Genomic DNA, 144,179 nt, shown 5'->3' with positions numbered 1-144,179 from the left:
TGAGTCCCATGAATTCTAACGGCAGCGTCTACAGCTACCTGGGGAAGGGGTATCACGGGGGCACATGGATGGTGTGATGTGTGAGAAATAACTATGATACTCAGCATTCATATTACTGCTATGTGCAACCACATCACAAATGTCACAGAAGTCATATCACAGTCATGTGACTGGGAATGAGGCAAGGTGGTTAGAGAGCAAAACATAGTAAGCCAGAAATGGAAATTCTCTCAACAATATTCCTGAGTTCAAGAAGTATAAATAGCGTTACACATGACAGAAATAAAAAGAACGTGGGCAGTTTCATGGAGCTTGTAAAGAGCTAGGCTGGGACACAAACCCATGTCTCTCTGACACCAAAATGCCTCTAGCCTCTCTTATACCCCATTCCACCTCAGGGCCCCCTCTTCTGGAATTGCGTATCCTGTTCCATTCCCAGAAATAATATTTGCTTATTGTAAAAGTTGTAAGCAAAACTCAAATATAAATGGACATTCAGAAAGTTCTCAAACATACTTTTCCTTCTGTACCTCCACTGTCGTTAGAGACAGTGAACTCTCTACCCTCCCCCACCTCCAATATCAGATCCATTTTAAAGAGGCCGGAACAGAGGAGACCTCATACACCTGCCCATAACTGAAGAGTTTTCTTCATATGTAGTCATCTATAATTACATTTAAGCTCCATGACAATCCAGCAAGGTAGGACAGGTATTATCAGTTCACTTCACAGGTGAAGCGATACTCCCAGAGAAATGCGACTTGCCAAAGGACACACAATTCATGTTAGTTCAAGGCCAAGCCTGAACTTCTGTCAGTGTTGGAACCACATGAGCCTGAGCCGCCTGAGTTCATGGTCTTCAGTTCTACATCTAGGCTTTCTGACTGGGACCGTTCTGACGGGGAGCCGTGCTGCCGCCCTCAACTCAGAGGGAAAATTATGCTCAACTATTGCAATTACTCAACGGGAAAGAAATACAAACTCCAATCTACAAAATGTGTTTGCTTGTTTTTCCTTTTGGTAACACCTTTGAAAAAGCAGCATGCAGGTACATTTTTCACAGCAGAATCATTTCTCTCTCTCCCCTGGTACAGCTCTTGCTTTATCAGTACGAATGACGTTATTAACTGTATATACAAAATATCAAGCCAATTGGGTCAACAATATTCAAAAATGCTCTTTCTATATTCACTTACTGTGCTTCTAAAAGGTTTATCCATTCACACAGTTCCGTTTTTGTGGGGGGCCGGGCCCCGGTGCCAGGCTGAGACCGGGTCGAGCAACGTTCCCTGTTGACTTAGCCAACCCGGTGGTTCCCCCTCCCATTCCCCCACTTTCAAGGGCATACGAAAGCCTTGTCAAGGCTGAGAAAGTTAATTCCTGAAGCCTGTGGTCTGCAGGTGTTGGCAGTAATGCTACCTCCCTTTTTCTACCCCGAGTCAGATAGAAACAAACATGGGAATTGTGTTTTGCTAGCAATCTTATCAACAAGGTCTTGTGACCCGTCTAGAAAATGCACAAGAAACACAGAACTAAATGTTTTGGTGGGCAGCAATTACGTGAAACCTGTTTATTCTTAGAATGACCTAACCCTTAAGAGTCTGGTTATAAAAGATTGTGTACAGCAACAATAAAGCCGTCACTTGGGCCATCAGCCCAGGGGACCCTCCTGTTCCCAAACTTTCTTCTCTCTCTTTTTTCTTGCATTCCCCTACCCTCAGGACCCTGACCTCGGTGTTTGTCGCGCCGGTCACGACAGTTTTTCATTCTTCATACATGATTAAAATAATTAGGGATGTGCCCTCCTCTTGTTCTACAGAAGCAACCCTCCTGAAGCTAATGGGGTCCATGTACAGATCAGAAAGACAACACTCTCATATTAAAATCCTATATAATCAACTGGATAACAACTTCACAATGGAAGATTCTAGATCAAAATCTCAATGCAAAGGAGGACTCCAAACACAGTATTTCATCACTGTTGATAACTGGCAAAATAACGGCATCTCTATAGAAATATTTAGGTATTTCCCATGGTCAGACATTTCCGTATATTCCTAAGTTGCAGGAGCTAACTGTTATTATCACTTACAGATGAGAGAAATTAAGAAGAACATGGGTAGGGTCACTGAGCTAGTGAAGAGCTAGACCGAATCACAAAACTCAGGTCTGTGTGACCCCAACCTCTTGTTTCTGTTACACTCTGCCTCAGTCCCCCTTTTGGAAATTTGTATTCCATTCCACTCTCAGAACTAATATTTGCTTACTGCAAGTATTTTAATCAAAAATGAAATATAAATACATATTCAAAAATTTCCTAAACAGTCTTTTGCCTTCTATCTCTATTGTCACTGGGGTAACAAAATCTATGGTGATGGGACATTTATTTGGCTTCTCAACTGTACCAATGCCAAGCTTGAGCGTCCAAACCCCTTGACAGAACTGCAATTTTGTTATATACATTTTTATCAGGCTCAGCTCATATAGAATACACAGGACTTATACAACATTATCTTGAGTTTGTGGAGGTAACTATACAGCAAGAAGCACACTGATTCTTCCTGCAAATCTCACAGGCTACTTAAAACCTCAATGGGTTTTGTTTTGTTTTGTTTTGTTTTGTTTTGTTTTGTTTTGTTTTGTTTTAAAGAGAGAAATGTGGTATTAGTAAATATCATGTAGTTATAGCAGCAAATGATAAAAGAAGACAGCCAATAAAGGGAGAATAAATGAATTACCAAGATCTTGAAAGGTCTATCATCAGGAGAGTCATTTGCAACACACATGTGATGTAGCTAAAATATCACGTGCAAGATAAACAGTGCTTCAGGATCAATTATTTCCTTTTCCATCTAAGGATCAATAGTTCCTGGGGTGCCTGGATGGCTCAGTCCGTTAAGCATCCAACTCTTTGGTTTTGGCTCAGGTCATGATTTCACAGTTCATGACTTCAAGACCCATATCGGGTTCTGCACTGATAGCAGAGAACCTGCTTAGGATTCTTTCTCTCCCTCTCTCTCTCTGCCCCTCCCCTACTCTCTCTTTCTCAAAATAAACTTAAAAAAAACCTTTTTTAAATAGTTCCTTTTCCATTTCTTACCCAAGAAATGACAAATGATTTTAAACTAGGAAAAGCAATTAATTTTGCAGTTCATTTACATACTATACAAACAATTCAAACGGATTTGTTTCGTCTACTTTATATGTTACATAGATTTTTCTATGAACTAAAGGTTTTTTTATTGAATAAAATCTTTTTGGGACTATATTTGGGTGCCTCACAATAAAAATATCATTTTTTGTTGCTTTATCTCTAGATTTATCATATATGAGAAAACAGAAATTTGTGTGGATATAATTATTAATTTTTCAAACCATGACCAATTCCAGCAGCTACTTACTCCCATGTTTGTTTGTTTGTTTGAATTTTTTGTTTTCCATTGAGGTGTAGTTGGCACACAATGTTGCATTAGTTTCAGGTGTACAACATAATGACTCAACAACTGTACTAATTTTGCACACCTCACGTGTGGTAATCGACTATACAGTAAAACCTTGGATTTCGAGTAACTTGGTCTGCAAGAGTTCTGCAAGACAAGCAACCCTTTCTAATAAATTTGAACTTGATCAACGAGCGATGTCTTGCAATATGAGTAGTACGTGAAGCCGAATGTCATGTGATCACAAACTGAGCCAACGGTTCTTGAAATTCGTTTTGATCTACGACCGCTTTGGATGACAATCATGTTCCTGGACTGAATTAGCTCACAAACCAAGGTTTTACCGTACTGCTTATGCTGTACTTTTCATCTCTGTGACTTACTCATTCCATAACTGCAAGCCTGTATCTTGCATCTTTAAACAGCACTGCATCTTATTCTAAATCCCTTCAGTTTCTTGAAACCTGTTGAAGAGAACTTTCTATATGCAAAGGCAATGAAGAGACAACTGGTCGCCTTAAGATTGTTTCACAAAATTACATGAAGTAGGAGCCATCAGGTAGTATTTGCAATTTATGAACTCTAGAAATCCAAAGTCAAGTAATGTTTCCCCCAACATAAAATTCAAACAATATACCTAAGAGTTTTATCTAAACAGTTGCTTATAGAAGGAAAAACATGAATGAAAGGCACTTTCAGTAGGAATGGGAAAGTAGCATGAATTAAATCTACATTGTCCATAATTATATTATTTGTTACTTTAACTTTTATCACCACCGATAAAACACCAATGCTTCAGTCAAACTGGACAATTCACTTTGTTCTTAAAAATGACTTGAGGGGCACCTGGGTGGCTCAGTCGGTTAAGTGTCTGACTATGGCTCAGGTCATAAACTCATGGTTTGTGAGTTCGAGCCCACGTTGGGCTCTGCACTGACAGTGCAGAGTCTGCTTGGAATTCTCTCTCTTTCTCTCTCTCAAATATAAATAATGAAAACATTAAAAAAAGTGACTTGAACTTTTATGTATTCTTTTTTCATACTTCTTTTTAAAGTATAATTAACATGCAATGTTATATTAGTTTAAGGTGTACAATATGACCCAACAATTCTATACATCACTCAGTGCTCATCATGTTCACTGTGCACTTAATCCCCTTTATCTATGTCACCCAGTCCCCCCACCCCCGCTGGCAACCACCTATTCTCTGTATTTAAGAGTCTGGGTTTTTTGTCTCTTGTTTCTTCTTTTGTTCATTTGTTTTGTTTCTTAAATTCCACATATGAGTGAGATCATATGGTATTTGTCTTTCTCTGTCTGACTTATTATTTCACTCAGCATTATACCCTCTAAGTCTATTCCTGTTGTTGCAAATGGCAACATCGTGTTTTGTTTCTGACTAAGTAATCTTCTATTGTACATATCTACCACATCTTCTTTATCCATTCATCAATGGATGAACACTTGGGTTGCTTCTCTAACTTGGCTATTGTAAATAATGCTGCAATAAACATTAAGTAACTTTTTGAATTGTTTTCATTTTCTTTAGGAAAATACTCAGTAGTGGAATTACTGGAAATATCTTACTGGAAAATGTACCTATCAAGGGTTCGCTTTATTGTCATGTATTTCTTCACATACCTGGGGTCTTTGCTTCCTTTGGAATGCTCACAGCACTTTACGAGAATAGAACATGATACAAAAGAGGGACCCATTTTAAATGCCCCCTTTTCAGACTCAACTAGCAAAGTGACCTTTCCTAAACACTCCCCAGAGCATTGGTAATCTCTCCTTTTTGTCCTAAGTGTATCCCACACATACTTCAATGACAACATTTCTGACAACCACCAGCAATTGTGTGTTTATCTACCAGTCTGTCCCACCAGAGTTGCGTGATTTCTGGACAGGATCATGTTTGATTCGGTTCCATACTCCTAGACTTCATGTAAAACAGTAGAAGTTGAATGAATGAACATGGCTCTTATCTTTAAGATCTTTTATGCTAATTAAGTGAATAGAAAGGACATCTATAATAAAATTTAAAACAGACTTAGTTCTTGATAATACATTTCTAGAAACAGTTCAAGGCAATGAAACAGGTTGCTGTGTTAGTGCACTTCTCTACAAAATGAATTTATCAGTTAATAAATGCCTTCAAAGTTTATAGAAGCAAAGATTACTTCATGCCAGGTGGTCAAGGAAGGCTTCGCACGGGAAGAGAGCACTGAGCTCCATGTTATAGGCTGAGTTGGTTGTGCACAGTGTAAAGGGCCTTCTGGGAAGGGTGCCAACAAGAGCATCAGCATTTCATGAAAGTGGTGACTGATCCAATTAGCTGGAGCCAAAGGTCCCTTTGAGAAGAAAGATAAGAATAGGAAGATAAGCTGCTTTTACAAAGGGAAGAGTCTTTAATGAGTGACTAAAGAGATTTTTTTTTTCCAGTAGAGGAGCCATCTAAGATTTTGTTTATGATGGCATAATCAGAAGGGTACTTCAGAAAGATGAATTTGCCTTTAGAGAATGGAAGGGATAAAAACTGGAGCAAACGATGGGAGGGAGGATGTGACTGAGAGGCTGCTGCAATAAGACAAATATTATCTAATACAGACCTAGAGTAGAATAGCTTGCAGAAAAAAAGGATTGAACGCAATAATATTGTCAAGAAATAATTCACAGAAACCCCAACACTGAAGGAATATGAGGCTTGGGAAGGCAGACAGAGCAAAAGGGGGGTTATTACATTTCAAGCCTTTGTAAAATGAGAATCTTAGAGTCACTACAAGACACAGGGAAGTCAAGAGGCTAAGGAGTTTTGTAAGGGGCAAAGCTGTTTCATTCCAGCCATGTGAAGGTTGAGTGTATGGCAGGCCATTCAAGCAGAAATGCTAGGCAGGTGACTGGAAAAGTGGACCTTTGAGACAGGAGAGGGATCGTCATTTAGTGGGCATCATTTTCCGGGATGAAGGTTTAAGTCCTGAGAACAAATGAGGTGTCCCAAAAAGAGTGCATCTGGAAAAATTAGGCTAGACTTGAAAGGGATATAGCAGTCATGTTTAAGAGTCAGGATGGGGGAAGAGAACTAGAGAAAAAGGGGACAGAATATGAGAGAGACAACCGAAGGACCAGGAGAGTTGGATGGAACAGGCAAGGGATGAACAACTGGTCAGGCAGAGGGTAGGGGGAGCAGAGGCTCAGCGGTGCCCAGAGGATACGGAGACGTGGGATCCAGAAGAAGCCATTGTACGTCACACTCAGGACGTTAGGAAGCCTAGAGAAAGCACCTTCCAGCAGCAATCAGGAGGAGCTGGGGAAAGACGGGCTGGAGAAACAGTAGAAGCAAAGCCCTCCCCGCTGTTCAATGAGAAAGTTCGGAAGTGAAGAGGAAGTCACTAGAAAGAACAATAAGTAAGACTTAAAGGAAGCGCTGGAGATGGGAGAAACCAGAGCATTTTTATACAGACAGGGGAAGTAGAAAGGCAAAGAGATCCTACAAAATTCTGGATAAGTTTAAAAGAGAGTTTGATATGGAAAACACACTTGTTCAAAGAGAACATTTATATTCAGTAGTTTGACAATTTTCATGCAACTTTTTCTGAACTCTACAATCTTTAAGGAATACAAACTGATGAGTGACTTGCACTTCTTTCGGCTGCCTAATGTGCTTTCAGATTTCAGTTAAGTTAGGAAAATTTAACTTAAATTTCTTAACCTCTGTTGAATAGTTTTATAGGTCTGCTAAATATTGTTTCCCTCTGTTGTTTAAAGAAGAGTTACAAAGCAGCAAAGCCACATTGGAAGATAGACAGCAAAAAAATAATTCCTTTCAGGGCCAAAAGGAGTCCCTTAGAAGAATATGTTAGTAGTGATCCCCACCACGTGCAGGAAAAGGGGTGGGAGAGGAGTTCAGAGCCAGACCAGTAAAATACCATCAATTATGTCCAACATAAGGTATGACACATTGTAGCAAAAAATCAATTATCACCGGTGACAGGTGTAGTTTAAGACATAATTTCCAACTAACCCATCCAAATAATTTATTTGTAATCTATTCTGAAGTTTGTTTTATATTTAATTACTAGCAATTTCCTTCTCATAAATTGAGTGTTTTCCAGAAATGAGTTTACAAATCAGTTGTGAGAAACTCAGAATATATTTTTCACAGATGATTTTCTCAAAGATGATATAGAATATGGTGATTCTGTTAAGACAGGAACCTACAAAAACCAACTTATTCCGGAGTATATCTGAAATAAGATGCATTTTTAGTGATAGTTACCTCATTGAAAGCTCTCAAGAATTCTGTGAGGTAGGTATTATTAGTATCTTACATCTGCAATGGGTCAACGGATGCAGTAGAGGTAAAGTAGCTTGCTCAAGGTCTCACATAACAGTATATAAATACATATATAATATAAACACATGCATATATGTGTAGTACAGTTGACCCTTGAACAACACAGGGTGAACTACATAGGTCGGTTATATACAGATGGTTTTACATATATAAACAGTACAGTACTGTAAATGTATTTTCTCTTCCAGGATTTTCTTAACATTTTTTCTCTAACTTACTTTATGGTAAGAATACAGTAAATAATACATCTAAGATACAAAATATGTATTCATTCATTGACTATGGTATTAGTAAGGCTTTCAGCCAATAGTAGGCTATTAGCAGTTAAGTTTGGGGAGAGCCAAAAGTTATATGTGGGTTTTTGACCGTGCAGGAGGTCAGTACCCTAACCCTCCCATTGTGCAAGGGTCAACTGTATATATGATATGATATAATATGATATAATATAATGTAATGTAACTTACTACATATACACAAAGAGAAGAGATGCAATTTTTTCTTCAATAAAATACTACATTTTTAATGGCAAAAAGTGAGTATTTCAGAAAGGTATGGTAGAGTGAAAAGGAATCCTTGACTACAAGTTCCAACTTTCATCCTCACCCACGACTCCAAGTGCATGACAATCACTTATAGTTTTTCCATCTGAAAATCAATGGTTTAGATTAAATGACTTCTAGGGCACATTTTAGAACCAAAATCATATGTTTCTGTGATCAGTTTGTGTAACATTATTCTATGTACTTAGCTAGATTTGTAAGGAAAATCATATCCTTGGGTTGTAAACCTCTAAGGTTCTTTGACTTTCATACAGAATATTGAGACTATTTGAAAAGAGTGTTAAAGATTAAGGTCATGGGAACTGGACAGAACCAGACCCAATCTTCACTTTTTATTCGTATAATCTCCTCTTTCATTTATTTTTATAGTCAGACACAGGGACAAAAAAGTTAAACATCAGCATAAAAGTAAAAGTGGTGATTTTTTAGCTTATCTTAAAATACCTATTTCAAGCATCAAAAATAAATAAATAAATAAATAAACAAACAAATAAATAAATAAATAAAAAGAAGCAGCAGAAGCAGCTGATATTTAGTGCTTTCTGTGGGCTAGGCATTTTCCAGAAGTCAAGTCACAATTCTGCAGGTGAGGAGATTATAATTGCTCGAGGCCACAAGTAAAATATGATGCAACAGAGAAATATATGTTGAAAAATATGTTGAAATGTTTCAACAGAGAAAAATATGATGCAAATTTATAGGCTTTCAGTTTTCTTATCCTTGGCCACCACCAGTGGCAGGCATTATATTCATTACCTAAATAAATCCATTGCTCTCCTTTCTCATTCAGAGGAGGCTGGATGTCTGGATGTCCAGACACCTCTGGATGTCTTGCTTGTTCCCAGCTAATTATGGTGGTCTCTCTAAACTGGTCAAATTATTATGAGTTTAATCATAAGCATATGATGTAATTCTGACCAATTGTATTTTATTTAGGTGATGCCAGCAATGGAGCTTCTGGGAGGGATTTACCCACCTTTTAAAATAAAAGTCATTTCTTTTACTTTCCACTGACTGTTGTGTTTTGAAAATGTAATGCTTGCCCCCACCCCTCAATCTTATGATCCTAAGGGACAAGACTGGGAAAAAAAGATCCAAGATGAAAAGGATTCCTGTACAGGAAGATGGAAAGAACTTGAACCCTACCATTCTTGAGCTGCTAAAACTGAACAAACTCTGGATGTCTATTTTATGGGATAATAAATACATTGTTATAGCCACTTTTAGGGGGGATTTGCTGTTATTTTCAGCCATAGTTGATACTCACTACATGGTATGAAGTCATTTGTGGATCTCTCTTCTCCCACTATATTATCCCATAAAAATTCTCTATGATTCCTTTTCTGTAATCCAATTTTCCACAGTGTTCTCCTCTCCTAAGTCTTTCACTATGTCTTTTATAACTCTACTTCATAACAAACTTCACTATAGTCACAATTTGTCCATCAAACTTATCCTTTGCCTCTTTGCCTTAGTTGCAACATGGCTCTTGGCTCTTCACCAAAGAATGACTCTCCCAAGAGCCAACTTTGTAATCACTCACTTTCCCTGTCTTCTAGACCCCGAGTCCTTCCATTCTCCTAGATGATTTACATACGTATGCAAAGAATAAACAATCTAATACTCTCTTATCTCCTTCTACTCCTCATATCTAGTACACTTTATCAGCAATGCCCCACCACTCACTCCCATGCCAGACACAGCTGGAACTCCGGTAGTTCCTAAAATCTAAACCTAAGTCCCCTGCTCTCTGCCAACAATCTCCTATCCCTCCATCTCTCACTCAATTACTCCCACTGAATTTCTTAATTTTTTCCCCACCAGCTTAAAATCAAATACCTATCACATGAAAAACTTCAACTTTCTTATTCCCCAAGTCTTCCATTGCTTCTGCCTAGATATCTTGGGTCAGTTCAACTGTCCAAATATTCTACAACACCACCCAAGCATCTATTTCTATGAAAAAAAACTTCAAAACCCATGGATGTTCACCATCTTCAACAGAAATCAGGCCCTCTATCCTAACCAATATGCTTTCTGTGTTTCCTAAATTAATTCTTCTTCCCAATATCTATACAATTATTTCTCATCATGTGCATCCTTCATTAAGCCTCACTACACCCCTCCATTGCCAGGAAAACCTTGCCTCCAGTGTAACAGACAAAGGAGAAGCTCTCAGGTAGGAATCCCCTCTTGTTCCTGCCACCATACCTACTAGGAATTCAGCCACACCTCTACCCGTCCTTTCTTCCTCCTCACTGTAAAACAATGCCCTAGCCTTTCCTGTAATGATAATCTCTCTGCTTGTTCTTTAGATCCCACCTTCACCATCTTATTGAAAGGACCAGCTCTCGTGATTATTCCCTGATTTTCTCATATCTTCAGCATTTTCCCTGTGCCCGCTCTTCGTCATCAACACACACAAAAAAATATGTTCAAGTGCTCTTTTCTTAAGGTAAAAAGTGAAACCTTCGGTGATAGACTGAATAATGACCCTCAAAGATAACCTGGTCCTAACCTCTGGATCCTGGGAATATCACCTTGTATGACAAAGAAACTTTGCATACATGATTAAGTTAAGGACCTTGGGGTGGGAAAATTAACGTTGAATATCTCGATGGGCCTAAATCTAATCAAAAGAGCAAGGTGGGGTAGATTTTTTGACAGAGAAACAAGGCAATGTGTGACAGAAGCAGGGGGTAAAAAATGATTGGATATGAGAGAGGGGGTCACAAGCCAAAAAATGCAGGTGGCTTCCCAAAGTTAGAAAAGGCAAGGAAATGAATTCTCTCCTAGAACTACCAGAAGAAACCAGCCCAGCTAACACCTTCATCTTAACCCCATTAAGATCCATGTCAGACTTCTGGCCTCCAGAACTGTATGAATAAAATTGTGGTACTTTAAACCACTAAGTCTGTGTTCATTTGCAAACTAATACACCATCCTTCAACTCCACATGTCCCTGTAGCTACTCCCTATGTATATAAGTCTACTTGTGAAGAGGTGACCATTACCTCAAAAACACGTATCTTATAAATATAGTAACAGTAATAATAATAATAATAATAATAATAATAATAGTAATTAACATGTATTAAACAAGATTAGAAGACCTAAGTATTTGCATTTTACTCTCCATCACATCACATTCCAGTTAAAAATTTTAGTAATTGAAAAATGCGTATTCGGACACTAGGGATATAGAATTGCCAGGTAAGTCACTGGGGAATTTGAGTTGTGTGTTAATTTGAGTTGTGTGTTTTTGTTTCCAATTTAATACTGCTACCACAACTTGAGGCTCAATCAAGCTATCATAGAACAGACTGATTACTCAGAATGGTGGAATATATAAGTATCCAGATTCCATTTCTTTTATTTTTTTTTTAATTTTTTTTAATGTTTATTTATTTTTGAGAGAGAAAGAGAGAGAGACAGAGTGTGAGCAGGAGAGGGGCAGAGAGGGAGACACAGAATCCGAAGCAGACTCCAGGCTCTGAGCTGTCAGCACAGAGCTGGACGCAAGTCTCAAACCCATGAACCGCAAGATCATGACCTGACCCAAAGTTGGACACTTAGCCAATTGAGCCACCCAGGCACTCCTCCAGATTCCATTTCTATAAGTAACTAGGATTCTTATCTTCTAATGGAACTGTCTTTGATTAGATTCTGCTTCGGGGATAAAGTTTCTAGTAATGTGAGTCTTCAACTTTAACTTGGATGTTGAGCAAAAGGCAGACTTGTTAGGAAAACAAACAAATGGAAATGGTAAATGGGGTCTTGAAAATGTGTATTAGTCAAGTTGCTCATAATGGTCATATTTCCATGCTGAATCTTCTGAAGAGATTTTTTTAAAAGCTTTAAATTTCTCCTATACTGATCATTGGACCTTAAGAAATGACTTTATGGGCAGCTAAATAATATGTTCAAGATTAGTTTCATGTTTCCTGTTCTCAAGGGGTTTCTTAAATCTCTTAAAATCTATCATTCTTAATTAGAGTTGTTCTCATAATGATTTAGCTACGCTATACTGACATCACCACTAGTTAACTTATTTAAAGAGAGGTAAGTTGTATAGAACTACACATGAGAAAAATCCTTTTGTAGACACTTTTTAATGGGTTAGCTATATTTAATCATTTTTATTTTGCAATTAGGCCAACATAAAAAGCATGCTAATACGTAAGCTCAGTATGCTTATACTATTTCTTTCAAAGTCATAGGATACTTTTAGAATCATTTGGGTATTTTTTTGTTTTTGTTTTTTTATGAAACTCAGGGAGAAATTTCACTGATGTTCTCTTCTTGGGTATAATTTTCCAGCTTCCCACCATTTTAATACATCAATTAGACTGACTGAGAGCCTTGGTCACAGCTCAAAAAATGTAATTTGCTTATGTGTTTAAAATTACATGGATTTCCCCTAAGAAAAACCGACGGACCTCAAGATAAGAGAACAAAGGTATCTCAGAATCTTAGGCAATAGACATAAATTTCTTAGAGGTGATACAGAGTTTTTGCCAGTAAAAACTACTAACATGTTAACATGTTAAAAGTGGTGGTTTGAGATTTCTCCAGGGGACTAAACAACCACCTATGGCTGGAACAGGGGAAATATTACAATAAGTTAAAATAATGTCAACATCCTTACCTAAAAAACAGATGCTTTTTAGTTCCCCTCTTTGGGGCAACAGATTATAACTGCCCACAGATCTGTTGGAATAAAAAAACATGGAAATTTGGTTTGGCTATTTGCCTCTTGACACTGATGATCCACATAATAAAAATAAAAATTCTAATGAATGGAATGCAGTAAACTTAACAATTTAAGTGCACAAAACATTCAATACCTCTTTTCCACCATTGACAGGTAACACGTAAAAAGAGAAGTGGGAAAATAGATTCTACCAGGCAAGCATATTTTTACGCTAAATGCATTTTAAAATAATTCCTTTTTCATTGGAGATAACCTCATATAAATTTTAAGGGAAATTTATATTTATTATTTCTTAAAGTTTTAACCATATAAATGTGACAAGAGTGACTCTATCCATAAAAGCATTTTTAAAGTATCCTCTAGAGGTTTTGAATTTTTTTTTTTTGAATGTTGCATCACACAGAAGTAAAATAAACAAAAGTAATATACACACTTTTTTCCTTTGGGAAATCATATAGAAAATTGGCAGAAATTTACTGTAGAAAAAGTTCAGTGTTTCTACATATAAAGCATTTTAAGATCCAAAAAATAATATTTGTGAAAAAAGTGGTTTCCTAATATAGGCTTATTATTAGCAATAATAATTATGCTAAATATTAGTTAAAATGCTCTCTAGTGCTTCTCTAGCATTTGGTTACACAGTATCAGTCTACACATAAAAATATTACAAATTCTAAATGCCCTATTCCTGCAAAGATTTATAAACTTCATTGATATATAGAAATCTCTACATGTTTGATAAATAATTTTTAGAGGATTCCTGTAGCAAAAAATCAAGATACTTGACATGAATCCCATCAGCTTTCTGTTCTACAAACAACAGTGATGTTATAGGTGTTGAGAAAATGGTAAATTCAAAATCTGTAATTATTGGGATACTTTTTAACACAAGGAGGAGGTATATTCTACCTTTTCCTGGGGATGAAATTTCTCTGGAAAAAAATCTAAGCCTTGCAGGTATGAATGGTTAGTAACAATATGAAATTATATATTTGCTGTTGTTGTTCAGCTGTACTCTGCAACCTTTAAGAATACAGATAGTTTTGGGGCACCTGGGTGGCTCAGTCACTTAAGTGTCCAACTTTGGCTCAGGTCATTATCTTGTGGTCCGTGGGTTCGAGCCCCACGTTGGCTTCTGTGCTGACAGCTCAGAGCCTGGAGCCTGCTTCGGATTCTGTGTCTCCCTCTCTCTCTGCCTCTCCCCCACTCACACCGTCTGTCTCAAAAATAAATAAACATTGAAAAAAAAGAATACATATACTTTTTAATTTGTATAAGTTCCCACAATTTTGTTTTAAAATGTGTCCCTGTTTAATTCCACTGAGTAAAAGAAGTTTTGCATATTCACGTTAGCCTTTCATAACTTTTATTTTAGTATAAATGGCAGGATGCTCAGCCACTTGAAGTCTATTTTTATATATAATAAAATTTAGGCACCAAAAGTGACATTAAAAATCATTCATTATCATATGAATGACCCACAATATAAAATTATTTACTTTTACTTAGTTTTCTTTTTCGAACACGTAAAATATTGTCAATGTTAACTAAAAAGAAAATTTGATGCTTTGCTTTCATCATAAAAGAATAAAACATAAAAATAAAATAACAGTTTAAAAGGCACACATGTTAGCAAAGTGGTTTATTACTTACAACATTTACTTTACTTCTCAGGAAAATCTTAAAAACCCAACACTGCTTCCTTTATTTAATGTTTTGAAAGTTAACATTCTTCGAGGTTTATTGATTGTTTTAATTTTGATTCACCCAACTTTGATGTGTCTGTGTGCATAATCGCAATATACTAGCTAATCAAAATTAGGTTTGAAATCCAAAACCTCTGTACAGTTTCTAATTGTTTCTTGGGTTTTGTCAGAATATTTTGTCATGCTGGACATGCACATCTTCCTGTACAATCTTGGGCCAGTTCCATGAATAGTGGGATGTTCATGTTTGGATCTGTCTTCCTAAAAAGAGGCATCCTCCTTATAGAGATCATATTTTTAAAACCTCAGGCACAGATTTCGAACACTTTGACTTAACTTCCCCTTTCCAAGGTAATTGCCTACCCAGGCGGCTGAAGGAGCAATTGTAAGCATGTAATCTGGCAATTGGTCCTTCGAGATGTTACTAAGAGCAAACGAAAACGTCAAACGCAATAAGAAATGAAGAGCAGGTGTTCCTTCAATTAGAAAGAAACAGAGAAGTTTCAGATAATGAGACTGTGATGAAAACTACGGGAAGACACAATACGTAAGACACAATGTTAAGGTTGATATTCTTCCCACACGCTCATCTGCATGCTTCCTTAATTAAATGAGCATGTTAGTTTGCATCTTTTAACATTTAATCTTGAAACAACTCCCTCTTTTCATCTTTAAATAATGACAATGTAGATTGCTGAATATGTAAAACACTGTAAGAAATTAGTTTATAAGGCTCTTAGTTAACTGAAGTAGATGGTAGCATCTTGTGGCATTAAACTAGATCCACCAGAATTACAATTAAGATAATCCTTGCTCTTCAGGACATTAATATGTGAGCACTCTACATTTGCATAAAGCTGTCTACCTTATAAAAGTAGTTTCTGTGTAGATTGCCTATAACACACTTTTCCTGAAATTCGTTGTAGTGGGTATCCGCAAGAAGAAACTTCAAACTTTCAGGAAAATTCCATTATCTGAATGTAACATAAATGAGCAAAATCTTGCCAAACTCATTACTTTTGCAGGCACTGTTTTACTTGTTTCGGGGGAAGTCTAGGTTTCAGATTTCTGTCCAGAGTGCTCGCACTCCCGCGTCCATTTAACTAGCAAAGACTGTAGGTGTTTACCAGCGCATTTAGCCACTTACCAGTTACTCAAGATGTTTAGGGCCACCCACATCTGGATGTGAGACTTTCGTGAAGGCTGCCATGGGTCTTCTTGAGCACAGAGGAGCAGTAAACATAAGCTTCCTTGGTCCAAATTACAAAGCTTCATCACCATGACAAGCTGAAACTGAAGCATTTGCTACAGCAGTCTGACCCTACCAAACTCTGTGTAGTTTCGGGGAGCTCTAGAATAGTAATAAACCACTAACAGTCACCCTTGGAAGGACCATATGCTTTTTTTATTGATAGAAAACTGATTAAACACATGTTTTCCAAAAAAATACCCTGGGGGTGTCTCTGGGCCAACTAAGAGAGTAACAAGGCAGTGCAAACTTTAAGGCAAAGATAGAAATGTCAATTTGTGTTCTCAGGAATGCCATTTTTCCTTCCTTGCGTTTGACCACTAGAAGTGCATGCTTGCCCATGGCCTGAGCCTGCCCTCATCAACAGCCCACCTTTAAAGTCCTCTTACACTTTAGAAAAGATAGAGTTAATGTAGCACAGCAGCATCCAGAACATCTCATGTATGGCCCCATCTACTCTGATAGCCATTACTACTAACATCTGCCAAGAGCCAGTATTTTCATTCCTGGGGGATAAGGTTAAAAGCAAAGGCATTTCCAATTTCAAGACTAAGGAAGTTTCTATGTACTATTTTATTCCAAAAGTGTTCTAACATAAGACCCTGTACAAGTTCTGCAAAAATACACAGAATTCCCAGAAAACTGCGAAAAGGGCTGCAGGAATATCACTGTTATCAAGTTGTTATGAAAGAAAATATCAAAAACTTCTTGTTACGTTAGATTCCTGGAATTTTCAAGTATTTTAAAGAAATAAAGGGATAAAATAGAGTTATAAGAGTTGCACCTATAGCCTATAGTAGAAATAGAGTTACTGACAGAATACTAGAATTGGGAGAAAATAAAATTCACCTTTGCTTGAACTACTTCCTTTTATGCCAACAAAGCTATAAAAAAGTTGTGGAAAATTTGTGGCCAGGAGGGAAGATCAAAGGGGAAGAATCCTACCACCACACTGAAGACGATCTTTTGGGAGGACTGATAAGAGTCTATCTTTCAGGCATTATGCCCTGCTTATGTTCTTTTCCAAAATTGGTTGGACCAGAAAAGTAACTATTACAACAGCTATGTTAACCCCACAAAGTAGGGTTAAGAATTGAACTCACTGAACTAACTTCTTGGAAATGTCAGTGGTAGCTTCCACTTGAGTCCCATCCCCAGCAGGCAGGACTCTCTGTTATGACAAATTATACCAACCCAGACAGGGCTATAACCAAGGTGCTTGTCCCCCACTGCCCTGAACCCCACTGGAGACTGTGCAGAAGAACATCACCAGCGATGCCTTCTCTTTTTTCCTGATTTGCAGGCATTCCTTTTCCACTTAGCATTTTTGACATATCAGCATACACAAATCAGCTAGCCTGTCTACTTCTACGAATTAAAGGATGAAATTCTCCTCTATAAAGCCTTCGAGCAAAACTAAGCAACAGCAGTAAGGCTTACAAAACAAGGGCTCTGCATATGGAAATGCTCTGTGTATCAGAACAAACGAAAGTGTCACTTTAAGTTTACCTTGGTAAGCACACATGCAATAAATTCTATGTAAAATATAGACCATTTATTATGCAATATGAATATATTTTAATATTTTGCTTTTCCGTTCTGTTAGATTTTGCTTTCCCCAATGGGTTGAGAGATAATTTATTTATAGTGTATAACTTTCCTTAAGTTTCTGATGAAAGCCTTTATATTTTAAAATATCTCAAGGAAACAACATTGCTGAAGCCTTATGTACAAATAAGGAGAATAGTTAGCTAATTCAGGCCTGTATGAGTTTAAACAACCTATGTGATCTATTATAAATAAATAAAATACCCAGAATCTGAGACTAGTTGAGCAAAAAAGTAGTTAAACTTGGTGAGATGTGAAATTAGGTTTTAATGCATGCAAAACACATCCCAATGCATATTTTTAGGTGTAGGCTGATTGACTTTTCTCAGTGTTTAAAATTAAAAGCTGCCTTTAGGCGGTTAAGAACCTTTGGAGAGCTTTTGATATTATTAAACTCAAGCACTTACATTTAGTTCTACCATAGAGCCATGCAAAAACCAACACTTAAGTCTCATCTGAGGATAGATTCTTGCGTGACCATCTGTCAATACTTTCCCATACAGCCAGCTCATCAATTTCTCTCTCCAGGGTGACCCTGTCACCCTACTCAGGGGATTACATTCATTTTTTTTACATCCCAATCATGTTTCACTCACTCTTGCCAGCTGTCATGAACACTGTATTAACAATAATAACGAAATAACAACTGGTACCTAGAAAAATGTATCAGTGTCAAGAATTGGTAACTCTCATTCTAATCTCACAACCAATATGGAATAGGTACAATTATTAACCCAATTTTAGCATTTGAGGAAACTGACATTTAGTAAAGCGAAATAACCTGGCCAAGTTCACGGAGTTCACAAGTAGAGTTGGAAGTGAATCCATGTCTAGGTGGTTCCAAAGCTGAGCAAAGAGGGAGCATGTGCTGTAACTGGCTTCTTGGAGACAGATTACCTTCGTGTTCTCCTTCAATGAGCAGGTGCAACTCACGCTACTCCAACTTCTCCATGATTAGGAAAGTAAGATCTTTTTTTTTTTTTTTTAACGCTTCTTTATTTTTGACAGAGAGAGAAAGAGAGCGCACACATGAGCAGGGGAGGGGTAGAGAGAGAGGGAAAGAGAAAATCCCAAGCAGGCTCCAGGCTGTCAGTGCAGAGCCTACATGGGGCTCGAACTCACGAACCATCAGATCATGACCTGAGCCAAAATCAAGAGTCAGACACTGAACCAACTGAGCCACCAGGGACCCAGGAAAGTAAGAGCTTTTATACACAAATTAAACTCTGTTCAATAACTATGTACTGAGTACTTTTGTACAAGATGCTTAACTAAGTGGTTGGCTATCATGATATGTTTATTTGTCATCATTTAAGTTCATTTCTTTTTGAAGTTTAATATTTTATGGATTTAACTCTCTCAGAGATTATACATATGGGTGACCGTCCTAATACTATTTTCCTTAACTATCTCTTGTGTTTCTCCAAAACAGATTTGTTTTGACCATCACACATGTAAATGTGTGATTTGGGCAGAATACAAACGAACACTCTTGACTTCTCTGTGTGGAGTTAAAACACATTGCTTGAGCCAATGCAATCCATTAACACTAGTGCATCTGGTGCGAAACTTCAACTGCAGTTTCTACTTTCAGATACTATCATTTATTTCCTATTACTCATGAGTCGAGAGAGAATAGCAAATTCAACAGAACGGTCATTTGAGAAAGACATGCTTTGCTTTTTATGACTGCCAGGCAATGATGGGAATTTTACCCCAGGATGCAATGTGACACTTTTCCTATCTCAGTCATTTTATTACACAATAGTGTGAGTGTCTCAAGAGCCTGAGTAGATGACATATTTACCTGAATGCTAACTATCATCCACCTCATCTAAATGAATACTGAATAAAACAGGTGCTTTAACTAAGGCGAAATCTATCCTAAGCATATAGATCATTTCTAATCATATATTCACTTATGTCTCATAATGAATTTGGGTGGGGGGGGCAGTAAGACCAGCACTTAGAAAACAACTTTTATTTGAAGGTTAACTAATTTAACAAATACTCATTGAGTACCTGCGATGTACTATGTGCTTTTCTAGATGCTGGGGACAAAACCAAATTTTTTTTTAATGTAAAAATAATTTGAGGATACTTGTAAAAAGGATATATTGGAGACAGTTATAATCAGAGACAAATCAGATCTCAGGCATCCAGTTTCTGCACTAGTTAGTCTCAACAAGAGTGTAAGCTTTTAGAAAATTGCATGAAGTATAGTACATCGAAATCGTTTTATTTCTTCCAAGGAGAAGTCAATGTGAAAAATCCCAAAGTTTCTCTGGATTTGAAAAGAGAAGGGCAGTGTTAAAACCGATTAATTGCAAATGAGGGAAATCAAGCTAAGTCGATATGTGTCTGAGGAGGGGGAAGGTTGAAGAGGAGTAAGAACCAAAATTTATTTTCAGGGGAATACTACAGGATTCTGGAAAGAATGGAACTATGTTCAGCTTCATCTTTGTTCAGCAGCAGGAGCCTAGCACTGCACACTACACTTAGTAGACTAAAAGCTTACTTTCCAACATTTTAGAATTCTACCAACACTAAAAAATAGGTCTACTGTATCTCCAACGAATCCAAAAATTCCAACAAGCACAGTGCAGCCCCCTAGAATGAGTATTTGAAATTTGTTAGGGAGTTTCTTGGTTGTCATGATTTGAGGGGCCATAAAAGCTGAGCACGACGTGAGACACTTGGGCACCACTGAGTCCGGAGCCCAAGTTCACTTTACACTTTATTTCAAAAGGCCATAACATTTTGCACAATTAATAAATTGCCCAGGAATACAACATCCACGTAAATGGCAAGAAATGCTATATTTTATTTTGTTCAGAATTAACTAGGAGATGCTCACCACTTCAAAAAGTATCCTGTCACCACCAGGAAAACCACTTCTGGAATTTGAATGATATATACAACGCATCCCCGTCAATCTTCAATTGCACCTTGTGCATTCACTATACCCTAGCACTTACATTTTGAAATAAATAGAATCTCATCATAAAATGTTTTCCCCTTATTACCTTTTATTTCTCCTTTGTACTTTAATTAGGTCTTGATATTTCCCAAATCATGTGCAAGTAGGTTAGATCATCAAAGCACTTGAGAGAATTCTAAAGGGGGCTTTGTAGAAATTATTTGCAAGTAAGTTATATTATCAAAGCATGTTATATTTTTAAAGGAGCCTTATACAAATAATTTGATATAAAAAGTGGATATTGGATCCAACAGGGTTAAAATCAGGTTATTTCATCCATCTATCAAGGCAAAAGAATCTAACTGTCCCAGCTTGGGTCAGATGTCTCACCACGCCCCTGTTAGTGATGGTTAAGTAGCCAGACTCAAGAAGCGAAAACAAGGTTGCCAGAAGTTTACCTTTAATGGTAGTATCACCATCCCAAGAGATGCAGAAAAGACGGCTTAATATAGTGTTTCCTATAATTATATAGGTCTGGCACAGGAATAATCAGACGATGATATAAATTAGGTCACTTCACCCCCTTCCAGCATCGCTCTTACTTTCCCCATTCCTTTCTCTACATTATAGTTAGGATGTCCTTTCCTGTTTTTTTCCTTATGTGGGACCTCATACCAGATTGCCCTACATGCTGATATTCATTCAGTCATCCATTTACTACAATCTCTAAGTATTCACTATGTGTCAGGCATCAATCTAGATGTTGGAAATATAGTGATCAAACAAGATGACTGCCTTCATAGAGCTTATACTTGACAGGGAGAAAAAATAAACAAATATTATTGTTTTAAGTTTATTTATTTATTTCGAGAGAGACAGAGACAGCACGAGTTGAGGAAGGGCAGAGAGAGGGAGACAGAGGATCCCAGGCAGACTCCTTGCTGCCAACACAGAGGGGCTCGAACCCACGAAACCGTGAGATCATGACCTGAGCCGAAACCAAGAGCCAGATGCTCAACCAAACTGGAGCCATCCAGAAGCCCCAAACAAAACTCTTTTTTAAAGTTTATTTTGAAATGTGAAACTGTCACCACAAGAAAACGAAACATGATAATATGGTCAGAAATAATTGAGAGGAACTGCTTCCTTTCCTGTAAGGGACTATATCCCGTCCTATGAACAAATGCTCTCTGGGACCTGTCTGGCTAGCAGATCTGATAAACAAGGTTGTGCTGAGAGATTAACGCTCCCAAGTGATTAAAAGCATCGGCTTTCACCAGTAATCGTCTACTGTCACAGATTTAAAAGGAATTTTTTTTTTTACGAGTATTTATTTTAGCACCTTCATTTTCTGTTTGAGGTATTTCCGCAACTACACTTTTTGTTTGTTTGTATGTGTGTATGTGTATATATGTGTATGTGTGTGTCACACACACACACACACACACACATACATACATATATATATATTCAGAAAGCTTCACCTATGTCCTTTAACATATCTGCTCCTTGGGGTGCTTAGGCAGCTCAGTCAGTTGAGCGCCTGAATTTGGTTCAGGTCATGATCTCACAGTTCGTGAGTTCGCACCCTGTGTTGGGCTCTGTGATGACAGCTCAGAGCCTCGAGCCTGCTTCGGATTGTGTCTCCGTCTGTCCCTCCTCTACTCATACTCTGTCTCTCTCTCTCTCTCAAAAATAAATAAACATTAAAAAAAATTTTATTTAAAAAAAGGAATGATTTAAATGATAAAAATCTAAATAAAAATTTCAGACAATTTGGGAAACGCATTTTGTTTCCCGGAGGTAGGGAGATTAAAGAATCTTAAAATCTTTGGATGCTTTCTATCTCACTAAAACTTAGAGCATACTTTATGATGCCTAAGAATTCCTAGTGTGTTGCTAATCTGAAATTGAACTGAACTAGGATTACCATCACTAGAACCTGGAACCAGACAACAAAGAGATAAACTGGAAAGAAATTTCTCCCTAGGCTAAGCATTATGGAGAGTAGAAAACTCAAAATCAACCGCATGGTGGGAAATCTACAGTAAGATCTCAACTACAAAAATACAGTTTCTACAAGGTTTTGATGTGTATCGTGTTAAAAGTTGTCCCCAAAATCCAATGGGAAAATTTTCCCATCTTCCCCCAAGATGACTTCTTGTGTCACCACCACAGGGTAGTGATAAACCTATAAAAGTCTCTCCCTGCCCCCCCCCAAAAGGCAAACAAAACACCATAATCTCACAGACACAGAGAACAGGTTGATAGTTGCCAGAGGTGGGGGGTTGCCAGAGGTAGCAAAAATGGATTAAAGAAGTCAAACAAACTTTCATTTATAAAATAAATGAGTTCTGGAGATGTAATGTACAGCATGGCAACAATAATGAACAATACTGTAAGCCATACTGAGAGAAAAAAATTTTAAGAGTTCTCATCACACACACTAAAATTCTGTAACTATGTATGGTGACAGATGTTAACTAGATTCATTATATGTGTTTATTTGTGATAATTTTGAAATACATACAAATATCAAACCAATATGTTGTACACTTAAAACCAATATAATGCTATATGCTAATTATACTTCAATAATTTTAAAAAAAGCCCAGAAATATGTGGTTGATCATTAGTCACAGAAACTGGGTAGTACTTCATCACCTAACTCATGTTTTTATTCACTGTTGGACCAGCTAGCCAAAAACAAAAAACAAACAACAACAACAAAAAAAACCACAACAACAACAACCAGTAGACTTAAAACGTGAACACTATTTCCTCCAATATAAAATTTTGGATGGCGCCTGGATGGCTCAGTCAGTTGAGCATCCGACTTGATTTCAGCTCAGGTCATGATACCAGGGCCAAGGGATGGAGCCCTGCATTGGGCTCTGTGTTGAGCATGAAAGCCTGATTAAGATTCTCTCTGTCTCTGTCTCTGTCTCTCCCTCTGCCCCTCTCCCCCACTCATGCTCTCTCCTTGTCTCTCTCAAATAAAAAATAATAAAATGAAAATTCTGGTCAACCACCAAATATTGCCAAATATATATCAACAAGGATATAAGTATCTAACATGTATCAGAGGCATAGTAGACAACATTAGGATGTAAAATATAAAACAATCTATAATCTTCAGTGCTTATACTTATGTGTTTATCCAGATAGCATAGAGTCAGTGCCGAATATATACATATACAAAAATAAGATCTAAAAAGGTATATCATGATCACCATGGTTGATAGTTACCAGGCGAAAGCATCTTAAAGGAGATAACATAGTAGTGTTTGATTAACTCCATTAATAACTGAGTCCATTTGTCTCCTTTTACAAGGAGTCAGGAAACTTATAAAATACCAGCTGGATAAATAAAAAGAAAATCACAAACAGACATGAAATTAAAGAACACAACAGATAAAAAGAAAGTCTTCAAAGTAGCTAAAAAGAACTACTACTTCTATTAAATGGCATTTGGACTAAGATTGGATTTCTCAGGGTGCCTGGGTGGCTCAGTTGATTAAGAGTCCGGCTTTGGCTCAGGTCATGATCTCACAGTTCATGGGTTCAAGCCCCGCATCAGGCTCTGTGCTGACAGCTCGGGGCCTGCTTCGGATTCTGTGTCTCCCTCTCTCTCTGCCCCTGCCCCCACTCATGTTCTCTCTCTCTCAAAATAAATAAACAAACATTGGGAACCAATTTAAAAAAAAAAAAGATTTGATTTCTCATTGACAAGAGTGGAAGCAAGAAAATATCTTCAATATCCAGGGAGGAATCCCTATTTAAATAGAGTTGTAACCCAGAAAAAAATATTTCAAACATGAAGGTGAAAAAAAGATCTCTTCAGGCTGTAAGAAAATGGAGTTTACCACCACCAGATGTAGCTCAGACACTAGGAAGGTGATTTCTGGTATGAAATTATTAAATTAAATATAAATAAGTTAAATGTGGTAAATAAGAGACAAAATATTATCCAAATGGATTTCTAAAATCGAGATATGTGCTGTTTGCATGAGATAAATGTAAAACTGAAATATACAAAGAGGTTGAAAACAAAAGGATATCGGAAATATTAATCATAATAAAGTAGGGTAATAGTACAGCAGTACTAGTTAAAGCTGTTGTAGCTATATTAAAATCAGAAAAAAATAAATTTAAGGCAGAAATACTACTAGAGATAAAAAGGTCATTACATAATAATAAAGGTCTCAACTCACCAGAAAAATATAGCAATTTAAACTTAAATATCTCCAATAACAGAGTCTCAAATATATAAGGCAAAATCTGAGAGATCTGTTAGAACACCATTATAACAGAAAATGTTAACATATCTCTGTCATCATTTATAGCTTAAACAAAATAAAAAGATTGTGGGATATAAAAACAATCTGAATAATAAACTTTATCTAATAGGACTTGGTCTCTGAAAATTGGAAAAAAAAAATACACATTCTTTCCAAGGAAACTCAGAACATGAATGTTGACTTTACACTGGCACTTAAACAATTTTTGCCAAATCTCAAAAGACTGCTATCACACGGACTATTTTCCTTACCATATACAATTTAGTTAAGAATATATAGTAAAGTGGAGTTAAATGTACAAAGTGTGTAGGAACACAAAGGAACAAACAACCCTATCGTCCTGGGACTAGGTACTGGTCAACAAATAGGGGTTCTCTCATCAAAGAAGCAGAGACGTATTCTAGACAAGGGTATGTGAAATATAAAGGAGCAAAAGAAACTGGCATGATCAAGAAGTGAGTTATTCAGCCAAGTTATGGTAGAACGTGTGTGTGTGTGTGTGTGTGTGTGTGTGTGTGTGTGCGCTGGCAGGTAGCTAAGAGAATGGTCATACACAGCCTGAAAATGAGCAAGCCCTATATCATATTTTATCTTACTGAGGAGGACAGCTTATACAATAAGCAACAGGGAATCAACAAAGACTTTTTAGCAGGTGAGGAACCAACTACCATTTTATTCTAAAAGGGAAATCTGAAAGTAGAGAATGTAGATTGCTTGTTGAATATGCCGCATAGAGGTAGACCAGTTAGAAAGTGTCACGAAGCTGGCTGGTTCCTTAAAGAGATGAATCTCTCTTTGAAGAAGCATGAACATACCTTGCTTCCTAGAATCCCCCATTCTTGCAAATCACATTTCTTAGGAGATACCTCACGAGCTATGGTTATCATCAGCCAGCTTCAGTTACCTTTTGATCCCCCGTTCCTACCTTGATCTATGAATTTCTACATTACCTTACTATTATTAGCCCACATTATAAGACCTATACAACAGCTAAAACCCATCTATCGTGATCAAGTAAGTTTTACTGATAGAAGTAAAAACAAAGTAAAAAACAAAAACAAGGTTATTTTATCCTTTACAAACCCATCTATCCAACAACTTGAAATGTACAGGTCACTAAAAAACCAAATTCATTAGCTATAATGTGCATTTCAGAATATACATTGGCCTGTCTCTGTTGAAATTCCTTCAGATCTGCCTCTCTGTCCAGTTAGGTGGCTTACTTCTTGGGCCACCCAATGGAGACAGAGCTGTCAAATTCCCGGAGGCAGATAAAATATTTGACTACAAGAAATCTAATCAAACTGTCAAAAACACAGAAAATCAGCTAAGGAAATTGCAAAACATAGTTCATGTTTCTGGTGCAGTGTATGCAAAGGTTTCATCAAGGCAAAAACCAAAATTTATCATTATTATCTCCAAATAATCTGTGGTTTCCTTTCCCCCCAACCAGAACATTTTAGTCATAGCTAATCAGTGGATACCATTAGGCCCAGCTTCAAGAACCCATCTTTTCTTTATTTTTGATGGTAACCTCAGGCATTTCTAGAAAGCTCTAAATCCCTCCCCACCCAGCATCAGGCGCAGGCCTGGTGCCCCAGTTTCCAGCCTTCTCAACTTACTCTGAGATGACTTACTAAGAATAAGAAAGAGAATATATAAATCTTTCCAGAGTGATTCCAACCCCACCCCCAACCCTGGGGCCACAACTGCAACATCGCATTAGAATTCACCAAGTATGTCCAGCATCACTGCAAGAAATACATGTATACCTCTTGGAATAAGACAGAGAACATTTGACAAAAATTCAGATCAGACATGAGACCTTGACCTAGGGCTTTAACAAAAGATGCGGAGGGGAGGACTCCGACTGTGTGGTATGACGGACTTGATAATCAATTAGACAAGGGGGATAGGTCAATGGGATGAGTAGGAAAGGATCCCAAGAGCTCCAGCTGGCATGCCTAAGTGAAAGGCGACACTAAACAAACAAAGAATAAGTTCTACTGGATTTAAGGTACTATGAAACATGCAGGTAAAGATTTCGGAAGAACTGTTAAAAACTGGGATGAAGCTTAGGTGAGAGGTGTAAGGTGTACGTGCATTACTCTAGACCATCATCTTATAAGCATAAAACAGAAGTTATGAGTAGATAAGACTATCTAGGAAGTATGGAGAAAGAGAGAATTCAAATATACCACGGGAAAAAATGTCAGGCAACAAAAACTTTAGAGAAGGCATACACAAAAGAGCTATTAAAAAATTCTGAGAGTGAAAAATCAAATAGGTGAGAGTTCTTACATTGCATTTACATTGAAAAGATTAAAAAGTATAATTCTTGCTAAGAATTCAATAATGTATATACCAAAGACCCATAATGTTTCTATCTATGAATATCATAGTGAGTCACATATCTTATAACGTAAAATTTAGATATTGGATTATTTTAAAAGAAGGATAGAATATCATTTAAGTCAAACATTCTTTTGGGAAGGGAGCATAGTGTTTATTGTTTATTGTTGTGTTTACTTGAATTCATTCTTTCTTTTTCAATGAAACTTTAAACTGTTAACTTTCCCAAACTTTAGTTGATGTTTCTTCTCGTTATTCTTATGCATTTGTACTCCCATACTACATGGCATAAAACAAGACGTAGAAACAAATAAGATTTCAATCTTTGGTATTTTAATTACAGTGTGCACGCTGGAAAACAAGGTACAGTTCTACAACTTTGAGCACAGACCTTAAAATAAAATGGATAGTTCATCTCACAAAATCTCAGAAATTAAGACAGAGAAGACAAAAAAATTACACTCAGCATATTTGCAGTTAATTTTAACAGTTATACTAATCTATGAAATCAAGTTAAAGTATAGCATTAACCATTTAATCATTTGAGAGAGCATGATGTCACATATAACATTAAATTTTTAGTATGCTTGAATCTTATCTTTCTAAAAGTTTCTGAAATCCACTTCAGGTATGTAAATATGAAACATACCAAAAGAAATAAACAAAAACATTACTAACTGCGAACGTTAAGCACTTTAAAGTCAGTTGTATTTTTATTTACTATTAACAGCTATTCATGATTTAGAAAATAAGTAAAATAAATATAGATGTAAAAACATACACATATTTACAAAATGAAAGAAGGTTTGTAGAGTAATTGGCCTCACAAGCAAATGAAAGATCCTCAATCACGCTTGCCACATGCCAAAAATATGTTTAACCTAATCTGGCTATATATTTCACATAATTATTAAATACTTATAATTTCCCCCAAGAATGCTTAATAACAAGGGCCTTTATTATTAAGACACAACACCATCATAGAACTGCTTACTCTTTGGACTATGACTCAAGCATGACCTTTAAGAAACTTGATGAGATGAGATAAAATATCCAAAAGTCTAAACTGCCTTGGCTGCCTAGAGCAATCAACTATCACAACATCAATTTTAAAAAGTGAATCTGAAAAAAATTAAACAAAATGCTGTTAAGATGAGCTCATTTATTTTAACATTTCTTAAATAATGTCTCCACACCAGGTAAAGGTAATAGGCATTAGAAATGCAGATTTAGAAATGTAAATGTGCGTTCTGGACAAATGCCAAATTTGAAAACAATAAAAAAATAATAACAATAATTTAACACAGGTTGTCTTAGCACATGTATAGGTTCTGGTAACCTGCGTGCTAAATCACAGTCTCTCATTCCAGGCGTCGGTGAGTTTCATTTTGCAGCAAGCACGCTCCTAAATTGTGCAGCTATCACATGCAATGGAAGTCATGCACACAGCCTAATTGGACAGACAGCGTAATTCACACTTTCTAAACTTCGTATCTGTTGACAAATTGAAGTAAATACATCCGGAGGTATGAGCTGTTCAGAAGAGATGCCAAATATAGCGGCATGACTACTGAAACATTATGAAAATAACCAAGTGTCTGCAAAAGGTCTTAATAACCTTTAAGTATATATGTATTTATAACCACTAATTCCTTACGAAAGTATCTAAGAAGAGTAAAGAAAGAAAAAGTATTATGAGGCCAGGAATTAGCTTAAGACACAAGTATACTTGTTAGAGATAGGCCACAAATCTGCCTCTAAGCTTTTTAGCAACTAAAGCAAAACGGGAAATACAATCAGTTTTATCATGGAAAGGATTCCTAAGATTAAATACCAAGCAGGTGCTTAGTTGTAGAACTAAGTCTTGTACTCAGACTAGATAGAATTCCTCTCTCATGAGCCTCATGTTGAGAGGAAGCTGGAAACCTAGGAAACAATTCACTAAGACTTTAGGTAAGCAATTTCTCTCCTTGAGTTGGTTAGCTTCTCCTTCTTATTTGGATTTCAAAATCCCTCAAATACTCTGAGTAGATACAGACTTGAGGAATCGCAATGATAACACTATTTTCCCATTCATGACATTGATTTATTATATCATGTTTCACAAAAATGCTCTTGCTCATGGCAGCTGAATTGGTTATTTCTACCCAAGAAAGAATCAAAGGCTCTTTTATCTCAGGTAGATAATATTTATTTTTCCAGCCATTCTAAAGAAAGATGGAAGTTCAAAAACCAATATGAAAAGAAGTCAGATAGTGATAATGTGTGGGTTAGTAACTGAAGCATTACCTGCCTCCAGCAAAGAGGAAAATAGTAAGCTCTTGGCTCTCATGGATTTAATGCTTGCATTTTCTTTTAACTCTTTAGGAGTAACCCAGAATGTTTGTGGCTGACAGCCGTTAATAATTCAGCAGGGACACTGACAAAGCAGGTGTGACTGTGCAGGGCACTAGGCCCCATAAGTCAGTCGGACCCACCATGCTGAAGACAAAGCTCAAATCGCTTGGCTGTGTCCTGTTCTCCATGTCACTTAAACAGTCATTCTGGTGAATAAAAGAAACGAGGTTTCTTTGAAGAAAATGGTCTGCAGAAGAATGAAAAACTCAACTTTTGATAGTGAGAGAGAAGAGATCTAAGAAAATGATGGCTCTTAGGCAGGAAATATGTTATCAGATGCATCATCCCCTTGAATGTTGACTTGCAAAGGTTTTGTAAAGCTTTCCTCAAAAAAGGTATTATTCCATATTGACCCTCCTATGAATATAAAAGAAATGTCTTTCCAAAATAATATTGAGCTATCTATATATCTGCATTTGTGATTCCTGGCATAAACATGATTTGGAAAAAAATGACATGAAAAAAAAGCATATCAAGGTGCAAAGCCCATTTTACATGGCAGTTAACATTTAATTCTGTTAAATCACAAAGATTACCATTAAAAACTTTAGTTTTATCATGGATTAAATCATCTGGTATTTATTTCCAGATTTCTGGGATATCATAAAATCTAAGGACTTAATAATTTTAGTGTCAGTATAATCACTCAGATTGATTTTTTAAATTTCATGATTAATACTAGATGTACATCAAGCTGCAATGGCAAAGTAACACTAGAGGTTAAATCCAATTTACAGTCCTAAAAAAATAAACATTATCTGCAGTGACCTGAGAGGCAGAATAATGAAGGAGATGAGTGGACTTGGACAAAATATACAGAGTTTATTTCAAAAGATTGGTATGAAGTCATAGAACTCTTATCTAGTGGTCTCAACCTGTGATTTATCTATCATTTTCTTAGAGGTTTTATTTGCAAATATCAACCATCAGCAATTTGGCCCAAAGTAAAACATGAGGAATAAGCATATTCACAAAAATAAAAATGGACTGCAAATAATTATTCTGTAACAGGCGTAAATATATTATGACTATAGGTAAAATACTATCACTTTTATTTGAAACAAGATTAAAGAAATCCAGTGAGAAGTTCCTACTATCAGAAATTCTATGAACTTTCTGAAAATTTGGCCTATATAGAAGAGCACAGGATTTAGAAATGGAGGGCACAGATTTAAGTTCTTATTCCATTATTTCTTAATCTTGTGATCCCAGGCATTTCCTTTGATTTTTCTGTCTCCATTTTGGCATCTCTAAAATAAGACTAATATTCAGCAGACAAACTTATAATGACATTCAAACAAGAACATATTTGGGGAATAAAAAGAGCTATATTAACTTTATCAATTTGAAAATAATTTTCTTCTAGGGAGGCACAAAAGTACTTGGAGTACGCAGAGCCCTAGACTCAAACCAGCAGGTTCTTAACCTGTGTTCTTCAGCCTTATAGTTCCGGGCAAGATTCCAGGGTCAACTGCAGGGGCCAAGGAGAAGTAGACTCCATAAAGCCCCCAACCTGTCCTGAACTAGGGCTGTTCCCCTTTTATTGGTATCAGATACTACAAAGATGTTGTTTGAACAAATCCTTCAGCTGTGGCTAAAAATGATTCCAGCGAAAACTACTAATGAGATCCAGTTCCCACCCTCCAACACTACTGTCACCTGAGAAGCCTGAGGGAAAGAAGGACAGGGACCCACACCCAAGTTGCCCCCTCTGGTTGACAGCCATCCCAGGGTCTGAACCAGGACTTCTAAGTATTTCTTCACCAAGATGAGAGCCCTTTCCACCACACAAATCAATGACTTTAAAGGCTCCAAGCCGGTAGATTGGGAGTGAGGGTTTTAAGTATTTTAAGAAGTCAGTGCCTCTGACTTCTAACTGCTGGCAAACTCCATTTTGGTGTGGGGTGATTGGTTTGATTAATATCTAAGGCTGAATCTTGGGGTCTTGTTTCACAGATGAACCCTGCCATGGCAATTAAAGCCTCTCCCCCTGGAAAATAAAATCCTTTATTTTTAAAGGTCTCTGATGTTGAGTTGATGTAGAACAATCTAGAAAACCTATTAAATACCAACAAAGCACTATAAATGTTCTAAAACCTGATCAGGGCTTACAATATTTTTCAGAGTGAATCTATAAAAATATTGTTTAGGAGTGTCAAGAAAACTCTCAAGGTATTTGGCACTATTTTTAATTGTTAGGATGTCAGCCTGTGATTCTCTTGGAGAGATGGTAATCCTTTAATTTTCTCATTCTGGAGTTGACCTAGAAGTCTCTAGTAAGTTTCATTAAGGATATGAGAGCACCACACATTTCTATACTTGCAAAGAAAAAAAAAAGAGACTTTGAGTAAAATAAAAAGTTAGATGGTAGCATATTAAAATCTACATTAATATAAAATGAGATAGCTTACTTTCAGTCATATAGAGATTTAGAAGCTAAGAATTTTATCACAAATTCCCAACAAATCAAGCAAAATTCTCAACTAAACTTATAAACTTTTGCACCACACATTTCTATACTTGCAAAGAAAAAAAAAAGAGACTTTGAGTAAAATAAAAAGTTAGATGGTAGCATATTAAAATCTACATTAATATAAAACGAGATAGCTTACTTTCAGTCATATAGAGATTTAGAAGCTAAGAATTTTAGCACAAATTCCCAACAAATCAAGCAAAATTCTCAACTAAACTTATAAACTTTTATTGTGATACATTAACATCTACTCATTTACCTGTTAAAATGCATATCTTCAAACATTTCACAGACATTTAAACAAAAATACAAAAATACATGGTCATTTCCCTTACTAACTTAAAGTTGTAATCTCTGCCAAATTGCATTTTAGCTGAGATTTCAATACAGGATGAGAAACACCTCACTAAATATTATATAAAGGGAATGCCCCAAAAGACACATGCTGATTTATTGCTTTACAGCATTAAGCCATCTTGTGTAGCTGTGATTTTGAGTCCATAAATCCTAAAATATTCTTTTTCACTGGACCTTCAAAATTTGATGTATTCTCAATTGGTAAAGTCTGAAGATCAGCAAAGCTGTAATAGCCGGGACGAAGATTTGGAATGTCTGCTGAGTGATGACAGCAGGTCCCTGAAGATTTTTGAAACAGTCATTTACACAACTCCCCTCAAATTTTAAACAAAACTGTTTACTTTTCTTAATTCTCTTTCCACGCACATTAAAAATGCCCCCTCATCCCTCCTAACTATATAAAAAAGAAACTTTCACAATTATTACTTGAAGTTCATTTCAACTTCAATGAAACAGGTCCATATTCTGAATGTAAGGAAATCAAGATTAACTGTTTCTAAGTCTTCGTGACTGGTTTCTGTTAACAAAAGAGAAATGGAACTGGCCCTGGAAGGAGAAAACTGTAATTTCTTTGGATGTGAAAGAGGTCAAATAATTCAGTATTCACAAACGTTTCCTAATTCTAAGCTAAGAAGTGAATATATAAAGCAGGTTGCTAAAAATATGACATTTGTTAGAGACTACTATTTTTCACTATGGAATGACTAATAAAAACCAAAAAACAAAAACAAAACAAACAAAAAAAAACACCTGCTTATACTCATCACAAAGCCTCCTACACTGCAGCGACCCTAACTTTCCTGAGCTGAGTGTCTTATTGACGAAACAACAACAACAACAAGAAATTTTTTTTTTAGAATTCTTCTAAGTGCCAACTCTATTTGATTGAAATTGTAGACTAATGTACTATGAGACTTGGTTTAAAACCTCAGCATTTTAAAATCAACCACTTGTTTAAACACCTCTGCATTTTTCTTTTTTGCTAGATTATCATTTCTCACCCATGCAATACTTTCTTAATGACCTAATTGTATTATTCAGGGAAGCTTTTTCCTGGCCTATCTAGGGCAAGTTTCAAGTTCTTGGTAAATGAAATTTTATTTAAATTAAAGAGATAAAATTAAGTAACAGTGACTGGACCACATTTAATTAACTCAAACAAGTATAATTATATTTATTGAAGAGTTGTTTTATGCATCTCAGGATTAACTATGCAGTTTATAATTTTTGCACCTTATAAAATGATAATTAAGAAAATATTCCAGAAGCATATTGTTTATGTTCTGCACGCAATGGAAAAATTTCATTTTAATGTCTAGCCAGTCATCCCATTAAAGGAACAGTCCTGATAAATAAATTACAGCTTGGATCAAATAAGACTGCAAAAATTAGACTGTACTCTTGATGTGTTTTATGGTTTTGATCTCAAAGCAAATTACAATTATCCACAAATAAATGCTTAGCATCTGAAAACATAAGTTCTTGAAACTTGTATTTCAAAAGCTGAGTAAAATAGTCACCAAAGTCTTATGTACTACTTAAACATAGCCATTTATTCAGCCTAATATTTCTTACAGATAAACATTACAAAAAGCAAATTTATAAGTGCCAGCTCCGAAAATTACTAATGCATAAGATATCCCATTTAAAAGAGGGAAACTACAGACCTAAAATAAAAGCTAAAGTTATTATCTTGAATATAAATTACAAAAAGTCCTAAATCAGAGATATTCCAGGATAGAGGGTGATTTCTCTAATATCAATATTCATTAACACGCACATTTCCAAAGCAGTAACCCATAGTTGGGGTTGTTTGATGTTGTTTCTTCTTTAAAACAAACACCACGGCAAAATCCAGAGTAAAGTTTATACATTTATGGGAGAAACAGATAGAGATCAAAGGGAAAAGAACAGACCAAAAGTCTTTGGATGAGAACTCGCTCCCTTTTCAACACTGATCTGTTTCATCAGGAGCTTGTGTGCAGAATAGATGATGAAACATGGTCACCTTCATTAGCAGGTTTTATACATACGACTGCATTGTAGTTTTGCACCAGTAAATCTTTTAATGTGCATATTATGTTTAGTTTTATGATAATGACAGCAATGGCTGTTAACACCTAATTATTGGAGTTTATCTTTAGTTTAAAAACTTGCAAAAGACAACTCTATTTACGGAACAGCATATAAAAAATCAATGTCCACACATCCAGCGTAGCAAAAAATAGATTCCTCGCTAAAATCTCATAAAGAGAAAATTGTTTACCACAAAAAAGATTTTAAAAATTGGTAAAATCTGCCTTTCCTAAAACTTGAGGGAAGCAGTTTCACCTAATAATGGCACTAATGAGCTAAAACTAAGCTAAATGGTATCCCTGTAATATTATGCACATTATTTATTTAGCAAATCCTAGTGAACATTGTTTTTATTTTCATGTATTTAAAACATCACCGAAAGTAGTTTTTATATGAATGTGACTTAATGTAAGCATCCTTGGACCACAGGAAGAAAGGTCAACATGCAAATAATGTGAAAAAATTAGTATCCCCAGCTTCTATCTCCCCTCTCTCCACTGACCACCATGGGGGTCTCCTTCAGTAAGAAGCCAGCAGAAAATAACTTCAGCTGGAATCGTCTAGAAAACCCAAGCCAATGGATTCTGATAATATGAGGAAATCCAGACAAGTTATTCCACATATAGTACATCCAGCTCTAGAAAGTGTCATATTCCAGAATGTGTTTTAAAGCTTCCAGGTTTTAGAAGCACAGTCAAACCTGACTACACAAATGTACTCCCAAACTAGAGGATCTCGAACATTTTTGAATAAGGCTTGACTACATTTCCTCTTTTTACCTATTCTAGACTCCCAACAGTGGCTTGTCCCTGACATAACTGTTCAGCAACCTCAACAGATCTGTGCCTTGAACATTCCTTCTTCCCAGTCATTGCCAATCCACTCCCTCCCACCCAAGCTCTTCCATTTTCTACCCTTTGTTGCTTGTCTGCAGAGTGCAACCCACTCTGGCTGCAAGAATCTCTGAGTTCGTGTGTAATAGTTTTGCCCTTAACTGGGATCCTCTACTCAACTAGACGCAAGCTTCCAGAGTGGGTTTGCTCTTTTGCTGATTTAAACAATTTCGTGGTGCCAAGATTTGGGGGGCAGGGGGTCTAAACTAGCAAAACACTAATGGGATATCAGGAGAAATGACCACCCAAACCATTTTCCTTTTCATTTCTCCTAAGAGATGTTCCACACCTAATATTTAACCAAAAAATCAATGTGGATACTCTGTCTCTGCATGAGACGCACAGTACAAACATTCATGTACTTTCTTTTGCATCTCAAATAAAACCTCCCCCTCTCTCAAGAGATTGGGATGCTTGGGAAAAGCTGCAAGGGATCTTTTCAAACACAAAGACAATATATTCTGTCTTGGTATTGTGCAGAAATAGTAGCAGGGCTTTTTTCTAGGCTAGGGTCTACTGATTGTGATCTTGGCCCTAACCCAGAAACTTGTTGTTCCCCAACTTCAAGTGGAGCAGCAGTATGCCTCCTTACTACTTCACTTTTTTTTTTTCTTTTTCTTTTTCTTTCTTTTTTTTTTTTTTTTTTTTTTTTTCCTAACAAAACCAGTCTTAAATGAAGTGGTGTCTAAGTTCTGACCATCCCGCCCCACTCCGTCTTCATGGACAGTCTGTGGCAGGGGCAGATTCCACAAAGCGCCCCTACAGGGAGGTCCCTCCTTGCCTTCTCCTCCTATGCAATTTGGAGCACTAGGAGATCTGGGGTCCACCCTCCAGGAGAACCGGGCTCCCGGGCGGGGCGCCGACGCCAGGGCAGAGAGCCGGCTGCTAACAGCCTTTTGCCCTCTACAGGGGATTTCTCCACCCCTCTCCTTATACAGGGCAAATCCATTTTCCGTGACATTTCCAAGCAAACGTCTACTAGTCAAGTTCCCCCAGTGGGTAGGAGTGTCTAAAAGTCCTCATCTGAACAGTCCATCTGAAATGAATCTCTAGTAAAAATAAATAAATAAGAACCCTCTGAAGCAATCAATACAGTCGAGTGCAGAAAATGCCTAGGGGTAAGGAAAAAAAAAAAAACAAACGTGGATAATAAAAGATGCTCCCAGCTTCCAGCTCCCCCACCCTTTCCCGCTTTTTCATTTACAGTGAGCGGGACATTTAAATTATTGTGTGGTTTGTTGATGTTTTTTTTTTAAGTTTTGTAGGGGTTTTTGGGTCTGTTTTTACACGGCACTGCAGGCAGCCTGTGCCCACAGGCAGAGGGGCAAAGTGTCAGCCTGGATGCCCCTGCCAGCCATCCCCCTCGCGGCCGAGCCGGGGATCCGGGAGGGAGAAGGTGCGGAGAGGGTCCTCGGGCGGAGCGGCGGGTCCGGCGGGAGTGGGGGACAGCGCGGGGCGCGGCTCGGGTCCCAGACGGAGCTGGGCTCCTCGAAGGGGGAAGGAGCCTCGGCGGGTGCCAACCCCTCCTCTCCACTCCCCAGAGCCGGGTGCCTGGGGCAGGCACGGTCGCGGCGGGGCCCGGCGGGGGCAGCCGGGGAACCTCTCCGGTCCCCCCATCCCCCCCCCCCCACCCCACAACACGAGTTCGCGCCCCGGGCAGTGCAACTGTGGGGGAGACCGCGTCAGCGGTTGTGGGGAGAATAAGGTCTGCATGAGTGTGGGAACGAACACAAGCCCTGGCCACCGACGCCTCGGTGCCCGGAATCTCCGAGCGGAAACAAGGCTGCCCCCGGGCGGGCGGGGGGAGCCGAGGCAAAGTGGCGGCGCAGCTCGGGCAACTTTGCGGAGCAGCCGGGCGACAGCAGCGGGCAGAGACTGCTGCCTCCGCTTCCCCGGCGAGGCTAACGGGCACCCAGAACGCTGCTGCCTCCGACCAGGAGGAGGAGGACTGAGTGGCTGTGGTCGCGAGCCGGAGGCAGGCAGGGAGCCCAGCCCGGGAGTGCCAGCCGCCCTCCGCGTCCTCGGCCCGCCGAGGGGCGCCTGCGCCCGGGTACGCTGCACCCCAAATGCCCACTCGCCGTCCCACGGGGCCACCAACTATTCGAGCGGTGCAAGGAAGAGGCAGCGGAAAAAAAGGGAGGAGAGCGAGAGAGCAGACGAGCGCGAGAAAGCAGGACCGACGCCCGCCCGGAGGATCACGTACCTTTAGCTCCTCAATATCCAGGTTTGTTGATCTGTCCATGGAGCGAAACTAAAGGAAGTGCAGAGAAACCGGGCAAGTTGAACCAAAAAACAATCTAGTCTTTTAGTTTCCAGCCTAAACTCAGCTTTATCCTCCTCCAAGCCCTGGCAGCTTCTCTCAGTCTCATTCTCCGTGATCACGCCGCCTCCACCGGTTAAAAATAATAAAAATAAATAAATAATAATTACAATTCAGTTTGTTTTACTTCCTGGAAGATTTAGTGACAGGTGATCTTTACCTCGGTGCCACACAGCTCAGCGGAATCAAGCACGGGGGTGGGGAGGGGGGGGGAAGATCCACTCTATTTAAGATTATTTCTTCTTCTGCAATAAGCTTAGAAACCAGCGAATTGCTGCATCCCAAGAAAAAAAGCTGCTTCCCTGGACAGCATCATGCGGCAAATTTCAAGCAAATGTGTTCAAACTGAAGAGAAGAGTATACGATAAAAGCCTTCCTCCGTCAGGCTTACTCTGGGAGCTAATTTAGCACACTGAGTCCCAAGCATTAGCAATGATCAATTTCCCTGGCACGATAACCAAATCCCCGAAGTCCTGCATAGACTTAAAAATGTCTTGCAGCTAAGAGGTATTCTCTCAATGGGGAAAAGAAGATAATAAAGTCTGAAGGGAAGGACCTCCTTTGAAGGTTATGCTAAAAAGAGTTGAGAGAATAGGAGGTGGATCCTACAGAGGAGAGGAAAGAGGGAGAGAGAGAAAGCCAGAGAGGGAGAGAAAAATTTTCCTCCTGCTTTGCTGTTTTACTGGCCTTCACCACCAGGTGACTGACTTCACTTCTCTCTTCCCACAGCCGGCGCTAAGGGGATTTCTCTCATCTGTCAAAAAGCAACATTTCCTCTCCAGACAAATACTGTGCTGCTGGGTCTTAAAGACTGCCCTCTGCCCGGAATCCAGTAGGTGACAAGCATTTTAATTCATTTCACATGTTGCCTCATCTCGTTCGGTAGATCTGGGAAGAACAACGCATGTGTGTGTCATACCCGCGTATTCACATGTATTCACTTTCCATCTGCTTTCAGTGTCGGGGAGCTTAAGAAAGACTCTTAAACAAAGTGACAAATAGAAATAAAGAAAATTTCTCCTGCTGATGCCGCTTAAGATAAGCAATCCTTTACCGGAAAATTATTCTTTAAATACACGCTGAGAGGTCCAAACACTTAACTTGTAGGGTGTAGATTTGGGGTAAAGGCTCATTTTTTTTTTTTCCATTTAAATGCCCTTTAGTGTAAAAGCCTGACTTTTTGGAGGGATTTAAACATTCTCCTCTTGTTTCATTACGGCATATGAAGTAGTGAGACCTAAAAATGTTTTCGGATTCAGAAAAAGTGCTGAATAAATCATTACCTTTGTTTCTAAAAAAATCTTTTTTTTTTTTTTCCTGGATTTAAGTGTGCACCATCTAGTAGTCGCCTGGCCTCTAACTATCTTCATCTCCCTTCCTGGCTCTGCTCCAGCCACGTGGTCTACCTCCACCTGCCATTCCCCACCCCCCACCCCTAGCTCTTACTCCCCAGTCAGGCCAGCTCTCCCTCCCTCTTTGCAAGTCTAACCCTCATCCTTCAGACTTAAGTCACCTCTGGAGAGTGGATTTTCCTCAAGTGAGTCCCTCAGATACTCCCCTTCTCCGTTATCTCTTCATAGCTGCCACACCTTTTTTTTATCATTATTTAGTGTACTCACTTGAGATCTGTTTGTTTGTCTGACTCCTCCAGTAGACTGTAAGCTCTGGCAGGCAACTTCCATCTTTCTTATTCACCAACATGTCCCAAGGGTCTAGCACATAAGCACACAAATATGCCTGGAACAGATAAATGTGTGTGGCAAGAATCTTCTACCATGATTATTCTAACATCTAAAAACCTGCATGACTCCCCCCGGCAACACACAGATTCCAGTGTTTCCCCTCCTAGTCTGCAGCTAATCCTAGTATTCTCAGCTTTATGATTAAACACGCAGTTCTTGAGTTTAAGCTGATTCTATTCCACAAGCTCAGCAATGCTACCTTTCTTTCAAACTTTGACTCGTGCCTCCAGTTTTCAAGGTTAATATCAAGTAGCCAAGAGTCCACGATTAGTGGAGCTGAACATCTTTCCAATGTTCACTTTACTGATGTATGATGAATATGAAGGCTCCAGGTTAAGAATAAATGGTATGTAAAATGTGTAGCTCTTAAAAGGCTTCTTTTCTAGACATTATCAATCATGAACCATGAATATACATAATTACGGTTTTTAAAATTCCAGTTTTTCCATATAAAATAATTTTATATTCCCTATCAACCTCTTATTGCCTACATTCAGCAAGCTGAATACAAAAAGCACATTTATTTTGAGCATATTGAAGTGATACTATCTTTGAGATAACTTTGAAATTTTCAATTGTGAAAACACAATCCAAGAAAGATATCTGCAAAAATAAACATTAATGTTTAAACACTATTCAGAAAGAGCAGACTCCAGATAGCTTCTTAGTATGGCATAAAATAATGATTGGAAGAAAAAGTGATTATCATACACAATTATAAAGGCCGACTTTAACCATATTTTGCAAAAGTTTTATATAGTCATACATATGATGACTTTAATTCATCTTCAATAGTAAAAAATTATATCCACCATGTAATGTTGACCAGACTGGCATTTGAATTACAGAAATTATAGGTGATTTACAAATCTGTTCCAAATTTGGGTCTAATTAAATGTCTACACAGCAATAGACTTCCAAGTGTTTTACTATTTCATGAATTCCCATGCAAATTCATTAGGATGAATATTCCTAAAATCAAAAAATGAAATTTTATCACAAAAATTTGATTTACTGAACCATATTTATGTAACCTTTCAAGGCATTCAGGACTCAACTCCACTTCAACTGACACAAGACTAAGTGAGACAACTGTCGGAAAATGAAGTAACTTTAAAGAAACTTGAAAGAGGGCAATGGAAGGAAGGGAATGTGAACTAAGGAAAGGAATATTGTCTAGATGCCCTGAATCAAAATTTCAAGAAGACAGCTACCCACGGCTGCTCCAAGAGATCATGCTGGTACATAGCAGGGTATGTGAGGGGCACAAGATTCAATGTTAGCAAAGATGTATAACTCAAAGACAAAGTGCAAATAGCAATTAGAACCTCCAAGCCAGTGGGGGGGGGGGGTGTGGTGGGGGGAGACAGTGTGGAAACACCTGCTGGTCATGAGAGGTTACATTTCAGGAGCATTAGTCCATGGTACATTCAAGAATCATCCTTTACCATAAAGTATTAAAGCAAATGTACAAATGCCATTATGAGCTTCTTTATATTAACTAATTCACAGAAATGGGAAATTTGTAGGTACTCTTTCTTATCCCAGTAGACAATATTTTTGTTCATCAAATAGGGTTTAAAGCCACTTGTAGAGTTATTGGTTTTGTTGGCCTTTATACTACCCCCTCCCGACTCTCTAGCCAAATTTACAATTTTTATGCTTTTTAAAAAATTTTTTTAACATTTATTTATTTTTGAGAGAGAGAGTGGGGGAGTGACAGAGAGGGAGGAGAACAGAGGATCCAAAGCAGGCTCTGTGCTGACAGCAGCAAACCCCACATGGGGTTCAAACTCATGAACCATGAGATCATGACTTGAGCCGAAGTCAGATTATGCTTTTATTTTTATTTTCTTAGTGTCCTACCTTGTAAGACCATGTTTTATTTCCATTTTCTGAAGTTATTAAAGGGATAAATAATTTATAATTCATTATAATAGAGTCATAAATTAGTTATTTACATAGTTGCCCCTACTAGCTTCTAATGATCACTGTTTATATTCATATGATCTAAACACTTGCCATTGACAAGGTTTATTTCTCAAAAATATTTTTATTCCATGCTACTTTTTTTTTTTTAACATTTATTTATTTTTGAGACAGAGAGAGACACAGCATGAACGGGGGAGGGGCAGAGAGAGAGGGAGACACAGAATCGGAAGTAAGCTCCAGGCTCCGAGCCATCAGCCCAGAGCCCGACGCGGGGCTCGAACTCGCGGGACCGCAAGATCGTGACCTGAGCCGAAGTCGGACGCTTAACCGACTGAGCCACCCAGGCGCCCCTATTCCATGCTACTTTAAAAAGTATGTACTGGACAATATGGGAATATAAAATAGTAGGTTTAGGTTTAGGTACCTAAAATAGTAGGTATTTTTATATAAGTAAGAGATGTCATTGTTTATGTGTGAATCTATGAGGAGTAACAAATTCAACGCACTATTAACATTTTGATGTAGTCACCAGGATATGCTTTGGCTTTCCCCAAAATGATCACTCACCTCTACTATAGCACTGATGTGTATTTTTATTTTAAAAAATAATTATTGGAATGAAGTTAAAATAATGTCTGCTCACCTTCAACTTAGACCATACTGATACTTCAAGTTTTATTCAAGAAAAAAAGAAAGGAAAAGAAAAAGCCTAAGATCAGTACTCCAGACAAGACGAGGATACAGACATGCCTACTTATAGCCAAAAAAGAAGTCAGAATCTAGATTTAAAGCTACCAAAAACGTGAAAGTGGGAACATATTTCCCTTGCTTTTTAGGTTTAATGGAGAAAAATATTGGCACATGTATATTTTTAGTTAAAATTACATTTCATTGTTTAGCCACATATGATTTCAAAAGTACCTCCCTAGGGCCACCTGAGTGGCTCAGTCAGTTAGCGTCCCACTTCAGCTCAGGTCATGATCTCAAGGTTCTTGGCTTTGAGCCCCACATCAAGCTCTGTACTGACAGCTCTGAGCCTGGAGCCTGCTTCAGATTCTGTGTCTCCCTCTCTCTCTGCCCTCCCCCGCTCAAAAATAAACATTAACAATTTTTTCTAAGAAGTGCCTTCCTCACCCATGAGCATACGTATGCTTTGTACAGCATAGGTGATACTAGTCTATAAAAGATAATGGAGGATCTCCTTTGGAGAACTTAGGGATTTATGATTAGTAATAATAGTTTTACAAGCATCCCCCAAACCACTATTTACTGCAGCTCAGAGTCATGAACATTGATAATTACAGCTTGAAGTTTTAAAAACAACTCACCTTAAAATGCTAAACTTCCTGTGGAATATAAGAAAAAAAAAAACTTAACAAATCTACAGAAAAGAATAATAGCCTGATTAAAACTTGAATTAAAACTCCCAACAAATGCATAGCAGCTAATGCTGTAGCACAATAATAACTAAAACAAAAGAGAAGCATACCAGTACACATCATCACTTCTCAGTTACATAAGTACAAATAAATGGAAAATAAATGTTGTCAAATGTCTTCAATCTGAAGGCAATGTTGATCTTCAATGCACTTTCCCATTAAAATACTTGTCAATTATCTAGAAACTTTAAAAGGTCAGAAATGGTGGACCCTAAAATTATAACCATACACCAAATAAAATACAATTTTTGAAGAATTTTTAAAGGATTTTTAAAGAATTTTTACAATTGCAACATTCTCCCTCAGATCAACAATCTTTTACTATTAGAAAGAAGGAAAGCCTTGGGCTTCATTATTCATATTGACTATATGAGTTGGTTCATTTAAATTCAAGAACTCAATTGTTTAGCAAAATTAATTTCTATGAACAGGCTTAATATCAATTTTTTAAACTAACCTTTTGGAAGGAAAGCGACTTTTCTGGAAATATGTTTTATTCCAACAGAAAAACTTAAGACTGTTAAACTATCACCCTTTACACACAGAGTGATAAACCAATATAATACCAATATAATACCAACAATAATGAAACCTTTATGAACTGTCAGTCTTTCAGTTTGTTTTACTACCATCACTCTAACAAAAAAGGGAGAAAACTGAGGGATAGGGCCTCAGATATGGAGGGAGAGAAATAGAATGATAATTGATTCTAAGAGAAAGGTCTCAATAGCCATGAGGAACTAAAGGTAGGACTGGCCTTGGATAGAGCACTTTTGGAGCAGCAAACAAACAAAAAAACTAAGGAATCTAGAAGGAAATATTCAATGTAATTAAATTCTCAAACAGGCCACTTACTCTCAATTAACTTCTAGTTTGGAAATTTTCCTATGCTGGGAATGACAAAGAATACCATAATATAGAACATAATTGTTCTTTTGGTCTGTTCAATGGCATATGATTGCTGTTTGAAACTTGTCTTTAGGAATTCAGTTAATGTGAAATTTTGTCTTTTTTTCCCCTTGCCTTTACTAAGTTAAATAAAAATAAAGATTAAATGAACAAACTATATTTAATAAGTTAACTTCTTACGATATACCTTAAGTAATTTCTTAGATATAAAACTGAATTTAGAGAATATGCTATGCGTAAATAATAATCATGAAATTTAAACTTGTTTTTTAATTCTTTTTTATTTTGAAGGATTGGGGAGTCCAAAGATTTATTAAACTTAAATTTTACTAGGACCAGTTGGCAATCAGTTTCCTAACATCATCAATATGTACTATTGTCGAGGATCTTTAACACTTCTAAGGAGAGAATTCATCCTTTGGTCATTGTTAAATATTCTTATTTTAAAGTTCTTCAAAGTGTTCAACGCACATAGGATGCAAGTCAAAAGAACAAAAAAGGTACCATGTTGTAGTGTTTATGACTGTCATTGATTTGCTTTAAAGAAAGAAAGAAAGCAGAGGAAAGCAAAGTGAGGGTTTGTGGAACTGTGAGTTAGTTGGAATCATCTATCCTGCAAGACAAACTATGTTTACAGCTAGTGGTCACAAACTGTTTAATCAGACCCAGCAACATTGCCGCCCACGCAGCATGTTGTATCTCCTGGGCTCATTTCATTCCCTCCCCATTTGTGACTATTGAGAGTACCAAGTTAGGGAGCCTTTTTTTTCCCCAGTTTTTTTTTTAAGCCTAATTATGCGTGACAATTTTGTTACTAAACTGATACACTCTTCTTATTGAACTGAGCCTACATTCCCCATAAGCTGCAGCCTAATAGCTAACATCAGCATGACAAAAGATTTTCTTAAAAGCCCAGGAATATCTTTCTTCGTCCTAATTGCAAATAAAATTTCATGTGTTGGGTAATAACTTTTAGGCAGGCAGGCATTCCTTCCCAAAATGTGGTATCCTTAGCTTTTTCCTTTTTTTAAGATTAAACCTGTCCTGTTCTGAAGGCAGTTGCTTCCATTTTTGGAAGCTTCAAGATTTGGCTTGTTTCATTGGTGCTCCCCAGAATGTGTTTATAATAAAGACAGCAAATGCTATTCTTTTTCAAAAGACACGCATTTTGAAATGTGTGTTTGAAAGGGTGAAATTTCTTACAGACATAATTGGACATCTGAATTTCTTTGATGTAGAGGGTAAAATCTTAATTTATCTGTAATTAAGAATTTTTGTGTGAAAGCACATATGAATAAAATGTATGTTTATTAAAGGTCTGAACATTAAAGACAGAATGCACCATCTTTACAGATTTTTCTCCCAATAAGCTATTTTAGAAGCAGTCTCAGTATATATAGCAAACAGTATCTCTGGTTATAAAATCACCCACATAATTCTTTGTGACTATACTGTTCTTTTTCATATGGTGATATTCTAAGTTTAATTTTCTACCTGTTTTTGCCTGATCTGGAATAAAAATATGAATGTTCTATATTTTCATTAAAAACCAATTCCACAAAAATGCATTTTCTAGATGCACTTTATAAAAGTTTGGGAAATGACTTCTTTTGAGACTAGAGGAACTAAATTTTTTTTCACTTCTGCCTCTATTTGACATAGACTTGAATTACAGAAAATGACTATCTATTATTATATGCCAATCAACCTTCACTGCTGTGTAACATAACACATTGACTCAAAGATAAAATTTCCATAGTTCTGGTAAATATAAAATTGCTTAATTTTTCTTTTATGATAAAAAGAAGAAAATGCCTTCTTAACTTTTTCAACTTAACCTTTCATAAAAAATTAATAAGATAAAATTTTGGCTCAGTGATATTATAAATGTCGGGATCACTAATAGAACATAATTTTTATGACTTTGTACATTTAAATTAATATTTATTGAATATTAATTATTAAAAGTCAATATACTTGAAATCACACAGTGTTAAACAGTGAGATCCTGAGCATATAGATTTGACAATATAATCAATCGGAGATAATGCAATGCAAATTCAAAGATGTGTTCTAGAGGATCATAAGGGACACACATCTCAGTGCCATAATCCTGTTCTAAGTTAATAGTCAGGCCTTCACAAGATCTTGACCTCGGTCTTGGGATTTCAGGTATAGAAAAATACATTTATATGTTTCACTTTTTAAAAAAACTTTTTAATGCAGGATGTGGTAGAAAGGGAACTAAATTGGAAATGAGGAGAAGTGGATTATAATCTTGGCTTCTCTGCTCATTAACCTGTGACCTCATGACCAGTCTTTTACCTCTTCAGACCTCAGGTCTCTATAAAATAATGAGCTCCTATTAGAAAAGCCGTAACTACTTTATGTTGTACTGTTTTTTTTTTTAAGTCATTGAGTTGACTAAAACAACACATATAAAGAGCATAACCACAAAGACTAACTCAAAAGATAATACATTTTTCTTTAAATCCCCTTACGGTTCTAAAAATCTACAATATACTTCCATTCCTTCACAGGTAGTCACTAAATAAAAATACACCAACTATTAAGAGTTGCTATCTTTACTGGTGGGATTATAAATGCTTTTTATTTTCTAAATTTCCTACAATCTGCATGTATTAAGCAATATATTAATAGCTAAATTCATATGCCATAAAAAAACATGCCAACCAAGAAAAGATACTCACAAAATAGCTAACAAGAAATTAATAACTATGTATTACTATGTATATGTAATTTTATATATGTAACACTATACATATACACACACAGAGGTCTCATAGATAAATACATATGTATGTACATATATACATATATGTGTGTGTATGTATATACATATATATATATATATATATATATATATATATATATGAAAAATGCAAAGGACTTAGTGAGAACATGGAAAAAAGATATGATGGGGCACCTGGGTGACTCAGTCGGTTAAGCATCCGACTTCAGCTCAGGTCATGATCTCGCAGTCTATCACTTTGAGCCCCGCATTGGGCTCCGGGTTGACAGCTCAGAGTCTGGAGCCTTCTTCAGATTCTGTGTTTCTCTCTCTCTTTTCTCCTCCCCCAACTCACTCTCTCTCTCTCTCTCTGTCTCTCAAAAATGAAAAAAAAAATTTTTAAAGATATAAACCAGTGCTTCCTGGAAGAAGTTAACCAACTAGTCAAACAGAAAGACTATCCTCATTAGTACTCAGGAAAATTCAAGTTAAATCCATAATAGATATTATTTTATACCACCCCATTTGCAAAAAAAAAAAAAAAAATTTAATCTGGCAACACAAAGTGTTAGGGAGAATATGGAGCCACCAGAATACTTTGATAATGTAGTGCATTCATTGGACTATAAATTGGTTCAACAGTATAAGGGAAATTGGCAGTTTCTAGTAAATTTGAACATGAGCATAGCCTATAATACAGCAAGTCTACTCATAAACACACTTCTAGATGAGTCAACAGAAATGATGCTACTTATAGCAACACTCAAATCCCAGTGGCTTACTACAGCAAATTTTTACTTCTGGCTCATATCACACACTGATGTGGGTCAGTGTGGTGAGAATTCTGCACCACACAATTACTCAATCTAGTGTCTCTTCTGAATTCTAGAACCTTAAGTCTTCTATAGGATTACTTTCAACCCATCAGGAAACAAAGAGAAAATAATTGGGGGGTAGTGGGTTTTGTGGGATAGACCTAGAAGTGATATATATATCACATCCTACACCATTTTATCAACCTAAACTCAGTCATGCGGCCGGACCTAACTGTAGGGGAAACTGGGTAACGTGGTGTCGTTTTTGTGAAAAGAAAGGAAAAGATAATGTGGATACTAATGAGCATGAGTAATCTTATCAGTTACTCCTTTCGGTCACCAAATATCTCTTTGCCCTCTTACTGATGTACAAAAAATACATCACCCTATTTCTAAAGAAGACTGAGCCATCCAAACCCTTTAGGTAGCTCAGTGCCTAGTATCTCTGGGTTATGTGCAGTGTTTTCTAGATGTGGCTTCTCTGTGCCAGCCATCTATGAATTAAAAGACAATCGTCTTTCTCCAAACTCTCATATGAAAATGTGCAACAAGGACAAGATAATCATAAGAAATCATGCCTATTCTGAAACAGGAAGAAGTGGAAACACCCAGGTTTCACTGACCCCCAGCAATTAAGAAGGAACCTTGATGGATATTACACAGGGACCTTATCCTGGGAGTAGACAGTGTTCCTTGATGAGATCCTGAGATTACTGGGAGGAGCTTACTGGTCCAAAGCTGTCTTGCCTCCATACTTTAGAGGTTTACTCTATGTTCATCTTCCTCCTTGTCTACACCTGATATGGGTGCTAAGGAGTAGGCTCTCCTTAGATGCTAGAGAGCTGTATTTGTTTTCTAGGTCTGCCCTAATAAGACATCACAGCCTGGTAGGTTAAACAACATAAAGTTGTTTTCTCACAGCTCTGTAGGTTAGACTTCTAAGATCAACATGTTGGCATGTTTGATTTCTTCTGAGGGAAGGATCTGTCCCAGACATCTCTCTTTGACTTCCAGATGGCACCCTATCACTGCATCTTCATGAAGACTTTCCTCTGTATGTGTGTAACCCTCATCTCTTTGTGTGCCCAAATAACCTTTTCTGATAAGACCTCCAGTCAGATTGGATTAAGAACCACCAAATATCCTCATTCTAACCCAATCACCTCTTTAAAGGCCCTACCTCCAAATACAGCCACATTGTGAGGGACTGAGTGGTAGAGTGTCAACATATGTACCTTGGAGGAGACACAGTGCAACTCATAACAAGGGCTCAAAAGTTGTTTGGCATCTGGAATGTCCAATATTAAAAGTAGTTCTTTTGGCAGTGAAATTCTCTCAAAATACTAATATGTTTATAATCTATTTCCTCCTATTTAATTTCGTGTGTCAGTGACCACATCCACATTTCTTTCCTAGATAAACTTCTCAGATGTACTTTATTTCTTTGCTTCCTTCTCGATGTCCCTTTTGTTAAACTAATGGGTGACTACATGATGACACGGGGCAGTAGGCTTGGGAAGAAGACCACCCTTAACCTGAATTTTGTCACAAATCCAACTGTCTTCATTATAATGAAAATTTTGTTGACTCTTGGCTTAAATTTTTTAGCTCTTAAATTTTTTATCTCTTACTTTATGGAGACTAAATTTCTCAAATTTTCTTAATTTTTTTCTGAAATCTAATTTTCTTAAATTGTTTATCTCTCACTTTATGGGAACTAAAAGGAGTTTCCATCCTTTTGGTGGCCCAAATTTCTAGGCTGTCTCTGTTCCCTCTTATTTTCCCCTGTGCCTCTTTTCTATAATACTTTGCCAAAGGCAGCTAATTTTAGTGACTAAACGCTGCATTTTTTACAACTTGTTCCTCTTGGGCTGAAAGCGCAGAGGGTGGATAACCTGCCTTCCAAGTTGTCGCCGGTAATGGTCTCAGGAGATTTTTGCCATGTTGTAACAAGACTCTCCTACCCTTTAATCTCTAACATCCGATCCCTTGCCATGGTTGACTAATAAGTAAATGCCACATTTTAGGTGTTTCTGGCTAGGAGCTAAGGAAAAAGGATGGGTTTGAGGAGACTTCTGGGGCTAAGCCAGGAATTGGCATATATCGGTTCACACTGCATTGTCCACATGCATTGACCAGAAGGTGGTCACACACTCCCACCTAACTGTAGACGAGCCTGGAGAATGCAGTGTGGATATGTAGTTGGAAAGGAAAAGAGAACATAAACCTGTGTAAGCACTGGTATTCTCTAACACAAAACCCTAGGGAATTTTTTGCACGTTTGTTAGTTGTAGCAAGAAAGTACAACACAATTCAAAATTACATTAACAAAGGAATGCCTCTGTATATATACCCGTATATGCACACATAGAGTCTGGTTCCATATACTGACGGGTGAAAACATATAAAACTGAATAAAATATTAATATTGCTAATACTATTTCTATCTACCTATGTTGTAAAAACTGGAAAGAAAGGTTTGGGAGATTGATGCAGCTGGCACATTTGAGTTGACGAATAAACCTTGAAGACTTTATGTCACTGCTCACCGTACTACATCATTCTACCCACTCTTTGGTGTATTCATTCACAAACACTGGGAACCTTCCACATCTCAGGCCTCGAGTTCTGGATTGTCTATGCATTAGTTAAAAAAAAAAAAAGCCTCATGACTATTAACAAAGGCTGTCCTATGCCAAAGTAAAAGCCTCTAATGGAAGTATCTCCTAATAGTTAAACAACCCATTAGGTCAGAAATAGAATGGTCAAAACAAGCAAAACAAATGGTTCCCAATATTCATTTCCAGACACTGAGTGTTCCAGCAAATACTGGAGAAGTGTTTACAGTAAAGCACAAAAGGAACAGTCATGCCTTTGATTTTAAGGTATACTATCTTACGGAATCCTGGGATTTTTTAAAACTGAGAAGAGACCATAATGCTAAGGTAGATAAACCTTCATAATCTTCATTTTATTTGGAAAAAAAATACAAATGTAAATAGAATTTCTAAAGTAGACAGTGCCAGAGCCAAGACTAGAACCTCTCCAAGAATAGAATAAGAAATATTAAAATGTGAAGCTATCCCCAAAGATTCCAATGTATTTATGTGGTAGCAACAAGAAAAACAAATTGTAGAATTAATAATACTTTACCAAGTATGACTATTGTACACGATTTTCTATAGTGATTTTCCAAATACAGGAAATATGCAAATATCCTCTGCAGATAAATTAATAGTCTTTTCATCTTTCTTCCTCCACTTCCAGTGTTTGGATCCGTAGCTTTTGTTCAGAGTATCCCTTATTTGCTTCCAATTTACGTTATTTTCTTGCTCCAACTATAAGCTGAATATTATTCAATTTCAGTACAGCTTATATCTCATCATTTGACAGATTTTCTCTTCAATTTTTAAAGGAAATGATAACAATATTTTCTTCTATTATGGAATAAACACTGTTACAAGCTATTGTATAAGCACACCCTTTTCAACCATATTGGAATGAATACACCCCTGTCCTAAGCTCCCACAGCAGCATTTCACATGTACTCATCTCTCTGCCAAGATGTTAAACTTTTTAACAGGCCCCCATTTATTTGTCCAGCACAGCATCTTACATGGAGTAAAAGCCTCATAACTGTTGTGGAATAAGTGAATCTTTCCACATGTACAGTCTGTCTGTCTGTCTCTATCTCTCTGTCTCTGTCTCTCTCTCTCTCTCTCCACACACACACACACACACACACACACACACACACAGCAGTAGCTATGCTGCTTAATGGCTGATTATTGACTTAAAGTCTTCAAGGTTTATTCATCAACTCAAACTGCATTTTAGATGGTTGGCATGGAAAGGGCACAGTGATTACAAAATTTGCTACTTTCCCCTCTATGACAAGGAGCGGGGGTGAAGGAAGTTGTTCTAGGAACATCACAGGACCAAAGCCTCAGTAGGAGCTTATCTAACAACAGCTCACAAGAGAGGAGCCTGAGGCTAAGCCAGGAAAGACAAGGCAAAAGTCCTTTGAGGAAATATGGCATACTGACTAGAGATATGGGTTCTAGGTCCCAGTTACCCCATTGTTAACGGTGTATTTTGGGCGTTACTTAACCTCTCTGAGGCATAAGGTACTAATCTGTAGATTAGGTGAGTTTTAAAAATTAAATAATAAATTCTGAGTGCCTAGAACAGTGGCTGGCACATACTAAGCACTAGATAAATCTAAGCCCTTGTCTTTATTATCATCATTGTTAGTAGTAGTAGCCCATACACTGCAGACACAGAAATTAGGGCTGAATCCAGGAACCAGGAGACCACATGTTTGGCTGAGTAGCTGAGTCCCAAATGGAACAGAAGCAGATGGTCAGCAAAGGCTATGGGATGCACATGTGGAAGGGATGGTCATTGGAGAAGACATCAGGACAAGTAAGGAAGGTTCTAATTGTTACTGTGCACTTTTGTGTTTGTGGTTTTGGGCTAGGAGCAATGCTTTACGTGTCCATCAATTTGTGGGATGTTAGTTTTTAAATTGATTTGCCGTTTTTCCCGACATTGTCATAACAATTTCTAATATACAATTAATTCTTTTGTTTGTTCGTTTGTTTGGTTGATACACCTCTTAGCCAAACCACTCTCTCCTTGCAATGGCTGGGTAATTTTCTTTTATGGAGTGACTGAAAAAGATGATGTTTTCCTTACTGTATTTACCAGAGATTAACTGCTTTTAAAAGGAAATTACATTTCCAGTTTTAAGGTTTTAATAACAGTGAAAATATTTACATTTTCTTTACGAAACAATTGAGAATGATTACATGGAAAATGCTGAGGATGATATTTACCATGCAGTGACTGTGATTTTAGGTATTCTTATTCATTAAACTCAAAAATGTGTAATCAATAGTAATATCCAAAGAGGATCATTTTAAAGGTAAAGTGAAATCAAGACATTCCCTTCATCAACTACATGACTATCCTTTATTCTTGCATAAGTAACTCGTCTAGTTTCCTAGTGTAATAACAAACAATCTATACAAAAAGAACAACTCTTGATAAGGCGAAGTTCTAAGAAGTTGTCCAAAATGAAAATTTATATTAACTTTAAAAGTAAGAATAACAAGCACATTTAGGAAAGAGTAAGTTTTCTCCAATTTACTTGTTTAATGTGAGCATTATATAATCATATTATGAATAAAACTAAAACCAAGAATAAAAGAGTTGGGGTTATTATTCTACTCACTAAGCACTTTAAGAGTCATAAAAAATAACTCAAGTGTAATCATATATTCAAGTCAAAATAACCAAACATCCAGTAGCCTATCTATGGCAGGAGATTTATAACTTCTGCTATAATCAAACCAACTTGAATAACTTCAAATGTGATAGCAACTTATAACACAGTATGTTCCTATTTAAACAGCCTAACCAAAATTTCCTTATTCAAAGACAAAAATTTTTTGAACGGAAGTTTCTTTGATAGAACGTTTGCCCATATGGGCTTTCCTTGTCACGGTCCCATGTAAGTTGGCCTCAGGAAGACTCAGGAGCATCTTGAGTTCTAAGGTCCCGTCTGTCGTAGAGGGTGAAAGACATTTTAGCACTCACCGCAGAGCTAACAGTGGGTGCCCTGGCTCCACATACCTGGTCTGTGTATTAGGGTGGCTATTGGTACTCCTCTCTTTTTATAATACCCTCAACCTGTAACATAAGGAGATTACCTGTCTTAGGGGTTTATTTTTCTTTAATGTTTATTTATTTTTGAGACACACACACACACACACACACACACACACACACACACACACACAGAATGCAAGCAGGGGAGGGGCAATGAGGGAGAGACACAGTATCCGAAGCAGGCTCCAGGCTCGGGCTATCAGCCTGAAGGCGGGCTCCAAGTCATGAACCGTGAGATCATGACCCGAGCTGAAGTCGGAAGCTTAACCCACTGAGCCACCCAGGGGCCCCTGGGTTTATATTTTTGACAATAACATGAGGCGATTCAGATAAAACTTATGACGCACTAGCACACAGTAGGTCAACATGATATAATATGCTGCTGCTGTAAGATACTGCATGCTATAAAAATGCTGCTGTCATCACTCTCATTTTAGTGGTGGTAGTATTCATAGTGATAAGGGTAGTAGTGGTAGTAAAAGGCGGTTAAGGACTTAGGAGTAGGAGGAAAAAGAGAGAAAACTTGAGGGCTATAAATATAAACCCCGTGTTTTCCTGGCCATCCCATCTGGACCCTAAAATGAGGATCTTAATATCAGCTCTGCTGCAGTATTTATCTGCCCCTGCTTTTTGAACACCCTAAACCTCTTCTCCCTGGAGCCTCCGGAAATGCCCTGGAGATGCGTCACGCGTCTCCACCGATGAGTTCCCCGATGACAGTGGGGTACCTGCCACCTCCCCCTCCGTGGCCCCCCTGGGGGCTCTGTCGTGCCAGCACCAGGAGCTTGGCCTCCAACGCCCTCTGACAGGATCACCACTGCGCCTCCCCAAGGTGCCGCCACTGTCCCCAAGCCCTGCCAACACTGAGGTCACCGGTGCCAGAGCCTGCTAATGTCTGCGCTGAGGCTGCAATGCCCTCAGTCGGACTGCTGATGCATCTAGGACGCCTGAAGTCACAGAGGAATACAAATGTGCCAGACGCCGGGTCTCGGTTTGGCATGGCTTCCGGCAAATATTTGGATTCTCCAAACGTTTATGGAGTAATTCTTATGTGAGGCATTTTCCTAAACTTTCTTTTTCTTTTCCTTTCTCTTCTCTCTCTCTCTCTCTCTTTTAACTACATCATGCTATAGTGGTGATGCAAGATGATCCAGTAGATGGTTTGAAGGATGCATAAAATATTACAATCCCGTCCTTTCTTAAAGGCAACAATAACATAGTTATGTGTTACCGTCAGGTAATTGCAAATGCGAATACTTTTAGGAAATGATAGTGCCCAGAACAAGTAAAGACGACTTCTGAGGAGGGAGAAATTAGAAAAGAGTTGTAGACATGCATTTTCTTAAATTTTGTACTTTATTGATTCATCTTCAAGAAAATAAATAAAACATTCTGTAAATAATCTCCTTGCCAGCAGGTATTATTTTAATAAGTAAAATGCAAGTAAGAGTCAATAGTCAAGGAGAACAACATCATTAGTGTATAAATCTGCTTTTAGTCCAACTCTTGCATTATGGGTCTCCGTGGTACTTTTTAGTCCAACTGAAAACAGTAAGCTCTTGACCGTTGCTTTAGTAATTGAAAATTGCTTAATGAGTTTTACTAATGCATTTCTGCATTTTTAGCCAGCAACAAGCCTTCTGTTTCAGTAATCTATTTCTTAACTCCCTCTATAAATTCATTTACCTCTGCCACCATTATTACTTTCTTTCATCCCCTGGTAGAAGTTAGGTGTCCTGTCTGCTATGTAGGGCTAATTAGTCCCTCTGCCTATGTCTGGTTTCTTGTCCCTTTTCCACACAGAATTTGCTTACTCTCCTCTCTTATGTTTTCAAGCTGTTTCCCCTCCATTGATTATATAAAGACAGCACTTTTTTGTTTCTTTGAACATAGAAAAAATTTTAAATCCTACAATTTCTCTGTGTCCAATTTTCCTTCTGCGCCAAGATCTTATAAGTAATTTTGTAAACATCTTTCTCCTGATCATCCCCAACCCCTTACATTTCCTGATCATCCCCAACCCCTTACAATCTGGTTTAAACTCTCTAAAGGGAGAGCAAAAACAATAATGAAATGATTCTAGATCCAGTGGCTACTCTTTGGTTTCTACTTAAACATTTCTGTACCTTTTGACTGAATCTTGCACTGGCTCCCAAAACACTTCATTTGCCTTTCCAACCCCGATTATATTTGTAGATTCATCTACTTCTGGCCGTCTCTTAAAAGTTGATCCAACCATGTACCAGAACCCTCTAAGATGCAAATCTAATGTAACTCTGTTTTAAATCTCAAAGTGGTCTCCCATTTCTTACAAGGCTTAATTTTGTAGCCTAATAGTCCACAAAACCAACTCCATTCTCCAACTAAACCATATCCAGATTCCCAGTGTGCCAGAACTTTTCATGCCTAGAGCTTGTGCACGTTTCCTCTGCCTGAGACACTCCTGAGATAAGCCTAGAACATTCACTTTCTGTTAGCAACTATTTATGAAGTTCTTACAATGCATAAGGAAATACCCCAGGCTCCAGGGACACAAGGCGGATGACCATATGTCCCACCTTTACTAACAACACCCATCCTGTGGCCATCATAAGGGATATTTTTGTATGTTATCACATAAGACTTTATCAACCATTTCCTTAAAACTTTTTGATGGCTTCCCATTATGATTTGCTTCTAGTACCTTTTACAAGACAGTCATGCACAACACAAATTCTCCTGTCCTTTCTGCCTTGACAGGTTGTCATCACACACTTGCCTCTAATTCATGTCTAGAAAGGTCTTGAAATACACTCTTTTAAACAATGACATATCCCATTGTGGTGGGGAGGGGTATGGTAAATAGATTTATTCATACGTTTAGTAAGCTAAAATATGCAAAATCAAGTGTTCTTTCTGCTATTATCATCACCATCCTATCATCATAACCACGGATATACATGTTGGAAACAGCCACAAATTAAGTCAGTCCAGGTGCCAGAAGCATAAAGCATTTCACAGCCTCAGTTCATGAAGTTTAAAATATACACATTAACACTCGTAAAGATACACATTATAATTGTCAGTAGAGGCATACTGTTTGTCCATGAAAAATAAAAGATACCCAAGGAAAAGTGATTAGTCAGTATTTCTCATTCACACTAAATATTCAGAGCAATATACTTCATTATAGAGCCAGCAAATTCACCTAGGATACGAGTATCACGTATTAAGAACAGTAACAAAATCACCCTTGAGGTCATTCATTCCACTACTGGGTGTAGGTAAAAGACCTGTACACACAGATTTGCATATATTTAGATAAAGCACGTACAAAAATAGAAGTGTTTTCCATCAAAAAGAAAAATGCTTTCTTTGCCCTATAATTCCATCAATTGACAGCTCACGAAAACATATCCTTTCTCAAGTCTTCCCAAATTAAGAACTAAATGCTATTACTTCAACCAGCAAAGAGCACATGAAACTTTTGACTGCACTTTCCAAACTGTAATCAATCATATATTTATTACTCAAAATCTTGGCTCCCTCAACTCACAGGCACATATGGCTTTCAAACACACCTATGTTCACACGAAGATGTATAACTTCCAAATGGTTATTTTAGGTCATTTATTTTCTAATTCTTTCTCTCCATTGTGTGTTCCTGTCTCTGCAAACTCTGTCACAGTAGCCTACTCCTTTCCTGAACTTTTCTTCAACATGTGACTTTTCTCTTACCTTTCCAGACTGATCTTCTCTTTCTCCTTTGTCATTCTTCTCCCGCCTTTCAAATCGTCATTCTTCATGTTCTCTCTGCTCATCTATTTCTTCTTTACTTTTCCCCTCTCTGAAAATATCATCCAAAGCATAATCTCAATGATCACCTAAAGAGTAATGACCCTCAAATTTATATCTGCAGCTCAGATCTTTCTCTCATGCTCTTGATTTACGTATCTCACTTCACATCAACTCCTGAACATAACACCAAGTATCTTACATTTAACGTATAGAGTAATCAATCTACATATCCACTACCTAAACGTGTTCATTTCCCAGAATTCCTAATCTCAATTTAGAGATATTGGAATTCTTTTCATCTGTTTCTCTTTCTTGCTCCACCATCTAATCAATTGCCACGACTTCTTGATTTTTTTCCCTATGAATATTTCTCCAAATTTTTTACTTTACCATTTCTGCGGCCATAGCTGTAGTTGAGATATGCATTGTGCCTTGTTCAACGCTTTCCAGTCCATGTTCTTTTCTACTACAAGTGCTATGTATCTCACTGGTCTGTTTAATCAGTGTAAGATCTATGTCTTATTCATCATCAATTTCCCTAGTACAGTGTCTGGGACATAGAATTACCACACTATAAAGGCTGTAAAATGTAGCAGGCACCTACTATGTTCTAGACACTATGCTAGATGCTCTGGATACATCACGGGACAAAACTTGGAAAGATACCACCTTTCTGAAGCTTACATTCTAGCGGAGGACAACTTTATTCTTTAAATAATAAAGAAAATGAATAAGTAAATTACTAGCATGGTAGCATGGAAAGGGACTCAGAAAAAAGAAAAGACCAGATTGATGGGGATGAGGAAAACCAGGGGAGAGCAAGTTGGAACTTAAATGAGGTGGTCAAGGCAGACCTTACTGACATGACACTTTAGTAAAAGCTCAAAGGAAATGAGGGATTTACACATGCATTTATTAGGAATAAAAAGTTGCAAGCAGGGGCACCTGGGTGGATCGGTAGGTTAAGCAGCAGACTTTGGCTCAGGTCATGACCTCACGGTTCATGAGTTTAAGTCCCACATGAGGCTCACTCCTGTGGGGGCAGAGCCTGCTTTGGATCCTCTGTTCCCCTCCTTCTCGGCCCCTCCCCCACCCACACTCTCTCTCTCAAAAAGGAATGAACATTAAAAAAAAAAAGTTTCAGGCAGAAGGAGCAGCCAGTACATAAGCCCTAAGATGATAACATGCATAATGTGTTTAAGAGAGAGTAAAAAAGTGATGGCGAGAGGGAAGTCACAAGGGGGACAGAAATAAAAGATGAGATCCAAGAGCTAAGAAACATTTGGGGCCATTGTGAGGGCTCAGTCTTCTATTCTGTGTAATAAGGGTGAATAAAAAATGATAAAGCTCCTTATGAAAGAAATGGGTCTGCAAAACTAAAATTTTTCATCAAAATAAGAAAGAGAAGCCAAATGATGGCTTCCTAAACTATCAACTAGTTCAGTCTACCTAATAAAATATCAATGTTTAAAAATATTGTTAGATATATAATGATAGATTCCTTCAACAGGTCTTTAAATTTGGATTGATCAAATAAAAATCAACAACCTTTCTGACTGCACCAGTGTGAAAGCTGACCACGGGTATGTGACATTGCTGCATGCTGAGCACTCAGCACAGTTGCTCAAGCTGCCTTGAGCAACAAGGGTTTTGAAAATGTTCCTAACGGTCTGGAAGGAAAAGTGGCAGCCAATACCGGTTAACCTTTAGAAGAAGCACTCATTCCAGCAAAAAACAAAAACAAGAACAAAAACAAACACACAATTTTTAAACTGTTGCTGTAAATCATGTGTGAAAGGAGAAGGCAGATTCTGGAAAATGCAGCAAACACCCACAATTAATTAGTGAGAAGTGGAACATTATTGCAAAAGTACCTTTGAAGGCTGATTTTGCTATGAGGTCCTGACGCTATAGTTTTACTTCTGTGGTTTTGAGAACTTTGATACTGATGGGAAGCTTCAGTTTTGATGGTGGAGGGAGTTGCGAGCCCCCTGCAACCCCATCAGTGACCCAGTGCATAGGGAAAACACCTCATTTGGAGAGTAGTTTCCTCACGTTCCCTTATAAGGCCCAGGTGACCTCTGCCTTAGACAGCCATCCAAGGAGGCAGCCACAGAATAAGAAAATATGTCCAATAAGTAAGGAAGCCTACCATACGAGGACTACTTTCCATTATGTATCAAACCTAAAATTTAATCTCATGTCTCCCAATATAGCTCTAGATATTATTTTTCCAAAGCTAAAAACACATTAGATAAATGGACTCTCTTCAATATGTTTTTTCAAAACATCAATCTCTACAGATACAGAAAATAAATCCAGGGATGTATGGTACGGTTCCAGCTACAATATGGCCTGGGCTTAGAAGGTGTCACTCCCACTCTTAAATAAGAAAATTAAAAGTAACAAACTCAAAATAAATTACTTTCCCAGATTCTGAGGTCTATGGTGGCAGGGCAAACACCCTCTCCTAAATCTGGAGAGTCACAGCTAATATCTGTGCAACCTCAAGCAGAGGCCACAGAACCATAAAGTGACAGGAACACTTAATTGGTAATTTTAACAAATTTCTGGAGCCTGAGTATAAACTAGCATGATAGAGAGAAACTCCAGGGGCTTCAGATTTAGGGGGCCCTCATATTTATTGAATTTTACCTCGAGAAACGCACTAGCATCTTATAGAGAGGAATCGTCTTACAGTGAAAGACGCCCTCTTGGCTCTGGCAGGAAGGAGCAAAGGAGTAATTAGGAAATACATCCAGAGTGTCCTTCATAAGAGAAGCTTTCCTTTTCCAGGGGAAATCTTTGCCAGAGCCTTATTCCACCTGGAGGAGGGCCCTCTCTCTCCCAGTTCCACCCCCTTCATCCTTCCTGTCTCACCTAAAGGGGAGCAAGCTATACCATTGGAGCAATACTTGTAAAGGTAACAAGGAAACAGGCCCACTGGAAAAGGGGTATTTAATCAAAACACTACACAGTACTTCCTTTATCCCACACTTTAGCAGCACACGTAGGACGCCAGGACCTCAGGCTCCAGTATCATAGCAGATTACCAAGGACAAAGCATCAAGATCCAGACTCTAAGAGGGAAAAGCCCAAACACAAGGAGGGGAGACAAGAGCCAAGGACACTAGAGGAATTTGAAGCCTCTCCCCCCTATACCTATATCAAACATTAAATACAGCTCAACTCCTAGCCAGATTAACATAAACCTTCACAATAAAGACCTGTTTACCTTCGTTCCTATTATACCATGAAACAGGTCCAGCTACCAACAGCAACAACAAAAAATTCTGAAGAGACAAATCAGACTGTGGCTTAGATATGACACAGATATTGGAATTATAAAGCAGAGAATTCTATATAAATATGATTAAGTTGCTATAGGCTCTAATGGAGTGTGCAGTGAAATATTTTAAGTGTTGCAAGGAAAAAAAATCTAGAATTCTATACCCATCAAGATCTTCCTCAAATGTGAGAAAAAAATAAAGATATCTCTGGAAAACAAAGACTGAGGGAATTCATTACCACCACACCCTCCCTGTAAGAATGATCAAAGAAGTTCTTCAGGTAGAAAAACAACAACACAAATAGCTCATAAACTCAGATCTACACAAAGAAAGGAAAAGTTGCGGAAAAACAATAAATTAAGGTAAAAGCTATCATTTTTCTTATTCTCATTAAATCTAAAAGGTAACTATTCAAAGTAGTAATAGCAACAATGCATTGTCATTATAGCATAGGACTAACTGTATAAATGCCAGAAATATTATAAGACACATGAGGGAGGAATTAGGAATATTCACTTAAAACTACATTATCCATGAACCAGGATATTGTGTGTTTTTTTTTATGGTTATTTATTTTTGAAAGAGAGAGGGGGGAGAGGCAGAGAGCGAGGGAGACACAGAATCCAGAGCAGGCTCTAGGCTCTGAGCTGTCAGCACAGAGCCTGACATGGGGCTGGGACTCAGGAACCATGAGATCATGACCTGAGCCAAAGTCAGAGCGCAACTGACTGGGCCACCCAGGTGCCCCCAGGATAGTTTTAATTGAAGATGGATTTAAATTGGTTACAAAGTGTAATGGAAATTCTAAGATAACCAGTAAAAAATGTTTCAAAAGAAGTATAATTGGTATGCTGAAAAAAGATAAAATCAAGTGTCAATGCCAAAAAAATTTTTTTTTTCTGTAAGAAAGCAGTAAGTAATGATCTGGGGCAGAATTCTCAATTGCAAACCACGGAAACTGTGTGAAGGAAAAACAAACAAACAAACAAAAACTACTTCGAGTTTACTGGGACTATCAGGCAAGAGGTCTAAAGAACTAAATTTAACACTAAACTTTCAATAATAATCCTCTGAATCACACCACAGAAGAGACAATGAGAAAATCACTGTCACCAGTGCTCCTCCTAACAAGCTATATATATTACGGGGTTTTTTTAATTCGTTGCAAAGAACTTGATTTTAAGGCAGGTGCTCCTGGTGCTTAGCCAGAATGCCACCTCTGCCCTAGGACCCACACCGGAAACCCATCACCATCACCCAAGCCTCATGTGCCTGCCATCATCCTCCTCACAAAAAGAAAAGGAATCCTGCACAGCACATTCTTCGTCAAACTGCTTACTTCCAAATTGGATTCTCCTGCTGACACACGGGACTGGTGCGGATTAGGACCCATGTCTGGCCTCCAGCTGCCAAAAGAAGATGGGAACAGGTTTCCTGGCTTCTATATGTGAAGGGAGGACTTGTAAGGGAGGAAATTTTTCCAGACATGCAAGGTTATACTCAAAAGTTCTAGGCAGCAGGGCGCCTGGGTGGTTCAGTCGGTTAAGCGTCAGACTTCCACTCAGGTCATGATCTCGAGGGGTTTGGGTTTGAGCCCCACATGGGGCTCTCTGCTGTCAGTGCAGAGCCAGCTTCAGATCCCGTCTCTCTCTTTCTCTCCGCCCCTCCCTCGCTGGTTCTCTCTCTCAAAAATAAATAAACATTAAAGAAAAAAAAAATTCTAGGCAGCAAGAAATCATGAAGCTAAATAACACTTGTACATTTCAAATTTATATCACTGCCTATTGTTTTGAAACCTCTAGAGTTTTCAGGGTAAAATCTGAAACTGGCCCTGGGTTCACGGAGGGCAAAGAGACCAAAGAAAGACGCAGACCATTCCAGATTGCTGGATGGCGGATTGAAAACGCCAAGTAACTTACCCACCAAGATCTTCAGAGTTTATTTAGAGGTCTCATCTGGGTTCAGTCCTGTATACCCCCAGATGCTGGCAGTAACACCTTAATCTCTCCAAGCTGCCTGCTTGAAAAAGCTCCAGCTCTCCCTGAGGGGATGGTGGGTGGAATGTGCATTACAAGGAAGGAGGAGGGGATGAGGAGCCTTCTAGTGCCCTGGTTTTGCTCAAAGATCAACCAGAGGTCATGTCCTCTCAATGACCTCCTCCACAATACTGCCAGATATTCTAAAATATGATGATCCCGTTTCTTAAAGGAAAAGATGATAATACTCAACGTCCTCACAATTACGTAAGGAATGAAAAAAGCATGTGTGTTTATATAAAAACTCATGACAATTTCTGTGTAAGGAAAGACCATCCTTAGGTTGTCTTTAACCAGCACAATAACTTAAAGTTACCGCAGAGTAGATACACCCAATTAACAAAGTGCTAAAAAGTATAAAATAATTCCTTGTCCAACTTTCTAGGCCAAACTTTGTGTATAAATCTATATGCATTGAACCTTTAACTTGCAAAAAATATTTTAAGAGTCAAACAATATACTAAGATTTGATGAATATACAAGTAAACATTGTACCTATCTCATAAAAATGAAGGTTGCATTCTTAGTCACACAATGCAAACTGCTATTTCTTTTTCTGAAATAGAAATATACTGGTCTCAGGCGCCTGGGTGGTTCAGTCGGTTAAGCCTCTGACTTGGGCTCAGGTCATGATGTCACAGCCCTTGAGTTGGATCCCTGTGCTGGCAGCTCAGACCCTGGAGCCCGCTTCCAGTTCTGTGTCTTCTTCTCTCTGCCCCTCCCCTGCTCATGCTCAGTCTTTCTCCCTCTCTCTCAAAAATAAGTAAACATTTTAAAAAAATTTTTTTAAAGAACCATGTTATTGGTTTTCATGCTGCTTTGAAAAGGGCTTAATGTATAATCAAGGATTATTTTCTTGTTTGGAAGAAACTGTTTCAAAAATATAAAGCATCACAGATTGGCATGAAAGATAAGGTTAATTGAGATATTTCTGTGTAAGCTGTAACTCGTTGAAAAACCTTAAACTTGAGCAATAATAGATACCTAAACATGTGTTATGATGTCCTTTTATAAAGAAAATCAAGTAATTCTTCCCATCATTGCAATATGTCATAGCAGAGCATATATTCTTATTTTCTGATGAAAATACAGGAGGAAAGAAGGAATAAAATGAAAAACTGGAATAATGTTAAATCATCGTGTTTCTTAAAAAGACATTAATGTTTAATACAATGTATAATATTTGCCTGTCCCAACTATAGTGCCATAATTCAATGATAGATTAATCCCAACTTTATAAATTTACCAGATGTGTATGTCAAGGTCCTACTACACAGTAGTCTATAACATGCCCAAACTGACACTCCTCAAAATCTCCAAAAATGAGAATTTCTGCACTAAACTACCTGGATATGTGAGCCATAGAAAAATAAACAATTATGGAAGCAAACTATTGAAGAAAGGAAAACAGGATTTTTTATTCTTGATCTACTATTAGCAAAGGAACTTACATTATGGTGAGCCAAATTCTCTGAAGTGCATAAACCAGTGTTTGGAAATAAATTAGGTGCACTGGGAAGCTACATTAACTCTTTCTGCACACAGGAGTCCCATTTGTTGCCAGGAGACATGGATACAGGATGGCTTGCCCACACAGAAGTGCTAAGGGACGCGTTCATTCTTACCATTAACCACTGACTTTCTAGTACGGCATTTCTCTGGAGCAGATCTTCAATTTGCTATATTGATGGTTGTTTATTTTTTATATTTTGTCTGATTCTGTAATGAAGACTTTTGGTTATCTAAGAGTTCAGAAAGTCCATTGAAGAATTCAGTGATCAGAAAAACTTGAAAATAAGACATGATAAGATTCTGCAAGAACTGATTAATTTACTCAAAAGACAAGAAGGTTGAAGGCAATTTTAAAACAGTCCTAAAATACCTGAGGGTTGTAATGTATAGGTGATATTCTGCACAAAAATAGTAATTAACTGTTCTGCATCTCAACTAAAGATAGAAAAAGAAAAAAATGCTATCTTGACAGTAATACAAGAGGGTTGGTTTAAAAATAAGGAAAAAATTTCCTGACAATGTTTTTATGAAACTGTTGTTTTCCTGTCATTATAAAAGATATATGTAGTCTATGCAGAAAGATTTTAAAGTAAAAAAAAATAAAATAAGGGAAGAAAGCCACACATAATACTATTACCCAAGATACCACTGACAAAATGAAATATGGGTGTGTATTTTTTTAAGATTTTTTTTAATGTTTATTTATTTTTGACACAGAGAGAGAGAGAGAGAGAGAGAGAGAGAGAGAGAGAGAGAAAGCATGAGTGGGGGAAGGACAGAGAGAGAGGGAGACACAGAATTCGAAGCAGGTTCCAGGCTCCCAGCTGTCAGCACAGAGCCCGGCGCAGGGCTCGAACTCACAGACCATGAGATCATGACCTGAGCCAAAGTCGGACGTTTAACCGACTGAACCACCCAGGCACCCCGTGGGTGTGTACTTTTTTTCAGGAATGTATGGATGTACACACATACATTTATAATATTGTGGATGTGATTTTTTTCCTGGAACATATCTTTAAATCAGTAAATAGTCTTCTACAACATGATTTTTCATTTAATCACTGTGTCTCATTCATGTACTGTGAATTATATAAGTCACATATCTCATTTTGGCCATTTATAATTTTGCTATTATTTTTAATACTATGATGAATAATCTTGTACACTAATCTCCGTGTACATACTGACTTTTGTCAGTATAAACTCAGAGAACATGCAAATCTGAAGGGCATAAACATTTTATGTTATAAAAACTACTCTTTAAAATTATTGTTTCAATTTAACTCCTAACAGCAAATTTATGAATATTCTTGGTCTATGTGGGTTTGTATTTCTTTCATCTTTGTTTTACTTTGTATTATTTTCATTATTGTTTTAATTCTCTTTAATGAACTGCCTGGCCATTTTTGCATTGGATGCACTGGCCTCATTCTTAGGATTTTGCAAGTGTTCCCTATGTATTTAGAGTTTCCTAATTTAGAGCTTACTTTTTCCTTTGTCCATTTTAATACATCTTTTTTCTTATTAATCTTTATGACTCCCTTCTCTATTCTATTTCTATAGCAAAATCATCTCTAAGCTTATGTTTAATTAACATCCAACTATATTTTCTCCAAATAATATTATTCTTTTTAGTGTTTAAGTATCATTGTGTTGAGAGGCTCAGAGTTCTAACTTCACATTTCTGAAGAGTTAACGAAATATATTCATTTACTGAGTAACCCATATTTGTTCTGCTAACTTGAATTTCAATCTGAGACCATCTCCAAAATACTTTTTTGGACACGAGTCTATTTCTGAGCTTTGTATTTTATTCTGATTTGTCCTTTTTTAAGTACCATATTATTTCAATAACTAGGCTTGAGGATACATTTTAATATATAGCAGTTCATGTGAACTCCATAATCTGCTGTTTTTATTTTTCCAATCTTACTTTCATTAGATGTGCTTCATGTGAACTGTAGTTCCAAAAGTTTAATTCATTTAGTATTCTTATTGCAATTGAACTAGGAATCTGTATCAGCTTGGGTGTTAGTTCATACTTGCACATGTTTTCTTCACACCCAGCATGTAATGATGGTAGGTAACCATTTGAAAGACAACTGAAAGTAAGTAATAAGAATAGCCAAAGTTAAGGCTTTTTACCACTCTGGGCCCAGGGTTAGCACTTATGAATCAGCAACCAAAATGCCCCGCTTGAGATTAGAGTCTGAAGCTTGTTTGTAGCTTGAAGTCAGCAGCATAGGTAAGTTACAGAGACAAAAAAGGTTGCCTTCAAGGAAATTTCCTGTATCCATGTGTTATGGATTGACTTGTGTTTCCCCAAAATTCAAACATTGAAGTCCTGACACCCACTACCTGAGCATATGACTTTATTTGGAGATAGAGTCTTTACGGAGACAATCAAAATGAGATCATTATTAAAGTGGGGTGCGCTCTAATCCAATATGACTGGCGTCCTTATATAAAGGAGAAATTTGGAGACTTATGCAGACAGGGAGAAAACCATGTGCAGATGAAGGCAATGACAAGATGATGCTTCTAATATCCATGGAATGTCAAAGATTTCTAGGAAATCACCAGCAGCTAGGAGGGAGGCATGGAACAGATTTTTCCTCAGAGCCTTCATTAGGAAACAACCCTGCCAAACTTTAATCTTGGACTTCTAGAACCCAGAACTGTGAGACAATCAACTTCTGTTGTTTAATCTACCTACTTTGCGATACTTACTTACAAATGCCCTATAAAACCTCCATACCATGGGGCACCTGGGTGGCTCAGTTGGTTAAGCATTCAACTTCAGCTCAGGTCATGATATGGTTCATGGGTTCAAGCCTCGCATGGGCTCTGTGCTAAAAGCTCAGAGCCTGGAGCCTTCTTCAGATTCTGTGTCTCCCTCTCTCTCTGCCCCTCTCCCACTCATGCTCTGTGTGTCTCTCTCTCTCAAAAACAAATAAACATTAAAACATTTTTTTAAAAAAGAAAGGAAAACTAATACACCATGACTTTACACAAAATTATGGACCTACAGGAGTTTGAAGACAAAGACATGACCTATTGACCAGGAACTTAGCCAAGCCGCTGAGAGTTTGGTGACTAGACATGTGGTGTCCCCAGAGCCATGAAACAGGTTCATTTCTTTAGGAGACGTGACTCTGGCCTGAGGGTCAATGGAAAGAGGGAGCAGGGGAAGCACATACAAAACTGGAAAAGAACAGCTAGACAGCTAAGGAAGCAGAAAGGAGAAAAGAAAATTAACACCCAAAATTAGTCCACGAACTAAAACTCTAAAACACTAAACAGTCAAAAGCTAATAAATATAGATAACAGAATTTAAAATTCATGACATGAAATCAACCCAACTGAAAATAATTTATGAAACAGTGTGACAAAGATTTTAAAATAGTATATATAAGGATCAATAAGATAAAAATGAAATCCTTTAAAAATCAGCATGTAATGACACACAAAATAAAAATTTAGAAATCTTAAATATGAATATTAACCACTAAATTGAAGACCTGCATAAGATGGGCATCTGGGTGGCTCAGTTGGTTAAGCATCTGACTCTTGGGCTCAGGTGATGACCTCGGGATTCTGTCTACCTTTCTCTCCACTCTTCCTCTGCTTGCTGTCTACCTCTCTCTCAAAGTAAATAAAAATATACTTAAAAAAAAGAAGACCTGCACAAGAGATAAACTCTAACCGAGACCCAATTTAAGAGAGAAGCACAGCAATAACGTAGGTACCCAAAACTTAATTCATAAAGAGTTTAAAAAAGAAGAAAAATACAATTAAGATACATAGATAAAAGATTGAAAGACTGCAATATATGTTCAGTCACAGTTTCAGAAGAAAAGAACAGAGAGAATGGCAAAGAAGCTATACTTGACAAGAATAGAATTGAGAATTTTCCAGAATTTAAAAAACACAACTTCTCATATCAGATTTTTCCTACAGGAACTGAGTGGCATATAAATATAAACTCAGACTTAGGCACAACATTATAAAACTACAGATCATCAAAGATATTTTCTTAATTCTTGAAATTTACCAGAGGGAAAAGACAGATTACCTACAAAGGATTGTAAATTAGCCTAAAGCTGACTTCTCAGCAGGAATAATAAAACTAAAAAATAATAGAACTCTATCTTCAAAGTACTAAGGGAAAAGAACACAATGTTACACTCATCTAAATAATTGTCTTAGAGCAAAGGCAAAACAAAGACATTTCAAATGCAGAAAGGCTAGGTAAAAGAGTTTAGAGCCCATGGATCCTTCTTCAAATATATTTTTTAATAAATGTAAGCTCAGAGGAATAATGAGACTAAAACAATACCAATAAGTGAAAACACGGAAAAAATTGTTAGAAAACTTAATTAGTAGTTGATAGTAAAACTAATAATAGTAGTTTTTTGATAAAAGTAACTCTCTAAAAAGCAGTATATATAAGGATTTTAAATAGTGCATTAAGACATCCTAAGGTTCTTATTATGTTTAGAAGATAGAAACACTAAGTCATTACAGATTTGTAATAATAACTTGTATAACTAACTTCGTGTTTTTTAATTGAGAGAAATTACTATAGGAATCAAAACTCAATGTACAACTTCAAAATTGGCAGAAAAAGAAATTGTAAATATAGAAAAAATCAACAACTCAACAGAACACAAGGAAGGAGACAGGATAAAACAAAGAAAAAAAGCAATTGACTGTAAGTTGGAATAAATAAATAGGAATATATCAATGATCATAAGTATAATTTAGTTATTCTTATTTTTTAAAAGTCAGAGATTATCAAATGGGAAGAGAAAATGAATCCAACTTGTATTCTGCTTTCAAGAAGAAAACCTGGGGCATCTGGCTGGCTTGGTCAGTAGAACATGTGACTCTTGATCTCAAGGTTGTGAGTTCAAGCCCCACACTGGGCATAGAGCTTGCTTTTAAAGAATGAAAATAAAATAAAATAAAATATAAAATAAAATAAAATAAAATAAAATCGAAAAATAAATTAAAATAAATAAAATAAAATAAAATAAAATAAAATAAAATAAAATAATAAAATACTCATCTTTAAAAAAAAAAAGAAGAAGAAGAAGAAGAAGAGGTGCCTTGGTGGCTCAGTCATTTAAGTGTCCAACTCTTGATCTTGGCTTGGGTCATGATCTCACAGTTTGTGAATTCGAGCCCCATGTCTACTCTGCACTGACAGCACGCAGCCTGCTTGGGATTCTGGCTCTCCCTGTCTCTGCCCTGCACCCCCCAACTCGCTCGCTCTCTGTTTCTCTCTCTTAAAATATATAAATAAACTTTAAAAAAAGAAGAAAACCTAAAGAAAAATATTTAGAGGATAAGAGTAAGATTATAATGGGGTAGAAACAAGATCAACTATGTAGATATTAATCAAAGGAAATGTGATATAGTAATATTATTATAGGGCAAGTTAAGCTCGAAGTAAATAGCATAGAAGTAGGGTGATATGACCAAAGGTGATGGATGGCTATTTTAGATTGGGGCCTCTGTCATGCAGTGATATTTGAGTTCAGATGTGAACTGTGGGGAAGGCCAGTCATATAAAGATCTGAGAGCTGAGCATTACAGGCAAAGGGAACAGATGGTACAAAGGGCAGTGTGACTGGATTATGAGGGGAGGAAAAGTAGCAACTGACGGGTTTGGAGTACATCATGCCAGCCTTCATAGACTATGGTAAGAAGTGTGCTATTTGTCCAAGTGTCCTGGAAAACAAGAATGAATTTTAAGGCAGAATGTGACATATTCTGGGGCACCTGCATGGCTCAGGTGCCATGCACCTGAGAAAGCAGAATAATTGATTAAGCACCCATCTATTGATTTCGGCTCAGGTCATGAGCTCATGGTTCATGGGTTCGAGCCTGCCTGGGGCTTTCTGCTGACAGCACTGAGCCTGCTTGGGATTCTCCCTCTCTCTCTCTCTCTCTCTCTCTCTCTGCCCCTTCCCTGCTTGCATACACACTCTCTCTCAAAATAAAAAAATAAATTAAAACAAATGGGACATAGCCTAACTTCTTTTTTTTATTTTTTTAATGCTTATTATTTATTTTTGAGAGAGAGAGAGACAGAGCATGAGCAGGGGAGCAGCAGAGAGAGAGGGAGACAGAGGATCTGAAGCAGGCTCCAGGCTTTGAGCTGCCAGCACAGAGCCTGATGCAGGGCTCAAACTCACGAACCTCTAGATCATGACCTGAGCTGAAGTCGGAAGCTGAACCAGGCACCCCTCTAATTTCTGTTTCTAAAAACATCATTGTAACTGATGTCTGGAGCATAGAGTAAGAGTGTAGGCAGGACAACCATTTAGGGAGCTCTTCAATAATCTAGAAGAGATGTAGGGAGACCACCATTTTCTCCTTCAGTCCTACAGTTGTACATATTCCACCAAGTTCTGCATAAAGTCTGAACTTTTCTCTCTTTTCTTATCCATTTCCATAATGTAAATTACCAGTTTTACACAGATGAATCCTGAATATTTATCTATAGCCTATCCTTTCCCAAGACACAATCCTTTATTATCAGTTCCCTATTGGCCACTTTAAACTATAACCTGTGAGCATCTCAAACTCTAAGGCACCCCTGATCAACTTTACCATAGCTAACCAGCATCAAATCAGGATCATCACCATCACTGTTTTCCAATTACCCAGTGCTAAATCCTAAGCATCACTTCTAAGCTTCCCCTCTATTTGTTCTTCATACATAGTCAGATTGCAATTGCTAGTTGTCTGCTTTTATAGTATCTCTTTTGCCCTCTACCCCTTTACATTTCAGTGACCACCACTTAGGTCCTCATTTTATCTCTGTTCTAGGCAGGATTTGGGACCCATCATCCTCATCACCTGATGCTACCACCTTTACATTTTGTGGCAAAATAGACTTTGCAGATGGAATGTGGGTGGCTAATATGCTGCCCTTGAAAAAGACATTATCTGGATTATCCAAGTTGGACTAACATAATCACATGGGCCCTTAAAAGTGGGAGAGGAAGGCAAAAGTCAATTAAAGAGATCTGACAGATAAGAGGTGGGAGGGATTCAAAGCAGGAGAGAGGCTTGACCTACTCTTCCTGACTTGGAAGATAAAGCCAGGAATGCGGGTGGCCTCCAAAAGAGCAGAATGACTCCCTGACCAACAGCCAGCAAGGGCACAAGGACCTCTGTCTTACAACCACAAGGACCAGAATTCTGCCTACAACCTGAAGGAACCTAGAAGGAGATTCTTCCCCAGAGCCTGCAGAAAATAATGCAGCACTGATGATAGTATGATTTTGACCGGTGGAACCTTGAACAAAGAAATGAGTTGTACCTACAGAACTTCTGACCTGCAGAATTGTGAGATAATAAATTTATGTTGCTTTAGGCTGCTAGATGTGTAGTAGGATATTCTGGCAACAAAGGAAAACTAATACAATCTCCCAACTGTTCTCTGTGTCTTTCCTCTCTTCTGCCTTCAGGTCCATTTTCCCCATCTGTTCAAGATTAAATACACACACACACACACACACACACACACACACACAGCACCTTAATGTGCTACAGCTCTGCTCAAAATGTTAAATATTTTTATTGTCTATAAAAATCAAGGCGCAACCAAGGCCACATGCAATGTGATACAACCCTGTCTTCTATTTTTCACCCTGCCCAGGATACATATTAGAGCCAGTTAAAGGAAAAGACATATAGAGCAGAAGTTCCAAACTGAAAGCTTCAGTCATGCTGAAGGTGAGTTATCCTTCTGGCATTGATGTGTGACAATACACACAGAGAATTGGCAAACCAGAAAGCTCACTGGAGCTTCAGTGTCCAGGGTTTTTTATTTAGGTATCATCATGTAAGCAAAATACACTGAATTGCCCATGTGGTTGAACTTGATCTCCAGCCCCCTTTCCCTCTCTGAAGATCAGGCTAATAGTATGTGGTCCCAAGTCCCACCCCTCTAATCATATACTTTAGTCGACATTTCTGGTGTAGCAAGCCCACATCCTAAGTCAGTTCATTAGCATAAGTTCTCTAGGGGCCTACCATGAGTCACTTCTTAGCGTAAAATATCAGAAGTGATCTATGGACACACCATGAATAACAGAGACCCTCCTATCCAAGGGTTTAGAAGCTACCTCCCAGGAGCCAGAACAAAGACCAGACTTCTCTTTGGGCACCAAATTCCTTACTACACACTCTTCCACCACTCTTACTGCATCCTATATTCCCACAAAACTGGAGTACTGATTGCTCCCCAGTCACTGAGTTTCCTAATACGTGTCTTTGCCTTGTGCCTTTTCTCAATTTGGAATGGCCTCCCTCTAATGTCATTCCTGAAAAAAAAAATTAAGGAACCATCAATACCTAGATAAATGTAAGATTCTTCATCAATCCTTATTTCTAATCCTAGCAGCCAGAAGCAATGCTCTCTTCTGTGTATCCCTATCAAATTTTGCTTGCAGTCTATAAGTGGCTTTCCCCTTCCTGTTTCTTTTTTTCAGTGAATTCTAAACTTCTTTTATTCCATCCCCTTCTTCCCTACCTTGTTATTATACTGTGAGCTTCTCAAGGGTATGTATCTTACTCATTTATTTCCTATAGAGTATCTGCATGATATACATAGTTTTTGAGTGGCAGACGTCACACAGATACTACTTGGAAGGCATGCCATTCTAAGGCTTTAGTGCCCACTAATACAATCCATCATTGAATGGAGCAAGTTAGACAACTGTCCTCTCTAGAGATGGGACTGGAGGATGTGGGTACAGCATGGTGTCACAAAAAGAGGTGCTGAAAAGTCTGAAGAAAGACACTTCCGTAGGAAATTGCTATCATGATGGACTAGTTCCTATACTGAAGTGCACCAAAGAAGTAATGGTCAGGAGCAGTGGTTCTCGTGTGTGTGTGTGTGTGTGTGTGTGTGTGTGTGTGTGTGTATGATGGGGAAAGGGGGTAGAAAAATTAAAAACATGCTTATCCAATGTCCTTATCCTATTTTAGATATTCTGACAGTATAAAATTAATTCCAAGTTATGTCAATGAGCTTATAGTGAAAACAGTAGATGTGTTCTGCACGCACATTTACAGAGCTAGGCAGGTGCTGTGGGGAATGTGGCAAAGTCACTTTCTGACACACTCAGTTGCAGCTATTTTTATGGGGGCATGTTCTAGCCACTTCTTCTCTAGGCCATAGGGCCTAGTTCTACGTGGAGCAGGGCAGATGTTAGGAGCCAAAAGCAATCAACAGACAGCATGGCAGGTCTTATAGATATAATTTCAGAATAGCCTTGTTTGTGAAATCAAAACAATGGAAATAATTAAATGTTCACCATAATTGGAGACTAGCTAAACAAATTGTGACAAATTTATTAAATAGAAAACCAGGTAGCGTTGATAAGAGATACTAGGCTGTGTCTGATAGAAACATTTTCCAAAATATATTGAGAAGTTAAAAAACAGGTGAAGAAAGTTATGTTTAATAGTATACCCATTTATGTAAAATTGTTTGATATAGTTGCTTGTATGTCAAATGTTTTGAACTATTCGAATCATGCTTTTCAAAATGGCTACCACTGCAAAGTGAGACTATGATTAGGGACAGTAGATCTTTCACTTCTACCCTCTGTACTAGTTTTTTTTGAATAATGAACGTGCATTATTTTATTTTTTAAAGCCTCAGTCATTTTACAATTTTACTTTATTCCACTGGCCCTTCAATTTTCATTTTACTCATTTATCCTGTATTTGACTAATTTGCCTGTCAAGAATCCCCATGTGAATTCTGTGGCAGCAAGGATGAAAACAAATTACTTATGCATAATCTTATTTTACTTCTAAGTTGCCTATAATATTGGAAGTAAAAGGTGTGAAACGTATTAATACTGTATGTTTAAGATTAAAATCTTTCAGACAGAAATCTTTATAATTCCTTTAAACAGGCCCATTCTAAGTCATATAAGAGTATTTGTTTTGACAGATAATTTTCTGCTCACACTTAAAATTGACTCCATGTCTAACTTTTTTTCTTCTAAAATTGTAGAAAATGAGCCACTGTAAAAAGTTCATCTAACAGTTCCCTCTTGAACAAATTGAACGATTAATACTTTTCATTTTTTTTGAACAAGAGACTCAATTTAATTTAGGTAACCTGGTATTATATTTCTTTCTATGGAATTAATGGACCTAGTGATCATCTATAGTTATATTTAGAATGCCCTGTATATTTACTAATACATGTCTTTATGATTAAAATTTCGTTTCAGGAAAAGCAAAACAAGACAAAACATTTAGTTACTTTACAATTTTACCTGCACCTAATAAGTTTCTGCCATTTGACGATGAAAAAAGAATTCATCTTTTGTTGTCATGTACATGCATTTTGTAACCTTTACACTTTTCTTTCTCTGCTTTGCTAGTATGATATCAGATTTTATTAATGCAATTAAATGATAACAGTGTGAACAAATTAGCAATAATTCTTTATAGTACAGACAAGTAAACAGTGAAAATGCACATACGCTAAAATCTTCTCTCCTTTAACAATTTTCAAAAGTGAGAGAATGAAAAGATATTGACAGATATTGGGTATATATATGTACCAGATGTTCTATTTGGCTCTTTTACAAATTTCTTATAGCATATCTATGAGATAGGTTATTTCAGCCCACTTCACAAATGGTGGCAGGAAGCAGAGGGACTCATGCCAACAGTATGGGGATACCTAAGCTATAGAGAGCACTTTTTCTCAACGTATGTTCTGTGGACACTATTTATTCATTTGCAAACTTCAGGCAAAAAGATTTCAAATCGTCAATGTTTATAAAGTGAACCTGCCAAGCTCATTCCTGCCCTGGCTCTTCCCACTTCCTGTTTTTGCTTTCTGAAATTCTCCCATCTCAGAACTTTGTAGAGCTCTTTCCTTCCTTCTTCAGTCAGTTTTCAGATCAGTGTATCCAATGTAGTCTTTTGTCACCAGTTAATCTCTACCATATCATAGCACTTTATTTTCTCCTTAAAAGTTCACATGATCTCAAAGTATCTTGTTTATGTGTTTTTCTGACCCCTCCCCACCACTACAATCCTTAACACTGGATTGTCAGATCCATGAAGCAAGGATCTTACGTTATTCAGCACTACATCGTCATACCTACTGAACAGTGCCTTGGTATATAGGAGGTGCTCTAAGAATTATTGTTGAATTATTGACTGTATAATCCAGCGTCTGCTTAACACAATGCGTATTGTGCATTGAGAGCTCTGAGTGGTATGACAGTAAATGAATTTGCTTAATTTCATTTGACCAAGTGTCTGCACCATGGATTTGATCATTTTTTCCCTTGTGATATCAGTATCTCTTATAATTAGTATTCAATTTAAAAAACCCTTTGGTAAATGTTACCAAGGTGAAACCAAAAAGGACCTGTGTGCAAAAATGCTGCTCACTTCATCTGCTAAACATTCTATTCAAATGCAAATGTCACCTAGAAGGTTTTCTATAGGAAGCCCTTGTCATCTACTAATACCTACTGCACTAAACCTGAGACTCTCAGCAAACAGAGAGCCTTGTGTAGAGAGAATGATCCTGGGGGAAGATCGTGGAAGAAGGCCCAAGAAGGTAGACAAGGCAGGAGAGAAGACTATGGGAAAGACTCCAAACATCTAGGGGGCAGAGGCCTGGGAGAAAGCCTAACAGTAATGGTTATACTGGTAAAAGGAGATTGCACACACTTTCCTCCCTCAATCAGCTGTTGATGGATTGATAACACAGTAATATTTTACCTCATCCAATTCAGTGCATATAAGTGAAAAGATATTAAAGTTCTCTCTGGTTGGTTTATCGGTTTGTTCGAATTAGGAGTTTATTTTAGCTAGTTCCATATTGGAGTCACAAAATCACCCACTTACTGATTTGACTCACCAAAGAGAGAGTAAAGAGGGCATGCAGAGGCTAGCAATGCTTTTTTTTTCTTTTTTTAGATTTTTTTAATAAACATTTTTAAAATTTTTTTTTATTTATTTTAAGAGAGAGAGAGAGAGAGAGAGAGAACAAGCAGGGGAGAAGCAGAGAGAGAGGGAGAGAGAGGGAGACAGGCTCTGCACTGTCAGCACAGAACCTGATGTGGGGCTCAAACTCATGAACCCCTGAGATCATGACCGGAGCAGAAATCAAGAGTCAGACGCTTAATCAAAGAGCTAACCAGGCGTCCCCCAGTGCTCTTATTAATAGCAAGAGCGCTAATACCAATAACACATCCTTGAAATCACCTACTCTTCAGCTGGCTATTCATACATGATTTCATGTAATGCTTATAACAGCATCAAAAGATTTACCATGAGAAGATACTGAGGCACACAGAAGTTAAGTAGCTTGGCCAAGTGCACAGTAGTTAGTGGAGTACCAATGACTAACCCCAAATTATATTGTCCTTCTGTCCTGCCAGGTTCCTGTGCTGTTTTTCTTTAATTGGTAAGAAATGTAAAGGAGAAAGGTCATGGCTGCACCTCCAGATAGCATCTAGCATCTACCTGATTCTGCAATGTCACTTGCTACATGGTTGGTTGGTTGGTTGCATCATACAGTTTAGAAATGGGACACGTCCTTGAGGACAAGTCAATGCAAAAAGAGGACAAGGAGAGACTCATGCTGGAGTTAAGATCTAATAAATGACCGTGGTGCCCCTTTCTTGATGCTTCAGAAATAAATCACGACATACATATTTATCTAAATGGTTATTCTATGAGGGTAAAAGAAAATAAATAATCTACTTCCTTAAAGCTTTGTAAGCATCCAGCAACCTTGGGATATGTCTGGAGCTTAGACTTATGACTCATGTACACAAGGCATTATACAGAATTAATGTCACGTTTTTTCTTGCCTTGTTTCTAACTTCCTTGTTAGAATTTACATGTATTTGCTTAATTGTGAGCCCCCATACAAAATTTGACAGTGTATTACACAGGGCAATTAAATTACATTGAGCATAGAACAAAAATCTCAGGAAGTGATAAATACATAGATGTTCATGGAAAATTAGAGTAAGTTGGTTACTATAGTTAGCCAAGATTGTATCAGAAGAAAAAGAACAAATGGAAATATTTTGGTTTATACAGAACTCATGATTAATCAGAGAAAATATGCAAGTTTATCTGCAAGGGTAAACTTTTTACTTGAACTGAATTTCAAGGAGGAATTAATATTTTAAATAGGTACCTTATATAAAAGGTTTCTTAGCAAATTAATTAACAGAGTTTCTACTAGGAGTGAAGCCTAGAGCATAGCAGATTCCAAATTCTTTGTCCTTAATAGGTTCTAGAATGCTAGTCATGCATTGATTACCAAAGGATATTTTGGGCAACATTTGGAAAGCAAAGTAATAAACAGCTCTGGTCAATTCTCTTCTAAAGACCCTCTGAGAATAATTTCAACCCGAGCCATTTATTGGCTTTAATAATGAGAAAAGCGAGCTGGGAAATACCAGATGTTAATGAAAACCTGTTTTAAGCTCTGCCTTGAATGGGAGGTTGATCAGTTTATTCAAGTCTGATTAAGACTAGAGGCATGTTATTTAATAACTATCCAATATGCTTCCCCCAAAAATGTGCTGTAGACATATCTGAACAACCTGCTCATTTTCTAAAATTATACTTGTGTATGACAGCTTTGTGATAGCCTTTTCCCAGCCTCTATGATTGCTGGAAGAACATGGATTATATAGGAAATTTTATAGATCCTGGGCTGTTTATGTTGGTGATGATCTGAAGGAAATTGAATGGTACTGGATAATAATAATCACAATGATGATTTAAATTTGTGTCGTATTAAGTAAATACAAGGTAGTTTTTCCTCTATCATCTCATCTGGTATTTATAATTTAAATACACTCTGAACTGTCTATGTTTCTCCACAAATACTTATCAGATACTGTGCTAAATTCTGAGAATACGGAATCTTAGCTGGACAGGCAAAAAATGAATTTCAAGAGTAATTATTTCATGATGATTATGATTAGTGCTCTGGACAAAGAGGTACAGTGATTATGTTCATGACTAAAAGGGGGATATGAACCGATCTTGTAGATTAAGGAAGACATCCCCAGGGAAGTGATATTTTAAATGAGCTCTGAAAGACAAATAGGAATTAAGAAGTGAAAAGACTATTCCAAGTAGATGAGAGAGCAGGTATAAGTGCCTTAAGGCAGGACAAAGTAGGCCAAATTCCATGATCCAAGAATTTGCTGAAAGCAGGCATGGCTGGAGTAAAACAGTATGTGTGTGGAAGAGTTTGGGTGAGGGCAGAGGTTGTAGCATGGTCGAGATGAGATACATAGTGACCAGATAGTGCAAAATCTTCCTCCAGACTTCCCCCTGTGTCCACATAACAGCAGCAAATGCTTTTTAAGAAGCCCTTACTATGCGCCCAACAGTGTTTTAAGTACTTCCCTTTTTTTATACTTGACAATAATCCTATGAAGTAGATACCGATATCATCCTTATTCTACCAACTGAACAGGCAGAGTGAAGAGAATTTTAGGTCACTTATCCAATATTACACAGCAGAAGATGAGCAAGTTGAGATAAGACGCAGGTGGTCTTGTGCCAGAATCTTCTCTCCTAACTCTATGCTGAGCATTGAAAAACCAACACAGGCTTTGAGCAGGGAATGAACATATCCACCTACCCACCCTTGCACTGGGATTTATGGGTTCCTGTCCATGAACATTTATTGAATTCAACTGATATACAAAGCCCTTTAGAAGTGCTTTGGTATCTTATATACTCATATACCCATGTTATTCTATCAGTATGAACACTTAAAGAAGCAACTCAAATACTGAGATTAAGGGACAGTATACAGATGGAAAGTTTACATGGAAATAAACCGTGCCAAGCAGTTTTAATTAAGGTGGTGTTTTGATAGGCACGGATTGGGGGAACATATCAAAGACAAAACAGTCATGATGATATGAATCATTATTTTTATAGTATATCCGTTTATCAAGTGCTATATTGTCATTGATCTTCACAATAACTTGGAGGCGAGGACGGACTGGGATTATTCCCGCCTTATGGGTAAGGAAACTGAAGTTAAGAAAGGGTAAGGTACGGGTGCTAAGCGATGAAGCCCCTCTCTGCTGGATGTCTGCTTTTACACAATGTTATCCAAGTAGAAGGAAGAGCCTACAGAGAACTATAAACGAAGGAAAAACAAAGTACCGTGTATGATAAATATAATAAAACATTTATAAACTTTTCTCATAACCTAAAGGAAACAGAATAAAAACACTGTTATAATATTTAATCCTCTCTTCCAGTAAAAATACGCTTAAACTATCTTTCACAGAGATACTGTTATGGCGCCTAACTGCAATCCTGGGCTTACAAATGTATCGCTTGTTTTTTTATATTTCCCTCACATATGCAAGTATTAGGAAATTATTCAAGACTATTAGGAAGTAGGATGGAATGATGCATTTTTAAATTGAAAGCTAAGTAAACTGAGTATATACAATCAGTTGCCACTGCTTTTTTTTTATTTGTTCTTTTTATATAGAAGTAACTAATTATTTGAGAGTCTCAAGAAAAATTGTGTAGTTATCCAAATGCCTTTTTTTTTTCTACCATGACTCATATCATAAAAGCAAAGTGCACTCAGTCTTGAATTGTGACACTTGGGCCAATATGCTAGTAAAAGACAGGAAGTTGGCCGCTACTAGACAGGGTCAATGTCAGTGTTAAGATATTACTTTGTGTGTGCGTGTGCATGTGCGTGTGTGTGTGTGTGTGTGTGTGTGTGTAATTTATTTTCTACCTGAGCTTCTGATATGCAGAGTGCCCAAGGTGATGTCTCTGCTGTGGCCTTGACAAACCCCAATTTTGGCCACAAGTTCTGATATCTCAGGGTTATGAACCCTATGAAAAAAATCAATTAAAAGATATACAATTGCCCCCTTTGAATTATTGTTCATTTTGGCCAACCTTCTTTTCCTTCATTAGTCCTAGGCATAAAGCCAACATGAGATTTATTTCTCACTCATGGCCTCTCTTCTCTAGCTTGTCTTTCTGTTATTTATGGACAGTAAAACTAATGCCTGAGCAAATGTTGAATTCCACTTAAACCCTTATTCGCCTAGAATAACGAATGATCAAGTTATCTGACAGCTTCAGCACACATTTCAAATGAGATTATGACAACTGACTTATGTTGAAATAACTTCCGAGGTTCAAGATGGAGCTGCTCCCGCCAGGGTGCCACGTCAGCAAACTGAAACTTAGATAACTCTCATGTCCCTGTAAATGCTCCACTTGACCAAAGTCACAGTATATCCAGTCAGCCACTCTCAGATGCCAAGCCAGCTCTGGCTCTTCTCACCCCAAACAAGATCGACTGCGTGGCCCTAGACAATGAGATGTTTTCTATGTTTGTCTCTTTTGTTCTTTGTTCTTTATCGTACAAAAGCTTCCTGGCTTCTGGCCCATTTTACAGTTCTCCACAGGAGGCTGTCTACTTTCTCCAGTGTTAAAGTTTGTATCACCTAAATTGCTTGCTTTCATCGTTTTTCAACAGTTTTTGGCAACAAAGAATGGGATTTCAAGCTGACTGCTAACAGCCTGAGCATGAGACACACTTACCGAACCCTTTGAGTTCACTCTTCCTCTCCTCATTACTGAGAGCCAGGTAAGTCGCTCTCGGATTTGAGCTCCACTCTCTCGTGTGAGCTCTCCGAACCAAACAATCTTTATGAGAAAAAAAAAAAAAACAAATAGGGGCACCTGGATGGTTCAGTCAGTTAAGCATCCGCTTCTTGATTTCGGTTCAGCTCACCATCTCACGGTTCATGAGTTCAAGCCCCACATTGGGCTCTGAGCTGACAGCATGGAGCCTGGTTGGGATTCTCTCTCTCTCACTCTCTTTCTGCCCTTTCCCAGCAGCGATATAGGTATCTGGAATAAAGGTTCCAGAGCTTGTTAAAATTCCCAGAAAATTTCTGGGATCCCAGAGAGGTTCCAGGATAGTTATATTTGGGAGTCCACCTTGGCTGGGAGCTGTTAGAGGATCACAAGGCCTTGAGATAAGTCCACAGCATAAACCAAGGAAATTCAGACTGTTTTGACCATCAGAATTGAAATAGGCACAAATCGGCCTGTTAAAAGCCATCAGGGCATCTTCCCCCATAAAGATATCTTGTGGAGAGAATAATAGGTTTCTTGCTAATCAGAATCTGGGAAGCCAAAGCCATAAAGTCGGTGGGCAGGGGGTATGCACTTAAAAGTTGTTGGAGCACTCACCACCTAACTCAAAGATTCACATGCTAAGGTAAGCTGTCAAGAAATGGGTAAACTTGACACCAACCAAGTTTATGCACCAACCTCAAGAAAACTTCCTTGGGACAAGGTACGCTGTAAAAGACACACAGTCTCTGACCCAGGGGCACATCCCTTTTGGGTGTTAATTTGTCTCCAAGAGACTGAAGGTTTAGCTAAAGAAATGGGATCCTAAAAGTTTCAAAGAATTGAGTGTGGACCACACAGCACACCTGCTTATTTTATGCCTCAGAACTACAGTCCTGGAAGCTGCAGATATCTACAGAAACGGTACAAGCTTACCAAGACAACTAGAATTACAATGGCCATTATGGGGAACGTTCCAATTAGGCAACATTGTTCCTGTAAGAAAGGCATTTGAAAGCAAGGTTTCCCAAATCAAGCAAACAGAATGGGATACCTATTTTAATTAGCTCGCAGAAGCCTCCAAAAGACTTCAAGATTCCAAAATAGCTTCATTGCAGGTTTCCTTGCAGAAAGCTAATGAAAAATTAAAGACCCAAGAGGTACCTAAAACAAAAGACGATAAGACTGATGTATCTCCTGCTATTCCCCTCTATCCTCAGTCTACAAGTCTTCTGTCTGAATTGCCTTTATGTTCTGAAGAGACCATTAGACTATACACCGAAGCTACCGGGTTAGTGGCCATCCAACCTCAAAAGCTCCAAGGCCAGAAACCTAAAACACCTGGGCCTCCTCCTTTGCACCCTTCTAGGGGTCTATCCTCAAAACACTGGCCCAGAAAGCGGTGTCTCCCTGGCAATCAACTGGGACAGTACAGAAGATTGTCCTTGAAGGTTTTGTCAAATCCTTCCACACTAACTCAAAAGCCCCCTATCAAGACTCGAAGGAGGGCCTGCTCCACCCTGGGTTGATGGTACTCTGAGGGATTCTCTGGTAAACTGTTATCAGTTAGTCCCTTAGACAGGGGGATACTAAAATTAATGTTGTTGGAAAACTGTACCAAATTCTGATAGATACCAGAGCTATAATTTCTACTTTAACCCCACTTGCTCTGGAGGCTATAGACAGGATCTGGGAAAACTGTCAGAATACAGCAAAGGGCGAGAATTCTTACCAAAGTCTGCACTCTTGGAGCGCCATAGTGCTTAGTCAAGAAGGAAAGGTAGGGGTGCCTGGGTGACTCAATCAGTTGAGTATCTGACTCTTGATCAGGTCATGATCTCACGGTTTGTGGAATTGAGCCCTGCGTGGGGCTCTGTGCACTGACAGCATGGAGCCTGCTTAGGATTCTCTCTCTCCTCTCTCTGCCCCTACCCTGGTTGCTCTCTTTCTGTCTCTCTCTCTCTTTCTTCCTCTCTGTGAAAGTAAATAAACTTTAAAAAGAAGAAAGAAAGGTAAAATCTCTTCCCAAATTCCTTTCTAAATTCAGATTTTGTGAATCGGATTTTGGGGTGCCCCTTGGTTGCCAATCCTTTCCTTCCCAAGGACAGATAATGCCTTTTATGTTTGATTCATTTTTTGTCCTGAGAACTTCACTTGGCTTTCTGACTGCCTGAGACATGTAGGTTGTTGGTGCTTATGTATGCAGGCAGCTCACTGTCAGCTTGGGGGCCAAAAATGTATGGCCAGGCAGAAATGCGGGTGCATTCCATCTGTGGCTTAGGGTCCTAGTGACTCTTTCCAGTGTGGTAGGGTCCCCTCACTAAGGAAAGAAAAAAACAAACAAACTAACCTCAAGGTAACCTGGCTATACATGTATATGACATGACCTTGTAACATGAGACCACTTAGTCAGACTACATGTTTGTGTGTTACCATATATATGGGAGACAAAGAAGTAAAAAATATATTTAAAAAACTATACCATGTCGCGTTCAGGGCTCAGTTCTTTGATCCGAACCCAACCTAGCAGTGCCGGCAGGAATAAAGTCCCTTATTTTGGCTATCTTGGGAGTGACTCTGTATCTTGGGAGGGTAGTATGGGGTTGTCCAATACTGCCAGAATTATTAATTGCTTGTCCCAGCTGAAGCTTGATAAGATAATTGAAATGATTTAAGTAGCTTTATGGTCAGAAGTTAGCCAAGTTGGAAACTGATATTCAGAATCTGATAGAAACTTTTTAATTAGGTCTTCTTCCCTAAGCTAAGCGAAACTATGTACCCAGTGCTGGGGGCGTCGGGGGGACACCCCCTGCCCACCGACTTTATGGCTTTGGCTTCCCAGATTCTGATTAGCAAGAAACCTATTATTCTCTCCACAAGATATCTTTATGGGGGAAGATGCCCTGATGGCTTTTAACAGGCCGATTTGTGCCTATTTCAATTCTGATGGTCAAAACAGTCTGAATTTCCTTGGTTTATGCTGTGGACTTATCTCAAGGCCTTGTGATCCTCTAACAAGCTCTAAATCTAGCACATGGGAATCTTCTGATTTCTATTAGCTAAAGATCTTCCCAATATAAAGAAGCAAATTGAAGATCATGTCACTGGATGGATGGGTCAATGCCTTCATATCACAAAGGTTACAACCCACTTCTTTGAGGAATTAAAAACAACTATCCTACAAATGAAGACAACTTGTACGACTTGTCTTATGAGTTGAGTCTTTATAAAAACAGGAAGAAAAAAAACCCCACCTATCCTTTATACAAGTCCCAAAACCTCTTCTACCTGTCTCAAAAGGCTGCTAAGCATTGTATGCCAGATAAATTTGCACTGGCTCCTGAACATTTGAAACATTATGCTTTGAGATTCGTTTTAATCCTCTGGGAAATGTTGATATTTTTGTCTTAGCAGGCCATAAATACGGTTTGGTTCCAGTCACATATTCAAATCAGTCATTTATGGGTTATTATTTCAATGTCATTTCTGTCTTCAAAGTCTTTGAAGTGTTTTTAGGATCTGCCCAGTGGATGCACCACCCATGGCCATTCTGAGACGTGAGCGACGGTCTGTTGCTTACTACAATTCTCAACTTCTTTGGTGTATTGTTTAAGATTAGATCATGCATGTGTAGTTCTGGGCTCGGCACAGGAGTTCATAGACAACCTTCTTGGGTCACTTTTCTGACCTCCATGATCTTTCTGGCTCTTTGTTCCCATAGACTCTCTTTTTTAGGTCTTTGGCCAAAAAGATGGGGCTTTTTTTTTTTCTGCTCTGCTGTGTACTTACTTCAGCTGTACTCGTGTTTGGAGCCAAGGGGAAAAAGGACAGAGAAACAGGAAAACAGGGCTTCATTCCCACCCTTTTGGACCATAGCCCTTCCAAATGGAGAGGAAGCTTCCTCTTCAGAATTTTAGCTCATTGCATGTCCCTGCTGCCCCCTGTCACTGCCAGTGGCCCCCTTTCCTACTCCTCAAATCTAACTAGAGGGCTTCTCCCCAACTCCTTCTGTCCATACAGAAGTCCACTTATGGGTTCTCGATACCTTGAATCCAGCCCAGCATACACAAGACGGGGAAAATGATAAATTCACAGCTATTTCACTGGTACTTCGATTCTAGTCTCCAATCCATCTGTTCCTGTTAACTTTTAAGAGATCTCCACTAGCTGCTCCATGCCTTGTGTCTTATTTTTGAAGCTATGTTCAGTAAGAGAGTCTGATGGGAGTCTGCTTCTCCCGTCTGACTGAGAACTGGGCCTCCCCTCATTAGTGCTTTAAAAGTTCTAAGATCTCCTGCAAGAGACCACTTTAACTTTTTTTCACCCATGTTTGCTCAAACATATAAATCCTCGGAGCCCAGTTTTCACCTAATGTTTATGAGCAGCTTGCACAATCATTATTCTTCAGAAATACATTTTCAAAAGCACTGTCCTAAATCAAACCAATAATTTTTTTTTAAAATCCTTCAACTATCAGTAGTCTTCTTTTATTTAACTGCTGAGAAAATAAAGACATGATCACGTGATATCAACATACTCTGCCAGGTCTGTGTTTAGGAAAATAACACCTTCAAATAGAGGTTATATGTCAGCACCCAAACAGTGCATGTAGACTTGTTTGTGATACACTTAATATTATCCTAATATTCTAAACTCAAAGCAGATTTAGAATTGTTGGTCACTTAATTTAGCTCCCCATGTTGATTCTATAGACCTAATGCACAACCTCCATCTGACCCATGTACTAGATAGTCTTGTGTGACCCATGTACTAGATAGTCTTGTGTGACCCATGTACTAGATAGTCTTATGTGACCCATGTAATAGATAGTGTTATGTGACCCATGTAATATTCAGTGTTCTGTGAATCTTATTCATGCAGAAACTGCTATCGTCCAAATGTTTGTGTCTCCCTAAAATTCATATGTTGATATTCTAACCCCCGACGTGATGGTATTAGGAAGTGAAACCTTGAGAGGTCATTAGGTAATGAAAGTGAATCCCTCATGAATGGGATTAGTCCCCTTATAACAGAAGCCCCAGAGAGATCACTCGTGCCTTCTACCATCTGAAGTGACAGCAAGAAGATAGTAAGTCACTGACACCAAGTCCTGTGGACTTCCCATCCTCCAGACTGTGAGAAATAAATTTATGTTGTTTGTAAGCCCCTCAGTATGTGGTATTTTTGTTTTAGTGCCCTGAAAGGACAAAGACAGGGACACAGTGGCAGATTTAGTATGAAAATGTAAGGAAAGCAGGGCTACGAGATCCATCCTTGTGAGTGGGTCCACCCAGCACTCTCCTACTTGCCTGAGAACAGCGGACCCTCCAATTTAAATCCCTATCAAACAGGCCTGTCAAAAGGACCCCAAATATTTTGTCCCATTTTATGATGCCACACGTACAAAGATAGATGAACAGATACATTTAACCGAATAACCTATTTCTATTTATGGCGCATGAATTATTGAATGACTTGACCCAGACACCTAAAATATTGCTCAGCCTTTTTTGCCTAACCCCACAGGCATCTGCACTATGGATTCTTTTCTTATTGACCTCTCCAGAAAATTCACCATTTGACGTGGGTCAGTTTGTGGCTGTGAGCTATCAATCCAGAAATGATGACATAAAGCAGTGCTTTATATAATGTCACTACACAATAAAGCATGAAACAGAATTCCTCTCTTTGGCAACTAAGCATCTGTTAATAACAGATGGGCTCCCCAGATACAGTGAGTATATAAGGCAATAATAAATGGCAAGTGCTTTCTTCATGTGGTTGGTAGGACTTGGTAGCTTTTTGGATGTTCTGATTTTCAGAGCACTTTTATAGTAAGAATTCTACGTTTGTTTTATACCTGATTTTTTTTTTTATTTTTGGCTACATTTATTTTGCGGTTCTGTCTCATTAAGAAATACTGATTTCCAGTGTACTTGCCCCTCTCCTTGGCATTCTAACTATACGAACCATATAATACGTGCGTGTATTTGTTGGTGTGTGAATATGTGAGAGATTACCATTTCTTCTGCATGAAGCATTTGATTAAAACCTTTCCAATCAAAGTGGTGAGTAGTGATATAGCAAGGGAATTGTTCCCATGGAAAGCTTCCTCACTCATGGGCAATAGATCCTGTCTTGTTTTCCTGGATTAGTATCTAAGCATAGAGGAGAGCAAAAGAGGAGATAAAATACATAAGACTTGCCACGACATTCTACATCAAGTATTGCAGTATGATTGGAAAATATTCTTTGCGCACTGACATAAGCCTTTGGAATTAAGCACATTTTTATTCATATCTAGTCTGGCACTAATTTATGAGAGTTTTAGATAACAATATTTTCCTTGCAAGGTAATTGAGATATTAGAGATAATATGTATAAACCATTTGGTAGCACTAATAATCCATTAATATAAAATATGCAATGTAAGAAGAAAAGTACCTGATATAGAGTATCATCTTAGCAGTTAACTATTAAGCCTTTTAATATTACTCTTTAACATGTGTCTAAACTAAGATTAGAAATGTATGAAATCTTGCTTGTCAAGAGGGATTTTTTTTACATCTTGGGCCTGCTATTAGTTCATGGATTTTTTTATTAATATTTTCTTTAAAATGTCATTTACACTAAACTGCTTTCACATTTTTCCCTATACTTATGTTCTGATGGATGTTAAATTGTTTTTGAAAAGAAAATGAAATATTCATTGAGATAGTTTGTCAAATATTTTGTTTTATCTCAACAAAATAATCTGCATGAATCATAAATTTCCCTTTAATAAGAATTTTAAGCCATAAGTTATGCTTATTCATATTTTCTTGTTTTCCCTTTTTAAGATCTCATTATATTGACCAAAAAAGTAATTTAAAGATTAGAAGACTCTGGGGTCTGGAATAAAACTGCATTCCACTGTCAGAGATTAAAATGATAACCTTCAAAGCTTCAATATTATAATAGGGAAGAGAGTAGAATCAGATATGTTGGTAAATAATTCTCAGAAGGAAATATTAAATCATGCTATATGTCCTTATAAATGTAAAATAAATCTGTGCTTATAAATGTAGAAGATCTTACATTATATTCAAGTAGGAAAAATTAATTCTGTAATTAAGGAAGCCATGTACAATTTTTAATTCCAAATTTCCCTTTCATCAAGCGCAACAGATTTATTTAGTCTCAACTATGTACCACACACTACACTAAGTGATCCGAGAGATACAATAATGAGTAATACGTACCATCTGCCTTCAAAAAGTTTATCATTTAGTATAGAAGAGAAAGGTATACTAGTGAGTATCTTGGCCAGGGAGAAAAGTGGGGTGTGGGAATGGTGGTTTATGATCTCTGAGGTGCTTTTTAAAGTTTTTTTAAGTTTATTTATTTATTTTGAGAGAGACTGAGACAGCACGAATGGGAGAGGGGCAGAGAGAGAGAGGGACACCGAGAATCCCAGAACTTGAGGCTCGAACTCCCAGAACTGTGAGATCATGACCTGATCTGAAACCAAGGGTCACTTAACTGACTGAGCCACCCAGGCACCCCTCTGAGGTGCTTTTTAAATCTACGTGTGACACCTCCACTAAGATAGGAATACGTTCCCCACAATGAAGATGCTAGTGAATCATTCCTGTCTCAGCCAATGAGAATCCGTGCCATGATGTATACCTATTATGGATAGGGTATCAGAACTGTTGAGTTTGTTAATGTTAAAAAGAAAAGGTGGGGTTGAAAGCAAGAATGATTTGGTTAAGTAGAATTCAAGATAGAACATATCTGTTGCACTATGTAGTTTACTGTTTTCTCATATTTGTTCTCAAGGCAGTAGAATTACCTGCCCCCATTTACTATTCAGCATCTCGTGTTTAACAGATTCAGTAATTGACTTTGACTTTTCCATTTACCCTTTCAGATCAGATGCTCCCCCCAGTTTACCTGTTAGTACATCTCTACTTTATGTCCGGATTTTAATTAGGAGGTGACTTTTTCAAAGGAGGCAATCACTTTTAATTTTAGAAGTCAGGAAAGATCAGGATAAGCTTCACATAGCAGGATGATTTTTAGGGTTCAATAAATAGAGACGAAAATGTAGGCAGAGGATATAGTATAAAAAAAATTTTTTTTTGAAAAACAAAGTATTCAGGATTTAATATTGTAATGTGAGTGGAGAATACACAAAAATAAAGAAGTAATGGGCCATCAGTTTGAAAGGAGAAATTATAATCGGACTTTGGGTTGGATATACATAATGTAATTTATTAGGCAATGGCGGGTCATTTTGCATGGAGAATTCAGTGATTAAATCTGTGCTGTGGGAAGATTGACATGGAAGTAGGTTGTGAAAAATCAGGATGGATACATAAATTATATTGTGAAGAAATGGGAATGATAGAGACAACGTGGGAAACAGTGTGCAAGTTCCAGTCAGAGGAACCAGTAATTGACAAACAGAATAGACAGGAAAGAAAAAAGAAATCCAGAGGAAAAGAGGAAGGGTTTTTGGATCTATACATGTGGCTACTTGTTGGTGGAATGATGGGAAAGTGCATGCCACAGCAAACAACACGACTCTTTCTTTGACAGTTCCTGCCCGGGTGACTGAGAGAATGATGCTATCATAAATCCAAATTTCAACATCGGGAGAGGGAATTGGTTTGGGAAAAATAGAATGAGTTTACTTTTATATCTCTTAAGTTTAAGGTGGTAGTAAAAAATCCAGTGGAATATAAACACAGATCTGACAGCTGGAAATGCAAGATAAGCACTCTGTGGAGAGCGAGTGTGGAAAGAGGAGACCTGGGGGTGAACACATTGGGAACAGAGAGGGGGGAAGATGGCGACGACAATGGTGACAGCAGTGATGGTAAAAATTAAACAAACTTAAGGAAAGCAAATACATGGAATGTGGAAAAAGCAAGAAGAGCAAGCAGAAAAGAGAAAAAGTTAAAAAAAATAAGTGGGAAAAATAGGTTAATATTCTTGAAACAGGGGAAACTCAGAAAGGCAGGCGGAGGTGGTGACCACAGATGAGGGAGGAGGCCGGTGGAGTTAAACGGGGAACAGGAAGTCATCACGAAAGAGGTGGGCTAATAAGTTAAATGGTAAGAGATGGAGGGGGGCCTGGGTGGCTCAGTTGGTTAAACGTCTGACTTCAGCTAAGGTCACGATCTCACGGTTTGTGAGTTTCAGCCCTGCATCGGGCTGTGTGCTGTCAGCACAGATCCCACAGAGCCGACTTCAGATCCTCTGTCCCTGTCCTCTTGCTGCACCCTTCCCCCTCTCAAAAATAAATAAACGTTAAAAAAAAAAGACAAGAGGTGGAAAGGTGGCCATGAAGTGCAGGCAGCAAAGGCAAACTTTTTCAAGAGGCGTGGCAAGGAAGAAAAGAGAGGAAGAATGATAACTTGAGGGAGAGGTTGTTTTCAGAGAGTGGAGACCTAAATACTTGCGTTTGCAGGCAGAGGGTGGCAACACAAACACAGGAAGAAATACACACTAGCAAAGAGCTCTGTTAGAGTCACTCACCAAGCATATTATGCAGAGCAAATAAGGATTGGGAATAGATAGCACATGGGTCCGAAGTGGTCAGAAGGAGAGCATGGCAAAAGAGTGGAAGGATTTGAAGGGAAGATGTGTAAAGTTATAAGGCTTCAGAAAAAAAAGGTTGCCATGATCGCAGAAAAGTAGAAGCAACACCTTCTTCCGAGAGGGAGAGAATAGATCGTTGAGATGGAGTTTAAACACAGTGGGACACATTTGTGGGAAATGACTGTGGTTGGTAGGATTAACAATCAATAAGGGTTAAACAAGAAACTGCCAGAGATGGGAAGGAGCTCACATCTCAAGTCCCTTAGTCATGTCCAGATGCGGAGCTTTTGTAGAGGACGCTTGGGATGCTTTGGTGAGGTACCGCTATATAACATTTGCTACAGCTACAATCAAGTCACCACTGTCAGAAGGAGAAAGACACACAGAATCTGCATGGGATACTGCCGACAGATGGAGTGCTAAGGAGGTCACACAATATACCGTCATTTCACATATGCCAAATCATGAACTCCTAGAAGTAAGAAAGCTGGTGGCGGCAGTGATCACGACACATCACACCATTTGGGTTGCTGGATGCATCTTGTTTACATAAGTGGTTCATTGTGCCTACGGATGGGTTTTCTGCTCAAATGAAAGGAGAGAGTGCAATATTTTGACAAGTGTCCGTTTATTTCCATCACTAGTATCCTTAGGGTCCTGCAGGTTTGGCTTGCCAAATATTTTTACTAATGCGAGTGTTCAGTTAAAGTATATCATCATCTTATCCTGCTGTCCTTACTAACAGGATAATGTAGAAGTCCCATCTTACTTTATATTTTTTACTCACTTTTCTTTAAAAAGGTAACAAGGAACCCCCAAACTTTTCCCCACATAATGAAAAGTTATTTAAAGTTATTTTGCACTCTGGAAGCCTTAAATTTGACCAGACATTCAGGAACTCTTAATTCTGATGTTTCCAAACTTGAAACTTGCAAAATGTTCTACATGGCCACAGTGTCATAGTAACTGATGATATTTCTTAAGAAGACATCAGTCATACTAAAGCCAGGGTCAGCGAAACCTTGAATGAAACTCAAGACTTTCTTCAGAAATACACTGAGAAACGTAACCCCTGCATTTTTCTAACGACATCATACAAGTTAGCAAATGACTAAAAAACAAAGTCCTGAAGACTCTCATTTACAACGTTGACACGGTTCGGGTCTTCAAAGCAGTAACTTAATTCACATCTGAAAATTAACGTAAATCGTGTTTATATGTAAAATAATGTAGAATAATGTAGAAATGATGTAGAAACGATGTAACGTTAAGGGAAAAAAGTACTAAGTCGAGAATCAAGTAATGTGGCTTTATTCTGACTCTTCTGACTCTTACAGAAAATACTTAATTTGTTAGGTAAATTATAAGAATTCATTGGTTCAACAATATTTATTGAACATGTTCTGTGGGATAGTCATTTAAAGAGGAGAAACAGAGGTGCCTGAGTAGTTCAGTTGGTTGAGCTTCTGAAGTCGGCTCAGGTCATGATCTTGCCGTTCACCAGTTCAAGCCCTGCTTCAGGGCCCATTTCAAATCTTCTGTCCCCTCTCTTTGCCCGTCCCCCACTTGCTTGAGCTCTCTCTCTCTCTCACCCTCTCTCTCCCTCTCTCTCTCTCTCTCTCTCTCCCCCTCTCAAAAATAAATAAACATTAAGAAACAAAGTATTTAAAAAATCTCAAACTCCTGTTCAAAGGGAAGTTCTCTCCTTCATCCACTGTGTCCTTTCCTTTCCCTCATCCCCATGGTCATACATGCTCTTTCTTCCCTGTGCTGACCCATTGGTATTGGAGCAGAGAGAAAGCTCTCCTTGGGAGAGTGTCCACAATACATTATTGTGCCCTTGTTTAGCTCATGTTTTTAGGTTCATTGAGAAAGAGAAGAGGACTCAAAGGGCCCTGTGGTCCATCCAGGGACTCAATCCTAATCAGCCCCCCAGACCCTGAAAGTGCCTTATAAGCTTCAGCTACATTTTTTTTGCCTGGCATCCATTGAACAGCCGTATGCTTTAGTCTTTCAAGGGTCCAGTGTCTTTGTCTTCCTATAATGCTCCCATGCAAAATTCCATCCTCCAATGTCATCACATCGGGGCCTGTGGTCACATGCAGGAGTGACCTCCTACCTGCCTCACAGCCTCAGAACTCGAGGGGGCCATCTGTTTTCTCTCACTTTGATTCGGCATCCCACAATCCTATCTCTTCATCTATCATTTCTCTGGTAGCACCTGGGCAAACTAGCGACCTTGGAGCTAAGCAGATTTCCAGCAAGGATGGAGCCTATCCCTCTTGGGGATACAACAAACTTTAAGAGTGATTCTTTTGAAGCCCCACTTCTTTAACTTTAGGGGAAAAAACCAGGTGAGCATACCTCTCATTACCCCTCCAGTGGGCAAAGGCAAGGCGGTAGACTTTCCTGATGAACATTGTACTCTCTCTGTGTTCCTTGTCCTTCCATGACTCTACATGGTGAAGAATGCCATTCCACTCATCCAGTCACAGCCTGTCTCACCTGATGGGTAACTGGAGTCTGGTGCTGAGAAAGGGGCCCTCTTTCAAATCAGCCCAAGCAAATTTAGTAACTTTGTTCTCAAGAGGCCTCTAAATCTTTCCACTGTCCAATAAAACATTAAATTCCAATAAAATTCTGGGGAAAACAAAGAATTCAAGCAGTACCTTATGTCACATATAGGTCCTTGAAAATGTCCACTAAATTTAGCCATGGTTTAGTAGCCACACTTAAATCCCTTTTACACTATTTGCTTTTTACTAACAATAATATTAATAAATTTGTACATGGTGGGCAAGAAGCAAGAAGCCAAGAAGCAAGATAAAAGTCATCTTCAAATAATCATACATACATATTAAAAACAGATTAGTAACTTTAAATTTACATTGATAACATGAATTTAAGTGGTCAAACTTAAAGCATGTGACATCTTTGGAAATTTCAAGGTACAACATTTAAGAATTATCTGCAAGTTAGAGATGGCTGAATTTTCTTTTTTAATTTTTTATATTTTTTTAATATATGAAATTTACTGTCAAATTGGTTTCCATACAACACCCAGTGCTCATCCCCAAAGATGCCCTCTTCAATGCCCATCACCTCCCCTCCCCTCCCTCCCACCCCCCCATCAACCCTTAGTTTGTTCTCAGTTTTTAAGAGTCTTTTATGCTTTGGCTCTCTCCCACTCTAACCTCATTTTTTTCCTTCCCCTCCCCCATGGGTTTCTGTTAAGTTTCTCAGGTGAAAACATATGGTATCTGTCTTTCTCTGTATGGCTTATTGCACTTAACATCACACTCTCCAGTTCCATCCACGTTGCTACAAAGGGCCATATTTCATTCTTTCTCATTGCCACGTAGTACTCCATTGTGTATATAAACCACAATTTCTTTATCCATTCATCAGTTGATGGACATTTAGGCTTTTTCCACAATTTGGCTATTATTGAGAGTGCTGCTATAAGCATTGGGGTACAAGTGCCCCTATGCATCAGTACTTCTGTATCCCTTGGGTAAATTCCTAGCAGTGCTATTGCTGGTCATAGGGTAGGTCTATTTTTAATTTTTTGAGGAACCTTCACACTGTTTTCCAGAGTGGCTGTACCAGTTTGCATTCCCACCAACGGTGCAAGAGGGTTCCCGTTTCTCCACATCCTCTCCAGCATCTATAGTCTCCTGAATTGTTCATTTTGGCCACTCTGACTGGCATGAGGTGATATCTGAGTGTGGTTTTGATTTGTATATCCCTGATGAGGAGAGACGTTGAGCATCTTTTCATGTGCCTGTTGGCCATCCGGATGTCTTCTTTAGAGAAGTGTCTATTCATGTTTTCTGCCCATTTCTTCACTGGATTATTTGTTTTTCAGGTGTGGAGTTTGGTGAGCTCTTTATAGATTTTGGATACTAGCCCTTTGTCCGATATGTCATTTGCAAATATCTTTTCCCATTCTGTTGGTTGCCTTTTAATTTTGTTGACTGTTTCCTTTGTTGTGCAGAAGCTTTTTATCTTCATGAGGTCCCAATAGTTCATGTTTGCTTTTAATTCCCTTGCCTTTGGGGATGTGTCAAGTAAGAAATTGCTGCGGCTGAGGTCAGAGAGGTCTTTTCCTGCTTTCTCCTCTAGGGTTTTGATGGTTTCCTGTCTCACATTCAGGTCCTTTATCCATGTTGAGTTTATTTTTGTGAATGGTGTAAGAAAGTGAGCTAGTTTCATTCTTCTCCATGTTGCTGTCCAGTTCTCCCAGCACCATTTGTTAAAGAGACTGTCTTTTTTCCATTGGATGTTCTTTCCTGCTTTGTCAAAGATGAGTTGGCCATACGTTTGTGGGTCTAGTTCTGGGGTTTCTATTCTATTCCATTGGTCTATGTGTCTGTTTCTGTGCCAATACCATGCTGTCTTGATGATTACAGCTTTGTAGTAGAGGCTAAAGTCTGGGATTGTGATGCCTCCTGCTTTGGTCTTCTTCTTCAAAATTACTTTGGCTATTTGGGGCCTTTTGTGGTTCCATATAAATTTTAGGATTCCTTGTTCTAGCTTTGAGAATGCTGGTGCAATTTTGATTGGGATTGCATTGAATGTGTAGATAGCTTTGGGTAGTATTGACATTTTAACAATATTTATTCTCCAACCCATGAGCACGGAATGTTTTTCCATTTCTTTATATCTTCTTCAATTTCCCTCATAAGCTTTCTATAGTTTTTAGCATACAGATTTGTACATCTTTGGTTTGACTTATTCCTAGGTATTTTATGCTTCTTGGTGCCATGGTGAATGGGATCAGTTTCTTTATTTGTCTTTCTGTTGGTTCATTATTAGTGTATAAGAATGCAACGGATATCTGTACATTGATTTTGTATCCTGCAACTTTGCTGAATTCATGTATCAGTTCTAGCAGACTTTTGGTGGAGTCTATCGGATTTTCCATGTATAATATCATGTCATCTGCAAAAAGCGAAAGCTTGACTTCATCTTTGCCAATTTTGATGCCTTTGATTTCCTTTTGTTGTCTGATTGCTGATGCTAGCACTTCCAACACTATGTTAAACAACAGCGGTGAGAGTGGACATCTCTGTCGTGTTCCTGATCTCAGGGGAAAGCTCTCAGTTTTTCCCCATTGAGGATATTAGCTGTGGGCTTTTCATAAGTGGCTTTTATGATGTTTAAGTATGTTCCTTCTATCCCGACTTTCTCGAGGGTTTTTACTAAGAAAGGATGCTGAATTTTGCCAAATGCTTTTTCTGCATCGATTGACAGGATCATATGGTTCTTATCTTTTCTTTTATTAATGTGATGTATCACATTGATTGATTTGCGAATGTTGAACCAGCCCTGCATCCCAGGAACGAATCCCAGTTGATCATGGTGAATTATTCTTTTTATAAGCTGTTGAATTCAATTTGCTAGTATCTTATTGAGAAATTTTGCATCCATATTCATCAGGGATATTGGCCTGTAGTTCTCTTTTTTTACTGGGTCTCTGTCTGGTTTAGGAATCAAAGTAATACTGGCTTCATAGAACGAGTCTGGAAGTTTTCCTTCCCTTTCTATTTTTTGGGATAGCTTGCGAAGGATAGGTATTGAGATGGCTGAATTTTCAACCTGTTCTGGCAAAGTAGGGAATTATTGTGGTTATTTGGATGGGCCTCAAAAGTTATTTTTTGAAACTAGAAAAGTACATATAAGATATGATTTATGTAAATAATGTATTTTATTTTTTCATTATTTAACTCTACCTATTATTTAGAGATTATAAAGGTATTTCTTCCACTGCAATTTTTTGCAGAAGATAGGTGCTTAAAATTTTGAATTATCATTTTTTAATAATATCAGTTTTAATTATAATTTTTACTCTATATCAAATGAGAATAAGTTATTTACCAAACTTGAACTATCCTATTAAAAAGTAAACAAGCAGCAAATTATCCAAAAAAAAAAAAAAAATCAACTAATGCATATTATATTTTAAGCAGTTTTTCTTCCACAACTTTTTATCTACTATTCAAACCAAAGTGAAACAGGAGTAAAATGTTTCTATACTAAACACTAGTGCAGAGCTAATCAATCGGACTTCATTTATAAAAACTCTAAATGCACATATAATACATTTATACATAATCAAGTCAAATGTATCACTTGAAATATGAGTGAAAATCTTATTTATGAAATTTCAAGAGGATTGTATCTTCATAAATAGTTTTCCTTAAATATCAACTTGTTAAAACACTAATGTTATTTCCTCAATGCATTCTATATCTGGATTCCAGTATCTGGAGTATGAGGTGGGAAACATTTCAACCAGGAAAATTCTTTCCTAGAGAAAGCACAGAAAACTCAGATATCAGAATATTAATGCTCCTAGAGGCACCATGCCATTTTAACACTTGAGGAAAATAGAAACAGAAACTCCCTGCAGTCTTAGCCCCGCATTTGGCAAACTTACTAGTGAAGATATTATGTGAGGTAAACAAAAGCTGTACAATCACAACTCAACAACTAGCCATGATGGGTAAGTAATGTAGCAGTTTAACGTTTAGCTGAGATAACTTGAAAGACTGAGATTTATATAATTTGTATCATCTGAATGTGCTTGAAGTGTTTAGACAGCTCTAACATGAATGCCCATGTCTCTTAGTTGTAGAAAGTATTTTTTCTTATAACTTTGTGAAAGTAAATTTGTTAATAGTAGGCTAATACAAATGTTTCACTCTGTTTGGGGGAGAGATAATATTACAACCAATAACTATCCTGTATGCAGGTGTTCCTGGGGGGCAGAACCGGTCTGTAAACACTCTGTACACACAATGATTCTTTGTCTGGCATTGTATGTTCGATTGTAATATCTTTCCAAAATGATCAGGGAACATGTTGGTAATGCCTAAAAATGCACATCAAACAGTAAGTGAGCAAATAAATAAGTGAAGACATTAATTCTGCCTTCAGAAAGAAAATTAGTTTCATGACTTCATGGCCATACCACTCACTAACTTTATTTTTTGCCCAAAATATTCTTATTCCATTTGATCACCTATTTTACAGAGAACTAACCTAAATGTCCCTGTGGCAAATTAGAAGGGTGAAAAATGTGTACACTGATTAATTCCAAGGAATAGATTTCAGGGTGTGAATGCCATTACAGAGCAGGATTTTCAAAAATATTTTTCAACAGTGGCAATACCAGTTTTCACCCTTGATAAACGAGCACAAACTGAGGTCTCCTTCCTCAGCACAAAAACCTAGAAATAAAGATAGTTTAAAAAAAATAACCACAGTGTTAAATTTCTGAGGATGAGAAATCGTAGGGAAAATCCACCAAACTAAACCGAAAACAGCAGCCCAGAATATAAGTAAGAAGCCAGAGAGTATAGACAACAGTGATACAAGCAACTCCAGTGAGGCCTGAGTAACCTTGAACAAAAAGACAGTGAAGAATGGATACACAGGGATGTGTTTCAATACCACAGCAAGGGCAGCTAGGTTGGTGGCCTCTTTCTGTCCACTCCTCTCTCTCCCAGTATAACTGCCACTGCGTGTCTTTGTGGCTCTGAGAGCAATGCCCTATTGTTTTGGTTAAATACTGTTTCATCAGAACCAAAGGCAAGGTCTTGGGAAATGGATCAAATGAATGGATAAAGTAAAGCCAGAAAAGAAACACTGGAGCTTTCTGGTCATGCAAATGCTAGCCACATAAATGTATGTAGCAGTGTCTCTACTTCTGTTTCTTTGTCATCTCTCTACTGAAGATTAAGTCCCAGAAGCCCACCACATGGCTAATGAACCTTTCTACATCAAACTATCATGGACCCTGCCATTATTCCCCAGATGCCTACTGATTCACCATGGACAAGATGCTTCTGGATCCCCTTCTCTGTCATTTGTAGAAGAGAAGTCAAGTCTAACCGCAACAACGATCCACCTGGAGTATGCCTTTGATTTTTGCCATACTTTATCATCATGCCATGAGCTGTCCGAGAAAGTACCACAGTGTCCCTGGTGTATCTTCCACAGAGTTTAGAAGCAGTATTAATGGCAATGTAAATACATAAATATAAATATTACCTCTCTTTTAGCATTAGAGAAGTAATATGTAATAACTGTCAAGGGTAGAAGCCCTGGGTGGCACCTGGGTGGCTCAGTCAGTTAGGTGTACAACTCTTGATTTTGGCTCAGGTCATGATCTCATGGTTTATGAGTTTGAGCCCCAGAATGGGCTCTGCACTGACAGTGTGGAGACTGCTTGGGTTTCTCTCTCAGTCTCTGTCTCTGTTGTTCCCCCTGTTCTCTCTCTCTCTCAAAGTAAATAAATAAACTTAAAAAAAAAAGAGAAAAGAAAAAAAAGAGTGGAAGCCCTGGGGCAAGACCACTTAAGTAGCTCCAAATGTAACCTCAGGCAAGACACATAATTTCACTTCAACAGTTTCCTCATCTATAAAATGATAATGGCTATGTGGGCTTTATACAGATTCCATGTGCTAATGTAGGTAAAGCTCTTAAAATAGTCCCTGTCACTTGATGTTTCATGAACAGTAGCTATTATCCATTAAAATAAGTTCTAGTAAAAATAGGAAAAACTTTCTAAAATAGGATTTTACTCATTCTATTTGAGACTTAGACTGAACTCTTTCCTTTCAGTTTATTTTTCCTGTTTTCACAAATCTGGATGGATTCCTTCAAGGCTTCGACTCATTTGCCTTTCCCCTCAATGAGATGCTGTCCGATAGGTGTAGGGATCCAGAGAGAAAGGCATCTACTTCTGAGCTTCATTTACTTTATCTCTAAAATGAGATTAAAAACCAATTTTCCTCAAAATAGACAACTTTCCAATTGCCCATCTATACTGCACATCTATAAAGTCTCATTTTATATTTAACTGTAACCTGTAAATTCTGGGATGCTAAAAATTAGGACCAGAAAAAAGCTTCATAGAAACACAGAGAGAGGAAATCATGCAAATAACATTTTACTTCCTGGGCTGACCTACATTTCCCATTATTGCTTGCTTCCCCTGATTCCCAGAGACCTTTAAAACAGACTGGTGAGAGCACCAAGGGACTCATTCAAAAAGAAGAGCAAGTTGAGTTATGTTAATTGAGAGCGTCCACACCAAGCGTCTGAGGTTGTGTAAACAGTTTTTCTTTGCTGCTTCGTCATCAGACATTTTGTCACTCTGCCTTAAATCCTTTCACTTTTAAGAGAATAATATCAGTATCATGGCTCACTGGGATTTTGAGAAAATTAATGAGGTTATATGTGTTAAAAAAAAAAAGTAGTTGAACATCTCAGAAGAAAGGCAACCATCTCACGTTCCAGCAAATGGCAGGTAAAGACCCCTAAACCCTGTTGATAGAGTGTTTTGCCACATTCTTAACTGGAAAAGGAGGGTTGTATGTCTAGGGAGGTTATGACGGTTTAGAAACCCTTCTAAAGTCCTCCTACAGAAACGTTTTGGATAGTTATTTCTCATTCGCAGAAAAAAATCATTGAAAACATTGTCAGGAACTTCCGTGTTCTTGTCATTTTTCTAAATAAAGGAATCTTACAAGAAATGACAACTGGGTGTGAAAAAGCTTTTTAGGTCTTTGGGTGTATCTGCTAACAGCATGTATGTCTGATGCTACGTTCTATTTCACGTCCTTTACCCAAAATACTTGCATTTTTCCTGTGATAAATATTTCCCAAAGCATCCTGATAGACTCCTAGCTTCCAATATATTTTTTCCTCTGTTTTAAATACAAAGCATTACCTCTCATTTAATCCTTCCAGTGCCCTTCTGAAGTTTCTTTCTCAGGATGGCACATTCTGATATTTACAGAACAATGCTTACTTATATATGAGTTCAATTTCCAGTGTTCAGATTAACCTAAGACTCAGTTTGGAAATCAATGCTATTCTGTATCTGATGCAGTAAAATAAACAAACCTTTTTAAAGACTTCTTAAAGACTTCAGGTTTAGACTTTTCCACTTTCCTTAATATCACCGTGGTAGCTCTACTGAAACAAGGTGACTTTTATTTAACGTTCAATGAGAATCTGTAGGATTTAACTGGAAATAATAGTGTTGACCTTGGTATCTGATAGGAATGAAGCAAACTTTGGTACACTCCCAAACAATAAATGAGTCCAGGAAGTGCTAACATTTCTATTAAGAAAAGATGCTTTCCCATAACTCCAAGAGCTCTTTTCACAGACTATTTGATGATATCCACTTCACCACTTAATAACTTGTGCTGTGTTAGTTCTATTTCAAAAAGGGAGATTTCCACCATCAACACCACACTACAGCTCTCGACTGTTTAGGAAGTAAATGTTTTTTTCTTCACTGAACAAAACCTAAAATAAAAAATGCAGTTTTCTAGAATTTTTTTTCAGTATTTACACAGAAGTCTAGTTATAATTTTGACCTTTCTGTTTTTCAACTCACTGTAAAATAATGTTCCTATAATCATGAAATCCTTGTTTATTACCAAAAATTTTTTAAATGCAAAAACCTATGCAGAAAACACTATAAAATCAGCTATAATTCTAAACCTACATAACTTGAAGTGAATTCAAGACTTTTTTTAATGTTTTAATTTATACATTTTTTTCCAGTGAGTCCTTTCAATCTAACTGAAGAGATTGTTCTTCTTTTCCATTTATTATCATTTTTTTCCTGTTTTCCCTGGTCTGATTTCCATACAAACTCTTCGGTATTAGATCTGGAAATCTGCCTTGACATATTATCTTTATTTTGTAACCTTTGTGGGCTTTCTTTTTCATCCATTATGGCATCATAATTGCATTTCCTAATGCTGAGGTTGTGCTTTGTTTTGTTTTTATCAATTTTTGTATTTACTGACTCCAATGTAGATCTTATCTCTTTTTATATTTGGGACTTCCTTGAATTGTGCCCCCTTTTAACTAATAAGGGCATGTCTAATTATGTCTTAAGATGTCACATGTTTTCTTGATGTTTGCTCATAGAATACTACAGTGATTATTTTCCAAATGATATCTGTCCTCTTATTCTAGGAGTTTATATGTTATTTTTCAGTAGTGCTTTTCTCCACATGATTTATTTTCCTCCTCATTAGTTTGTTTTTCATTTTGGGGGCTATCATCAGATCCATCCAGAATAAGTTTTAACCAATAAAATAGAATGTGTTGATTCTTTTGACTTCACTTTTTGCCCATGTGAGTGATAATCCCCTCTCAAGTGAGTCTGCTTCTTCAACCATGTCCCGCATACTTGAGGATAAGAGTTTCGAGTTGGTGTTCTCATCTTCCCATTTCTCTTACAAATTTTTCAATCATTCTTTCAAGGCCACTCCGTCTCTTTCTATCTACCATAGTCTACTTCTCTTTGTTGCTGACCAAGTACTGAATTCCTAGAACTCTATGTAGTAAAGATTTGGTACCTGGTTCTCTGACTTTCTTTTCATCCTGAAGCACTTGTTCACACACTAGAGTGTTTCAACTGTTATGTGGGCAATCTATTCTATTCTCTACCTTCTAACTTCTTTGACTGTTCATCTCCATGCTATGACAGCGTTACTCTATCATTACCATGTGCTGGATCATGCTGTCACACAGAAGTGCAACTCTGAAATGCTACATTAAAACATTCTGTAGTTTACTTTTCCAAAGAAGACATCCAGATGGCCAACAGACACATGAAAAGATGCTCAACATCGCTCATCATCAGGGAAATGCAAGTCAAAACCACAAGGAGATACCACCTCACACTGGTCAGAGTGGCTAAATTAACAACTCAGGAAACAACAGATATTGGCAAGGATGTGGTGAAAGGGGAACCCTCTTGTGCTGTTGGGAATGCAAGATGGTGCAGCCACTCTAGAAAATAGTGTGGAGGTTCCTCAAAAAATTAAAAATAAACTTACCGTTTCGAAGGGTCACATGCACCCCCATGTTTATAGCAGCACTATCAACAATAGCCAAAGTATAGAAAGAGCCCAAATGTCCACCGATGGATGAATGGATAAAGAAAATGTGTTATATGTATGAAATGGAGTATTACTTGGCAATCAAAAAGAATGAAATCTTGCCATTTGCAACTATGTGGATGGAACTGGAGGGTATTTTGCGAAGTGAAATTAGTCAGTCAGAGAAAGACAAAAATCATATGACTTCACTCATATGAGGACTTTAAGAGACAAAACAGATGAACATAAGGGAAAGGAAACAAAAATAATATAAAAACAGGGAGGGGGACAAAATAGAAGAGACTCATAAATATGGAGAACAGAGGGTTGCTGGAGGGGTTGTGGGAGGGTGGATGGGCTAAATGGGTAAGAGGCATTAAGGAATCTACTCCTGAAATCATTGCTTCACTATATACTAACTAATTTGGATGTAAATTTTAAAAAATAAAAAATAAAGTTAAATTATATTAAAAAAATAGACTTACCCTATGACCCAGAAATAGCACTACTAGGAATTTATCCAAAGGATACAAGAGTCCTGATTCATAGGGGCACATGTACCCCAATATTTATAACACCACTGTCAACAATAGCCAAATTATGGAAAGAGACCAAATGTCCATCAACTGATGGATGGATAAAGAAGAGGTGGTGTGTGTGTGTGTGTGTGTGTGTGTGTGTGTACACAATATTACTCAGCAATGAAAATGAATGAAATTTTGCCATTTGCAACAATGTGGATGGAGCTGGAGGTTATTATGCTAAGTGAAATGAGTCAGTCAGAGAAAGATACCATATGTTATAACTCTATGTGGAATATGAGAAACTTAACAGAAGACCAGGGGGAAGGGAAGGAAAAAAAATAGTTACAAACTGAGGGGGGAACCAAACCATAAAAGATTCTTAAATACAGAGAACAAACTGAGGGTTGTTGGGAGGGAGGAGAAGGGGGAAACTGGTGATGGGCATTGAAGAGAGCACTTTTTCGGATGAGTGCTATGCGTTGTATGCAAGTGATGAATCTACTCCCGAAGCCAAGAGCACATTGTATGCTCTTTATGTTAGCTAACTTGACAATAAATTATATATATTTTACATTCCATATTTTATTATTAGACTCCTACTTTTTTAGATCTCTAGATTGTACATCCATACCTATTTCTTCATCACCTCTGAGTACACAATTGTTTGACACCCTCAAATTTCTTCCCATCATTCAACCTCCTCTTTTGTGCACTTCCTTCCCCATGTAATATAAATTTAAGAGCACCCATTCAACTAGAAAAGTTCGTGTCTTCATTTTTTCCAACTATCTCCTCGATGCCAATATCAGAAAATGGAAGAACTACTTGAAAACATAACAAAAGCTTGAGACTAGTGAAACTGCATATTAGCAATCACTAATATCAACAAGACCCTCACATTTTTTTACAGTAAATATTTTTTATCTCTTCAAACATTCAGTACGCCACTTATGATCTCATTCGTAACAGATGAACAATCTCTTAGCTTACTAAAAAAGAGGCAACCATCCGATGGGGACTACTTCACCTTATCAGCACCTTAGCAAAAGAAACATGAAGAAAAATGCACCAAGATGTGTAATAATCAAATTACTCAAAACCAAGAATGCCTGGCTGGCTCAATAGGTAGAGCATGTAACTATTGATCTTAATTAAGGTGGTGAGTTCGAGCCCCATGTTGAGCAAAGCTTACTAAAAAAATAAAAATTTGTTCAAAGCCAAGAAATCTCAAAAACATCTAGAAGAAAAAGACACATGATATGCAGAAAAACAAAGATAATGAAATATAGGTTTCTTGTGGAAAAATAATTCCCACAAGAAAAGAATAGAGCAATAGCTTTAAAGTAATGAAAGAAAAAAGTTTCAACCTAGAATTTTAAACTCAGAGAAAATACATTTCTAAAATAATATTGTAACAAGATAGTTTCAGACATACAAAAGCTAAAAGGATTCATCATGAATCCCGCAGAGAAAACTATAAGAAATTTTTAAGAAAGTCTTTTCGGCATGGGTAAACTAATATCAGATAGAAATATGGATCTGGAAAATGAATGAAGTGTAACTGTAAAAACATTCCTATGGAAGTAACCAAAGAAGTGTTTTAAATGTGAAAGTTCCAGAAAATTGGGAAACTTTTTATTTGAAATTGAAAATTTCCTGAAATAGAGGCCTGTGGAATATACAGTGCTTCAGAACCTTCAGAGAAAAGAACTACCTCAGCAGAATTCTGATTCATTCTAGATCAGAGGGAGTTGAGTTACAAGTGGCACTGGACCAAGTTGGTTGGTTGGTAAAAGATTAGAGGGTTATAAGCTGCTACAACTAGGGCTTTTGGATCTAGCATTTGTCCTTAAGCTAAACTGCTTATTAGGGAAATCTCATGGTGACCTAAGGGACAATACTGATATGCAAAGAGGAGCCTTAGGTAATTCCTATTCTCCATGATACATCAGCACACGTCATTTTGAACTCTGAGCATTTGACACTGCTGAGCACAACTTCCTTCATGAAACACACTGCAAAACAGATTCCTTGGATAACTTCAAGAAAATAAAATTGTTACAAAATATGGGTAGACAATGGAAAAAATTTTCAGCACACTGAGTTTGACAAATCAGCAGTATGGTGAATCAATGAATGGTGACTCGGTATTCTGTGGAGTGGTATTTAGTCAATTGAGTTTACATGAATCTGATAAATTATTATTAGCAAATAGCTCTCAGTGGATGCATCTTTCACTTTCTCTGTCTACTCTTAAGTATTGGCTTTTCTTAGGATCCCATCATGGGTTCTTCACTCTAGAATAAAGTCTTGAACAGATGCTTTTGACCTAGATCTATCTCCAGACAGTTTTATCTAATTAGCACAGTAATTGAAATTTTCTACATGCACCATTAAACTCATCTTTTTCACTCTCTTCTAACTAATACTTCTGGCTACTGAGAGGTCACAATTCCATCCAGCTTATAGCCTTGATGTCATTATTGTTTATCCCTAAAGTTTTTACCCTCACATATTATTGAGAAGCATGTATTTAATTATTTCATATCATAGATTTCTTCCTATCTGAACTCCTGTTATCCACTACTAATTCCTTGGGTTCAATTCACCGTTATATCTCAACCAGATTCCTACCAGCGCTCCAAAATCGGGCTCCTTCCCCCTGGCCTTTCCCTAAACTGCATCCAATGTATATTATTCTAAAATGAGAACCTGATTATTTCAATCCTTTCATTGCAACCCATTAATGGCTACATGTTTTTAAATAAAACAGAAACATTTAGTTTTGATATTTAGACATATAAGACTTCTCAAGATCTCCCACCTATTGACCTGCATTTGATTGAGGGCATTTGCTCACAATCACAAAGGGGCTTCAGACATTAGTGGTTGTGATGGGCTGCAGGTTTTTTCCCAAGCCCATTCTGTGCTTCTTTTATGAGTGATAGCGTTTTAGCTGGGCACAGGGTCATCTTGCTAGAGACGACACATCCCACCCTCTCTTGCAGCTAAGTGAATGTGTTATTACCAGTGAAAAATGAGTGAAAGTGATATACAAACCCTCTCCATCATTTCCTCAAAAGATTGTTTTGCTACAGTCTTTCTTTTTATAGACTAGACTGTAGACAAGGAGCTGAGTCAGTGGTAAACAAGCAAGTAGGACAATATGCTGAGAACAATAAAATGGAAGACCCGCTTTCTTGCCTTAAACCACCATCAAATTCCAGACTATTACTTATCAGATACACACATTTTTATCTCTTTAAGCTACTATATTTTGGAATCTTTTGTGACACAAATTCAACCTGCAACTTAACCAATGCAACAGCTGGAGGTAAGGCTTATACATTTCCAATATACAACATATATGAAGAAGGAATTTCAAATATAGTTGTAAAGAAAAGAAAAAGCATATATTTTTCTATGTCTTGAGCACTTAAGTCTTAAGCAAATCTGTACAAATTCCAGTTAGCTAAAAGGCCAATGCAGTCTCTCATTTCTGGAGTGATGTTCATATTATTTCCTCTACTGGAACATATTTCCAATCTTCTTTTTAAGGAAAGCCCTTCCATTCTTCCAAGCTTTAACATAAATGTTACTTCATAAAGTTTTTGCCAAATCCCATACCATATCCAAATTTGGGGACCGTGCTATTGCTTCTCATTTGCACAGATCACACTGCCTTGTAATGACCTATTTAGTTGCCTGCACTCACCACTACATTGTATGCTCAATCATGGCAGGGACAGTGTCTGTTATCTATGAGGTCCTAAATCTAAAGCCTGCTTCAGTATCTGGTACACAGTAGATTCTCAAAATTATTTCTTGGATCAGTTATAAAACTCAGGTAACTGTATGAAATGAATCCACTATTGAAACCCCTGTCTATGTCAAGAACTGTGTGAGGTTCAATTGAACACAATGTCGAAGTTCAAGCAGCTGTAGTCACCGCCACCTTCCAATCATACCTTCCCCTCCCCTCCAAACATAACCACCATCTTGAGTTCCAACACCATAGATTAGGTTTGTTTGATTCTACACTTTAGTAAACGGAATCATTCAGTAGGAAAATATGTCTTATTCAGTTCAGGCAGCTACAACAAAATACCATAAACTGGATTGCTTCTAAACAACAGAAAGTTACTTCTCTTAGTTCTGGAGGCTAGAAGCTTGAGATCAGGCCAGCATGGTGAGATACTGGTGAGACCCCTCTTCTGGGTTGCAGCCTGTACACTTCTCACTGTATCCTCCCTTGGCAGGAAGAGAGTGAGCTAGCTTTCTGGGGTCTCTTTTGTAAGGGCACTGATCCCACTCATAAGGCTTTCATGACCTAATTACCTCCCAAGTTTCTACTCCCAGATATTATGACATTGGGGGTCCATAACAAATTATAGGTTATGGAATGGAAGAAGGAAGGAAGGAAGGAAGGAAGAAATAGAAGTAAAAAGCATCAACTGATGATAACTGAGTGTTGTAATATATGGATAATTTTAGTTCGAAGTTCACTTATATAGGAATAATTACTTTAAAAATAATATTGTTATTCACATATGACTTTTATTTTCTTCAAATTACCTACTTTTAGCCATTATTATTCACTTTTAAAATACCTGACCTCTGGCTGATAGCAAGAAAAGCAGAACAAAACAAAACCTGGTCTGTGAATAGTTTCTAATTATGGGTTTAATAGTTTAAATTAACAAATCTCCAAAACTAAGACCAATGTTCTCTCTTATAAAACTTTTTAAGTGAATTTTCTCAGAGGATCACTTTCTACAATTTTAAATTTAATATCTGACAGAAACAAACTTAATAAAAATTAATAACCATAATTTATATTCAATTTGTATATAGCAGCATAAACATCTCTTTCCTTCTTTATCTTAGGTTATTTATCAGCATAAGAGGATGATTTACACAAAATTATTTCATTGACTACAATCTCCTAAGAATAGCTTTTACCCTGACAGTTCTTTGACTTCTAACTGTAAGCCTCAATAATAGGGTCCACATGGCTCTTTACTAGTGATACATTTATATACCATCGCAGAATCCCATTAGCATTATAACTGACATAAACTGAATGCTATTATCTTCTTTTAAGTATTTAGTTTCTTTAAAATAAGAAGAAAAGAAGCAGGTATTTAAGAAAAGAACTGTATTTCCAAATACCTCTTTTGCCTTTAACTGCCTCATTAACACAGTAAGCAATATTCAATCATCTTTTGTATATTTATTAGTCAAAAAATGGGTTTTTACCTATAATGAACTGTGTATATCTCCATGCCCTTGGTACCTGACTAAAAGAATACACATAGATCACAAAATACTTACTTTTTTTTCACAAACTTTGGAGAGATACATTTTATATTAGTCCATTTTCTTTCTACCCTTAAATATATGTATATGTACACATTCACAAAAATAGATGCATAGATGGATAGATAGATGGATGATAGATAGATACAGGTATAGATACAGCTAGCTGTTTTCTTATTTAGGTGTTTTTTGTTTAAGTCTTTTGTAAACAGAAAAGAAGAACAAATATGTATTATTAAAAATAGCTATTTTCATAATTAATTTTCAAGACATGTTCTCTGGACCTGTTGACTTGGTATAACTTGGGACAGTCCTCAGCTGTCTTGTGAAATTTAATGAGAGGAATAATTATGAAACCTGAAAATTGATATATTAATATTTTTAAGAGATGGAATTTGAACTTAATATTATAATATTAATATTAATATGAGTTTAATTTTAAGGTAACATGAGCAAAACACTAACTTTACTAAATACAATATAGCTTGAAAAACTGAACAGAATCAACATATTTCAAAAGGTTTAAGAAAAATAACTCCATATCACAGGAATGGGAGGTATATCAAGAGTCCATTGAATAAACCCCATCCCACCCAACTTTTAATAAACCCCAACCCAGCCAACATCTGAAAATACATTAAGCAAGGAATTTATTTTTAAAAAATTCTTATAGACAAATTGTACATACTTTCATTTATTCTCTAATGTGAGGAAACAGAAATAGTTTAATTCCCATTATCTGATTTAGAGCAATCAAATCATGCCCCAGCCTTTTTTTCTATAGACCAAATCACTCCAATTTCCTTCTTTTTTTTTATTAGTTGAATTTTAATCACCTTTTTGGCACTCAACTGCAAGCTATAAAATGTAGCCTCTGAGAAAATTAGAGTGGAAAGATAAGAAGTTAATCCAAACTGTATATGGATGAAATCCAAACCATAGCAAGCTTTTCATGGTCCTCATTCATTGTAAAATCCTAGACATAATAAAAAAAAAAGGTCACCACATTATATTTAAATTCAATGTTACTATTTTACCATACTCAACTCTCATGGCAGTTTTCTTAACTGTAATTTATTCACTATAGGTTTTTGCTCTCCAATTTATAACTCCTGGGCTTTTGTGTTGTATCTGAGCATTGTCAGATGTGCCCAGAATTGTATTTGTTAAATGTCTTTTTCCTCCTAAATTTATAGCTCTATATTTATTGAAATTTCCCATTTGACCACTTAGCTCTTTCACCATGATTAGTTAAATCTGATCATGCTTTTAGCTATGTTTTTATGGCTTATTCTGTCTATAGGTAACGCTTCTATATTCTAATTATCTATTAAGTCATTTATCTTTATAAAAACGACCAACATTAACCATATAGGCTAATTAATCAAAGGGAGGAGCCATATCCTGGACCAAGCCAGAATAGACAACCCAACAAAACATAGTAAGAGCTAACAATGTTGGGGATCAGTGCAAGACCAACTTCCTGTTGTCAAATCCTTCAATCAAGGTCAGAGATACTTTGCTGCCATCCTTCCAGGGATTTGCGTTATTCATTATATATTTCATTTTAAGTTAAATGGACATTAAGTTTCTAATTCCAAAGATGGCTATTTTAAAGGCAAAAAAACTATTCTCTGATATTCTGTCTATAAGTTCTCCTTATATTTAGGCATATAGCCAAAAAACATAATAAAACATGCATTTGGACAGGTCTCTAATACCACTGGCTACAGCTTCAATAAAAAGTCCCCTTCACTGGTGGAATCTGCGTGAGTGTACCAGCAATGATGGTGCTCCTTAGATGAACAACAGCGGTGGCACCTTGTACATTCCTAGTTCGGGTCTACTTTACAACCTGTGGTCAACGTTCCTAATTAGAACTTCCCTCACTGAACCCAGAGATACCTTAGAAAACATTTCAATACAAAGATTGAGGAGACACTCAGTCTTGAGAAATCAGATTGCTCCCTTGAAGACTGATTCAACTAACGGATACATACAACAGATACCTCAGAATAGAGCCATAGCAAAACAAACAACACATACATGACTGTGCTCATTCCTCTATCCATCTGTGACTTAGGACTTAACTACCCCCCCTCACCAAATAATCAATATTAGAAAGTCATAAATAATTGCACTAATATGGCTTCATTGTGATAACCTTATTAGCTTATTTATGTAGATGTGGATAAAGAAAACACTATCAGCCACACTGGACTCCATACTCCCTTTCATTAATAGCATGTGTAGAGATCATCTACAAGTCTTAAACTTCACAGCAGCACAGATTCTCAGAGTTTAAATAAATGTTAGAGATGACCTAATCCCATTCCCTGTCTGATTCTTAAATCCCTTCAGTTGACTACCTATGAAAGCAGCCTACTTTCAGAGTCTTCCTCGTGTTAAGACAATCTATCAGCCACACCAGTGACTTCATACATGGGCCAAAGTTCTGGCCTAGGAGCATTCCCCATAAAACCTCAAGAACAGCTCTTCTTGTATTTGGAGACGGACTTCAGTTTTAAGTCTCCTATTTCCCAGAATAGTTTCTTTAGGATGTTTTATATAATTCAAAACTTCCTCAACTTTCTAAAAGAGCTCCCCTACAAGTTTTAATTTACCGAGTATTGCTGATCACTGCATGATTAAGCAAGACTGTCCACTCTCTTGTTCTAAATATTGTACATATTTCAATATATACAACAATTGTTTTAGCATGTATGACATTTACAGCTTACTGAATAAAACACTTTAAAAGTTATAACCATGAGAGAGATCCAAATTTCACTCATGTGGTCCTGAAGAGACATCATGTATAAAACAGAAAGAATTCAGGTTTGTATCAGATAATTGTTGATCAGAATTTGATAGAACAGAATAGAGAAGCAAGAAATAGACTCCCAAAATCTAGTCAACTGATCTTCAACAATGAAGCAAAGGTAGTACAATGGAGCAAAGATAGGCTCTTCAACAGATGGTCTTAGAACAACTGGAATCCACATGCAAAAAATGAATCTAGACACAGATCTTATGCCCTTCGCAAAAGTAACTCAGAATGTGTCATAGACCTAAATGTAAAACACAGAACTAGGGGCGCCTGGGTGGCACAGTTGGTTAAGCATCCGACTCTTAATTTCAGCTCAGGTCATGATCTTACGGTTTGTGAGTGCAAGCCCTGCATCAGGCTCTGGGAGAATATATTTGTACAAGATATGTTTGATAAAAGGCTATTATGCCTGATATACAAAGAATGCTTAAACATTCTACAGTAAAAAAAGCAAAGACTTGCTTAAAATATAGGCCTAGACCTTAACAGACACCTCACCAAATAAGATATATAGATGACAAATAAAGCTATGAAAAATGAAAAAAAATGTTCTACATCATATGTCATCAGAGAAATACACATTCAAACATTAATGAGATACCAATGCACATCCAGTAGAATAACCGAAATCTTGAATATTGACAACACCAAATGCTGGCAAAGATGTGGGGCAATAGGAACTGCCATTCATTGCTGATAGGAAAATACAAAATACAAATGGCACAGCCACTTTGGAAGATGTTTTGGCATTTTCTTGCAAAACGTAACATACTCTTTGCATTCAATCCAGCAATCACACACCTTGGTATTTACCTAAGGAGTTGAAAACTTCTGTCCACACAAAAATCTGCACTCAGATGTTTGTACAGCTTTGTTCATAATTACTAAAAACTTAGAAGCCACCAAGAAGTCCTTCCGTAGGTGAAGGGACAAGTAACTGTGGCACGTCCAGACAATGGACCATTACCCAGCAGTAAAAAGAAATGTGTTATCAAGTCATGAACAGACATGGAGGGACCTTATTTCTATGTGACAGAATATGATCTGAGAAGGCTACACATTCTATGATTTCAACTACAATTGACCCTTGAACAACATGGATCTGAACTGTGTGGGTCCACTTATATGCAGATGCCTTACAACACAGTACTGTAGGTGTAGTTTTTCCTCTTTATGATTTTCTTAATAACATTTTATTTCCTCTAGCTTGATTTATTGTAAGAGTACGGTATATAATACATATAGCAGACAAAAATGTGTTGATTGTCTGTTTACATTATTGGTAAGGCTTCCAGTCAGCAGTAAGCTATTAATAGTTAACCTTCAGGGGAGTCAAAAGTTCTAATATATAATACCCTCTACATTCATTCATGTTGCACAAATGGCAAGATTTCATTCATTTTTATGGCTGAGCAATATTCCATTGTGTGTTTACCCCACATCTTCTTTAGCCATTCATCTATCAATGGACACTTAGGTTGCTTCAATATCTTGGCTATGGTAAGTAATGCTGCAAAAAACATAAGGATGTATATATTTTTCTGAATTAGTGTTTTCATCTTCTTTGGATAAATACCCCAAAGTGGAATTGATGGATCATATGGTACTTCTTTTTTTTTTAATTTTAATAACTTTTTATTTAACCAAATGTAGCTCAGATATTATATTTTCAGTATCAAAACATAATTACAGAGATACTTTGCATCCTTTTTTGGTACTCAATATTTGAAATATGCTGAGTGTTTTACACTTAAAGCATATATCAAATCGGACTGTTTCACATTTCAGATGCTCTGATGGTCACATGTGGCCAGTGGCTACTGATTGGATAGCACAGCTCTAGACTCCTTAAGAAGCTTTACAAATAAGCTACAGTGAATCAAATAAAACCAACTTGTCTTTACTCCTGACATTCCTGTTTCCCTTAAACCTTCAGTGCTTCCTCTCTATTTTTCTTGAATCCTGCCTGTCCTTTGGATTGGTTTTCGAAACACTGGCACAACAGATGTTTGGGGACAATTGTTGGACTATTGGTCCTATTATTGGACTGTTCGATTGGTTCTGAGACCGTTGCTGGTAGTGGCCTTGGTTAGGAATGCCTGCCGTGCTCACCTGGGCACATCACTTGTGGCAAATTCCATAGGCAGTTCCCCTTTATGGGTGGGCTGCCTTTTCCGGTTCTTATAATGACTTGCAGGACACACTTCAGCAAAAATCATCAGGGAACTTTGAGGATCAAGATTTATTACTCACAGGTCCTGGAGAGTACACGGCACAACTGCACTGTGCGATTTCAGGTAGGAAGACAGGGCTAGTGTGCATGCACAAGTGACGACCTGCGTCTTTATTAGAGTCTGAGAATGGAATGTCTAGACTTGTGTGGGCTCACTCTTTATTGGCTAATTTAAAGCAAAAGAGCAGGAATTGGGGCATGAGAACAGAGAGCAGGGTCACTCAAGCAAACAGTTGTCTAGGTTACCCAGGGCTTTCTGAAGGGACCTTCATGTGGGGGGCTGTCTAGATCCTTATTGGTTGTTTTGTTTTGTTTGTTTGTTTGTTTTTGGTCATATATATACATATATACACATATATATACATATATATGTATATATATGTGTATATATATATATACATATATATATATTTAAATTTACGGTTAGTTTTTATATAGTGAAATAATGATTTCGTAAGTGGAATCCAGTGATTCATCCCCTACATATAACACCCAGAGCTCTTCCCAGTAAGTGCCCTCCTTAATGCTCCTTGCCCATTTAGCCCATCCTTCCACCCACAACCCCTCCAGCAACCATCAGTTTGTTCTCTATATTGAAGATTCTCTTATGTTTTGTCCCTCCCTGGTTTTATATTATTTTTGCTTCCCTTATGTTCATCTGTTTTGTATCTTAAATTCCACATATGAGTGAAGTCATATGATATTTGCTTTTCTCTGACTAATTTCGCTTAGCATAATACCCTCTAGTTCCATCCACATTGTTGCAAATGGCAAGATTTCATTCTTTTTGATTGCCAAGTAATATTCCATTGTGTATGTATGTGTGTGTGTGTGTGTGTGTGTGTGTATTCTTTATCCACTAATCTGTTGATGGACATTTGGGCTCTTTCCATAATTTGGCTATTGTCAATAGTGCTGCTATAAACATATGCTCCTTCGAAACAGCACACCTGTATTCCTTTGGATAAATACCCAGTAGTACAATTGCTGGGTCTTAGGGCAGTTCTATTTTCAATTTTTTGAGGAACCACCATGCTGTTTTCCAGAGTGGCTGCACCAGTTTGCATTCCCACCAGCAGTGCAAAAGAAATCCACTTTCTCCACATGCTTGCCAACATCTGTCATGCCTGAGTTGTTAATTTTAACCATCCTGACTGGTGTGAGGTGGTATCTTATTGTGGTTTTGATTTGTATTTCCCTGATGATGAACGATGTTGAGCATCTTTTCATGTGTCTGTTAGCCATCTGGATGTCTTTGGAAAAGTACCTATTCATGTCTTTTGCCCATTTTAAAAAAAATTTTAACATTTTTATTTATTTTTGAGAGCTAGAGAGAGTGGGAGTGGGACAGGGGCAGAGAGAGACAGAGACACAGAATCCAGACCAGGCTCCAGGCTCCAAGCTGTTACCACAGAGCCCAACATGGGGCTCAAACCCACAAACGGTAAGACATGATCTGAGCCAAAGTCAGACACTTAACTGACTGAGCCACCCAGGAGCCCCTCTTTTGCCCATTTCTTCACTGGATTATTTGTTTTTTAGGTGTTGAGTTTGATAAGTTCTTTATAGATTTTGGATATTAACTCTTTATCTGATATGTCATTTACAAATATGTTCTCCCATTCCGTCGGTTGCCTTTTAGTTTTGCTGATTATGTCCTTCACTATGCAGAAGCTTTTTATCTTGATGAGGTCCCAATAGTTCATTTTTGCCTTTGTTTCCCTTGCCTCCGGAGATGTGTTGAGTAAGAAGTTGCTGCAGGCAAGATCAAAGAGGTTTTAGCCTGCTTTCTCCTCAAGGATTTTGATGGCTTCCTGTCTTACATTTAGATCTTTCATCCATTTTGAGTTTATTTTTGTGTATGGTGTAACAAAGTGATCCAGGTTCATTCTTCTGCATGTTGCTGTCCAGTTTTCCCAGCACCACCTGCTGAAGAGACTGTCTTTATTCCATTGGATATTCTTTCCTGCTTTGTCAAATATTAGTTGGCTATACCTTTGTGGGTCCATTTCTGGGTTCTCTATTCTGTTCCATTGATCTTAGTGTCTGTTTTTGTGCAAGTACCATGATGTCTTGATGATTACAGCTTTGTAATACAGCTTAAAGTCCAGGATAGTGATATCTCCACCTTTGGTTTTCATTTTCAAGATTGCTTTGGCTATTTGGGGTCTTTTCTGGTTCCATACAAATTTTAGGATCGTGTGTTCTAGTTCTGTGAAGAATGCTGGTGTTAATGTGATAAGGATTGCATTGAATATGTAGATTGCTCTGGGTAGTAGAGACATTTTAACAATATTTGTTCTTCCAATCCAGGAGCATGGAATATTTTTCCTTTTTTTTTGTCTCTTCTTCAATTTCTTTCATAAGCTTTCTATAGTTTTCAGTGTATAGAAAACTATACACTGTTCACCTCTTTGGTCAGGTTTATTCCTAGGTATATTCGGATCATATGGTACTTCTATTTTTAACTTTTTTAGTAACTGCCATACTGTTTTCCATACTGACTGCACCAGTTTGCATTCCTACCAATGGTTCCCATTTCTCCACTTCTTTGCCAATACAAATAGCATATGACTTCATTCACATGTGGAATCTAAAGGACAACCAAATGAACAAACATACTACAACAACAACAGAGAAACAGATTCATAAATATAGAGACAAATTAGTGATTGCCAAAAAGGAGGGGAGTGTGGAAATGGGCAAAATGGGCAAAAATGGATTAAAAGATACAAGCTTCCAGTTACAAAGTAAATAAGTTACAGGGAAGAAAAGTATAATACAGGGAATATAGCTACTACTTTTGTAATACATTTACAGTGGCAAGCACTTTGTAAAGTATATAATTGTTGAATCACTATGTTGTACACCTGAAAATAATTTGATATATGTCAAGTGTACATAAGTTACAAATTCAAAGAAGTTTTTAAAGTTTATACATGGGTTTTTGTTTTTTTTTTTATTTAAAAAAAATTTTTTTAACATTTATTTATTTTTGAGACAGAGAAGACAGAGCATAAACAGGGGAGGGGCAGAGAGACAGGGAGACACAGAATCTGAAACAGGCTCCAGGCTCTGAGCTGTCAGCACAGAGCCCGACGCGGGGCTCGAACTCACGGACCGTGAGATCATGACCTGAGCCAAAGTCGGACGCTTAACCAACCAAGCTACCCAGGCACCCCAATATACATGGGTTTTTGACTGTGCAGGGGTCAGCACCCCTAAACCCTGTTTTTCAAGTGTTATCTCTATGTGACATTTTGGAAAAGGCAAAACTACAAATACAACAAAGAAAATCTATGGTTGCCTGGTAGGGAAGGGCGCAAAGATGAAAAGCAGAACACACACGATTTTCAGGGCAGTGAAAACACTCTGTATGATATTATAATAGTGGATATACGTAATTATACATTTGTTCAAACCCATAGAATGTGCAAAACCAAGAGTGAACTCTAAGGTAAACAATGGATGTTGAGTAATTATGATGTTTCAGTGTGGGTTCATCTTTGGTAAACAAACAAACAAACAAAAGACAAATAAAAGTACCATTTTGGTGAGTGATGTTCATGGAAAAGACTATGCATTTGTAGGGACAGGGGATATATGAGAAAGTTCCATACCTTCCTCTGAATTTTATTTTAAACATAAAACTCCTTTTTAAAAAATCCTTTAAAAAAGCTGAAGTAAACTTATGAAGAGTCTTTACTGTATATAGTTTCAGCTTTGAAGGTATCAAAGTCAATTATATTAGCAATTGTCAATATTTACTGAGTATCCACTAAACCAGGAAATGTGCACATTGAACCATTTATGTGTATATTCTAAATAGCTGTATGCCCTCTGTAGCCAATTTTACTGTTCTTCACACGTATGCTGAAAAATTCTTCCTCATCTTTTAGACATTTACAATTAATATTTTTCTGCCAAATATAAATGGATACCTATTACATTTTCTCCTTTAAATTGAATATAACTTAACTCTTACCACAAACACACACACCCAATGAGCAGCAATCACTTGTCTGAATTAGTTTTACTAAATATTCAATGAGCAATGAATCCCTGTGCCATGTACATTATTCCAGAAAATAGAATAGAAGGAAGTCTTCCCCATTCCCTTTCATGAGCCTAAGGTTGCCATATGACATAGTTCTGGGCAAGTGAGAAATTTTAGCTGGGTACATTTCCACATGTACATAATCAAGATTCTGTTGGTTAAAAAGCTGAATGGAAACTGGGTGGCAATTAGTCTCTACTCCCCTCCCCAAATTAGCAGATGGTGGAAGGGAAGGGAGAAAGAGTAAGATATCAAAAGTTCAGTTTGAAACATGTTAATTTTACATGGTCTATGGGATATCCAAAGAGATATGTCAAGTGGCCATTGAAGATTTAAGTCTGCATTTCAGGGAAGAAGACTCCTGTGCTTCTTCAGTGTACACATGGTGTATAAAACCTTGAGAATGGGTGAAATTACCTAAGGAATAGGTGGAGATAAGAAAACACAGAACCCTGGAGCAACCCAATATTTAGAAAACAAAAAGAGGAAGAGACTCCAGCAATGAAACATAATTAGCATCAGGAGAGGAAGGGGACCAGAAATGGGCAGTGCCCTGGAAAACGTAATGAAGAAAGTGCTCCAGGAAGGAGGGAGTTGTCAAAGGCCAATGGGATATCACGTTCATTGACGGCTTGTAAATGAACTTTCAGTCTGATAACATAAAGACCACTGATGAACTTTAACCCAGAGATGTGTCAAGGAAAGCTGAAACTGAGTGGGTTTCATTAAAAAAATAATAATAATTATACAAAGACAGATAATAGAGACAACTTATGCAAGAGATTTTTCTAGAAAGAGGAGCAGAAAAGTGAAGTGGTAGCTGGAGTAGGGGATATAATGAAGAGGGGGTGATTTCTTAAGACTGAAAATATTTCATCATGTTCATGTTCACATGTTGATGGAAATGATCTATTAGGGAGTTAAAAAAAGATAATATAACAGAGGAAAAAAGTTATAGAAACAAAGGGCATCAGATCCCGAGTTCAAGTGAAAAATTTTGGCCATAATGGCGATCCATTGTGATGGGTGGAGAAAGAGAGTATTTGGACATAGCTGTTCTTAGGTTGGGCATCTGTAGTAAAAGGAAAAGAAGTTTTCTTCTGATTGCTTCTACAGAGAATTAGATGTAAGTTGGAGAGAAGAGAATGTGCAAAATATTTGACTCAACAAAGTAGAAGACAAAGTTAAAGTTAAAGAGAAAAGAAGTTAAAGTTATGTTCTTTATTACTTTTTTGTCTCTTTGTTCATATTATTTTGTTCACATATACCTTCCCAATTGACCAAAAATTATTTTATATTCCTCAATACAGAGTTCATGTATATAAATGGTCTAATATCTAAAGTTCTATTTTTCCCTCTCACATACTAAACTCACAGCCACACCATCCATTATCATTCTTACATGATCTTATGTGACATAAGAAATTAAGCCATTTCCACATTGAAAAATAAAAACATAAAAAGAGTACTGTTTTTAATTTATTCAGGGTGGTAGAGTTTCTAAGTTTTTCTGATTATTCAAATTCTACTCATCATTTTGAGGTCCAGATCAAGGTCAGTCTAATCCATAAGCACGTTCCTGACTAATTCTACCATCACCAATCATCTGGGTCTTTGACCTACTTCATTATCATCACCACAGCTATCACCATCATCAGCCAAAATCAGTATATAAAATTACACACGAAAGCTCTTATCTACTCACTGTGTATTCCACTCAAATAACAATAAGAACAATAATGACGTAACAATAGTAATTTAAAAGATTCACGCTGCCATGAGTTGCTTTTTTCCCCATTTTCTATATTCAGTCTTGATTTCAAATGAAATTTATACTTCTATATGACAAAGACTTCATTTTACACTTATTTTAATGGATTGTCAACTTTTGTCAAAGTATTCTCATATTTTTTCAAATCTGACATGGTAACACTGTTTAATACAGCTCACACATTAATCAGAAATCAAAAGTGAATTAGTTTTTAGAAACTGATAAGTATGCATATGTGTTATATAAACAGGATTGTATATGTGTATATAAAAGTAATACATATAATAACAATAACCATACATACATACACATAATTATATATGTCAGGACAAATGCAAGGATTATATTAAATAGACATACTAGAATCATATTTGACTAAAAGTGTAATTATTTTCATTTTATTTATTAACAGCTATACTGGAAACTTAACAATAAATTCATGAAACTGATGGTCTAAATATAGCCACTGTGAAAAAATGCAAATCTAGGATGTAAATCATTCATCATTTTCTCTGCAGTGCCCTGTATGTTCATATGCACTTGGTTAACTTTAAATGACATTTCTCAGGCAATTAAGGCAGTTGCATTACACTAGTGTTATTAAAATGAATCTCCTCATGCCAGATAAAGGACTTACCCAACTCCCTGTTAACTCTCATTACAAGTTTGCATAATTTTACTGGGTTCACAAAGGTCCTGACAGGATGGCTAATTAGATCTTACCAAACAGTTAAACACAATAGCAGTTTCTTAAATTGCAGAATTTAGAATTGGAATGGCTTAGAGAGGTCATCTGGTTTAACCTTCCACACAATGATAGATTATTTCTTCAACATCCAAACATTTAAACATGGATATTTTTAGCTAGAACTTATTTTTCTTTAATTCATAAAGAGTGCTTAATTCTTCAGTCCTCTCCCTGCATATATAAAGCTGGGGGGGGGGGTGGGAACAAAATTAACTCAAGGCATAGAAAAAATAGTTCCTTTAAATGGGTGATAATACAATAATAATGATTTCTTCAAGGATGCATTTATCGATTGAACATAAAATCGTGTTTAAAATACCTTGTCTCTTTATTTCTTAATGCGGGAAAAAATAAGTACTGTATTTTTTAAAAAGTCAAAAGGATGGTGGTTGGGTTCCTTCATTTCCATCACTTCAAATGATGACTATTTTGGTTTTGGATTTGTGACAGTCCACAGACATAGAGAAAATATTCCCTTAAATCTTCACTGTTCGACCAACTACTCAGTCCATACAACAAGATGGCCATGCCCCTATGAACAGTGTGTCCTGAGAAAATTCTGAAATGATGATGGTAGCAGCTCGGTAGCAATTATTAAAGCAATTCATCTTACACATCGAAATCTATCAACCTATTTGTTGCTTTTATTATCAGAAGCTTTCTCCACTAACTAATGAGAAAAATTTTCTTAAAGAATGTTTAACCCAAGAACAAGGATTTTCTGTGTGTTTGTGTGTCTTGATGGGCTTTGTTTCTAAAATATATCCTTTATCCTAATTCTATTCACACATTAAGTTTTCTGGGATATGTCGCCTGGAAAGAACACTTACTATTATCCAAGGTCAAGTAATCTAATCATTTCTTAGACATAAGAAGGTATCTTTATAGGTACTGTTGTTTGTCCAGTTTTGCCTTTTAGAAACCCAGACCTTAATTTTTTCGTCCTTGAAAAATGTAAACAAATCTTCAAAAGAAGTTCTCAACTTGAAACTAATGAATCATAAAATTCTTTTGTACAAACTATAATTTGTAAAACTGAGCTATATCCACACAATTAACATCACACTCAGTGATGAAAACCCTAAGATAAGGAGCAGGACAGGATGCCACTTCTGCCATTAATATTCAATATAGGGGCGGCTGGGTGGCTCAGTCAGTTAAGCATACTACTTCAGCTCAGGTCATGATCTCATGGTCTGTGAGTTCGAGCCCTGCGTCAGGCTCTGTGCTGACAGCTCAGAGCCTGGAGCCTGTTTATGATTCTGTGTCTCCCTCTCTCTTTCTGCTCCTCCCCTGCTCATGCTCTGTCTCTCTCTGTCTCAAAAATAAAAACAAAAATTTTTAAAAATTCAATATAGTATTAGAAGTTCTAGCTAGAGAAATTAGGCATAAAAAAGGAAATAAAACAATGAAATTGGAGAGGAATAAATAAAATCTTCTTTGCAGATGACATGATATTTTAGAAAATTCTAAAAAATTCTAGAAAATTCTAAAACTCCACAAAAATACTATTAGAGGCAATAAATTTAGCAATGTTGTGGGATGTTAAATCAACACAAAACCTGATGCATTTCTGTACAGTAGTATAAACAATCCAAGAAAGAAGTTGAGAAAATAATTCAGTTTGTAAAAGTATCCAAAAGAATATAATATTTATTTAAATTTTTTTTTTTTATTTTTGAGAGAGACAGAGACAGAATGCAAGTGGGTTAGCGACAGAAAGAGAGGGAGACACTCCAAAGCAGGTTCCAGGCTCTGAGCTGTCAGCACAGAGCCCGATGCAGGGCTTGAACTCACAAGCTGTGAGATCATGACCTGAGCTGAGGTCGGACGCTCAACCGACTAAGCCACCCAGGCGCCCCGAGAATATAATATTTAGAATAAATTTAATCAATGGACAAAACATGTAACCTGAAAACTATAAAATGTTGCTAAAATAAAGAAGACATAAATAAGTGGAAAAACATTCTGTGTTCATGTATTTGAAGATGTAATATAATTAAGATGACAATATTACCCAAGGCAATCTACAGATTACACGCCATCCCTATCAAAATCCCAATGGCATTTTTTGCAGAAATAGAAAAAAAAATCCTAATTTTCATATGAAATCTCCCAGGACTGTGAAGAGCCAAAGAGTCTAATTTCAAAACTTACTACAAAGCTATAAAAGATTACAAAAGTAATCAAACACGTGGACAAACACACAGACCAACAGAATAGAAAAAAGGTCCAGAAATCGACCTCATATATATGGCCAATTGCTTTTCAATGAAAGTGTCAAGACCATTCAATGGAGAAAACATAATATTTTTAAAAAATGGATTTCTTTTTCATTTCTAAGGTTCTAATATTCCATTCTATCTATCTATCTATCCATCTATCCATCCATCCATCCATCTATCCATCCATCTATCCATCTAACTATTTATCATCTATCTCACATTTTCTTTATCCATTCGTCTGTTAAAGGACTCTTACGTTGTCTTGGCTACTGTGAATAATGCTGAAGTGAACATGGAGTGGAGATTATCTCTTCAAGATCCTGACTTCATATCCTTTGGATACGATTGCTGGATCGTATATGGTAGTTCTAATTTTTGGAGAAATCTCCATACTCTTTTCCATAATGGCTGTACCAAGTTATATTCCCCCCAACAGTGCACAAAAGGTCTCCTTGTCTCCACACCTTCTCCAACACTTTGCTTCGACTTTTGGTAATAGCTATTCTAACTCGTATGAGGTTCTGATTTGCATTTTCTTGATAATTAGTGATGTTGAACATGTTTTCACATACCTGTTGGCCATTTGTATGTTCTCTTTAGAAAAATGACCATTCAGGCCCTTTGCCCATTTTCTAATTGGGTTATTTTTTGTTGTTGAATTTTTATGAGTTCTTTATATGTTTTGAATTTTAACTTCTTATCAGATATAAGGTCTGCAAATATTTTCTTCCAAGAAATTCTTACTTTGGATAAATTTGCTATGATTTAAGCCCGAGATCTAATTATCTGTGAGTATATACCTTCATATGTGGTTTATAGATAATCGTGTTAAAATACTACAGTTATATATAGGATGACCATATAATGTACTGTTCAAGCCCTAGACACCTTTATAAAGGGAAGAAAGCACTATTAATAATTATTAGGCAACTGGCATAAACCAGACCTGACCTAGGAAAACCACAATATCTAGTTATCCAGTCATACATTATACACGGAACAGGTTCTTTTTCATAGAAGAGCAGTATCCCTTTGAGTTCAAGTATTAAGACTCCAAGTATGACTTGTCTTCCTGGAAAAATAGTGAGGACAAATGAAAGTTTCGATGCAGAAATTTGCTTGCTTCTATTACATATAATATTACTTAAATGCAAATTTTTCTGACTGGCATAATAGATGCATATGCTTCTGCAGTACTGTGCTAAGAAAATATTTACACAGGAGTTCTAAGGGCACAATTTGCAATTAAAATCACAGAGCAAATACATTATTACCTACTAGAAAGGCTTGCAAAATGAGTGGAAATTTACTGTGTGTCATTAATGTTTTAGTAAGAGCAAATCCTGCAAGCTAAGCAACATAGAGGCTATCCAAATGGACTGTGAGGGCTTTCTGATAAAGCATATGTTTGAGGATAACATCGGTTTTTTTAAAATAATTATTTCTGATGATGCATTTTTAACATTGTACCTTAGTAGGGCCATTTGCCAGGTGATTATTCCAGTAAAAATGAGTTTTTAAACATACATATTTACATGTACTTGCTCACCCTGAAATACTATGGGAGTGAGAGTTTATGGAAAGAGTCACAAACACTATGTGTCCAAGCAGTACCCCATAGTTGTGAAATTAGAGATCTGGAGCAGGACAGAAGCTGGTGTTAAAGAGAGAGGTTTCTTCACTACTGCTGAGAACATTCCTCCCATGTCTGGAGAAAGCTTTGAAAGTAGCCCGTGGTCTCTCTTTCTGCCTCTTCACATATTCAATCCCAGGGGTAGTAGTCAGCTTTGCCACGAGGTTCTCCCCAGCACGGAGAGTCCTACCGGATCAATTACGCCTCAGATCAGTGGGGCCTGGGATTCAGTGTTTGGAAGTCTCTAAAGTTAAGGGCTCCATCTAGCCTCAACCAGCAATTGTCTGAATATTCTGATGTCCCTCCTTCTACTCCTTTGTTTAACTTCTCAAGTGGCTCAGAACAAGTGTGATAAAGAGGGATACTATTTATTAAACCTTGCAGAGACAGCCACACCCATCTTGCAGCTGAGATACATGATGAGAAGTGAGAAGAGAGTCATGAATAGAGAGGCACTGGTCATGTCTAGGTTTTCCTTTCTCCCGAAGTGTATATATGTTCTCTCTCCTTTTAGTCAAAATCATTCCCATATCTGTCAGTATCTTAGGCATTGGAGTTTAGATGATAAGGATAAAGGTAATTGAAGGAAAAGAGGAAAAAGCGTGGGGGGGGGGTGGGGAGGTGGGGGGAAAGAATTAAGCTCCGACATAGGCAAATTCCTTCATGTATAAGATCTCAAATTCTCACAGTAACATTAGCAACTGGTTATTATTGTCTCAAGTTCATAGGTGAAGAATGTTCCCTTTAATAAATCACTCCATAACTTGCAGCTTAAAAGAGTTACAATGTATTAGTTCCCTAATTCTGTGTTGTCTGGGCTCAGTCCAGTGGTTCTTCTGTTCCATTTGGTGATGACTGCACCCCAGATGACTTCATTCATGTATCTCGTATCTCAAATGAATGGCTGAAAACAGCGGAACCAGGATGGGCTTCTGCTCCAGCAGGGTGATTGAAATTCTTGCACGGGGGCTGAGGGCTCCAAGACAGGGAAAGCAGACACTGCCTGAACTCCCAGAACTGACTCAGCATTCATTCAGCCGTATTCTATTCATCTAGCAAGTCACAAAGCGGGTTCAGATTTAAATGGAGGAGAAACACACCGCCTTTTGATAGGATGAGTGGCACGTATGTAAAGAGATAGTGTATACTGTCGGCAGCCCTTTTGAAAAGACAATCAATTACAAAGAAATGAAAGGTCAGAGAAGTTTAATAATTTGTCCAAGATCACCCTGCTAGAAAGCAGCAAATCTGGAATTAAACTATCATGTTGGTCTGATTCGAAAGCAAGGTCTATCATAACAGTGTTTTTCAAACTGTGCCTCACCTTACAACCCCTAGGGATCGCCATGAGTCCTTCAGGGTCCCCAAGTGAACAATTCCACATTTAGCTATATGATGATACATTCTTTACATTAGGATTCCTTTGAAGAGAAGGTTCAGAAGCTAAACATATTTAAAAATCAGCCCCCTACGCTGAATTTGCTTGTTTAGAGATATGGAGTCAGTAACTGTGTTCTCAAGTCATTTAAAGTGCCTCAGATACGACAGCTGAATTTGGGTTACAAAAGAAAGAACTGGAAGATTCCTCCCTCATTCTTAAGAACTTTTATTGCCATCACTAGAGGTATAAATACAAAATTTCCTTCAATGTTTTGCCATAAAAGTTTTTTTTTTAATATTTATTCACTTTTGACAGAGAGACAGAGATAGAGCGTGAGTTGGGGGAGGAGCGGAGAGAGACACACACACAATCACTACCAGACTCCAGGCTCCGAGCTGTCAGCACAGGGCCTGACACGGGGCTCAAACTCATGAGCGGCGAGATCATGACCTGAGCCGAAGTTGGATGCGTAACCGACTGAGCCACTCAGTGCCCCTGCCATAAAAGTATTGACAAAGCTTTCCCCATAATTTTCCCAGCAAAAATTTGCCACCTCACAACTTTACTTTTGATACCACAGTATAAAATAATATCTAAAATTAAGCCATTTCTTAAATCAGCTTTGTTTGGCACTTTATATGCTTCCAAATTATTTTTATCTTCTGTCAGTTGGTGGGTATTAAAAAAAATAGTTTTTGAAAATTACATGGTCTGTAAATAAAAGAAAATAATTTGGCTTAAAAAATAATGGTTTATTGCCTTTTAAAATCAGTGAGATAATTGCTTAAATCAGTTCCCACCTTATGTAATCCCGGCTATTGTTCTATTTTTCATATGTAAATACTCAATAGATGACTGTAATTACCTCAAATATAATTTTTATGGGAAAAATGAGTATATGTTTCTTGACAGATTAGATGTTCTTATTAATAATCCAAGTTAAATGAATATGGACAATATGATTAAATTCTTGTAACCCAGTTTAAATGAATATGGATAAGAAGTTTTAGAGACAGATTCCTATTTTATTTGTGTCCTTTGCTCATGAGAATAAAAAAAACCAAAATAAGATAAAAATTTGTATGAAATTCTATAGAACATGCATCATTATAGAGCTTATCGAAAAAGAAACATTTTTCAAATGTTGACATCACATTTATATTTGGAGAAGTGATTTTTTTTTTTTTGGTGGATACTAAGGGTATGAGATATCCTAGATAATTAGATATTAGAACAGCAAAACTGGAAAGAACATTACAATCATGTTTATCTTTAATTTTAATGTGGGGTAGCTAATACCCAAAGACTTGGTTTCTCCTTCAAGTCATGTATCTCAGTTAAAGGAAGCTAAGAGAAAATCTCAGGTCATCTTGTCCTCACTCCCTGCTGCTACATATGCTAGTTTTCCCCCTTGCATTTCTCTTGTCACATAATAAATTTCAACTTGCATCACAGTAGAAAGGAAGTTGAAATACACCATAAGATAATTTGGATGTGTAGGGAGGCATACTTCTCATAAATCAGGCTTTAATAACTGACTTAATATATCTAAGCCTAAGCTTAAGTGGGGTACTATGTCATTTAACTAAATGTTGTCATGTTTCAGAATTTTTTTCTATTCTCTAAGAAATGATAGAACACCATAATTTTACCCCTAAGCCTGTCAGTGCATCCGAATTCTGACTTGAAGACTTTAAAATAACAAATGAATTGAATTGTGAGTAGGTTTGAAATAATGTTCTTTTATTTGATTGCATTAGAGTGTGCCTAGCAACCTGTATGTAGGACATCAGCAAAGCAATTTCTGCTCAGACTGTCTTACATTTATTCTTTTCTTGTACTTTCACACATATTATTCTCATCAGCTTAGAAGATGTTAGATATTCCTACTTATTACTGAAGTGCACACAGCAAGATTGCATTCAACAAGGCTTACGTAACTCTGCATAAATTTTGTATTAACCTACCCAAAGCTTTAAGAAAATTCTCTTTTATTCTATAATTGTATGCTTTATTAAATCAGAATATGGAAATAAATAAACACCTAAAAATTTGAGGTTAAATATAATTTTCACTGAGGTTAAGAGAAAAAAAATTTCTATTAATAATACTTCACTCATATGATGCAACTGAGCATATGACAAATATAAAATTTTCTTAATTGTCATATTATCTAGTGTCTTCCTGATTACTCTTCTACTTCACAATAAAAAGTAAAATGTTTGCTCTTCATGGATGGTATTTCAAAGATAATCAAATAGCCTCCAACCCCCTGTGCTCTGGAACTCTTTAAAATACTATTTTGGTGCTGGGGCACCTGGGTGACTCAGTCAGTTTAAGCATCTGACTTTGGCTCAGGTCATGATCTCACGGTCCATGAGTTTAAGCCCCGCATCAGGCTCTGTGCTGACAGCTCAGAGCCTTCAGCCTGCTTCAAATTCTGTGTCTCCCTCTCTCTCTCTCTGCCTCTCCCCCAGTCACTCTCTGTCTCTCTCTCAAAAATAAACATTTAAAAAATTTTAAATACTATTTTGTATCATTGAACTCATGCATGTATCATTGAATTAGTTTTTATTTCATTTAATCAACAACTACTTATTGTGTGATTAATATGTAAAAAGAAGCATTAAGATACAACCATTGCCCTTGATAAATTTACCATTTAACTCCAGATGGAAAAACTAAATCGTTCCATTAGCAACAAAACAACAAGCTGTAGTTCTTTCTGCTTCCGGCATGGATGACATAATTTATATCAATGGGAAAAAAAAAATGAAGCTCTGTATTTCTTCCTTCCACTTAGATGAACATGGGTATGATAAAGAAAAATCTCAATTATTAGAGCCTTAGTGCTGCTATGGAGTAAAGTCTGAAGTGGTTTCTTTTCTTCTTTTGTAAAGTAGAGCACATTAATTAATTTTTGGCAATGTAAAATGAAATCCTTAGCCAAGTATGTGATAGAGGTGGAAATTACTTCACCTGAAAATGAAAAGGTAGGAGTTTCGTTTCAAGCTTTGGCAGATGATATGGTTCAGAGCAACCTTCTTATTGAAAGAAACTAGAAAACCAGGACAAACTATACAATACAAAATATTTTGAACACATAAGACATGAAAAAAAGATAACTCAGAAAAGTTAATCCACATTTGGGACTGCTTTTCCTCCATCCAAATGTTTCTCCTGAATGTGAAGCAGATACGAAGAGACTGAGAAAATGAGTGTAGGTTTCAAAAGTCTTGTGGAACTACCTGAAGAAAATGTAGATTTTAGAGCCAATAATACGGAATGATTTTTATAAACCCAACAAGGTTAAACATTTAAGAAAGGCTGATCTGGAAGTTCAACAAACAAAAACTAAAAACCAATTTTGAATCACTTCAAGTATCAATTGAATTAAGATTATCTGATATTACAACTGTCCCTCAAGTAACAGCCAGCCAGAAGTAAAATCATTCCTCTCTGGAGAGAGATAACATCGTTCCAAGTCTTGAATTATCTCTGATTTTTTCCTATACCATGTCCAGCACTCAATCAAAAATATCAGGCATATGAAAGGATAAGGCCATAGTAAAAACCAATATGATATATAAACATCCACAGGGGATTGAGGAAAAAGGAAATTACACAGGTTTTGAAGCAATTTTGTTTAATATGTTCAAGGAACTAAAATATGTGATTAAAAATTTTGTCAAGGGCACTGAAAGCTATAAACCTATAAAAAGGAACCAAGTGTAAACTCTAAACTGAAAAATGTAAAAACTGAAATTGAAAACTCATGGGTGGTCTCTAAGGAATATAGGCTTCAAATCCCAAATTGAGCACCCCTGCCCTTAAGACATGCACATGAGAGAGAAGCCCCCAACACATCTATTTTGAAAAGTCAACAGGGGCTCATGTCCCAAGACCCATAAGACTGTAATGATCAGGGAAACACCTTAAAGGGCTTGCACACTCAGACTCACCCACTGCAGGGCCCAGGTCCGAAATAGCCAATCAATCCCACCTAGACTTAAAGCGAATGAGGCTCACCTGCTTATGTTGAAACCTTAGCTTGAGGAGAATGCATCTAATTTAACACATATCTGGGGGCCTGCTGAACACTCTCCAGGGATAGATACTGGCAGGTGTCACCTTCTCATCTTTCTTTGCCATGCTCCAGAGCACCAGTAGTTCCCAGAAGGAGACTTTACATGCACCTGATGTCCTGATTTTTGTGGCTCCCACCCAGGGGAATATGTGTTAATCACCTGGCTCTGGAGGCTGAGGAAGCTTGCGTTCCTGATCACATTAGACGATAACAATCGGTGTCACCCAGAAAATAGCTCATACCCTATCTGGCACCCCAATTATTGTGACTGCTGCCAGGTGACAACGTTATCTTGTCTGGCTCTGGTAGCCAGTGGGACTTACACTCATGGGTCCCACAAGATTATAAGCAATGGAGAAAGGGTTCTTAAATAGCTACCACCTTCAGGGCAGAGCAAGAGACAACAGACCAGGAACTCAGTCTTTGTGCAAAGGAAGCCAGTTAGCTAATCTTCATGACTGCAGCCTGAGGGACAGGTTTCTAATTAAATATACCTTGAAGGGCTTACTGTAATCCTTTCCAGAGACTTTGAAAGTTAAGTGATGTCTTTATACTCGCCTTCTGCTGCACTCTAGAACACGAGTGTCTCTTGGAGAGATTTACACATGGCTGGTGCCCAGTTCTTGTGGCTGATGTCCAGAGAACACCTCTTGATCACCTGGCTCTGGTGGATAGAGAGGTTTGTGTTTGTGGGTCCTGTGGAAGTATGGCGATTGGAGGGACAATTATTGGCAGACTACCACCCCCAGAGCACTGCACAGACAGTGGACTAATGTTCATCCCCTCACCCCTTTCCTAATCTTTCTCTGAAAAAGGACTCTTCGATTGTCCTGGAGCTTTAGACTGAGGGGAATGCTTAGGGGTTTGGCATACATTTAGTGGTCTACAGAACTGCTCTCAAGGAATGTAGGCTGTGGATGCCATCTTGGTACTTTTCCTCTATCTTGCTGTAGCTAGCCAATATGTCCCAGAAGAAAATTTATACACTCATCTGGAGCCCTGATTTTTGCAATTGTTGCCCAGGGAACACATCCCTATCACCTAGCACTGGTGGCCAGTGAGGCTTAAGCTTGTGGTCCTTCCAAACTGTATATATATATATATTTTTTTTTTTGAAAGCTGCTGCCTGAGGGTAATGCTTCCTGTTAGCCTGAATCTAGGTCCTGATACCCTCCCCTTTGGGATACTGACAGGTCTTGGCATATTCTCAAATACTGGGAGCTATTAAACATATAATAGCCCACTTGTACATTCATAGATGTTTAAGACACAACAAAGTCCTGAGGCAGAGCTGAATGAAAGTTTCATCTCCTACATGAAGCTACTACTTCAAGACTGAGAGAAGAGGTTCTTTCAACTGCAGAAACTGACTCAGAGGGTCAAGAAAAATTAGGAAACACATGAATATATTCCAAATTTAAAAAAAAATGTGATAAAACCTCAGAACAAAATCTTAATGAAATGGAAATAAGTAATTTACCAGATAAGGAGTTCAATGTAATGGTCACAAAGATGCTCACCTAATTGTGGATAAAAATTTATGAAAGCAATGATAACTTCAACAAAGAGATGTAAAATATAAGAAAAGTGACAGGGAGAAGTCACAGAGCTGGAGAATGCAATAACTGAAGTAAAAAAAATATGCTAGAGGGTTCATCACAGACCAAACAAGGTGGGAAAATGATCAGTTAAACTGAAGTAAAAGAAGTGGAACCCACACAATCAGAGTAATAAAAAGGAAAAAGAATGAATATAGTTTAAAATACATATGGAACAACATCAAATGGACTAACAGCCATATCATAGGGGTCCTAGAAGGAAAAGAGAGAAAGGAGCAGAAATCTAAATTAAAGAAATAATGGCTGAAAACTTTCCCAATGTGGGGAAGAAAAAAGACATACAAATCTAGGAATCTCAGAAAGTCCAAATAATTTGAACCAGATAAACCCACATCATAGTTAAAGTGTCAAAAGTTAAAGACAAAGAGAGAATATTAAAAGCAACAAGACAAAAACAATCTGTTACATATAAGGAAACCGCATAAGACTAATAGATTTTTCAAAACAAACTATGCTGACTAGAAAGGAGTGACACAATATATTCAAAATGCAGTAAGCAAAGCAAAACAAACAAACAAACAAACAAAAAAACCCCTTCTAAACAAGAATATTGTACCTGGCAGATATATTACTGAGATTGAAGGAGAGACAGTTTCCAGACAAGGAAAGCTAAAGGAGTTCATCACCACTAAACCAGCCTTACAAAAAAATGTTAGAGGGACTTTTTTAAACTGGAAAAAAATGGTACTAAGTAGTCAAATGGTACTAAGTAGTCACACACACACACACACACACACACACACACATACACAGAATAAATCACTGGAAAAGTATATATAGTAAAAATAGTGGATTATTATAAAGCTAGTATGAAAGTTAAAAGATAAAAGTATTAAAAATTATTATTACAATAATTAGATAAGGAATACATAAGATAAAAGGAAGGAAAATGTGACATTAAAAACATAAAAGGAGGGGGAGTGGAAATGTGGAGATTTAGAATAAGATCAAACTTCAATTGAAATCAATTTGAAACAGACTGTTATTAATATAAATTGTTATATGTAAGCCTCATGGTAACCACAACGGAAAGTCTATAGTAAATATACACACACATACACACAGAGAGAGAGAAAGGGATATATGCATACTACTAAAGAAAATCATTAAACCATAAGGGAATAGATTAAGAAGAAAGAAACAGATGAACTACAAAAACATCTAGAAAACATGTCTATAACATGGCTATAAACATATCTATCAATAATTATGTTAAATATAAATGAACTAAATTCTCCAACCAAAAGACATAAAGTGGTGGAATGCAGGGGCACCTAGGTGGCTTGGTCGGTTAAGCGTCTGACTTCGGCTCAGGTCATGATCTCACGGTCGGTGAGTTCGAGCCCCTCATCGGGCTCTCTGCTGACAGCTCAGAGCCTGGAGCCTGTTTCAGATTCTGTGTCTCCCTCTCTCTCTGCCCCTCCCCTGTTCATGCTCTGTCTCTCTCTGTCTCAAAAATAAATAAACGTTAAAAAAAATTTAAAAAAAAAGTGGTGGAATGCATTTTAAAAAAGACCCATCTATATGTTGTTTACAAGACACACTCTAGATGTAAGGACACACACAGGCCGAAAGTGAAGGGATGGAAAAAGATGTTCCTTGCAAATGGAAACCAAAAGAAAGGAAGAGTAGCTATACTTATATCAGAAAAAATAGACTTTTAAATGAAGCCTAGATAATAAGAGACAAAGAAGGGCCTTACATAAAGGTAAAGGGATCAATCCAGCAAGAAGATATAATGTTTGTAAATATTTATGCACCCAACATAGGAGTACATAAATATAGAAAGCAAGCATTAACAAATCTAAAGGGACAAGTAGATACCAATACAAAAAATAGTAAGGGAATTTAATACCTCACTTACATCAGTGGATGGAACATCCACAGAGAAAATCAGTAAACATCAGCCTGAAATGACATGTTAGATTAGATGGACTTAACAGGTATTTAAAGAACATTCCATCTCAAAGAAATAGAATACACATTGTTCTCAAGTGCACATGGAATATTTTCCAAGATAGGTCAAATAATAGGCCACAAAACAAGTCTTAATAAATTTAAGAGTATTAAAATCATATCAGGCATCTTTTCTGACTGCAGTGGTATGAAACTAGAAAGTAATTACATAGGGAAACCTGGAAAATATATATAAATATGTGGAGATTAAGCAACATGATAGTAAATAACATATGAATGAAAGAAGAAATTAAAAAAAAATACCTCGAGACAAAAATGGAACTGTAACATACCAAGATTTATGGGATACAGCAAAAGCAGTTCTAAGAGGGAAATTTACATCAATAAATGCCTACCTAAGAAATAAGAAAAGTCTCAGTAAAGAACCTAACTTCACACTTCAAGAAACTAGGGAGAAAAGGGAAAACAAAAAAAGCCCAAGTTAGTAGAAGGAATAAAATAACAAAGATTGAGCAGAAATAAATGAAATAGAGGCTGAAAAGACATTAGAAAAGAGCAATGAAACTGAGAGCTGATTCTTTGAAAAGATAAACAAAATAAACAAACCTTTAGCTATACTCATCAAGGAAAAAAGGGAGAGGGCTAAAAAAAGAATCCAAAATGAAAGAGTAATTACAAGTTGTACCACAGAAAATAGGAAGGATCATAAAGACTACTATATACAATTATATGCAAACAATTTGAACAACCTAGGAGAAATTGATACTGGAAACATATATCTACCAATACTGAATTGTGATGAAATAGAAAATCTAAACAGAACAATTATTGTCAAGGAGACTGAATTAATAATCAAAAACCTCCCAACAAACAAAAGTCCAGGACCAGATGGCTTTACTGGTGAATTCTACCAAACATTCAAAGAAGAATTAATAACAATTAATTAACAATCCTTTTGGGAGCACCTGGGTGGCTCAGTTGGTTAAACGTCTGACTTTGGCTCAGGTCATGATCTCAAGGTTGTGGGTTTGAGCCCCGCATCGGGCTCTATGCTGACCGTAGTGAGCTTGGAGCCTGCTTTGGATTCTGTATCTCCCTCTCCCTCTGCCCCTCCCTCACTCACGGTCTGTCTCTCTCTCTCTGTGTATCAAAAGTAAATAAGCATTAAAAAAAATTACCAAACCAAGAGTTTTGAAACTCTTCCAAAAAATAGAAGAAGAAAGAATGCTTCCAAACACATTTTACAATACTGGCATTACCCTAATACCAACACCAGACAGAGGTGCCACAAAAAGAGAAAATTACAGGTAAATAACCCTGATGAATATAGATGCAAAAATCCTAAATAAAATATTAGCAAACCAAATTCAGCAATCACTAAAAGGATCATACACCACAATCAAGTGAGGTTTATTCAAGGCTTATTCAAGGCATGCAAGGATGATTCAACATCTGCACTCAGTCAACATGATACACTACATTAACAACATAAGGGAAAAATTATGTGATCATCTCAATAGATGCAGATGAAGTATTTGACAAAATTCAACATCTATTTATGATAAAAATTCTCAAAAGAGTGGGTATAGAGGGAATGTACCTCAATATTATAAGAGCCATATATCACAAGCCCACAGCTAACATCATATTTCATAGTGAAAAGCTGAAATTTTTTTCCTCTAAGATCAGGGAGAAGACAAGGATGTCTGCTCTCATCACTTTATTCAACATGGTATTGGAAGTATTAGCCAGAAAAATTAGGCAAGAAAAAGAAATCAAAGACATCAAGAATGGAAAGGAAGAAGTAAAATTGTCACTATTTGCAGATGACATGATACTATATATAGATACTATATATTAAGAATCAACCAAGAAGTATTAGAATTAATAAATGAATTGAGTAAATTTGCAGTATACAACAAATACACAGAAATCTGTTGTGTTTCTTTTCATTTAATAATAAACTATCAAAAAGAGAAATTTTTAAAAATCCCATTTACAATTGCATCAAAAAGAATAAAATACCTGGAAATATATTTAACCAAGGAGGCAAAACTGTCTATATTGAAAACTATGAGACATTAATGAAAAAAAAACTGAAGAAGACACAAATAAATGGAAAGACATTTTTTGCTCATTGATTGGAAGAATTAAATTGTTAAAATTTCCATATGAACCAGAGCAATATATTCATATTCAATTCAAAATCCCTATCACAGTTCCAGTGATACTATTCACAAAAATAGAACAAACAACTCTAAAATTTGTATGGAAGCCCCCAAAACCCCAAGTGGCCAAAGAAATCATGAGAAAGAAGAACAAAGCTGGAGGCATCACATCCCTTCATTTCAAATTATGTTATAAAGCTATAGTAGTCAAAACAATATCAAAACAGTATTAAAAGAACAGATATATAGATCAGGGGAACAAAATAGAGAGCCCAGGAATAAACCTATGTATATATGGTACAATAATTTATAACAAAGGAAACAAGAATATACAGTGGGGAAAAGACAGTCTCTTCAATAAATGGTGTTTGGAAAATTGGACAGCCACATGCAAAAGAATGAAGCTGCACCATTATCTTACACTGTACAGAAAAATTAATTAAAAATGAATGAAATAATTGAGCATAATACCTAAATTATAAAACTTGTAGAAGAAAACATAGGTGGTAATCTCCTTGACATTGATCTTGGCAATGATTTTTTTTTAATCTGACCCCAAAACCAAAAATACCAAGAGCAAAAATAAACAAGCAGGGCTTCATCAAACTAAAAAAGTTTCTGGACAGCAAAGAAAACCAACAACAATATGAAAAGGCAATCTATTTAATGGGAGAAAATATTGTAAATCGTATACCTAACTGGGGGCTAATATCCATAATATATAAAGAGCTCATACAATTCAATAGCAAAACAAACAAAAAGAAACAATTACAAAATGGGAAGAGGACTTGAATAGACAGTTTTCAAAGAAGACATACAAATGGCCAAAGGTACATGAAAAGATGCTCAATATCATTAATCACTGGGAAAATACAAATCAATACCACCATGAGATATTACCTTATACCTGCTACAAAATCAGAAAGTTAAGATGTAAGTGTTGGTGAGCATGTGGAGAAAAGAGCCCTCATTCACTGTTGGTGGGAATGTAAACTTGTATAAATATCATGAAAAGCGGTATGGAGGTCTTCAAAAATTAAAAATAGAACTAACATATGATTCAGCAATTCCATTTCTGGGTATTCAACCAAAGAAAACAAAAGGACTAATCCAAAAAGATCTATCTTTTAGCATTTATCTGTAGCATTACTTAATATTAGCAAAGTTATGGGCAAAACCTAAGTGTCCATTGATGGATGAATGGATAAAGAATTTGTGGTATACATATACAATGAAATATTACTCAGCCATAAAAACATTTTGCCATTTGTGACAACATGGATGGACCTGAGGGCATTATGCTAAGTGAAATGAGTCAGACAGAGAAAGACTCATGTGGAAACCAACAATAAGCTTATAGTTATGAAGAGCAGATTAAAGAGGTGGGAGTGGAGGATGGGATAAATGAGTGAAACACTTTTTTTTTAGTTTAAAGAAATTGAAAAAAAATTAAAAACTCATGGGTAGATTTAATAGATTAAACAACTGAAGTGAGATTTGCTTATCTGCAAGATTTATAAGATTTAAATAGCCAGAGTGAAACACAGAAAACAGAAATGATAAAAGTGTGGGAATTGTTTGAGTTATATGTGGACATGGTGAAAATGTCTTACATGATTTAGTTGGAGTCCCATATTGAGAAGAAAGAAAGGATAGGAAATATTTGAAGAAAATGACTGAGAATGTTCTAGACTGATGTGATTAAACTATTGTTTCAAGAAGTGCTGCATATTCTAACTAGAAAGCAAACATAAACACACACACACACACACACACACACTTAAATTTTAATAGAAGTTAGAAAATTTTAATAGAAGTGAAAATATTTGAACTAAATAAGAATGAAATATGTCATAAAAATTGTTGGTTTCATACTTAGATGGACATTTATACCATTAAAGTAATCATAATAAAAAAACAAGCTAAAATTTATTACATATCTATTAAAGAAATTTTGAAACATAACAAATAAAAACAGTGGAAAGTATAAGAGAGGAAAGAACAAAGATAAATCAGAAAATAAAATGAATGGGAAAACAAATAAATAAAATAGGATGATCAGTATATCCAAAAGTTGACTTTTTAAAAAGCTACTTATCTGAAAATTATTACTGTGTCAAATTTTTTAAAAAGTAGAATTTAACTACTCTAGATACTTCACATAAGTGAAATTGTACAATATTTGTCTTTGTGTGACTGGCTTTTTTTTTTAACTTAGCATAATGTCCTCAAGATTCATCCATGGCATTGGATGTGTCAGAATTCCCTTCCCTTTTAAGGAAAAATAATATTCCATTGGATATGGATATTACATTTTCTCCATCAGTGCATGCACGGGTTGCCTTCACCCTTGGGATATTGTAAATAATGTTGCTATAAACATAGTTGTGCAGATATCTTTTCAAGAATGTTTTCAAGTCTTTTGGATATAACCCAGAAGTGTAATTACTGGGCCATATGGTAATTCTATTTTTAACTTTTTGAAGAACTGCCAAACTATTTTCCATAGCAGCTGCACCATTTTACATTTTCAGCAGTGCACAAGACTTCAGTTTTGTACATCCTCATCAACATTTGTAATTTTCTGGTTTTTCTTTTTGATAGCAATCATCCTAATGGATGTGAGATAATATGTCATTGGGGATTTGACTTGTGTTCCCAAATGGTTAGTGATGTTGAACATCTTGTGGACCATTTGTATGTATTCTTTAGAGAAATGTCTATTCAAATGTCTTTTGCCCACTTTTAATGGGATTATTTATTTTTTGTTGTTGTTGAGTTGCATGATTATTTATATATTCTGGATATTGGCCCCTTATTAGATTCTGTTACTTCACCAAATTTGCAAATATTTCTCCCATTCTGTAGATTGATTTTTCACTCTATCGATTGTACCCTTCAATTCACAGAAATTTTTAGTTTTAATGTAGTCCAATTTATCTATTTTCACCTTTCTTGTCTGTGCTTTTTTTGTCACATACAAGAAACCATTGAAAGTCCAATGTCATGAAGATTTTCCATACATTTTCTTCTAAGAGTTTTATAGTATTAGGCTTTGCATGTGGAATTCAACTTATTTTTGGTTAATATTTGGTATATGGGTAAAAGATAAGAATGCAACTTCATTATTTTGCATGCCAATAACCAGTTATCCCAGAACTGTGTGTTAAAAGATTGCCCTTTCCTTTTCAGAAAGAATTTGCCCATACATGTGAGGGTTTTTCTGGGCTCTTAATTCCATTTTGTTCTTCTATATGTCTGTCTTTATGCTCTTACCATACTGTTTTCATTACTACGTCTTTGTAATAAGTTTTGAAATCAGAAAATGCGAGGCTTTCAAGTTTGTGTGTGTGTGTGTGTGTGTCCCAAAATTACTTTGTATATTCAGCAAACACTGAGAATACATATGAAATTTAGAATGCATTTTTTTTTATTTCTGCAAAAAATGCCATTGGGATTTTGGTATGGATTGCATTAAATCTGTGGATCACTTTTGATATTACTGAGATGTTGATGATATAAAGTTTTCCAACCCATGAATATAGGATGTCTTTTCCTTTGTGATATCTTTCAGAAACGTTTGTAGTTTTCAGTGTACAAGTCCTTTGCCTCCTGCATTGTTTATTCCTAAGTAACATTCTTTTTTGGTATTAAATTGTTTCTTTAATTCCCTTTTCAGATTGTTCATTGTTAGGATACACAAATGCAACTGATTCTTGTGTGTTAATTTTATATTTTGCTACTTTATTGAATTCAGTTATTAATTCTAACAGGGTTTTTTTTGTCTTGTGTATGTGTATGTGTACTCTTTAGGGTTTTCTACGTATAAGATCATGTTTTCTATGAACAGAAATAATTTTACTGTTTCTTTCCAATTCAGAGGACATTTTATTTTTTTTCTTCTCTCATGGCTCTAGCTAGGACCTCCAGTACTGTTAAGTAGAAATGACAAAAGCAAGAATCCTTGTGTTCTTCCTTATCTTAGAGGAAAAGCTTTCAGTCTTTCACCATTGAGTATGATACTAGCTGTGGACTTTTCAAATGTGGCCTTTATTATCTTGAGGTAGTTTCCTTCTATTGCTACTTTGTTGAATGATTCTATCATGAAACACTGTTTAATTTTGTCAAATTCTTACTCTATATCAATTGAAATGATCATAAAGGTCTTTTCTGTCAGTATGTTAATGTGATACATTACACTGATTGATTTTTTTGTGTTGAACCATCCTTGCATTCCTCCAATAAATCCTACTCATCATAGTGTATAATCCTTTTAATGTGCTGTTGAAATCCATTTCCTAGTATTTTTGTTGAGGATTTTTGCAGCATTGTTCATGGGGATATTGGTCTAGTTTTCTTACAGAGTCTTTTCTGGCTCTGGTATCAGGGTAATGCTAGTTTCATAGGATAAGTTTGGAAGCAATTTCTCCACTACAATTTTTTTGGAAAAAAATTTTTGGGGGGGGGTGGATTACTGTGCATATCCTAGCCTGGAAATTCAAATAGTTTGGATGGATTTTATGGCTTTGGAATAAATTATGAGAAAGTACTTGTTGGCTTTTCAGATCCCCATTGATACATCAAGGTGTTCTCAGTTACTGCTAAGTGTCATTTTGTCACAGTGTTTTGTTTTGTTTTTTACATGGGTCCTTTTATTTGTTTATTTGTTTAATTTATTTGAAGTATAGTATACACACAATGCTACATTAGTTTCAGGTTTACAACACAGTGATTTAACAGGCCTATATATTATGCTAGGCTCACAAGTATAGCTGCCATAGTCACCATTTTATATTATAGTGCCATTGACAATATATTCTTTATGCTGTATTTTTGTCCTCATGACTTATTCATTCCATAACTGAAAGCCTGTACCTCCCCACTCTTCACCGATCTTGCGTATCCCTCTACCTTACTTCCCTCTGTCAGGCATCAGTTTTTTGTATGTATTTATGGCTCTGTATTAATTATTCTTTAAATGTTTAATAGAATTCTGAAATAAAGCCATCTGTTCCTAGACTTCTCTTTGTTGCGAGGTTTTTGATTACTGATTTAATCTCCTTACTAGTTGTAAGGTCTGTTCAGAATTTTATTTCTTCGTGAGTTATGAGTCTTTGTAGGTTATGTTTTTCTAGGAAATTATACAATTCGTCTAAGTTATTTAATTTCAACATACAGTGTTTCATAGTATTCTCTTATGGTTCTTTTCATTTCTCTAAAATCAGTTGCAAGGTCCCTTGTTTCATTTCTGGTTTTAATTATTTTAGAGTTTAATTTTTTTCTCAGTTAAGGTAGCTAAATGTTTATTGTTTTTTTCCTAAGAAATCCTGCTTTTGTGATTTTCTCTTTTGTTTTATTTTCTCTATTTTATTTATCTCTGTTCTAGTCTATTATTTTCTTCCTCTGATAGCTTTAAGCTTAGTTTGTTTTTTATTTTACTAGTTCCTCAAGATATAAAGCTAGTTTCATAATTTGAGTTCTTTTTTTTCTTTTTTAATGTAAACATTTACAGTTATACATTTCCCTCTTGGCACTGCTTTCTTTGCTTTCCATAAGTTTTAATGTGTTGTGCTTTATTTTACTTTGTCTCAAGATATTTTCTAATTTCCATTGTGATTTCTTCTCTAACTCAATGGTCTCTTGAGAGTGTGTTGTTTAATTTCCACATATTTATGGATGTTCTAATTTTTCCTCTGCCATGATTTTTATTTTCAATACATTGTGGTCAGGAAAGATGATTTAAATCATTTTAAAGTAATTAATATTTGTTTCACAGCACAACATATGGTCTATCCTGAAGAAAATTCCAGGTGCACTTGAGAAGAATCAATATTCCACAATTGTTGGGTTGAGTGTTCTGTATATGTCTATTAGATCTAATTTTTTTTTTTTTTTTAGTGTTACGGGAATCCTCTATTTCCTGACTGATCTCCTATCTGGTTTTTCTATCCATTATTGAAAGTGTAGTATTGTAGTTTCCTCCTGTTATTGTTTTGCTATTTCTGTCTCCAGTTATGTCAATGTTTGCCTTATATATTTAGAAGCTCTGATTTTTGGTGCATATATAATTCTAATTGTTATATCTTCTTGGTCAGTTACCACTTTTACCAATATATAATGTCCTTATACCAGTTTTTGACTGGAAGTCTATTTTGTCTGATATTATTATAGTCACTTTTGTTCTCTTGGTTACCATTTGCATGGAATGTCTTTTCCCAACCTTTACTTTCAAGCAATGTGTGTCCTTAGACCTAAAATGAGTCCCTGTAGATAGCATATTGTTAGATCCTGGTTTTGTATCCATTCGTCCAATCTGTATCTTTTGTTTGAGTACTTTAATCCATTTACATTTAAAGTAGTTAGGGAGTAGTTAGGGAGGAACTTAATATTGCCATTTCGATCATTGTTTTCTTTATGTCTTAAAGTTTTTTGTTGTTCATTTGCTCCTTTATTGCCTTCATTTGTGTTTAGTTGATTTTTAAATAGTGACATACTTTGATTTCCTTCTCATTTCCAATTGTGTGTATCACACAGATATTTTCTTTGTAGTTTCCATAAGGATTACATAAACTATCTTAAAGCTATAACAATCTATTTTCAACTGATAACAACTTAATTTCATTTGCATACAAACTCTATAATTCTTTATAAATTCACTTCTTTTATGCTATTGTTTTCACAAATTATATCTTTATATATTTGTTCCAGTTAGCATAGATTTATAGTTATTTTTATACCTTTCTTCTTTTAAACCCTATAGAAGAATTAAAAGAGGGGCATGTGAGTGGCTCAGTTGGTTAAGCGTCTGACTTCAGCTCAGGTCATATCTCACCATTTGTGAGTTCGAGCCCCACGTCCAGCACTGTGCTGACAGCTCAGAGCCTGGAGCCTGCTTGGGATTCTGTGTCTCCCTCTCTCTCTGCCCCTCCCCAACCGATACTCTGTCTCTCTCTCCCTCTCTCAAAAATAAACATTTAAAAGCAAAAAACAAAAAAGAGGAGTTACAAACCAAAATTATAGTACATTAAAAAAATGTATATATATTTACCTTTACCTGAGAATTTTATGTTTTCGTATAGCTTTAAAATACTATTTAGAATATTTTCATTTCTACTTGATGAAATACTGTTAACATTTCTTAAGGCGGGTCTAGTGAAAATAAACTCCCTCAGCTTTTATTTATCTGGGAAAGTCTTATTGTATCCTTTGTTTTTTGAAACTCATTTGCCAGATATAGTGTCCTTGGTTAACAGTTTTTTGTTTGCTTGTTTGTTTGTTTTGAGCGTTTTAAAATAGATCATATAATTACCTACTAACCTGCAAGATTTCTATTGATAATATTATAGAGGCTTCCTCATATATGACAAGTCACTTTATCTTTTTTTGCTTTCAATATTCTTTTTCTTTGATCTTCAACACTTTGGTTATAATTTTTTGCAGTGTGGGTTTCATTGTGGATTTATCTGATCTAAGGTTCATTGAGCTTATTTATTTGTGTATTTATTTCATCAAATTTGAGAGGGGTTGGTCATTATAATTTCTTCAAATATTCTCACTACCTCTTTCTTTCTTCTCCTTCTGAGATTCCTATAATGAGTATAGTGATCTTTTTGTAGATATCCCATAAGGATCTTTGGCTCTGTTCACTTTTCTTTGTTGTTGTTGGGTTTTTTGTATGCCCTTTTGAGAATTTCAAATAATTGAATTCAAATTTGATGATACATTCATCTGCCTATTTTAGTTTGATATTGAATCCTCTAATGAACTTTTCAATTCAGTTATTGTATTTTTTAGCTCCAGAATTCCTGTGTTGTTTTTTTAATAATTTCATTTCTTTGTTTATGTTCTCATTTTGCTTGTGGCTTCATTTAGTTGTCTGTGTTCATTAAACACAAACTGTTTTAAAGTCTTTGTCAAGGAAGTCAGAGGCTTTCTGAAGATTTATTTATTTTTCTATGAATGGGCCATGCTTGCCTGTTTCTTTTCATGCTTTGTAATCTTTTGTTGTGATTTGGGTATTTGAAAAATCAGTCATCTCTCCCAGTCTTTACAGACTAACTTTGTGCAGAAAAAGCACTTTACTATTCAGTATGCCCTAAAGATGTATGATTCTCTCAAAGCATTTTTGGAGATGCATTATCCCTCGCTCTGTGCATGTGTTTTTATTTCCTTTCCCTGTATGGCTGCCTTAAATGTGTTAATTGTCTTAAGAGTCTCACCCCTGCTTAATTTCTGAAGTGTTGGATTTCTGTTGTATTCCTTTGCCCATGATTTCTTGTGTTCAGGTTACCTTGGGGTCTGCTGCACTTCTTCGGGTCTAACACATGATGTCTGCAATGGTTTTTAGCAGCCTCCAAACTAATATCCAAACTATGCTACCATTCTAATCAATGCTCAAGTCATCTGAAACAGAAACCAGTCCCTAGGGTATCCCCCCCACCAAAAGCCAGAACATTACAAGCAAGTTCCAATATTTCCCTTTTGTTCAAAGTAAAAAGCCAGGAAATAGGTAGTCAGTCACTTATCCTGCACTAGAAAGGGAGGGGGGCAAAATGAGCAATATGTCGGAGAATTTACCATTGTTTTTAGTGCAGTGTTTTTCTTAGTTAGGTGTTCACTTGGTTGCTGCAGCTTTTTAGCTTATTTTAGAACTCTTTCAAAGGTATTTTGATCCAGCCATCTGGCCTGGGTGGCTCAGTAGGTTGAGCATCCAACTTCAGCTCACATCATGATCTCACTGTTGGTAGGTTCAAGCCCTGTGTTGTGCTCTGTGCTGAGATGTCAGAGCCTAGAGCCTGCATCAGATTCTGTGTCTCCCTCTCTCTCTGCCTTTCCCCCACTCGTACTCTGTCTGTCTGTCTGTCTCTCTCAAAAATAAATATTAAAAAATTTTTGTTTTAAAGGTATTTTGATCCATCTATTGTATATTTGATATCTCCATGGGAGAGAGGCCTGGAGCCTCCTAGTTCACCATCTTGCTGACATCATCCCCATATAATTTTTAACAGATGCAATTGAATTTATGTAAACTATGTGTCCAACTATTACAAAATAAAACACTGTGTGGAAAGTAAGAATAAGTTTATTTTTAGATGCATTTTAATTTAAAGTGCTGCAAAAAGTGAACAATTCTCAAACAGCATGCTGTGGAATCCTGTGCTTTCTTGAAAGTTCTCCATAGGAGGGCATAGGAGGCAAAGGAAGCTGTTGACTCCCAATACCATATCCAACCAAAGAAAGAAGTTTTTCTAAATATAGATATTGAGTTTAAGCATAATATAATTTGGAAAAAATATTCAAAGAATATTTAAAAAAGTAGTCTCAATATTTAAGAAAATTTGTACATTTTCCCATAATTATAAAAACTAAAATAACTTGCATTTCTCTTTGTGTAAAGGGAGTAATAGTTTTTGAATTGTATGAGTTACTGACATTTTTATTCAAGTAGTCAGAAGATAGCCAAAGTCCTAAATTTACTGAACCCAGAAGGAAACCTAATAAGAACTATGCTAGATTGTAAAAATTCAATGAATAAAAATGTTTTTATTCCCAGCTGTAGATTTCTAAATAACATGGATTTTCAATCATATATAGAAGTCTCAAATAATAATTTGTGTAATTTGCAGGTGTGATTATAGAGCTATCCACAGGATACTATGGAAATATATAGGAGGAATCCTTAGTTTTTAAAAGGATCAATATCTTCCTGGAGAGGACGACATCTAAAAGGAAGATTAAGTGTTATCTAAGTACAGAAATATGAGAAGAAAGGATGCTTGCCCTTGGTATGCACACAGTGAATGCCAAGGGCAAGCATAAAATAGCATTGAACAGAAACTACCAAAACTTCTATTTTATTAAAGTGTACAGTGTGAGAGAGTGAT

The sequence above is a fragment of the Panthera tigris genome, chromosome B1, assembly GCF_018350195.1.
Source record: "Panthera tigris isolate Pti1 chromosome B1, P.tigris_Pti1_mat1.1, whole genome shotgun sequence".
NCBI lineage: Eukaryota > Metazoa > Chordata > Mammalia > Carnivora > Felidae > Panthera > Panthera tigris.
Note: the sequence above shows the minus strand (reverse complement) of the source record.